At 34.8% G+C, this 144,179-nt stretch overlaps 6 protein-coding genes and 1 pseudogene across 7 annotated transcripts; 1 reads left to right on the top strand and 6 right to left on the bottom strand.

The window, feature by feature from the left end:
• Window positions 1–126: 126 nt before the first annotated feature.
• LOC125817248 (protein CHLOROPLAST IMPORT APPARATUS 2-like) lies at window positions 127–3,638 on the top strand. Of its 2 annotated transcripts, none has more exons than XM_049496794.1 (3): window positions 127–1,223; window positions 2,422–2,577; window positions 3,520–3,638. In XM_049496794.1, the coding sequence occupies exons 1-3, from the start codon at window positions 129–131 to the stop codon at window positions 3,565–3,567; spliced, it is 1,299 nt and encodes a 432-aa protein (XP_049352751.1). In that variant the 5' UTR covers window positions 127–128; the 3' UTR covers window positions 3,568–3,638. The 2 variants fall into 2 exon arrangements, with proteins under 2 accessions (XP_049352751.1, XP_049352752.1); XM_049496795.1 differs by having other exon boundaries at window positions 2,422–2,620.
• A 5,023-nt stretch (window positions 3,639–8,661) lies between these two features.
• Window positions 8,662–10,695, bottom strand: LOC125817246 (tyrosine--tRNA ligase, chloroplastic/mitochondrial). Its single transcript, XM_049496791.1, has one exon. It carries the CDS (start codon window positions 10,689–10,691, stop codon window positions 9,123–9,125), a length of 1,569 nt encoding a protein of 522 aa, XP_049352748.1. The 5' UTR covers window positions 10,692–10,695; the 3' UTR covers window positions 8,662–9,122.
• A 6,217-nt stretch (window positions 10,696–16,912) lies between these two features.
• On the bottom strand, window positions 16,913–20,008 carry LOC125817261 (protein NRT1/ PTR FAMILY 8.1-like). The gene is made up of 5 exons (XM_049496808.1): window positions 19,940–20,008; window positions 19,657–19,768; window positions 18,985–19,202; window positions 18,308–18,861; window positions 16,913–17,786 (listed from the first exon to the last, which is right to left on the bottom strand). Exons 1-5 carry the CDS (start codon window positions 19,958–19,960, stop codon window positions 16,913–16,915), a joined length of 1,779 nt encoding a protein of 592 aa, XP_049352765.1. The 5' UTR covers window positions 19,961–20,008.
• A 6,605-nt stretch (window positions 20,009–26,613) lies between these two features.
• LOC125817260 (histone-lysine N-methyltransferase ASHH1-like) lies at window positions 26,614–35,958 on the bottom strand. The gene is made up of 10 exons (XM_049496806.1): window positions 35,827–35,958; window positions 33,238–33,302; window positions 32,065–32,221; window positions 30,507–30,593; window positions 30,283–30,367; window positions 30,119–30,212; window positions 29,817–30,015; window positions 29,591–29,625; window positions 27,048–27,234; window positions 26,614–26,922 (listed from the first exon to the last, which is right to left on the bottom strand). The coding sequence occupies exons 1-10, from the start codon at window positions 35,956–35,958 to the stop codon at window positions 26,614–26,616; spliced, it is 1,350 nt and encodes a 449-aa protein (XP_049352763.1).
• A 13,093-nt stretch (window positions 35,959–49,051) lies between these two features.
• LOC125817259 (histone-lysine N-methyltransferase ASHH1-like) lies at window positions 49,052–74,331 on the bottom strand (annotated as a pseudogene).
• Window positions 74,332–89,574: 15,243 nt separating this feature from the next.
• On the bottom strand, window positions 89,575–92,222 carry LOC125817258 (uncharacterized). Its single transcript, XM_049496805.1, has 5 exons — window positions 91,301–92,222; window positions 90,858–90,943; window positions 90,207–90,775; window positions 89,743–89,942; window positions 89,575–89,600 (listed from the first exon to the last, which is right to left on the bottom strand). Exons 1-5 carry the CDS (start codon window positions 92,220–92,222, stop codon window positions 89,575–89,577), a joined length of 1,803 nt encoding a protein of 600 aa, XP_049352762.1.
• A 6-nt stretch (window positions 92,223–92,228) lies between these two features.
• Window positions 92,229–142,451, bottom strand: LOC125817257 (uncharacterized). Its single transcript, XM_049496804.1, has 4 exons — window positions 142,382–142,451; window positions 141,891–141,962; window positions 95,431–95,576; window positions 92,229–93,632 (listed from the first exon to the last, which is right to left on the bottom strand). Exons 1-4 carry the CDS (start codon window positions 142,449–142,451, stop codon window positions 92,229–92,231), a joined length of 1,692 nt encoding a protein of 563 aa, XP_049352761.1.
• Between the last annotated feature and the right edge of the window lie 1,728 nt (window positions 142,452–144,179).

The following is a 144,179-nucleotide window of genomic DNA, read 5'->3' as shown; positions in this document are numbered from 1 at the left end:
TGTTTTTTTTTTTTATAGTACCAAATGATGGGGTTTTCAAGAATTCATCATTGAATTTCAAGAATTGTTTCAATTCTTGAAATTTTGGTCTCTGTTTTTTTGCTCTGTTATTTTTATATAGTAGAAAAATGTCATCCTGTTTGGCTGGTGGTGGTAGAGCAGCTTATAAATTAGATTTAGAGATTATAAAATCTCCATCTACTTCATGGACTTCCCAATCATCTTCACCTTCTTCAACATTATCCGAATCGAGCAATTCCCCCATTGCAATCTCTACTAGAAAACCTCGAACACCTCGAAAAAGACCTAACCAAACCTACAATGAAGCTGCAGCTCTTTTATCAACAGTTTATCCCAAAATTTTCTCATCAAAACACCTCACTAAGCCTTGCAAATTCACTAAACCACATTACCCCTTTTCATATGAGTCCTCAGACTTGCTTGTCCCTTACCAAATCGTCGAAAACTCGGGGTTTTTACTCCATCCTCCATTGATTGAAAAACCCAATTGCGTAATTGAGCATAAGACAGTCAGTTCTTGTGAAAAACCATGCCAGAGTCCTGGGGAAATCGACTCTAAAGGGAGTAGTTCGTTAGATGTGTGTGAAGAATTTCAAGAAGATTTCGATGCTGAATCTATCTTAGATGAGGAAATTGAAGAAGGTGTTATTGATAATATCATGGGAAAGTTAAGAGTTGAGAATGAGGTAAAGAATGAATCGATATTTAATTATAGTTATAGTCATAGCAAGCGCCACCAGAATAATTCTGGTGGCACTTGCTATGGTTTTCCAATAGGATTAGGATTCGAAAATGGGTACCAACATTATGATTTTGGTATAATGAGGGGTGGGGTGAGACCATTGAGAAATGTTGATGATGGTGATAATTGGTGGAGGTATACTTCGAGTGTGAACGTTACCGACATTACTCCGAAATTTAGTAAACCTCCAATCGAAAAAAAGAAAAAGAAAGTTGAGAGAGTTGTGGAGTTGAGAGGGGCCGCGGAAACATCATCAGCTAAAGATAATTCGATTACAAAGAAGACGAATAAGGAGAATTCAAGTCAATCGATTAAAGAGGAGGTAGTCGATGTTCCTGAACCAAAATCGGGGTTGTTACTAAAATTGAACTTCGATGATGTTTTGAACGCGTGGTCCGATAAGGAATCCCCGTTCTCCGATGACATTCAGGGTTCTGATGCTGCAGGAAATGATGTACAAGTAAGTTTATTTTATCTTTATGGTTAAATTCTGTTTGAAATATTATGAAGAATTTTATTTATTGGATTCAGTTATTTTTAGTTAAAAGTAGCAAGCATACTAGATAAAACTGCAACATAATTTTTGGACCACGACACGTGCATTTCATGCTTTTTTTTTCTTTAATTATTAAGAAATATATTTTATTTTATTTTTTTAAAAAACTTTTCTTGCTTTCTTATACACTTTTTATTTGACTCTTTTTTTCTTTTTGTTGAATTTCATGACATAATATTCAAGTTGGTAGTTAGCATCAAATGACTGTTACAATCTTGCCTCTTTCCAGCTAGAAAGTAGGACCCTTTTAACACACTAATGTACAAAATCGTAGTTCGGTGCATAAAGTATTTCATAGTAATAGAGTTTGAAAAAGAATTGTACCTAAAAAACTTCTTCTACGGCTCAGATTTGTGAAACCTATAAGTCATATAAATATAATTTTATTGTTGCACACTAATGTGTTTTTTAAGAATATTTTTGAAAAGTTCAATTTGTTTTCTATTCCTTTTAGTATATACTTATTCGAAAGTTAATTTTGAATTAGTCGTAGTTTAATAATTTTTAGATATCAAATATATAGTATTTAATAAATAATTAGTTTAATACTACGTGTATGCATCCTTAACACACACAATGATTGTTATAATTTTAAATATTTCTTTTCTTTATAGTTTATTCAATAATGTTGTTGTTGACGTAATAGACTAATAATGCATCCAAAAAATAAAGTGTTTTATTATCAAATCATTTATTATGACTTCAAATATGTCATTTTGTTAAGACATATTTTATAAAATCATTTTCTACTTGTCCTATTATTACTTGTGTTCTGTTATTTTGTTACCGTTGTTTTTCTTTAATTTATGTTTTAATTTTCACTTTTTTAAAATCAAGTGTTTATAAAAAAAATTGCCGAAGATCTTATTTGTGCAATTTTTGCTGAATATTATATTATCATATAATTCATAATATTAAGTGTCTTGTTGATACAATCAACATTTTTGTTTTCACCCTTATGTTGTTTCATGTTTGTTTTCACCCATTAGAAGTTGGAACTAATTAAATTTTAATAAAATTGAAGAATGCATAGGAATATGATATATTTTTCCTTTTTATTTTTTTTAATTTAATTTTATTTTATTTTATTTTTTGGATGCAGGCTAGATTAGCACAAATAGACTTATTCTCAGATAATGGAGGAATTAGAGAGGCTAGTGTGTTACGTTACAAAGAAAAACGACGTACTCGTTTATTTTCTAAAAAAATTAGATACCAAGTTAGAAAAGTCAACGCGGATCGACGACCCAGAATGAAGGTATTATTATTATGAAGAAAATCAACTTATATACGTTGACAATGTAAGAGTTTTTTTTAGATGATCACCTCTTATTGTTAGTTGTTTTCCTTAATTTTTTAGGTTATTTATTTCGTTTATTATCAACATTATAATTATTTTTTTGAGTAATCTGATAGTAAGTTTTAGTCAGTTTTTTTTATATACTGATACTTGAAGTGTTCAATTAATTATTTTGATTTTTTTTTTTGGCTTGAAATATAGAGAAAGGAATAAAAAAGTGTGTTTTTAAAACAATAAATCTTTTCACTATAATTTTTTTATATTTATTAAAAAAAGGAATTGATCCCTTAGTGTGAAACAAGGAGGAATGACAAAAATGAAAAAGTAAAACATGGAACATATGTCCAATTTTTTTTATATATTTATAAAAGTTCTAAATCTTATAACGGTAAATGATTTTTTCTCTTATTATTAAAAAAAATTGACAATTTAAATTCTTATAACTTAATCATTGTGTAGACAAATAAGATTGTGGGGGATCTAATAAATCAAATAAAGGCACTTTTAAACTTTAGGAAATGATACTTTTTATTTTTACACTATAATGATGAACTTTTATACTAGTTTTTCTTGTTGTGAATGATTGTTCTTTTTTTTACAATCACTTTTAAATTTTAGAAAAAAAAATGAATTTCCAAATAACTAGGTAGAAATCTAGAAAGTTTCTAAAGAAAAAAAAGATTCAAATTTTATATTTAGGGATACATTTACAATTTCTTCTTAAATCCTCATTTATATGTCATATCTTGTCAAAATAAATGAAATTTATAAAGGGGAAACAAAACTCCACTTAATTAACATATCTAACAAGTAAATTAGATTCTATAATCCATTTTCATATAATTAAAAGTCTCTTAATTTTGTACTTATACATGTGTTAATTTTTTTTAATTATTGCAGGGTAGGTTTGTCAAAAGCCCAAATTCACCAGAGGATGAGCTAGGATGATTTTTCTAGAATTATTAGGATTTTTTTTGGGTATTTGCAATTTTGTTTCTTTTATTTCATTGTTCTTTTTTTAAAAAAAAAAAAGAAGAAAGAAAAGTTATTCTGCCTTGTTACATTTAGAATAAAGTACCAAGGAAGATAGACTAGTTGAGAACACGGAATATGAAGCAGAATAGTTGAATTTCTTTTTCTCATTTTATGTTTTGTTTCATTTTTTTTTTTTTATAATTCTCTAATTATATTCGCATCAAACTTATTATGTTGCACGGTTAGGAGGACTGTTAGAAGTAGGAAAATATGTTGATACTGAACAGTTATGTAGAATTCTCCTTCACTTCAAGACCTCCTGTCTATTCACATTGAGCCAAAGCAGACACTATTAGTGGAGAGATGTTGATGTGAAGAGTCCCACATCGACCCTTTTCCTTAGTAAACATTTGTGTGTCCACAACAAAAAAAGCCAAAAATTGGCCAGTCTTTTAGACATCTCACAATAAAGAAGCCCTAACCCCTCGGTGCCAAGTCACCAAGATAGATAGTCAAGGAAGTAATAATCATCAATTACATAGAATCGATAAAGTAAAATTCCTCGATGAAATATTTTATTCGATAGGTTGTATTAATTCAAGTTCTTAGTCAGGACCCTAGACAAAATAATGCATTTTTTAGATAGATATATATATGTACATTTGGAAGATACAACCAAAATAGACAGAGAGATGCACACAATTTTCTATATTTCTATGTATACAACTCTAACTTTGGACAAGAAAGTGATCCAAGTACATGCACTCATTATTCAGTAATACCTTTTGATAGTACACACTTTTTCTTGCCCCAACTACAACCCAAAAGACCAGTAACTGTGCCACCACAGTGGCCAAACAGTACAACATTCCAATACCTCCAAACAAGTATATATATAAAACATGACTGCCACAATGAACCTTTTTGCGCGGGTCGAAACTCGGTGAATAATGAATTCTATCACTTTATCATTTTTCACTTTTAAGTACCAAGGATTTTGTCTACATGGCAAGGCTTTTACTTGATAGCCACTACTACATAACATAACCTCATATCACTGGTTGCGCTCTTACTACTTTACCGCAACTACTACATAGCTGCACAGAGAACTCTTCACAAGTTGAGTTCATTAAGCCACTCTCGTACTTGGTCATGTCACCTTATATGTACACATGAAAAATCCTTAAGAGAGCTTTTATCAACTACAAGAGAAAACCAAACTCTACAGCTCAAATAGCAAGCCAGCATTCTGTATCATCATAAAGTAACAAACGCGAACATCACTAGAAAATGATAACAGATTAAACAACATAAGTAGAATGCTCTGAAGTCTGAAGCAAGGTTCTGCATTGGATGGTTTCAGATTCTGAATGTAGAAAGCATATCCTTCAATTTGAGCTTATTTGTCCAGCTTCAGTAAATTGCAACACATTAACAGGCTAGCGGCAAAACTAAACAAATCGTGCAGCTATGCCACAGTCTTCACCAAAATCAAAAGCAAATCAAACTGCTGCAATATCCACCCCACACCATTTTTCATACTTGCAGCACCACAGCCGCCATAAATCACAACCAGCAACACCAACAATACCTGTTATAGACCACTCTTCATTGAACAGAGTGGAGTGTGAACTCTATGAATAACTGAAATCACACCTAAAAAGAAAATAGATAGTTCAAAGCATCAATTTAGTATCTAATACTGCCCCATTATATTATTTGTTACCAAACTGTTCTGATGCTTCATATTGTTACAAGGCAACACATTCATTACAATGTCGCTGATCATGAATCAGAACAGAAAAGAGAAGTAACAGAAAATGATAACAAAGAAGAACAAATATAATAATACTAGTATAGCAAGAATTCTGCACAATGAAAAGAAATTAAGAACTAACTGGAAGTTGAACAAGCTCAATATGAACTGCCAGATAAAAGCATTGCAATGTATCTTTGGCCGAGTAATCATCCCTATGAGATATCTTCTTGACACAATATGCAACCTATATTTATGAATTTAAAATGCTTACAGACGTGACTTAAGCTTTCTAATCACCGAGCTGCAAGAGCCATATAAGAACATGGAACCTAAATGGAGTTTACCGTTGTCTGTGATGGGAAGAAACCTTTGAATCTTTATTTTATTCTCTGTTTTTGGTAAGATTGATCTGATAATAGCCTCCAGATTACAAAGTACCAGCAGATAAGGGTAGCTTAGATTGCATTCACACACACAAATTAGAAGCATCACATAATATCTTTTAATACAGAGACAAAGTAAAGTAGTCTTATTCGTTCCAAAGTAACGTTAGCAATTTCACCCTTCTTTCTTTATATGCAGCTCACTTTATCTCTTTTTCTAGTTTTCCTGATCTCATGTTCTTTGTCACTACAGAATTACACTTGTATGAAACTAACTTTTTCTTCTTAGCCTTTGATAATGTTCCATAGGAAATTAAGGACTTCTACAAAGATGAAGGAACTTTGAAACAATTAAGTTTAGACATTGAAGCAATTATCCCATCTAACTAACCCCTATTTGTTCAGTGGACCCTACTTCTAGAAACGGTTACTGCTTAAAAATAAATATGTAAGGCAGCCAAGGGTGTGATCTAGTGGTCAATGAAGTAACCATGAGATCTCAGGTTCAAATACCAACAGAGGCAAAAAATATACTAGGTGATTTTTTCTCATCTGCCTAAGCATTGCTGAGCAGTGTTACCCGATAGTTGTGCTGCGAGAGGTAGCAGGTGCCCATTAAATAGTCAGAGATACGTGCAAGCTGGCCTCGACAGCACCATCATAAAAAATAAAAATAATTGAACAAGTGAGCAGGAACAGGAAGGTGTCAAATTCATCCTAGGAAGGGGAAAGATAATGGAAGAATGCATCAACCATTGCCTGACAATAGTTCAAGTCTTTCTTCAATAATATAAGAAGATAAGATTGGTACTTTCTAATTAGTGGAGGTACATATTTTTTCCTTATCTTCAATGTTTTCTTCTTTCACCTATATTTTAGAAAATAGTTCACTCAATCATCAACCTTATGCTTCAAGAAGTTAAAATATCTTGCCTCTGCTCAAACTGATATTGCACATTCTGAAGTTGAGCTATGGCAATTCATCTATCCAAAACCCGCAAGTTGCTCATCTAAGACAAAATCATATTCAATCCACAACACTAAAAACCAAAGGGAAACTATATCACGAAATCATAATATGTCTTCCATTACAAACATACTGAGGTCAAGCTAAGTTAAATAAAAGTCAAATAAACCTAGGCCAACGTTCGAAAAAATAAAGAAAGAAGTGAAAGAAACAAAAAAAGATAAACCAAGGGAAGCAGTTTTACCATCAAGAATGCCTTTGAGGAAGCTGTAGACAATGGATTTGCAGAAGGTAACACCTGCCAGCAACAATGGCTCCCAAAACTGAGTTTTCACTTTGGCATTCAGGCTTAAAGACTGAGAGAGCCAACTTTATCAATTCCCCCACTATTTTTTGAAAATGAATTTGAGTATTTGACCAGCTCCACCCCATCCCCTTCGCCTAAGAACTCATCTTCGCTTCACTATTTATGCTTTGCCCAGCCTCAGCTCAGTCCTGCTCTACCCCATTGCCAAACTTAGCAAATACATGTTCTCTTTCAATGCACATGTAAGTTACAACCAAATAAAGAAGTACATCAGATATCAAAAAGGCCCAAGAATCAGTCCTTCACAAATTCAAAAACGGTTACCACATTGAGCATATTAAGTTTAATGATACACATTCAGCATGCTAGTGTTTCTACAAAGGTGCCTCTAACACCCTTCCTTTGTGGTAGGCCAAACATATCGGTAAAAACTCATGTATTATTATATCAATTCAAGTATAACACTCAATAGAGAAGCCATTGAATTGTAAGAGATACAGCTAAAGCTAACCACCAAGAATGACATAAGCAGTATGGTCAAACTTCAAAGGCTTATTTAAGGCGTGCGTAAGTCCTGAAGCTCAAAAAGCTCAATGAGGATGCTTCGCCTTGCTTATGTTGCTCCAGTGTAGGGAAGACACTAAGGGGGGCGCCTCATTTCTCGCAAATGACATTTGAATCAAGCAATACTAAACAATAAATATAGTTAACAAAGGGATGTATTAATTGTTAAGGAAACTATTATGAATGAATTGTTACTTTTTTCTTGCATTACAATTATTTCTCTTAACTGTGCCTTTTCTTACTAAAGCCCACAATTTAACTGCGCTTTGCGCCAAAAGCCTCAATATAGTTGGAGCGTTTTCTAAAGTTTTTTTGCCTTTGACAATACTAATTATAAGCAACATTCGCAAAGGCCACCCCCTCCTTTATATTTGAAAAAAGTTACACATATCAATCATATAAAGTAGCCTGCTAGTATTTATACAAATGTACCTCTGTCTTTGCATATATCAAAACATCAATTGCAATATAACTCATAGAGAATCAAGGGCTAGAGACCAAGAATGATAGAAGCAACATTCCTTTTTATTTTCCCAAAACAGCAATGAACAAGATCATCATCCTCCTTCTATTCTTTTTCTTAATCAATGTCATTTTTCTTCTTCATAGTCTTCTTTTGTACCAATACTAGCAACATTAAATATTCAATACTTCCAACTAATGTGTTAGTCACCAGAAGAGACAAACCTAAGCTGATGCAATTCTCCCCTTTCAGAAAAGTACACAACCTACCCAAAGGGCACAGCGAACCAACAAAAACTTATCCATGTTACTAGAACGATTAAACAGGAGAGTGGACAAGCAAGTTTATAACTGAACACAACAAATAAAACTTTTGGTACAGTTCCAGAAATTGATAAAGGTAGAGTCTATTTCAAATCACATCTCATCAAACCAACAAATGCTGCTCGTCAACCCAGACAAATTATTATGTGTTTCCCAGGATCAGTATAGTATTAGATAAGCCAATTTGTACTTTGCATCTGGTTTGCAACTAAAACAAGATTGCAGATTCTCTGTGATAGAACTAGCTTCTACAATCATGTCGAATGAAACATATATAGCAAAATTGAATAGAAAAGAGGCGAAAGATGCAATCACTTAAGTTGAACCATAAATAAGGAGTCCTCCTAACTGCAATAAGATATCACGTCTGTCCAAGGAGAAAAACAAGCAGAACCTTTTTCAATTAAAAGAAATTCTGCAAGAGTCAAAGAAATTCTTAAAGCTTGCATAACTCATGTTTGTCTCCCTCCTGGATCATTATTTTTAAAATAATTACATAAAAATACCAAGGGAAGAGGAAAAATTTTCCGTTGCCGTAATGTAGAACTTCTCACTTCCTCTCAACACTAGTCCGTCTTCCTCTCGTTCTATCATATGCATATCATGTAAAACTGTGTATCTCGCCAACTCAGAATGCTAATATGGAACTGTCATCTACAAGTATGATTCAATAACAACTACTCCTCAAATTCAACCAGTGGGAATAGCCACAATCATCCTTACATACGAACACAAATGGAAATTTAGACGAACAGCAACAGCTCAGGATATTCTAACAACCATCTTGTTCTTTTTCCCGGCAGACAAAAGGATAACTTTGTCATCCACAATGTCATCTGCCTCAATCGTCTTACTCTCGCTATCAACTTTGGCATTGTTCAAGTAAAGTCCCCCTTGCTTAAGCATTCGTCGTGCAGCTGATTTGCTTTCAAGCAAACCACTGGAAACATAAAGATCCAAAATTGGTATGTTTAACACCAGTTCATGATTCATGGAGCAAGATGGAACATCAGCTGCAATACCTTCAATTGTTTTCCAATCCAATTTGGTAGCAGCATTTCCAGGCTTCAAAGCCTCTGTAGCCTTTAGAGCCTCTTCCAATCCCTCTTGTCCATGAACAAACCGTGTAACCTCCTCGGCCAGCCTACGCTGAGCTGTGTTAGGAACATATCCTGGTTTTCCCATATCCTTCGCCAGCTCTGCAATCTCTTCAATGCTCAGAAAAGTAAGAATCTTAAGAAACCTCACTACATCATCATCTGGGACCGTAAAAAAGTATTGATAGAACTTATATGGCGACAAAAGTGAAGCAGATAGCCAAATTGCACCATCTTCTGATTTTCCAAACTTGGTACCATCACTCTTGAGAAGCAATGGAAAAGTAAGCCCAAAAACAACCGGAACATTGCCAACAACAGCTCCATTTTCAGAAGATTTTCCTATAAGCCTACGAATAAGATCAGTACCAGCAGTGATATTACCCCATTGATCACTACCACCAATTTGCACATTGACACCTTCCTTTTCATACAAATGCACAAAATCATAACCTTGTAAAAGCTGATACGTAAACTCAGCATAACTCATCCCTTGCTCTGCATTTTCCAACCTTTTCTTCACACTTTCCTTCGACATCATAGTCCCAACTCTAGCATACCTCCCCACATTCCTCAAAAAATCCAAAAACTTCACATCTTTCCACCAATCATAATTATTCAAAATTTGTACCTCTCCAGAATTTTCACAAACACCTGGTGAGCAAACCAAAATCTTCTTAACAATACCAGCAATCCCAGATATATTCTTCTCCAACGTCACTAAATCAAGCTCGGGTCGCTCCAAACTCTTCCCAGACGGGTCACCAATCCGACCCGTAGCACCTCCAATAAGCCCCACAGCATTATGCCCACAACGTAAAAACCAAGAAAGCACAATTATACCCAAAAGATTACCAAGGTGTAAGCTTTCAGCAGTTGGGTCAAACCCACAATACACTTTCAACGGACCCAAATTCGGGTCGGAACAAACGGAGCGAAGTGAGTCACTAGTCACTGATTCCAATAACCCCCTTTCTTCAAGAATGTGTAAAACATTGGGTCGTGATTTACTGTTCGGATTGCTAAATTTGTCTTCTTGGGATGTCGTCAATGGTGAGATAGAGCAAAAGGGTCGATGGGAAAAGTTGTGGTGGGAAGGGGTATTGGGGAGAAAAAGGTATGTGGGTAGTGGTAATTTTCTCAAGAAAGATGAAGTGAAAGGTCTAAGGGTAGTATTGAGAAGAAGAGATCGTAGGCCGGAGTTAATGGCACCGGCACCGGCGGCGGCCGCCATTTTTGTGTGTGTTTACTGTTGAGCTGAGTGTTGCGGTTTTATCTGCTTGGGATGAGTTTAACCGGAAACACACACTTCTTGGAAGGACATATTTCAAAATTTTCAAGTTAAGATTAAGATATTAATTAATATTTAAATTATGGGAAATTTAGAGAAATCTCAATAGTTTAGGATCTAATAATTTAGATACACATAAGTTTGTGATATTATGAAGGAATAATTACATGGGTGAATCCATTTTAAAAAATAATTACTTATTTTAAATATGATCTCTATTTATTACCATGTATAACAATACTAGACATCGGAGCCCGTGCAAGCACGGCCCAATATGTATCATTTTTTGTTTCAATTTATGTGACAAAGACAAAATTAAAGAGTTAATCAAATTTTAATATTAATTTAAAATAATTTAAATTTTTAATTATTGTTAACTATGGTAAAAAATTTTTTATGTCTTTTAACATTCTAAATTGCTAATTATTGTTGTATGATTTGTAATATCTTTTACGCAATTTTGAAACAATAAATGTTATTTCTTTTTTCTCAATTTATGTGGTACCAATAAAATTTCGAGATTCAATCAATTTTTTTTGTCTTTAAAATATTCTATTGTTAATTACTGTAAATTATTGTACTTTCTAAGTAATTTTCGAATAACATATATTATTTCATTTGTCCAATTTATGTGTCACCGATAAAATTTGAAGAGTTAATCAGATCTTTTACATATTTTTATATCTTTTGAATATTTAAGTAAATAATTATTGTGATTTATAATATTTTATACAATTATTTTAAAAAAATTAAACAACAAACAAAACGAATTCATCATAGGAAAATTACCAAAGCATCCTTGAATACATCAATAATGGGTCCCACTTTTTGTTTAAAAAAATATGCATATTGGGAGGATATTTTTGTCCAAAGTGGAAATAGAATAAGTATAAAACATTAAAGTCTTTTAAAATTTTAAATTGTTAATTCTTATTGTATGATTTGTAATACTTTTATGCTATTTTCAAATAATAGAGGTCATTTCTTCTTTCTCAATTTATGTAGTACTAAATTTTTTTTGAGATTCAATCAATATTTTTTGTCTTTGAAATATTTATAGTTGTTAATTACTGTAATTTATAGTACTTTCTAAGAAATTTTCAAATAATATATATTATTTCATTTGTCCTAATTTATGTGTCACCGGTAAAATTTGAAGAGTCAATCAGATCTTTTATATATTTTTATATCTTTTAAATATTTAAGTAATTAATTATCGTGATTCATAATATTTTATACAATTATTTAGTATAGTAAAATAAATTTAAAAGAAACAAACAAAACGAATTCATCATAGGAAATTACCAAAGCATCCTTCAATACATCAATAATGGATCCGACTTTTTGTTTTTAAGAAATTGCACATTCGAAAGATATTTTTGTCCAAAGTGGAGATATTGTGTAAAAAATGTGTATTTATTGTGATTTTGAATGTTTTGTGGGGTAATAGGACGCACGCAAAGTTAAGCTGTCTTTTTGAAAATCTGGGACAACTTCAAGTATCACTTAATGTTTTTTCTCAAAATCTAATTTACTTTCGTAAATTATGTGTCAAATCAAAATTAGATTAACAAATTCAAAAGGAAGGAGTAATAAATAGCTCATACAATGACATATTTATTATTTAACTAAATAATAAATATGTTACTAAAAATCTTGTTAGCTTTTGGTTGAAAGCTAACAAGATAGTTAGAATGATAATTGCATTGTGAAAATCTTGTTAGCTTTTGGTTGAAAGCTAACAAGATAGTTGCATTGTGGCTTATTATATATAGATATATCAATACTATGTATTTTATTAGATTTTTGTTTTTTATCTCGCCTCTTTCTCCTTTTTATCTGTCCCCTCTTTCTCTTTTTTTTTTTGCCTCCATATGCAAGGTGTCAATTTTTTAATATTATAATTGAAAGATTCACAATCTTCAGCCATACATTCAATTCGTTATGCCTCTAAAAGGGAGAATAAATTCATGAGTTCATTCTTTCTCTATTTGTCCCTGGAAATTAAGTTGTCAACCACTATAATTTCTGAGCTTATGTTCTTAATGAATAAAATATGTATTATACATGTCTTATAAATTGAAGTAAACCAATACGGTCAAATTAATCATTTTTTTTTGTTCCGAAGCATCACCAATAAACTACAAAATGAATTAAACTTGAATTAAAAATGTATTATACACATATTAAAATTGAATTAGAAGAGAAATAAACACGAATACAAAATGTAGCAAATGAATGAGCAGTCAATGATTCGTAGACTGAATAAAACGTGTATCAATAATTAATTAGACAAGTAATTTAATCGTAACAAATGAAGAAACATAATAAACTGTCAAATGAATTAAACTTGAATTAAAATGTAGTACACACATATTAAAGTTGAATTAAACATGAATGGAAAATGTAGCAAACGAAAGAGCATTATGTGATATGTAAACTGAATAAAACTTGTATCAATAGTGAATTAAACAAGTAATTCAATCCACACAAATCAACCAATAAACTGCAAAATGAATTAACTTGTATTTAAAAGTGTATTACACAAATATTAAAGTTAAATTAGAAGAGAGAATTAAACATGAATATAAAAAGTAACTAATGAAAGACTAGCCAATGATATATAAAGTGAATTAAACTTATATCAATAATGAATTAAACAAGTAATCTAATAGTAACATATAATAAACTTCAAAATGAATTAAATTTGCATTAAAAGTGTATAACACAATATTAAAGTTGTAGAAGCGAGAATTAAGAATAAATGAAAAACGTAACTAACGAAAGACAAGACAATAATCTATAAAATGAATTAAACTTCTGTTATTCATGAATTAAACATGTATTTTATGTTTCTTATAAATTATTTTGGTTTGTATCATTAAGAACATGAGTGATGTTTGCAATATGTATTAAAAATATAGTGTGCATGTATTATAAATGTATAATAAGTGTGTTACCTAAATCATTTGATTATTATCACTAAGAATAGAGTAAAGTTTGCAATATGTATTAAAAATGTATTGTTCACAAATAAAATTTATATTATATGTTTCTTATAAATTATTTTGATTTGTATCACTAAGAAAACGAGTGACGGTTGCAATATATATGTATTATAAATGTATTTCTCATGAATAAAACTTTATTATATGTGTCTTATAAATTATTTTGATCACTAAGAAAATGAGTGACGGTAACAATATGTATTAAAAATGTATTGTGCATGTCTTATAAATGTATTATTAGTGTGTTACCTAAAATATTCTTGTTGGTGTCACTAAGAAAGAAGTGAAGTGTGCAATATGTATTACTTATAAATGTATTATTCATGAATAAAACATGTATTCTATATATCTTATAAATTATTCTGATTTATATCACCAAGAAAAAAAAAGCGATGTTTGCAATATGAATTACAAATGTATCGTGCCTATATTATATTATAAATGTATTACAAGTGTGTTACATAACTATTTTGGTTGATATCACTAAAAAGGGTGTGAAGTTTGCAATATGTATTATAAAAATGTATTGTTCATGATTTTAATACAATTTTAATACAATTATGAAATATATCTAATACAACTTTAATACAATTACGATACAGTTCTATTAACTTTACCTTTTCGAGCTTCAATCTAATATTTCTCCTAAAATCAATGATAAACCAAAGTTTTCTTGAAATTGAGTTGTAAACTCCAAACGTTTTCAATTATTTGTAGGAACAATCTATCCAAATTAATTACTAATTCGTAAAATTCAAAATTTGAAGCTTTATAATGACCATCAATGGTGAACTCTTGTTGCTGTAATTTTAGAGATTTGAAATTTCTGCTTGAAAACATGATTTTGTACAAATTTTTGATATTTTTGTTCCTCTTCTCGTCGTGTTTTTGGGTAAAAATCGTGAAATATAGGTAAAAACTTATTTGAAGATATTTCTTTAAATGAAAAATTCAAAGAAATAGAATAATAAAAAGAAGAAGAAAGGAGGAAGAGAAAGAATGGCAAAGAAAAAGACGAGAAGAAGAAGAATAAAAAGAAGAAAAGAGGAGGAAGAGAAAAAAGGCAGAGAAAGAGGCGAACATAAATTGTACAACTTTTTTAATTCAAAAAAAATATTATATTTAGTTAGAAAAATTATATTGCCATAGATAGTAAATATTTTCTTAATGTAGCATATTTATGTGATTTACCCTATTATGAATCTTATTAGATTTTGATTTGTTCAGATATGTATCTTGAGATACGTGTAGTCAAAATTAGGTGTAATGTATCCAAGTGGATTTACATGTATTTGAGATACATAGACAAATCTGTCTCGCCTAATCTGTCTCGCCTCCCTCCTATCTCGCTCGCATATTTGGTATTCTAGATACATGTGAATTTCACCTTATACATGATAGACGTGTTTAGTGTGATTCACATGTATCTGGATTACATTGACAAATCTCGCTTGCCTGCCTCCTATTCTCGCTCGCCTTTCTCCATATTTCAATGTATTTGGTAGTTAAAAAACATGTATTTAAGTGTGTATGCCTTGAAATCTGATATGAAATTGTTAATTAATGAGATAAAATGTATTTATTTCAAACTATATGGACAATTAGTAAATATAGTAGGAATGTTTGTGTAATTAGATAGTTTCTCCATATATTCTTGGCGACTTTAATTTCTTATTCCCTTTGTTTCAATTTATGTGACACCTTTCAAATTTCGAGATTCAAATAAGTTTATCTTTGACTATAAATTTTTCATATTTCTTTTAAATATTTTGAATTGTCAATTATTGTGATTTATAGTACTTTCTACGAAGTTTAGAAATATATAAATTTCATTTCAAAAAGTTTTAAGATGTTATGCACAAATTCTCAGTTAAATTTAAACTGTCTGACTCACGAAAAATAAAAAGTGCCACATAAATTGAAACATAGAGAATAATTGATTTTTTTATAAAAAATATTGCTAAATTAGTTGAATTCGTAAGCTCATGATTCATAAACTCACTTGCAGAGTTTTACATGCTTCTCATAAGGCATTTCATCAATATTTATATTCAGACACGATCCAATCTAATATGCATATTGATCCACCCACGAATCTTACCATTTAACAAATTAAAATGATAATTAACTTATACAACCCAAAATAATTGTACATTTAATAGTTTATAGCATATGTTTTTCTAAATCAAAACATTTACCTCAACTTGATTGGTCTTGTTCAATACATACAAAAATGTACTAGCATAAGAAATCAGAACTATACTCTTTTCATAATTAAGAGAAATTATATTTCATTTTATGTTATTATCATAGATTCATAGTAATGGTTTGTCTAATTTCCATCTTAATTGTGAACATAAACTTTATACTAATAATTTATTTTTCTGTGTATAATTTAAACTCTATACACTAAGGAATTGTTTGGTAGAATGTGTAAAAATAGTATTGACTACAATATATTAGTAATATTGGGATTAGTAATGACAAAATTAGTTATGCGTAGACTATTTTCCATCTACGATTTGATTTAGTGTATAATTGACAATTCTATCTTTACACATACTTATCCATATAGTAATAATCTTTTGTATTTCTAAATATCATAATGTATAATATAACTATACATAGTTATACACATAAGATAAAAATCTTACCACACAAAGAATTGAATAATAGTATAAATTCCCTAATACATCCTACTAAACGACCCCTAAATCATCTATTATCATAAGTCAAATAGACGAATATATGATTTATTTAAATCTCTATTATAATTGAACAAACAATTCTTCTATAATATTCCTCTTTTAAGTTATTGGGTTGTAAGTTAAGTAATTTGTATATGTTCTTAAATTTCATAAGATAAATATAAATTTGACCAAAATTATTAGATTCCATCGAACCTGTAGCGAACACTCTAGCTCTAGTTACCACATATAGCAATCAAAGAGAAAATGTAGCCATGAGATAAGTCTATAGAGTACGTTTGGATTATAGACGATGCAAGTTTGTAGCTATATAGCGCTAGATCCTTACATGCGACACTTTTTTAGATGTATCACACGCGCTATGTCATGTGAGTGAAAAGTGTCTAATAGATAACACTTTTCTAACATGTTCAAATTAGCACAAGGCAAACCAAAGTTACATCAGAAATCACAAATCGAGCTTGTTGTCATCACCATTAGCCATCATTGGAACAGGGCCGTCCTTGTTGATTGCCTTCTTATACTTGTATCTCTTTGCAACGATGAGAAAAATGAAGAAGTTTAGCACGCTTAAAACGGACAGTAGGAAGAAGAAATAATGAAGTTTTCCGTAATTTGGATTGTCTGATAGCCATCCCATCTTCCCATTCCTCGTGCTAATATCTGTGACAATGGTTACTAACAACGAGCTCACATAACTCCCAAGCGCGGTGGTTGTCAAAGAGAGAGCAGCACACAAACTTCGCATTGAATCAGGAGCTTGATCATAGAAGAACTCCAACTGACCGATAAATGTAAAAACTTCAGCACAACCAATTATCATGTACTGAGGAATTTGCCAAAATACTGACATTGGGATGTCCTTGGAGTCATAGAGGTTATGCCTTTTTACTATCCCGAGCCTAACTACCTCCACGAGTGCAGCAGATACCATAGCAAAGACAGATATAACGAGCCCTGTTCCCATTCTTTGGAGTTGACTCAATCCATTCTTGTGACCTGTGAACTTTCGAACGAATGGTACAAGAACTCTATCATAGACAGGAACCCATAGAATAACCGCGATGGTATCAAAAACAGATAGTGAAGCCTCAGGGATTTTTAATTTGCCTAAATGTGTATCCATAGACATGGCTTGCACCACAAAATAATTGCTCATTTGGCTATACACTGTGCTGAAGATAATCCCAGTAGCCCAAATAGGTAGCAACTTGACAACAGACTTAAACTCCTCAACTTGTGTCACTGTGCAAAGTTTCCAATTGTTTATTGAACCTCTGTTCTCATCCAACCCTGTTTTCACAGCAGCTCTATCGAAGAACCTGTAAAAGTAACAAACATATTCGAGTGACAGAACCTCATAAATGCTACAAATATCAAGCTAGTTAAATCAGTTTCTTATATGAGTCATTTTTGAATTAGCAAAAGTGGTGATTTTGGGAAACATAGTGTATGACATGTCAATCATGAACTAGAAGAATGCAGCCTAGTCGAGACAAACTCTGAATACTAGATATGACATCAAAATAACAAGGGTCAACACCAGCTAGATAAACCCATAGTCGAGAGAGAAACAGTACCCCGGTGACCACAGAAATTTCATAAAAAGAGCTTTCTAGAGATCCACAATGACCAATCGTCACATGAATTTCTAAGGATTCAATAAGTCCAATAGTTGATTCTTTCAGATGTGTCAATTGGGAAAATACTGTGGTGACGATAGTGAAGGAAGGTCCTGCTTAAAATAGCCGACGCTAGGATGATAAAAAGCTTAACACTTTTCATTCTTATTAATTCCTTTTTCAATATGAAAATGAAAAATCAATGTCATTTCTGAAAGTACCTCAAGTCGTTTGTATGAGCAAGTTTGCGACTCCCTTTGATGGCAGATTCAGCTTCTGCAGTCTCATATAACAGAGATTTTTCGGCAGGCAATGTAACATGACATTTTCTAAGAGAAGCCACAACAACCTGGCATATACGCGTCAAAGGGCTTCCTCCAGGCTTTTGGTATCTATAGAGCCGAGATCCTGAAAAGAACGATACAACAGCAAAGGCCATAGCCGCAGCAGGAACACCAAATCCCCATCCCCAGCTAATATCCTGTTGTATCCAGACTATCAACGAAGAAGCAACGAGAGCCCCAATGTTGATGGAGAAGTAGAACCAATTAAAGAAGGAATTTTTGTAGTTCCTCTCGATAGGATCAGCATCATCAAACTGGTCTGCACCATAGGATGAGACACACGGCTTGATCCCTCCGGTTCCCAGTGCTACTAAGTAGAGTGCAACGAAGAATACTGCTGTTTGACTATCGGTCGCGTGACATTTATTCTTTTCATAACAAACCGGCCTAAGCCCGGGTACTGATGCTGATACTGTCAATAGTGTCATCCCCTTGAATAATAAAGAAAATCAGTTAAACATCACTACAAAAGAAACTAGAATTAGCTATGAACTTCGTCCCTAATCTGTCGCTAAATCACTCGTAGACACCAGATAGTAAATTAATAAACTCACACAAACATAGATGATTGAGAATATGGCTATAGTCCAGTATCTTCCAAGATAAGAGTCGGCGAGAAATGCTCCAAGCAAAGGCATAACATAACAGGTCCCTGCCCAATTCGATTGATTTTTAGACGCCGTTGCAGTTTCCTGACTGAGTTGAGTCTTGAAATAATACACAAGATTGGTACTCATTCCATAATATGCCAATCTTTCACAGCATTCATTCCCTGTCAAAATGACAACAATTAATATGATCAATAATAGTTATCATCGCAGAAAATTCATTTCTCAACAATTTTATACCAAACTATTGCGTGGTATATTCACTCAACTAATAGTTAGCATCTCAGAAAGTTACTTTCTTTGTTGAAAAAAAAATAGAATCAAGAAGAAACACGACTTTCTGAAATATAAACCATTAGTTGAGTGACCATCTGAGATATCAACTCCTAGAGGTAGACCACACAATAGTTTGGCATAAAATTGTAAATATTTGCTTGGAGTTAACTACAAGGCCACTCTATTCAACATATTTGGCCGAAGACGAACCAATGTGCACACATTTTGACTAATAAAAGATACAAACATAATACATGAAGATTATGGTATAGAACTACGTTTGACCTGACTCCAAAAACACGAGAATATGAAATGATAATGACAATGAGTTAATATTATTACCAAGTATATAAGGGCAAGCCTTCCAAGTTCCTGTTTTCTTCTTATTTGCAGGCTTATTCCGATAATCGACAGTTCCATCCTTGGTAAAGACATCTTCTTCTTCTGCCATGGCCTAACAAAGATGAAACAACACAACGTTCTTGATCAACCTGGTTTTCGTTGATCCAATAATTATCTAAACCTGGAAACTCAAAACTCAAAACCCAATTTAGAGGGAGCCAAAAGATTGAGCTATGGCTCCACCCTTTGTTGCCTTAGAGAAAATATTTCACAAGTCTAAAACAATATTATTCTTAAGGTTCATTCACATAAACCTTAATACATTATGCTCATGTCACGTTGAGGTACTACATGAAATTTTTTTAGCAAAAATTCGATTCAGTTTATCGTAATCGATTAGTTGACATGTTGGTTAATTGAATTATGATGCATAGAAAAGTTAGATGTATATTGACCAATGAAAAGACTAGATACATCTTGGAAAATGTTATGTTAGTTTGTTGGAAAATTAGTGGTTCATGTTTTACTCCCTTCTCCTATGTTATCAATCAAACAAAAGGAAAAAGTTATTAAGAAAATAATAAAAGCAGTCAACTCTCCTTGTAAATTCCACCATTTTAGTTTGTTTATGTCATTTTTAGTATGTTTCAAGAAAAATATCACTTTCGATATACCTTTTTGTGTATTTTTATATTTGTTCAATATTTACTTTGCACACTTCTTTAGGAGTGATAAATAAAATGACAATTTTACTATATTACCTTTGAATATAATAAATTTAATGTTTTGGAAAATGACCATAATTTAATAACAAGGGCAAATTAGGAACTAGGTGATATATTATCTCTTGTTTTTTTCAAATTGGACAAATAAAAGTGGACAGATGTAGATATTTTGGTACATCACTCATATACTCACTTCGGTCTATTTTACTTGTTATTATTTTCTGGACGCTCTTTAAGAAAACATTAATTAAAAGAGTAATTTGACTAAGTTATATATCTTTATTTATTCTTTGATCTCAATTTTAATTTACACTTTTCTCTTTTTCACTATACTAATTTCTCTCCACATTTATTGAATTGAGTTAAGGGTAAAAGTGGAAACTAATACTTAGTTAATTATATTTTGATTTTCTAAATTGCCAACTATTTTGTACCATCTATTTTTAGTTTAGGACCATCTGATTCAAAAGTTTTCAGTACTTTTTAAAACTTCACGTTCAATCAAACTAAGACACATAAACTGAAACATAAAGAGTAAATGTTCAATATTAATCATCTAGTGTATTTTCATTATGACTCCTTAATCTCTATAAGTATGTTTTACTAGTACTAGTACAAATGAAAAAAAGAAAAAAAGTAAACTAAGCAAACAAATAAACCTCAAAAAGTGGAACAAAATTTTCCAAGAGAACATAGGAGTACAATAAATACTACACCTATATTTGTTCTCATTGGGAAAAAATGGTACAATACATTTATTGAATTGATGAAAAAGACAAATAAAGAATTTAATTTTATAAAAAGAGTATGTGTTTGTTCGTTAACAATGAAAGTCGTTGAACTTCAAATTCGAGTTGAAATCTCCTTCCACACACACCTAATTTATTCATATGGGAATTATCTGTTAAATTAGCGTGAGGTGGGGTGTTAAAGAATGACAAAAGTCCCACATCAATGGTTAATGCGATGGGTGAACTCCTTATAAGGCTTGAACAATCCTCCTCCTTTGAGCTAGCTTTCGGGGTGTGAGTTAGGCCTAAAACCTAATTTAACATTATCATCCTATATTAGAGTCACATCTCCTACTTTTCTATCTTTTCAATTCTTTTTTCACCATACTAGGGACAAGACATGATTGTGATTTAAGAAAAAAGTACCCTAAAAAAGACTAAAGAAATTAGGGCATGACCTATGTTACTAGGACTCTTAAAGAATATTACATCACCCTTCTCGATCCTTTAAAAATAAATTATTTTTGAAGGATCGGACATAAGTTAATCGATATTTTCATAAAAGTCCAAACAACATAGAAAATAATTACTTGTAACAAAACACAGACTAATACGAATTGACGAGAAAAAGCAAAAGGATGGTGAAAAAGGAAACAAACCTGAAACCTTTGTTGTTGTAAAAGAAACTCTTAGTAGAAGAAAAGGTTGTTCCTGGAATTAGAAATCCACAATTGAGAACTCAGTCAAAGAAACACAAAGTTATATTTATGCTTTGTAATAAATGATCATTAAATTGTTTATTAGTTATATATATACTTTGTAATAAATGATCCTTAATTTGATCCTTTGTCCTTCTTATTTTTATTTTTTGACCCTTAAATGATATAAATGGCCCCTTAAATATATTTTGACCAACTTTTCCTTTTAACGATGAAAGTCGCTGAATTTCAGATATAGGGTGTGTATAGTGGAAAATGCATTTTTGATTTTTCATGTTCGGTTAGTCATAATTTTAGAAAAATATTTTATTTAGGAAAATAACTTTTCACATTGATTGTTTCTTTCCACCCTCCAGCACACCTCATCTTCACCCTGTGCATTACTCATGGCATAGCCACATGAAGTAATTGATGACCAGTCGAACACAGTCACACACTTTGTCAGAAAGTTATATTATGTATATAAAAAATACACCAAGTATATAGAACAACAATTATTTTTCATAAGTATATATAAAATTAATTTTGAACACCCTTAACGAAATTTTTAATTTGGTAGCTAGCGCACATAGCCCCATCCCACCACCCCACACTCCTACCCCCGCACCCACCTCCCATAATATTTTTAGTTTAGGATCATATGATTCAAAGTTTCAGTACTTTCTTAAACTTCAGAATAAGTCAAATTAAAACATATAAATCGAACCATAAAAGAATGAATGAACAATATTAATCCTCTAATATACTTTCATTATGACTCCTTAATCTCTATTATCATGTTTTACTAGTACTTGTATAAATGGAAAAGAGAAATAAGTAAACTAAACAAAGAAACCTTCTAAAATGGAACAAAAATTTCGAGAGTACAGATGAGCACAATAAATACTAATATTTGTTCCCATTGGAAAAAAAATAATGGTTACAATACATTAATTGAATTGATGAAAAAGACAAACAAAGAGTTTAATTTACTTTTCGGGTGTGTTTGGTATGAAGGAAAATGTTTTCCATGGAAAATCTTTTCCTAGAAAATGTTTTCCTGGAAAACAAGTTGATTTTTGACTTATTTTCTCATGTTTGGTTGGTGAGTAGAAAATATTTTCCGGAAAAGATTTTTAGTGTTTGATTTATGAATGAAAAATATTTTTGAGAAATATCTTTTATTTTTACTAGAGTAGAAAATAATTTTTGAAATTGAAAATAGTTTTTAAAAACAAACTTAAATTTTTTTTGGGGGGTGGGGGTGGTAGGGAGTGGGTGAAAGGGGGGGGGGAGTCGAGGGTAGGGGTGAAAAATTGAAATTTTGAAGTTGAAAATATTTTTGAAAAACAAACTTAAAATTATTTTTTTTGGAGGGGGGGCTGGTAGGGGGGTGGGTGGGTGGGGGTCGAGGGTAGGGGTGAAAAAATGAAATTTTGAAATTGAAAATATTTTTTAAAAACAAACTTGATTTTTTTTTTTTTTGGGAGGGGGGTGGGGGGCTGGTAGGGGGTGGGTGGGTGGGGGTTCTAGGGGTGAAAAAATGAAATTTTGAAATTAAAAATATTTTTTAAAAAAAACTTAAATTTTTTGTGGGGGGAGGGGGGGCTGGTGGGCGTGGGGGGGTGGGGGGTCAAGGGTAGGATGAAAAAATGAAATTTTGAAGTTGAGAATATTTTTTAAAAACAAACTTAAATTCTTTTTTTTTGGGGGGGGTTAGGGGTGGGTGGGTGGGGGGTCGAGGGTAGGGTGAAAAAATGAAATTTTGAATTTGTAAATATTTTTTAAAAACAAACTCAATTTTTTTTTGGGAGTGGGGAGGGGGGGGGGGGTGACCGGAGAAGGGGGTGGGTGATCGAGGATCGGGATGAAAAAATAAAAATTTGAAGTTGAAAATATTTTTTAAAAACAAACTTAAATTTTTTTCTTTTTGAAGGGGGTTGATGTGGGGGGGGGGGGGAGGGTAGTGGGTGGGGGGTAAAAAAATAAAAAAATGAAATTAGAAATATATTTTAAAAACAATTTTAAATATTTTTTTGGGAAGGGGTGGGGGTAGGGGTGAGAGTGGGATAAAAAAATTGAATTTAAAAACAAGCTTTAAATTTTTTTTTTTTTTTTTTGGGGGGGGGGGGTTGGTTGGGGGGTGGTTTGAGGGTGAGGGTAGGGACAAAATAAATTAATTTTTTCAACAAAAAAATAATTGTAATTTGAAGTTGGAAGAGACTTTTGGAAAATGTTTTCCTTAAGTTTAGAAGGGAAGTCATTTTCCTTAAATTTGAGGAAAATGAGTTGATTTGGAAAACATTTTCCAAAACATTTAGCCCAACCAAACATGAGAAAATTGGAAAACATTTTTCGGAAAATGTTTTCCTTCATACCAAACACACCCTTCATTTCTCCCTCTTTCGTTGAATTATTGTTTTATTTTTGGAGAAGTAGGTGTTTGTTAACCATGAAAGTCATTGAAATTTAAACTCAAACGGAAATCTACTTTCACATATACCTAATTTATTCATATGGGAAATGCCATCCTATTAATATCATATCTCTTACTCTCTATTCATTTTTAATTGTCATGTTACATTTTTCGAAAATCAATTTGACTAATTTTTAAAGTTAAATCAGATTAGATTATTTTGATATTTTAAACTAAAAACTTAGATATTCAAAAACTATACGAAAAGTATTATAAATTGCATTTTTTTATATATATATATCAATTTAATGAAAAAATACATCATAAAATAATGTTAATCAAAATTCTTATCGTTTGAATCTAAAAAAAGGAAAGCATAACAACTAAAAAGGAACGGAGGAAGTACTTTTCAACCCTTTTCTATATCTCTTTTTGTACTCTTTCTTTCTAACTTTTCAAAAAAACATTACTATACTAGCTAGGGGCAAGACATGATAGTGATTTAAGAAAAAAATACTTTTGAAAAGACTAAAGAAATTGAGAAATGACTTATGTTACTCAAACTCTTAAAAAATATTGTATCACCCCTGTCGATCCTTTAAAAATACACTATTTCTGAAGAATCCAACATACACCAATCAATATTTTTAAAAAGTCCGAACAATATAGAGAATAGTTACCTATAACAAAACATAGATTAATACGAGCCGATCAGAAAAAGCAAAAAATTACGAAAAAGAAACAAACCTGAAAAAACCTTAGTTGTTGTAAGAGAAATTCTTAGTAGAAGAAAAAGCTGTTCCTGGAATTAGAAATCCACAATTTGGAATTCAGTGAGAAACACAAAGTTATGTTTATGCTTTGTTATAAATGATCCTTAATTTGTTCTATCTGCCTTTATTTTTTAAATGTAGGAGTAAAGAGAAAATGTTAAAAAAATGGTCCCTCAAATATATTTTGAGTATTTTTTGTCCTTTAATGAAAGTCGCTGAAAATATTTTTTCGATTTTATCATGTTCGGTTAGTCAAAAAAATTTAAAATATTTTTTTATAGGAAAACAAATTTTCTTAAAATAAAAAAAATGACTTTTCTGTAGAAGTGGGAAAGCAATTTCATTTGATTGTGTTATTCCGACCCTCCAACACACTCCATCTTCATAGACTTCACCTCCACAAAGGCCCCATCCTCACACCTACCTACTATAGTATTTATCTAGATTATGTATAAATATTTTTAGAATAATATCTTTTTATTTACGAATAAATAAACACAAAGAATAAGTAAGAAATTCATTTATTTTTCTACTATCTTATTTCTCAAAAATAATAATAATATTTTTCTCCATATTGAAAACACCATCATGAGTGGAAATCTCCTTCCACAATTGGAACTCCGTGACAGATACACAAAGTTATAATTTCTTATTTCAGCCTTGTTTGAGATGATCTTAAATTTGTTCTTGTCTTCCCTTTTTATTATTTTTTAATGTGGGAGTACAAAAAGTGACGAAAATGGTCATTGTATATTTGAGTATAGGTTTAAAATAGTCTCTTAAATATATTTTGAACAATTTCTATTTTTTTTATGATAATGAACATTCACTTAAAAACGAAAAAAATGACTCTCTAGGCGGTTAACTTTTTTTTTTTCATATTTATATTTAACAATTGTTGGGACAGACTCTCGTGGAAAATGAAAAAACCCCTTATCGGATTGAAAGCAATGACTTAAGCCTCTTTCTTCTTCTAATAGGGTGTTTAAAGAGCATGAACTCTTTAGTTTAATTAAGTTCCAATTTGGAAAATGAAAAGGCCCCATTTGATTCAATTCACGAATTAGCCCACTATGAGTCTACTACATTTTTTTTTTCATAATAATTTTATATAATTAGATAATAGTAATAATAATAATAAAGTATATCATTCGTCTTTTTTTTTTATATAAAAAATCAACAATTTTAATCTTCATCAAATATTCTACGAATTCTATCAATTATATTTACAAATTCTGAGGATTTACGCGACTAGTCCTTGTACAATAAATAAGTTTTGATATGCGACTCATACTTGTTACTAAAAGGGACAAGGCCCTACTTGGGTTAGAGTGTGAAGCGAAGCGCACACTTCATTAAAGACCAAAATAAATGGAGAATAAATATAAGCAAAAGTTCAGATTAAAAGCTAAAAGGTAGTTATCACAAAATTCTTCATAGACCATAGGACAAACAAAATCAAATTTATAATGGTTCAACATCTATTTCTCATTGTTCAAAAGCTTTTCTTATGTAAGATCGTCAGAATCTTGTATTCCACCGTTATCATTATATTATTCATCATCATCTTCCTCAGCTGTGATTGTTGCATTCTATTACTAATGGAGGAACCGACTATTCAATAGCTTCACCTTCTTCTATATCTTCATCTTTATCATCACCAATATTAGTCACATCTGATTGAAGTAAAGCCTGATGTTTTTGTTCCTTCTTTACATCAACATATTTCTTCATTTCTTCCCTTACAACATCCGGGCATTGTTCACACCGTGTGACGTCCCTGCAAGTACCAATCAAGTGTTGTTTGTGACGAAAGATTCCGCCATTAGTAACTTTTTTACAAAAGTTACACTCAACTGCGGCCTTATTGGTCTCACTTGCTCTTTTCCCATATTTCCAACCCGGGTCAGCAGTTTTTAATCGCTGTTAAGATCAAAGAAACTAATCAACAAGATAAACAAAGTAATTGAAGTACCATGTAGTAGTAAAAATGAAGAATACGATACTATGAAAGTACAAGGAATAAAATTAAGAATGAGATATTTGACCTTCAGCTTGGGTTTGCGCTGAGACTTCTTCTTGGTTGCACTATTAGTTGGTTCAACCTTGAACGTAGACCCCTCACCGTCATTCAATATCTTTGTGTGCTCATTTCCTCCACTAGTTCCACAGATCACTGGAGAAGATTCATCATCATCCGTCGTGTCATAAAGTGGAAGATTATCCACGATATATCTGCAGTAAGAAAGCCAGATTGAAATAAATATCCAACACATGTATTGGCTAGCTTTTGTCCACCAAGGCTTGGACACATGAAAAGAAATCACCTATCTTTTTGTCTCCACTGGGATATGAACTTCCTCACTTCATTGACCATTACATGTTTCTTACAAGGAGGAAACGAAAGGCTAGCTACTAGGTATGAAACATAATATGACTAAAATAAATTACCTGTTATCCCCTTCTTCGCAGACTTGGTTGCACCCCTGGCCAAGATAAAAAAGGGAACAAAAGAATAAGAAATGAGATTGACAGACTCATATCGAATTTAGAAGCATCTATTATGTTTTAAACAACACTTCAACAGTGAGGCTTATCAATATCAACGAGAAACAAAATCAATATCTTGGAGTACCTTTGAGCACAAAAAAGATTACAGCGGCACAATGCAAACCTCTCTTGGAATAAAATGGTGGGGCGGATCACCTCCTGGACAACTAAGTTCCTATCATATGCTGGGAGGGTGCAACTTATAAATATTGTTCTCTTCTCAATTCAGACATACTATGGGAAAGGCAGAACGGTGTGGAATATGGATGCTAACAGTGCTCATGAATAATAAAGAAAATTCTTAAAACAAAGGAGACTATGGAAGCTGCAGGCTATGGAGAAGCTGAGTTGATCCAGATGCCGAGATTCTCGATACATAAAATGTACATCCAACTAAGAGGAGTATTCCCAAAGGTAACTTGGAGAAGATTAGTTTGTAACAACAAGGGGTCGCCAAAATGGATTTTTATGCTACGACTGGCCATCCATGAGAAGCTACTCACCAAAGACAAACTGATGAAATGGGGGGTAGTACAAGACGTGGAATGCTCTTTCTGTAATACAACGAAGGAATGATCTGTAGCACACCTGATGTTTGAATGCAACATATCAGCCGGAGTTTGGAAAAGGCTACTAGTAATATGGCAAGGCGTAACTCGACAAACATTGAACTGGCAAGGAGAAGTGCTTTGGGCTACCACACACCACAAGAGGAAAACACCAGATGCTGAAGTCTATAGAATGACCATGGCAAGTGCTGTCTATCACATTTGGCAAGAACGAAATGCAAGACTATTCAAACAGAAGCAATGAAGTGAAGATGAGATTGTGAAGACTATCATACATGAGATACATCATAGAGGGAATAAGTACAGTAAATTGAGAGGAACATTAGCTAGATTGAATTTTTATCCTTCCTAATCGATAGCTGATGTAGAGGGGACGAAGTAGATGAGGGGTGAAGCTGTTGAAGCTCAGGCCTTTGTTTTTTTTTTTTTAGTGTTGTAACGTTTACTTGGTGAATAAATAAATCAATTATTTGCCAGAAAATAAATAAATCCTGCTGATCAACCAAGCTTTATATGAGAAAAACAAAATCTACAACATGAACTTCCATTGCTGTGCTCTAAATTCTGACATAATAAGCCATAAGGTTTATCTTTTTTTTTTACTGGTGTAATAAGCATTTATCCTGGATTACTTTATTTTTAGCCTGAAATGCAACACGTTGTTTATCCTCTAATAAAATTTAAGGTCCTTATATTGTGGTGTACTTAGGCCCTTGGATGAAAGAAGGAGCTACAAAGGGCTAGAAAATTCAATCTATCATACACCAGTCTAGATCTAACTACCACTATATATAATTTATCTTTAAGCCTTGGCGAGACATTCTCATCACACAGTCCTCTTAAAATTAAGAATGGGATATTTGACCTTCAGCTTGGGTTTGGGCTGACACTTCTTCTTGGTTTTGCTATTAGTTTGTTCCAACTTGAACGTAGACGCCTCACTGTCATTCAATACCTTATAAGTGTGCTCATTTCCTCCACTAGTTCCAGAGATCACTGGAGAAGATTTATCATCATCCGTCGTGTCATAAAGTGGAAGATTATCCACGATATATCTGAAGTAAGAAAGCCAGATTGAAATAAATATCCAAGAATTACAAGGAAATGAGTTGATGCTGTAGCATCCAAACTATATTATCATAAGCAATTTGCTCCGCTGAAACTCATAAAGAACTATCTGAAATTTTACAGAAATATCATTTTCGGCCTCTCTATCAATTGACAGACAAAAGAAGTGGGATTAATAATAGGGGAGGAGCAGCTCTTCTCATACTTCGGCTTATGGAGAGACATAACACATCAAATAAAACATGCAAGATCTCTTACTAAGCCGTTGCCTATCACATTTATATATCTTACTGAGGTTTTCATGGAATCACTAATATTTCTCTTTTACATAGAGAATCAAGATGTAGAAGTAATGGAAAGAGATGAGCTCCTGAAACAAATCAAGTTAACAGAACAATGATTACCTGTTATCCTCTTCTTCCCAGACATGGCTGCACTCCTGAGCCAACTGCCAAGATAAAAAAGGGAACAAAAGAATAAGAAATGGGATTGACAGACTCATATCGAATTTAGAAGCATCTATCATAAAACATTAATCTGTTTGTTGTCTAATTCTGGAAAAAAGGAATAAGTGAAATGACACTATAAAGGGCATTCTAGATATAACAATTCACAAGAAACTTAAGTTACCTTAAATCCTTGAGATTTGGAACCCAAAAAAAGAGAACAGTTTGCAGCTCCACAAAGACAACGAACAGGTGCACCACCATACCACTCAAAGTTATAGTTATATGAAAGCTCCATTCCAACGGATATATCTCTCTTTGCAAATATTCCTACCCTTGTTTCCCCTGACACTATCCATTTCCTTGTTTCACAATTTGGTTGGCTGGAAAAGTCAGGAACACACAGTATCAGTACTATCAATCAACATCAGTTAACGAACTTAATTCACTTTTCATCATTTCAATAACTGAAGTTTCAGCACTTACCATGAATGATTAATGAATCTTGCTAGACTTCCCTTCTTGGTAGCATCAATGAAATAATTCGCGTTCACTGAAATAATGTATGCGTCCTTGACCTCTGCACAAATCATATAGTAGTGATCGATCTGTAGATGCATTGATAACCATATCTATTGTCGATAACTTACTATGAGCTTCATAAGCCAGACACCTTTTCTTTGCTGCTTCAGATGATAGCACTTCTCCACAGTATTCCATGATGAACTGTCCAGCCTAACAATGTAAAGAGAGAGGAAGAATTGGTTGATAGAAGCTAATTAGTAATTAGTTACTTCTCAAAGGCTTCCGATATATTCCAGAGAAAATAGTAATTACGAATAAGTCATAACTACAACTGCTTCAGCAGAATTACCTTTATATTCTCATCAGCTAAAAGACCCCAACCACGCCCTTCAGTCCTGAACAACTTAGTTTTTGCATATTCACATTTCTGGAATCTCTGTGGACAGCAAGCAAAACACTTAAAAACAATATACCAAATAATATCTAAATGACACATCGTCTCTTTCAAACATGGCATTGAGTAGAATCTCCCATTAGTTATTGACACAGACTCCTCCGTGAAGTAGATGAAAAGAAAAATTTAAGTGAAGAAAGATTTTCAACAGGGAAAGAACTAAATGACAAGCAACAATTTTTTCATTATTTTCATTTACAACGGAATAACTGAAGGGGAACCTTGGAGAAACAGTAAAATTGTCTCCGTGTAGGTCACGGGTTCCAGCCATGGAAGCAGCCACCTCAACTAATTTTTTTATAACAGTGGTGTTTGGGCCAGCTTGCGCCCACCTCAACTAATTTCATGAAGTAGCGGGTAAACTCTGTCCGCCAAGGCTTGGAGATAGAAGAAATTACCTAGTATTTTTACCTCCGCTAGATTTTCACCTTGAGATCTAATGGTTCTCAATCCACTTCATCGCCACTAGGCCACACCCTCAATGTTCTAAGGATATTGCATATAACAATTTGAACAATTAACCCTATACGTATACGACAAATCTAGACGCATTATAACTATCACAATCAAGGTAAAGATCGTATGCTCCACTCTTACCACACAAATACTTGACTTTTTTTGCTAACATAGAGACTTGACTTGACAGATTTACTAGCGTGAAATAACTGAAAAGGTTAGTTAACATGAAATATTGACTTGACATATTAATAATGTGATGTTATACATTGTCCACGTTAGACGTGTAACATGATGTAGTGCTCATGTTAGACTTTGTCAGAACAGTTTTGCAGTACGGAATTGGCCCAAGTGAGCAAGACTGATCCCATGAAAGGTGAAAGAAGAGAAGCAAACAATGGACACATAAAGAAATAGATGCAGGAAGCAGTTTGTCATAGGCTTCCAATCTGATGATTCATCTCAAGAGGGTGGAAAAGGAAAAAACAAACATGATGGGGATGCTAAGACAAAGGTTGATTTATAACAGACTTGTCAGAAAAGAAAAAAATATTTCGAGCAGAAGACTAGCTACTTCCATCCATTTAGAAGTTCCTTATGCTAGATTGATATGAAGATCGTGATGTCCTAGTGGCTAATAGGGAGGAAATTCTTAGAATAATAGTCAAAATTCTACTTGGGTATGAGGAAGAGTCCCATGACGCGCATAGGAAAAGATAACATTAGGAGACTGATAAAGAAGAAAAATGCAGAAGTAAAAGCATAGAAATTCGACAAGACAAGAAACTGGATAAAGCTCCGTCACATGAAATATATGAGGAACATCATGTGGAAGAGTTTGCACCTATGCACACCGTGCATGGAGGAGATAATTTGACCTTTTGAGGATAACTTGGTTGAATAGTTGAAGGACAAAAGATATGAACATGGTACAAGTGTATAAATATAGAGAAACGTCATGAAATGTTCAACTAATTAACCAAATCATCTAATTTACCTGATTCCTGCAATTTTCACCACTCTGACAGTATCCTAGTGTACACTCAGTGCTGGTCAGTACATTTAAGCATCTTTCTCCACAAGCAGTTTCAGGATCATTGACACCATATTTGCATTCACAAACATCGACGTCCTCTTCTTTAAGTTTCTTATGTCTGTAAGACATTAGAACATTCCAATTAAAATTGACTAACTAAAGCCAGGATTAGTGATAATCGAAAACTATTAAACTCCAAATGGAGTTCAAACTCCAAACTATAATATGGAGTTCAAATTTCTTCTTTTACTCATTTTCTTGCCAGTGAAATTATATCTCATGACATTCTTGGCAGATCATGGAATAAGGTACACTAGTTAAACAAAGTTTAATCTCTTAAAAAAACAAACTAACTTTTTGGACCGTGAGTATAATCAATATGCTATCCAAGTGGTTCTAACAATTGTAAATGAAGACACAATAATTCAGAAGTCTAGACAACAAGTGTATAAAAATAGCTTAAGTATAAGGATTATCAAATGAAAGAATGCAGTTAACTGGTGGTAATAACAATTGTAAATGATGGCATAATAATTCAGAAGTCTGAGCAGCAAGTGTATGAAAATAAGCTTAAGTTTAAGGATTATCAAAAGAAATAATGCAGTTAACTGGTAAGGAGACCATCATAAAAAAAAGGCATAATACATATATTGGACCTTAAACTTGGCTTCAAATTTTAACTTTGACCTCCAACTTTCATAGTGCACAAACAAACACTTTAACTATCCAACCTTTTAATAAATAAACACGCGATTTTTGGAGCCAAGAGCGTGAAATGCAAACGCTTCCACGTGTATTAGTGAGCCATTCAATGGCTGTCAACTAATTAAATACTTTACATGTCCATTTTAGAACTAAAAAAAAATAAAATTAATCAAGGGTAGAGTTGTCATTTCAGCATTTTTTTTACTGTTGTAGGCCTCGAAAATTACTCCTAACTCGCGCAAAATACGTGCACATCACGCGTTTTTCCAAGTAAGACACGCGTGTTTATTTATTAAAAGGTTGGATAGTTAAAGTGTCTGTTTGTGCACTATGAAAGTTGGAGGTCAAAGTTAAAATTTAAAGCCAAGTTTAAGGTCAAATATATGTATTATCCCTAAAAAAAAAAGCAAAGAAATGATTGGAGCTCACTTTCGCCCTAAAAACTCATTTTGAGTAATTTGAACAAATGGTGTTACTCCTTCCGGCAGTTGGACCTTCAAAAAAGAAAAAAGAATCAATTCACCTCATGACTTGATATAAATAGGCATATTGTAATGAAAAATCACTTATAATATAAGCAAAGGGGCTGCATTTCTTATACAATCTCCATAAACATTACTATACAGTGTTATCTTTAGAAATATACGACTAACAATAGGCAAATAATATATCATACAACTAATTGTTTAGATAAACCATGTCACTGATATGAGCATCCATGTTTTAATGGAAGGGAAAATAAAGTAACTCGATAATAAGGAATGCACACCATAACATCAACCATCCAAACACTAGGATATTCAATAAGAGAACTTTTCAATAGTAAAGTTTATTCACAAACACAATAGCACTAAAATGGGTATGGAACAGTAGTACACTTATGACTATAGCACTTTCCTACTGCAAGGAGTCAATATTGTCCAAAAAAAAAGTGGAACATGACTTATATTTTTCATCTACATTTTTAATAAGCCAAAGTTTGTTGAGAGAACAAACCTGACTTTGTTGAGGAAGATCAACTATTAAGGTAACGCCCTGCAACTTCTAAGCAAAGATTTGAACCATCCTCCATATGTGTATAGGCCCAAACCCGATGATTTATAAGTTGTACATATATGTTAAGGTCCTTTACTAAGTGCAGTAAGTATATCGGATGTGTTGTAGGAGCGTAAGTTACCTCAAACACCAAACCAAGTTTAAAACATTTTTATTAGCTCAGGTTTTACATTAGTTCATACAAGGGTAAATTTCAAATGACCACATCTCTCAGCATAGAATGAATGAGATGGTCCATTACCTATCAAATTAAAGGTTTATGAGTCTTCTTTCCAACGCTACCAAATTTGCATCATTTCAAGTGTGGCATAAAATGTTATGACCATTTTACCAGAGACTATACCATATCAGAGTTAGTAACTACGAACCGCATTCACACGTCGTAAATTGAAGTATGACCCGTACTTTCAACTTGTGAACCAAACTTTTGAAAGTCATTTATTTGTCTGATTTTCACGGACCCAATTACGGGTCATAAAACCATCACGGGACCGTAATTTGGGCCCGTAGAATAAATTTTGAGACTTAAAATTTTAGTCTGACAAACACGGATGGGATCTACGGCTTGTAGATCAAACCATAGACCATAGATGACCTCGTGGAAGGTTTTCGATAACTTTTTAATTAGGGTTTCTTTTATCTTTTCCCACTTTTTCTAAGCCTAAGCCACGATGTTTTAACTTCTATTAGGGGAACATATTCCATAAAGTACTCAGATTTATTTTATTTCTACGCTCTCAACTCCCCAACTCAAAAAGAAATAGCAAGGAAGACAAAAACTAGGGTTTCAAGGCGTCCAAACAAGTTTTTCTTTCGAGCTTCATTCTCTCAGGTATATAAGGCTTCAACTAGAGTATCTCTTCAATTAGTGTTTAGCAGAGGAGATAAGAGCTGACTGAAGAAGAAAATGGAAAAGTGATTTCTATTGATAAATGAGACTGAATAAATACATCGCAACTTAACTAAGATGATGTAAAGTAATGCTAAAAAATCTGCTAAAACTAAGTGACTGTTTGCTGAAATTGAGGAACTAATACTTAACAGTAACTAAACAAACTAGGAAACAGAAAATAGCTAAAATATAGCAATTTATTCTGGTGTGCACTTCCTCTCATAGCTAAATTATTTTGATTTTCAAGAATTCTTCAAGATTGTTAGAAGTAAAATTAGGAATTTTTATGAACTAATGATCTTCGTTATTAATTTATGTTTTTATTATTTCAGTTTGGTTTTGAAACCTTATGATATTGATTTAGCATGATTTTTATGGTCATTCAAACTCTTATGACTTTTAAGCATGAAAACAAACATGATATGAATTACAACCTAAATACATGTTATTTTAAGATGTGACTTTTGAGATTAGCCTCATACATGATTCAAAATGATAAGTGGTTTTCATACCTATGAGCATTATATGAATATATGTTGTATTGTGAGGACTATTTAGTACCGAGAGGACGCGAGTTTAGAAAACCAAAATTCCATAACTATGCACCAACGTAGGATTATGTTTAACTGTTTTGTCGGTTGACTTTCTAGCCCTGAGAGGCTAAGATTAGTGGATTCACATAGATATGATATGGTCCTATACTCAGGCAAGGTATATGGAAACCCTCCCAACTAGGTTAGTTGTTGAACATCATGAGCTCACATGGTATATGTCGGTTATAAAAAACTCCCTAATTATGCATTTTTATGATATGTTTTTAAGTCTTTATGGCTCATTTCAAGTATGTTATTTTGTGTATATGATTATGCAAGGCTACTGAAAAAAAACTCAATTATATGAATATGTGCTTTTGAAAAGATATTTTTATGATACTTATTCATAGATTCCAATTGTTTCTCTTCAATTCTTTCGCTATGTATATGATTTTGAGAACGTTATTTCACTGTCCCCATTATGCCATTTCTACTACTATGGTAGTACCTTTTACTTACTCAGTACATTCCACGTACTGACGCATGCTTTTCTTTGCGCTGCATCCTTTTATGATGTAGATTTCTGCGCTCGTACTCAGACTCATCAATAGTAAGGTTGCAACATTTGCAATTAGCACTTGGTGAGCCCTCCTCATTTGGAGACTCCATTAGTTTAGGTGATTAGACCCTCCTTCATGTTGTCTTTGGTTTTGAGGTAGTTGGTGGTCATGTCCTAACAAACTTATGTTTTCCTAGTATAAGCTTATTTTTAACAGTAAAAATGTAGTTTCATGGATTTTCTAAACTTTATTATTTAGTTATGTATTTCAGCTTCTTCTTGGTTTCTTTATGTGATTCTTTGATATGTATGCCAAGGGTTAGCTTGGGATCACTTGTGGTTCCAGGTATTGTGTTTCGGCTGGGGTATAGACGTAGGTAGCAAACTACAACTTCCAACTAGTTTGTTACAATGGCAAGAACAAAGTAGAGTAATCTAGACATGTGTTGACTCAATATCACCTATAAAAAAGTGATGAACCCACTTTCCAAGATGCATATATTTTGTCCATAAATACAAATTCAACATAAGTACTCAACAGAAGACCATAATATCCTCAAGAATTGTTTCTAAATTTCTTAAATTTATGTCTTAAAAAATTCTTAGTCCAGTCAATGCCTCAAATCATTGCTAAGGGTATGAACTAGAGCACATTTGGAATGAACAATTACATCATACACAAACAATAAGGTTTAGATCTTGTTATTTTGTGGATGATGTTATGTTTTGATGATTTAACAAACTTAGGGATCTAACAAGGGACCATATCCAGGAAAGGGTCGTTTGGTATTGGGACTGATGACAGGGAAAATGAATGAATAAACTCAACGTAAGGAATATTTGTGTGTCATCATCAAAAAAGGGGAAAATGTTGAGGTGTTTTGATGATCCTCACAAATGCAGGGACTCGGTCCCTGGTAGAGTGCTCTCGTCCAGATTCAAAATGGTGTACAAGTATAAAGTTATCTTGTCAGGTTAGTTGGTGAAAAGTGCAGCGTAATTCACCAATAGGAAGGGCGGATGAGGTTGTTTGTTTCAATGGTCAAAACTCTTGTTGGGGATTGATATATACAACAATAAACAAACAACATTATTTATTCAAAAAGAGAGAGAGCTAGCAAGTCTTTTCAAGAACTCACAAAGAACACACTGAAAGGGACCTGGTCCCAGATAGACTGCGTACAGGGAAAAGTCAAAAGACAGATGTCTAAAAGTTGTCACATCTAACATGGCTGGTGCACAACTTTTCAGAGTAGCAGACTCTCAGCCAATGGTGTCGTCCCAAGGGGTTTGTGTCCATTTGATATAGTCTCTTCTCACAAGACACAAACAAAGATATGAATTTCTAAAAATTCATAAGCTTACAAAGAGAAGGTCATCTTCGAGGAAGAACACTACTCATACTCAACAAATGAGCTGATAAAGTGCTGAAGAGTCTTTGTTGTACTTTGAGCTTTGTGTCTTATGTTCTTACATTGTAAATCTACTCCTAAGTTATAAAGGATAGTAGATCATTTTCTTGTCTAAGTCTTTAGTTTGAGTCGTATTAACTAGAGTTAGTTAGTAGAACCATCTATGTTTTAGCCAAGCCTTTTTTACATCATTGTTTTTATGTTCTCTTGGGTAGAGTTTCCTAGGAATGTCAACTAGAGTTAGTTGATGTTTAGGTGCATCAGAGTTGCTGCTTGTTTAGCTCTCATCGTTGAGATCGGAGTTGGTGGCTAAAGTTAGTCGTGTTGGGTTCTTAAAGTCTAGATCAACTAGAATTAGTTGGTTTAGTGGGCAATAGAGTTATTGCTTTGTTTTCCTTTGTAGTAGAGTTGCTACAGTAAGGGGGAATGGATTAAAGAGTTTTAATTCCTAGGTTGCAAGAGTTTGTAATCTGAAACTTTACTTCATTTAAATGAAATGGTGTTTGAGTTGAAATTTTATGAGTACATGTCGTGGTTTTCACCGCCCTTGAGCAATGAGGTTTCCACATAAAATCATTGTGCCTGATTTACTTTGAACTATTTAGTTTCCACACTTTATTCTGTCTGGGGACTTGGTCCTGTGATCACTGGTGGACGCATGCATTCCAACAATTGGTATCAGAGCTTGGGCTCTCTATGTGGTTAACACTAAGAGAGAGATTCATGCGAAGAATGGCGACAACACTGAACTTGCAAAAAGGTCGTCTCCTACAAGGACACCTCTTTTTTATGGTCAGTTTTATAGATGATGGAATATTCGAATGAGTGACTATCTCATGGCTGTAGACATTGAGGTATGTAGTGTTATTTGTGAAGGTTCATATGTGTCAACTATGGAAGTAAAAGATGGAGATGTCACAACAGTCATTCCCAAAACTCGATAGCAATATAATGACTTCGATAGAAGAAAAATTGAGAAAAATCACAAAGCAAGGAAGTTATTGATGTGTGGCATTGGAGTAAATGAATATGATCTGATTTCATCTTGTAAATCAACGAAGGAAATCTGGGATCGGTTGAGAACAACATATAAGGGTACTGAGGAAACAAAGAAATCTAAGCTTGATCTCTTCACTACTCAGTTTGAAAGTTTCACTATAAAAGAAGGTGAATCTATTCATGAAATGCGTACTAGATTCTCCACCATTACAAATGAGCTTATGTTCCCTGAAGAACCTGTCCCTGCATGCAAACAAGTCTCTATGATACTGGAAATTCATCCCAGATCTTGGACAAATGAATTTGTGATTGGCGATGAGATAAGGGACTCTGAAGTAGTGATGCTGGATGCACTATTTGAACATCTTCAAGTTCATGAGATGCACAAAAAGAAGGATGGTCTCAATCTCAAAGGCAAAGACAAAAGGTCAGATCTGATTAATAAGGCTGATCGGAAGAAAGATGCAAAAAGGGACAAATCACTTGCTCGCAAGGTGTCACAAAGTCAAACCCCTGAAATAAATGAGAACATGGGCTATTTCACTCGAAGATTTCAAAAAAACGTGAGAAAATGTGGAGGTATCATGAAGAAAGGAAATATTGACAGAGCTACAAACTCAAATGACTTGTGTTACAAGTGTGGTAAACCAGGTCACTTCATTAGAGACTGGTCTATGCACAAGGTTTACCACAAGGAATATGTCAAGCTTGGAGAAGGCAAAGACAAAAGAAGGGATCAGGTCTGTGACAAGTCAAGCATAAGAGAAACTACATATCATGCGGTGAAGAAGGATCTGCCTGCCTGGGAAAATGCCTCAAGTGATTAAGATGATTCTGAACACTCTGATGATGCTTTCATGGCAAAGTAAGATAATGAAGATGCTAATGAAGAGGTAACCTTATCATACTTCAATAAAAACTTGAATACATTTTTTACTAGTAAATTGAGAAAGCTAGTTGTTGTACTAATTGATTTGAATAGTGAGCTAACGATTGAGAATGATCTCGTGAACAATATCCTAGACATCTCTCAAGATGGAAAAATTGCTCTAGTTACCCAAATATTTGATATTGAAAACAAATGGTTGTTCTAGAAGCTGAAAATCTAGAACCGAAGGAAAAGATAAAAAGGGTGACTACTACAGTTTCTAAAGGAAAGAACAAGGTCAGTAGCTTGTAGCTGGAGCTTGAAAATAAGCTGCACACTGTTGAAATGAAGAGGGAATTCTAGAAAGAAAATCTTGTGTTGGAGAGGGACCTGGTCCGTGTAAAAGTGGAACTGAACAAATCCCTCAAATGGACAACTTCTTCTAAAATGCTTACAAATTTAATCAGTCAGGGTAACAACAGTAGAAGAGGGCTGGGTTGTGAGAAGATAGATCCCCATACAATCCTCACAACAAAAATGTTTATGTTGCTGATAATTTGCTATGTGTGCATTGTGGTCGAAATGGACATCTTAGGAAAGATTATCCTATTTGGAAAAAAACATGAAGGAAGTTCTTCAAACTATTCCAAACAAAGGAACAGACGGAAGAAGGGATATGTCCTTGCTTCTGGTCCTAGGTTGAAGAAAAGCAGTCTGCCCTACTGGACAAAAGATTTTCTTATCACTTCGTTATCTTTTTACTAGGAACTCTGTCTCAAATGGGTTCCCAAGGCTAACAAGTAATATGCTATACAAGTGGGAGAAGGTAACATCAGTCAGTGTTGTCTCATGAATAGTAGATTCTTAAAGCACTGGTAAAACTAAAAACTTCATCTCTATCAAGGCATTTCTAGGTGGAGGTATCTCTTTTGGCATAGGCAGGATTGGAAAGTCTGTGGAACACCCCATTGAAGATGTGTACTATGCCAATGAGTTGAAGTACAATCTTCTAAGTGTTTCACAAATTTGTGATAAAGGAAATGGAGAACATGTATATTGTTGATCTGAATACTGCTCGTAGTGACAACCTCACTTGCCTTAGTGCTCAAAGTGAGAATGATGATGTATGACACAAGAGACGTGCTCATGTGTTCTCTACCGCACAAACTTATGTCAATACACAACGTCCGCGGTCTGCCCAAAATAAATTTGCAGATGATAACATTTGTGATACTTATGTTAAAGAGAAATAGATCAGACCATCCTTCAAGCGGAATAAGCAAGATTTTAATCTTCCAAAGAACTTTCGGGTTAAAGTGGTGAATACTACATGTTCTGTGACCAAAAAGATGATATTGGGAAGTTTGATCCCAATAATGATGAAAGAGTATTTGTGGTATATTCTTCCTTTAGCAAGGCTTATCCGATGTATAAATATGTGTGCATTGAAAAAGATGTTCATGTGATTTTTGATGAGTATGGAAGAATTGAGAAGTAAGTTGCAAAACAAAGAAGATTCTGAGATGGAAGAGCTGCTTCAGATTCAGAGAGATGGTCTAAGCAATGAGCTTGCTGAAGAATATTCTCTTCATGAATCCAGCAATCCCAAAGAAGTTGATGCAGATGATAAACCTGATGAGGGACCTGGTCCGGTAGACAATGCTAAACAAAGATGATGCAGTTCAAACTGATAATGTGAATTCTGAAAGTGAGAATGAAGAAGCTGATCAAGCTCAATTTGAAAGAAGCAAAGTATGACACTGGGTTCCCCGATCAGCTGACAGTCCAAGTTCCTTTTCAACAATGGTTTCAAAAGAGGTAAAGTTGACAAAATCCTCTTTTTGAAATCACAAAGGAAAAAAATTGCTAATTATTTAAGTATATATCGATGATATCATCTTTGAAATAACCTTTGAGGTGTTGTGTGAAGAGTTTGTTGCACTCATGAGTAGTGAGTTTTGAAGTGAGCATAATGGGATAATTAGATTTATTCTTAGAGCTACAGATCAAGCAAACCTCTAAAACTACCCTCGTTTGTCAAGAAATGTACATCAAGGAGCTGCTCAAAAGGCTTAACATACTTGAAGTCAACACAATGCTAAAAATGGGTAATGCCATCATGAAGTTTTGCAAAATGGAAGATCAAGTGGCTGACATCTTCACCAAAACCCTAAGCAAGTACCAATTTGTCAAAAACAGGTATACACTCATAGTGGCTTAGCTAAATGGAAGAAGATAGCACAGTGTGATTAGGGGAATTAATGTCTGAACAAAGATATGGACCTGGTTCCAGCTCAGAGAAGCTACTGAAGAAGTTTCACATTATAGATGCCAAAACAATTGATACTCCCATGGGGACCAACTCGAAGCTGGATGATGATGGATGTGGTCCAAATGTAAATGATATAAGTGTTAGGATTTATTCAAGATTCCAAGCTTGTCCAATGGAATCACATTTGAAAGCTGCTAAGAGAATCCTAAGACATTTGAAGAAGACATGAAATTGGTTCTATTTTGTTCATCATGAGACTTTTTGATTTGGAGGAATATAGCGATGTTGATTATGCTGGGTATCAAGTTGATAGAAAGAGTACCTTAGGAATGCCTTTATTTTCTAGGCTGGTCTCTCATTCATGGGGAACTAAAAGGCAAGATTCAGTTGCTCTTTCAACAACTAAGGCAAAGTATGTAGCAGGTGCAACTTGATGTACTTAACTCTTGTGGATAAAATAGCAGGTTAAAGCTCTTAGAAGACCAGGTCGAGATAATAAAACTGAAGATGGGGGTGGTGAAACCTGATTGAATGGATCCTGCCTGAAGCAATCAAACCTCTCATGACTATGCAAATGGAGCAGGTATCCTTGTTTTTCAGTTATGTATGTTTTAGCAAATTCAGTCTTATACCTTTTGTAGGTATGCACACATGGAAAAAATGCTGAAGAAAAAGGGAAGTCAGGACAAATCTAGGCAATTAGAGAGAGGGACCCGGTCCATTCTAGAAGGTTAGCACTCTTAACATTGCATTTTGAATTATGCATGAGAATTATTGTGATCGCCACATGTCTGTCATTCAGAAATCTGACTGTTGTCCCATCATTTGAATATGAAAATGACACTTCCTTTCACATAATACACCATTTCACTTCCTTTATACTTCATATTTCTTTTCATCTCCCCAGAAAATTCAAATCCCCTTCCAAAAATTAGAAATTTTCAAAACCCTCTTTTCTCTTCTCTAAAAAACACTTCAAATGTTTAAACCCTTTGTTCCTACTGGAGAATTTTCTGATGAAGAAATTTTTGAGTGTGAAGAGGAACCAGGTACATCAAGCAAAAATAAGAAGGTGGAAAAGATGATGTTCAAAAAGGAAAGGGTTGATATTCTAAGAACTCAAAGTATTCTGAATGGGAGAGTGTCTGTTCTTAAAAAAAATGAAATCGTTCCTAAGTTATTGATCTATTCATCTCAGAGGCCTTGAGTAAGTTTGAGTTTACCAATCTTTCTGTTTCACCCTAGGGAAATGTCACCGACACTTCCAAGACTAGATTAGAAAAATAATCTCTAAACTAAGAAAAAATGTTAAATAAAGAAAACAAGATAAGTTCATAGATCTAACTCTTCAATATGTATCTAGATATATCAAATGCAAAAACGAGTGTATTTTCAAAATAAAAAATAAAAAAGTAAAATTGTACCAAAATTGGCTTCCGAAACCCCCTCGTGCAGCGCATCTGATTTTGAGTTTTCTTTTGCTTTCCCGAACTTTTCTTCTCGATCTTCGCTTTTCCGTTATTCATTGTTATTCTTTTTTGCCGTATGCTTTAAAGTCTGGAAGGCGCAGTGGAGTTTGGGCAGGAATAACTTTTTCCGGGAGGTGAACTTCAAAAATCAATTTTACCCTAAAAATTTGGGAAATTAAGTCACTTAGTTGAACTAGAAAACTATAAAGATAGGGAGGCTAAGGTTACGAAGTAAGGTCAGCTGGTTAAGGAAAGCTCAGTTTATGGAATTGCTTAGCCGTTAATTAATTGAAAAATGAAAGTAGTAGTGAGGTGTTGGTTTGGAGTTGCTTCTGCTGTGGATATAGAATTCAAATTTGGAAAATCCAAAATTCAAATTTGGAAAAGGTCTGCGATCATGTGAACTGAAAATTCCTAGATTTTATTATGTTTCGAATGGGATTTGGGGAAAAGAGGAGGAAATGGATTAATTTTTGCATCTCTTCGGTGAGATTTTCTATGTTGGTGAATAGTGACCAATGCGGGATTTTTGGGAGTCCGAGGGGTTTAAGACAAGGGGATCACTTATCATCAATGTTGTTTATCTTATTTATGTGAGCATTAAGTAGGATGATGATAGAGCTATTTTATGAAGTTACTTAAAGGGTTTTAGTGTTGCGGTTCTTAGTGTCTCATTCGTTATTTACGGATGATACCTTGATTTTTTATGATGCAACTGAGGCCTAGTTGGATTATTAACAGTGTTATCAAAGGCGCGCTTAAGCCCTTAAGTGAGGCTCAAAACGTGTTGAGTGCTTCGCCTCGCTTTATGTGCGCTTCAGTGTCGTCATCAAGGTTCTAAGGCAAAAGTTTCCTTGCCAATGAGCCTCTTATGAAGAAGTGACACTAAATAATTGATATTTTACTTCATCATAATTTTTTTTCAATTTCTTTGGTCATATATTTGTCATTCATGTTTATAATTATTAGTCTTGGACTAAACAAATATATTTGTTTTCTTTTCTCCCTTTGCGGCCTTTTTTACTAAAGCCCACACTTTATTTGCGCTTTGCGCTTAAAGTCCCTACAAACCTTAGAGCTTTTTGGCGCTTTTCGCCTTTGATAACACTGGTTATTAAGCCAAGTCTTTACTTGGTTTCAGCCAGTATCAGACCTCAAAATCAATTTGAGGAAGTTGAGATTATTCTTTTCGATAAGTTGAACAACATTAGATCACTCACTCAAAAATTTTGAATTGTAGGGTTGGGGCCCTTCCGACTACCTATCTTGGAGTACATTTAGGTGCTTCACACAAGAATCAAACTATCACGATCCAAGACTACCCCCTAGTCTTTTCACAATGCTTAGAGCCACAAGTGACCCCAAGCTAACCTCATGATCAGGAATGACACTAAGAATCAACATGTAATAGCAATAGAAGATAACTGGATGCGGAATTGAACTGAAATCATATATATATATATATATATATATATATATATATAAGAGAACCCTAGGCCCACCTACGTGGTGCCACCACAAACTAGGATTCCTTTTTAATTTATTTATTTCCAAAACTAACCTTCCCCTTTCATGAAAAATTGTGACTTTCATGAAAAGCTGGGACTTTTATGAAAAGTTGCGACTTTAATGAAGAGTTGTGACTTTTATGAAAAGTTGGACTTTTATGAAAAGTTGTGATTCTTATGAAAAGTCGTGACTTTTATGAAAGATTATGACCTTTCCTAAGGGTCGCAACTTTTCCAAATAGTTGTAACTTTTCCGATAAGACACAATAAACATTTGTTCACACTACTCTTTGTTATCTATAAATAGAGGGATTTCCTCTCATTTTAAAACAACGAAAATTCTGAACTTTTTCTTCTTCTTTTTCTTCTTCTTCTGCACAATTAAATATTCGTGTACTTTGCTCCTGTTGAGTAGCTCACTAACACCAATGCTTATGTTACAGATCCTAATATGTATTTTTACAGTCATTAATTTATGCTTATGTTATTAGAGATAAATGATAAGAAGTTATAATTTTCATTTTCCTTTACATAATTAATGTTTGTTACTATGTAATCTTATATGTAAGATAATATAGTGTTTTAGTTTTAATGACTGATAGATTTTAAGTTTTATTTTATAAATTCGCGCGGGTAATTTTACTAGTAGTCTAAAAATATCAATAGATGAATATTTCAGTTCACATAGCTGAATCTAAACTGACTGTCTGAAGAGTCTCTACTAATATGAGTTGCTAAGACAAGTCCCTAGCTAACTCCAATGTCTGAGAATTGAAAGTAAATGACTAAAAGAAACACATGGGTTTCCTCGAAAAGACGAGAACTCACCAAACACTGTTGCTAGTTGATCAGAGATAGTACTAATCATCAATATTAGTCACATTCTGTTGAAATAAACCCGATGTTTTAGCTCCCTTTTTTCATCAACATATTTTTTCATTTCTTCCCTTACACCATCCGGGCATTTTTCACACCGTGAGACGTCCTTGTAAGTAGGGGTGTTCGTGGTTCAGTTTGAATCGTTTATTGGTTAAAACCAAAACCATACCAATCTAGTCGGTTTTTTAAATATCTAAAACCAAACCAAACCAAACTAAAAAATTAACCGTTGGTTTGGTTATTGACGGTTTGGTTCAGTTTTTCTGGTTTTTTCAGTTTGACAGTAATAAATTTTTGAGGACATACGTATTTTGATAGACACAAACACCTAGTACATGAGCAATCCACTAGAAAGCTATTGTCGGTTCAATTAAGCAATTAAACAATACTAAAGTTATTATTACATGAACAAAGTGATTCAATTAAGAGAAGATGTAACTATCTTATGAAAGGTATGGTAGGTAAAGACTAAAATAATGAATTTTGATGGACTTGGACTTAAGATTGTAATAGATGGACTAAAACTTAAGTGTTGGGCTTGAGAAAATGGTAAAGTTAAAAACTTAAGTTACTTAAAATTTAACAAAATATTTATATTTTATTTATAAATGATATATAAATAATTATAAAATTTTTATATATAATTGATCTGTTCGGTTTGATTATTTTTGCAGTTATATTTTAGTAAAACCAAAACCAAACCAAATAGTATCAGTTTTTCAAAATTTAAAACCAAACCTAACCAAATCAAACCAAATATCAATTTTTTTAATCGGTTTGGTTTGGATCGTGGTTCGGTTTGGTTTTTTAACCATAACCATGAACATCCCTACTTGTAAGTACCAACTAGATGTTGTTTGTAACGAAAGATTCCGCCATTAGTAACTTTTTTACAAAAGCTACATTCAACTGTGTTCCTATTGGTCTCACTTGTTCGTTTCCCATAGTTCCAACCGGGGTCAGCCATTGTTAATTGCTCTTAAGATCAAAGAAACATAATCAACACTATATTTTAATCACTGTAACAATATATAATCACTGTTAAGAAAAATAATCAGCAAAACAGAGCAGAGAAACAACAATGTTGGTATAGTAAAACAGAACAGAACAAGACTGCAAAACAGAGCAGAAGAAAAGAAGAGGAGGAAAGAAAGAACACTTACCTGAAGTCAAGAAGCAACAAACATGAAAACCGCGACTAAACTGTCGAGACTGAGGTTAAATATATTGCGACTTTTTTTTCATTCAAAAATGCACTTTTATAAGGTTAAAAACAAAAAAAAGTATTTTATTCACTTTTAAGAGAAGATGAGAAGGATAACTCCCTCCTTATTCCTTGTAAAAGTACTACAACACACGGCTACCTACTGTCCTTATATTGTAATCCTCGACCGCCAAACCTTCGTCATGTCCTCCGTAAGTTGAAGATGTGTCATGTCCCATCTAATCACCTTCCCCAAATATTCTTCGACCTACCTATACCACTTCTAAAAATCTGTTATAGCCAAACTCGCACACCTACTTACCTGGAGCTTCCCCACACCTCTTCTTCACATGATCGAGCTATCTCATCCTTGCTTCCCTCATCTTGTCCATCACGGAGGTCACTCCTACATTGTCTTGTATATCTTCGTTCCAAATCCTGTCACTCCTAGTATGCCTACACATCCATCTAAGCGTGTGCGTTCTTGACAGGCAAGCACTCTGCCCCATACAACTGTGTAGGTCTAACCACCACTCTATTGCATGAAGAAGAGGTGGAGGCGACCCAAGGTACTTGAAACTTCTTTTCTTGAGTATGACTTGTTTATTGAACTTCAATTCCTCCTCCACTTCATGTGATACTTCATTTGAACTTCGACTCCAAGTACTCAATTTTAGCCTGGCTTAACCTGAAAATTTTGGATTCTAGGGTCTATCTCCAAACTTCTAACCTATCATTAAATCCACCGTGGGTCTCTCAATCAATAATATGTCATCTGCGAATAACACACACCAAACACATCCACTTGAATATGTTGCGTCAATTCGTCCATCACTAAGGCAAATAAAAATGGGCTAGGGGTGATCGCTAGTGCAACCCTATCATGACCGAAAAGTGTTTTGAGTCACCTCCAACTGTTCTTACCTGGCTCTTTTCTCCATCGTGCATGTCCTTAATTACTCTAATGTATGCCACACATACACCTCTAGACTCCAAACACCTACGTAGAACCTCCTTAGGATCTTTATCGGATGCCTTTTCTAGGTCAATAAAGACAACGTTTAGGTCCCTCTTCCTATCCCTATACAACTCCAACAATTTGCTTATAAGATGGATGACTTTTGTAGTTGGCCGCCCTGACCTGAACCCAAATTGGTTCTTGGAGATAGGCACACCCCTCCTCATCTTTACCTCGACCACCATCTCCCACACTTTCATAGTGTGGCTTAGTATCTTCATACCCCAATAGTTGTTGCAGTTTTGAATATCACCCTTGCTTTTTGTACAAGGGGATCAATGTAAATACCGGTATATTTGTGTACGGAGTAAGAACACGAGGATCACCTCAAAATTGTGTTTCAAACACTGCAAGAACAGTAGCCTTTGGGTCTAAGATATGTATAAACTTGAGGATATAAGTATCAAATTTAGTGTGAGAAACTCAAAGACATTGTTGTTTTATGTTCAGGCCAAGTTTCTAATGGTACAACACATCAAGGTCACCTAATACAAGGATGGGAAATTGTGTGAATACTGAAACGAGGTTCCAGAGTCCATCATATCTGACAGAGGATGACTGTTTACTGCACGCTTTTGGAAATCTTTTTAATACATGATTAGATCTTAGTTCCATATTTTATCTGGATGCAGACGGACAATCTGAGCATACTATTAGATGACATGTTAACAGTTTGCATTCTTGATTTCAGATCTTTATGTACCAATAGCAAAATTTTCCTATGACTATGACTTTCAGTCAAGCATTCAGATGGCTCAATATGAAGCCTTGTATGATAGGCAATTTCATTCTTTCATCAGACAGTTTGAAGTTGGTGAGGCTAATGTATTAGGACTAGACTTGGTACAGGAAGCTCAGGACAAGGTCTAGCAATTCAGACAGAGGATGCTCACAGTTCAAATAAGATAAAAGACGTGCGGATATGTGAAGAAAAAACTTAGGGGTCGTTTGGTACAAAAATTAATAACGCAGTGGTTAGTAATGCATGTATTAGTAATGTAGGGATTAACAATGGAGGGTTTATTTTATATCAAGTGTTTGGTTCATTGTTTCCCACCAAATCTTGTGTTCGAACTAAAACTCTACAAAAAGCTTCTTTTATCTTTTATTTGAACTGTGAGCATCCTCAAGTTTAGCTCTTTGCTAACATCCTTTTAATTTAGAACTCTTAGAGTAGCGACGTTAATCATTTTTATTAGTGTCATGAGTAGTATTCTTTTTCTCTAAAATACCATTAAGAATTTCTTGGAACACTATCTCCTAAGCACTGGTCATGATCCTAAATTAGGTCGTGACATGGGAATACAAGGAAATAAATTTGTGTAAATGAGAATTCCACCAAGTGAAGGGTATATTAGCTCTACTGATAATTCAGAAGCAACAAAAAATCTGCAAAATAAATGGAGACAATAAATATAAGCAAAAGTTCACATTAAAAGCTAAAAGGTAGTTATCACAAAATCCCATAGGACAAACAAAATCAATTTTATAATGGTTCAACATCTATTTCTCATCTTCCTCAGCTTCATCAAATAGCTATAATTGTTGCATTCTATGACTGTTGAAGGAAGTGACTATTCAGTAGCTTCACCTTCTTCCATATCTTCATCTTTATCATCACTAGTATTAGTCACATCCTTTTGAAGTAAAGCCTGACGTTTTTGTTCCTTCTTTACATCAACATATTTCTTCATTTCTTCCCTTACAACATCCGGGCATTGTTCACACCGTGAGACGTCCCTGCAAGTACCAATAAGGTGTTGTTTGTGACGAAAGATTCCGCCATTAGTAACTTTTTTACAAAAGTTACACTCAACTGCGGCCTTATTGGTCTCGCTTGCTCTTTTCCCATATTTCCAACCAGGGTCAGCAGTTTTTAATCGCTGTTAAGATCAAAGAAACATAATCAACAAGATAAACTAAGTAATTGAAGTAACAAGTAGTTGTAAAAATGAAGAATAAGATACTATTGAAGAAAGCATATATCAACAGGTAGCTCTTTCCTCCCCTTTCTTTGTTATGTTTACCAATATGAGCACATCTACCACACTCTTTCTAATAAATTTCATTTGAATTACTAAGTTCTACTATTTACGTTAGCTGGGATTATCGTTCCTCTTCAGACAATCTCAAATGAACTGTGAAATCTATGTCCAGTGTCCTAATTCAAAACCCCTTAAGATTGTGTATCAATGTCTCAGGATTAGAACATAGTGCTCTCATCCTGAAAGACGGTTGCAATTGGTTTACATGCTAATTCAAAACACTTCAACAGTGAGGCTTATCAATATCAACGAGAAACAAAATCTATTGTCCCGTTGATCAACTATGTTTTAAATGAAAAAAGAGAAGAAGACATCTACTACAAAGACATCAATTGTTGTGCTCTAAATTCAAACATAATAAGCAATAAGCATTTATCTTTTTCTTTTTATCGGAGCAATAAGATTTATCCTGAGCGACTTTCCTTTTAGCTTCAAATGCAGCACACTGAGTTTGACAAGGATACACCATACTATAACATGTGACTTGCAGATTGTAGTATGTGATTAGCAAATTCAATCTATATGCATAAATCATTACTCTGTTTGTTGTCTAAAATCTGGGAAGAAGGAGCATGTGATATGATGCTACAAAGGGTATTTCAGATATAACAATTCATAAGAAACTTAAGTTACCCGGAATCGTCGAGACTTGGCACCTAAAAATAAGGAACAGTTTGCAGCTCCACACAGACAACGAACATTTGCACCCTCGTAGTACCATTCAAAATTATATTCATATGTCAGCTCCATTCCAACAGATATATCTTGCTTCGCAAATATACCTACCCTTGTTGCCCCCGATACTATCCATTTACTTGTTTCACAATTTGGACTGCTGTGAAATTCAGGAAGACACAGTATCAGTGCTATCAATAAAGACCAATTAACCATTCAATGATATCACTTCTCCACAACATTCAATGATGAACTGTCCAGCCTATAATGTGAAGAGAGAGGAACAATTAAGAAGACGATAAATAAAGTTACTGCACAAAGGCCTCTAAGATATTCGACAGAAAGCTCGAATTTGATAGACTCAGTTTTGGAATATTTTCTTTACCTGATGATAAAAAATGAGAACTCTTTTAATATATGCCGAAACTGTGCTATGCAAACTAATGGTCAAAAAGAATTTAAATAGGGGGTTGGTTCAACAAAATTACATTTATATTCTCATCAGCTAAAAGACCCCAACCATGCCCTTCAGTCCTGAACAACTTAGTTTTTGCATATTCACATTTCTGGAATCTCTGTGGACAACAAGAAAATACTTCAAAACAATCCGAATGACACTCACTGTCTTTTTTCAAATACGGCACTGAGTAGAATCTCCTATTAGTTATTGAAGCAGTTAATCATATATAAGGAACTACAAACTCCTCCTCACACTAGATGAAAGGATAAATTTAAGTGAAGAAAGATTCTCAACACGAAAAGAACTAAATAACAAGCAGGAATTATTTTTAATTTCATTTCTTTGTTTATAAAGGAATAACTAGGAGCAATTGTGTCATACAACAACTGCTTGGAACAAAGCGAGTTCAATGAAACAGAGATTTCCAGTTCCTCAGCATATATGATAGATAAACCACTAATTCTGAAGCAGCATTTAATCACACCCCAATGAAATAGGAAACCTTCTGTACAAATATAGAGATCATTGTTGCATTTTCTCACAAAACATCAATCAAACCCAAATATCACACCTTCTCGGAAAAGCTTCTAGCCGCAACCAAATTTATTAAGCAAATGAATCACCATTTACAGTTATAGAGAGCACATGACCTCCCTGGGGTATCACATATGCAACGATGACACACTTTGTTGCACGGCCATAGAATCGAATTTTATAGAGCTCAGCTTCCTCATATCAGATAAATCTCTAGATGTTCACTGGTTGGTAGTTTGCAACATATGATGGAGCTCCTTTATAGGAGTATAGTCTACACAAAATTAGGAAGATTTCCTAGTCACAAGGATGCCTAATTATACTTATAATACAACCATTAAAAGTATTATTTTTAATAACCGTGGCATTTGGGCCACTTGCGCGCACCTAGACTAATTCCATGGGGTACCTACTACCTCCCACTTGCACAAATACCGGATAACACGGTCAATCAAAGGCTCTTACATATCCAGACTATGCCCAAAAAAACATAGCAAGAGTAGTATCAGTACAAACCACACGTACTGGTAGGCATCATCGGTCAACCCGATGCCCACCACATAATATAAGAATTCAATTAGCAAGATCATGCAATAAAAACCACTCGCTCCTCCACCTTTACTCTCTCTCGAATACATGAGAATTACCCTAGCACCCTTACTACTACTTCCGTTTCAGTCAACCCACCTTACTATGTTCTTAGTCATGGCCTAACAATTCTAACCCATAGAAGAGTTCACAATTACAACTACCAACATTTCCTTGAACCATAAACCCCACGCAACATACCCTTGCCTTCTTTTCATCTTACCCAATCCTTGCCACCTGGTGCCTCTTATCAAGGCTTCCTAACCTCAAACCACAAATCCCTTGCAACACCCGGACAACCTTTCTCTCAATATTAACTGTCATGCCCCGAGCCTACACCCTGGGCGGGACCGGCACTCGGAGACCATTGCTGGCCCCAAGCGAACCCTTGGCCTGACTTTCTTAACTCAGCGGAAACCTAACTTAACAGAATAACTCAATGCAATGGAAGGTCATAAGTCAACTTAAATGATACAAATCTGGCCAAAAAGGCAACTTGAGTCTCAAAATAGAATATTTACATATATACATAGATAAGATGCAGGCCAACTGGCATCAGTACATGGAATGTACGAGTATGCGAGCTGGACCGCTAAACAACAACTTAAGCTTGAAAGGGATACAAAAGAGAACTTACCTTGGCTCTGTTCAACTCATGAATAACTGAACTCAATATAAAGCAATAAGACACATGCAATATATATAAAGCTTTGTAAAACTATTTAAAACATGACGTAAAAATCATATTTATAATATCATTAAAATACCATGCTTCCTCTCAAAGTTTACTTGTGCAATGCATGAATGAAGTCCCATACCCCCATCCATACTAAGCAGAACTTATCGAGGAACCAAGATCTTTCTACTGCTGTGGGAGTTTCTCTAACCGATAACCACCACTATGAAACTAAGTGGTGATACAATGTTTTACCTCACGTTGCCCAAGGACCATTATAACACCCCGTATCCAAAAATAGAGATTTCAGATTTCTGGTGTTACAAGTGGCACTCACGGACACCATTCACGACCGTAGATGGACTCACGGTCCGTCCTGCAGGTCCGTGGTTCGTGACAGAAAACTTCCCCAGAACTCAGTAAGAAAATTTGGCTAAGTCCCGACTCACGGACAGACCCACGGTGCGTAGATCAGACCACGGTCCGTGGTCTGTGTCCGTGGATCGAGACTTCCCTTACCCAACCTCTGATACAAACTACGGTTGATCAGCATGGACCGTCATTCGATCCAGGTCCGTAGGTCTGACCGTAGATGAGGGTCAGCAGCCAGTTAGTTGAAAAATATTGATAGGTCAACTTCAGATGGTCATAACTCTTAGCACAAAATTAATTATGTGTACCATGACCTATGGTTAGATATATAATTGAATTATATTTCCAACGCCACTGAGTTTGCTAAATTCCGACCTCCGAGTAAAAAGTTATGCCTATTTTAGTGAAGCCCTACGGGCAGACTCGACCTACGGACCCAATCGACGGACCGTCGATTGATTGACGGACCGTAGGTCCATTACATCAGTCACTCCGACAGCAGCTAATTCAGGGGTCTTTTGGTCTTGTCCTATTTCATTTAACCCCTAAGATACGTCGTTTAGACCCTAAATCATGAGGTTTTAATCAGTTTAAGCCTAGAAACATAACTAGAACTTACCTTAGTCAAAATCATTAATCAGACTTAGAAAATTAGAAGCAAGAGAGGAGAAAAAGGTCAAGAACCCTAGTTCAAGAACGCAACAAGGTTCCATCAGTTCCAGCCCTGAAATCGAAAGATTTCTCCGTGGAATTCGTCACCAGGTATGTGGGATTTCACTAGTGGGTTCCTTTCGCCCATTAGGTCCCTAGAATTCAGTCAGATTCTTGATTCCATGATTATGAACAGACCTAGGTTTCTAGAATTTGAACAGATCATCATGAGTTAGTTATTTAAATGTTCCAAATTAGATTATCATGTTATTGCTCAGTTTATCACATGAATTTCAGAACCCTAGCTATGTATTTCTTTAGTTCTTGAATTACACATGCTAGGTCAGATATTTCAGTATTCAGTTATACATGCCTCAGTTTATGAATGCATCATTATCAGATTAATTGTTGCATTCTCAGTTTGCATGTTCAGTTTGAGCTATCCAGTATTTACAAAAAATCAGTCATAACCAGTTAACTACTTAATTCATTGGGACTAGCATAATACCGAGTTGGACTGGGGTTCAACGTACCCATATAGTCCCAGAACTACGAGCCACGTAGGTGTAAGTCCCCTATGTGGGCAACATCAGTTTAGTGATCACGCTAGCATGCCTCTTTACCTCTGGCAGGGTATATTGGGTCCTCTCGATGGGGCGTATACATCAGACTCCACATTTAGCTCATGTGGTTTTATGTCGGTTATTAGTAGCTCCCACAGTTTAGTCAGACTCTTTTGCATTGACCATATTTCAGTACAGTCAGTATTCAGTCTCAGCATGTTATAAATTTGGTCATTGCATCAGTGAGCTCAGTATTCAGTATTTCAGTATCTATATCATGTTCAGATGATTTCATTGCTTTATTGCTTTGTTCAGTTATATGTTATTTCAGCTTTACTCTATCCTGCATGCTCAGTACCTCTCAAGTACTGACGCATACGTGCGCTACATCTTCTCGTGATGTAGGTTCAGGTTCTCAGCATCCAGATCACGCTTAGATCGGTTCCCAATCTTCAGTTCAGCAGCATCAGTGGTGAGTCCTCATTCTTCGAGGACTAGTGACATGTTTATCTTTATCGCTTTTAGTCTTTAGTTTCAGTTTTGCTAGATCTAGTTGGTGCATGTCCCAACATTTCTAGTCAGTTTAGAGGCTTATTTCAGACATAGTTAGATTCAGTTTGATATTTCTTTTGTATTAAACTCTCAGATTTGATATATTCAGTTATAGTATATGGGTATTCCCCATCTCTTCAGATTTATTTATGATTTAGCTTCCGCATCAGTTTATTATCTTTAGTATGCTCATGATCATGCCAGCAGGGTTAGCTTGGGATCACTTGTGGTCCTAGGTCCTGTGTCCGCGTCTCGGGGGTAGCTCGGGGCGTGACAACCATCCTATACCTTGCCGTGATATAGGACCTTACTTTTGCTTAGTGGATCCGCTAGCTTAACTTTCGTGATCATCTAAAAAGTATGATCCGAGAAATCCCATGTTTGGCTACATGGTTCTTATGGAGAGTTGAGTTAATATGAACTAGTGTCCCCAATTCGGTGCTCAAGACTACTCCCAAAAATACTTTAGCTCATTAGTGTTTTAAACACATTTTTCTTTAGTTGAGATAATTACTCAAAAACTTAGCCCAAAGGCTCTTGAAAACTCTTTCTAAAAAGAACATCTCAAAACCATATTTTAATATGATCATTGATGACTCGGGATATTCATACTGCTTAAACATTGATGGTATATCTAGAGACCATACTGTTTAAACATTGATGACATACTCGATTTGTCATACTAATCATGTTTTAGAAACTCTTTCGCAAAAACTCATCTTTTCTCAAAAAGAGATAGTACTCAAACTTCTCAAAACTCTTTTGGAAATCTTAGTTTCCTCTCATTTTTTTTAAAAATGTGAAAACATTTATAAACTTCTTTGGGAATACTTAGTTCCCTAATAACTTTTGAGAAATGCACTTGACTCTTGACTCTTGACTTAACTCAAAACTCCTGACTTAACTGAAAACTCTTGACTTGACTTGAAACTCGATACTCTTTACTTAACTTGGAGCTCTATACTTAACTTGGAACTTGGGCCTTAAAAAGAAGTTAAAACGTTCAATGAAGACTCTTGGAAAACCTTAAAGACTTGTTTTGACTTACTTACTTCTAAGCTTGACTTCACTTGACTTGGAAACTAACTTCACTTGACTTTGAAACTAACTTCACTTGACTTGGAAACTAACTTCACCTGACTTGGAATTATGAATTCAAGGTGTTTAATCACATGTTATGGAGGGATTCTTGATGTTTAGACGTACTTTGGAGTGTCGGAAACAACTAGGAAACATAGGTATAATACCTAGGAACATGCATGATAAAGTGGGGAAGGAATGGGAAAAACTTGGCGTCCTTGGCGCTTTGCAAGGCGAGGGGTGCCAGACCTTGGAGCTCAGAGGATCTGCTGACTGCTAGGCGCGGCACCCCATAGGGGAAACTTCAGAGCCCCTGCTGGGGCGCGCTGGCTGGCGCGACACCCCAGCCCCTTTTTCCCCGAAATTCAACTTTCCTCTCTTGTTTCTCCATCTCTAAACCACCCTAACTTCAAGGGTTTCAACTCCAACACTAAGGATCATAAAATCCCTCAACAAACAAGAGATTCAACTCAAAAGCACAATCAAATCATGTACTAAACCAACAAGAACTTCCAACAACACAACCAACAACCTCAACAACACAAACCAACAACACCAATAACACAACCCAACAACTTCAACAACATGACCAATCTTTTCTCAAAAATAAAATGAGTTTGGTGTGTGGGGGAAAGGATCAACCCATCACTAAGAACTCACATACCTAGTAGGGATTACCCCCGACGATTTTCACGACGATCTTTGACGGAAACTCCTTGATCTCCTTCTTCTTCTCTTCTCTCAAGAACCCTAACTCTTACTCTTTTAAAATGGGGCAAAAATGATCCACAAAACAGCCTAACACAACAATATAGCCAAAAGAATTGGTTAGTGAAAAGACCAAAATGCCCTTAAAATTTCCGGACGGATTCCCTGCCAACTGCCCAACTTTCAAAGGGCTTATCTCACTCATACGAACTCGGAATCGATCAAACTCGATGGCATTGGAAAGATCATTCCACAAGCTTCGCAAAAATAACTGGAACTACTCCTAACTCATTCTGAGCTAGGAGTTATGAATGCTCAAAGTTGGCCAAAAACTCACTTTTTCCCATAGCCAAATTTCCAAAATTTTAAATTCTTTCCAAAAAAAAGAAAATTCCAATTCTAAGCCTCTTCATAGTTATTCCAAATTGTTGGGTGTTACATTAACAACTCTTGAACCCTTGGCTCTCCCCGGCTCGTTCAACAACGAGATACCTAACGAATTAAATCAACATAGTAGAACAAACAAATATAGGTCATCACCTTCTTTTAACCCTTCAGGAGCAATACAACATCAGTTATCACTTAAGAACAACGTACAACTTCACAATTAATCGATTTGCAATTATGTCAAGTCGTTGATCCTCTCATGGAACCCAAACCCAAACTGCTAGCATACCGAAATGTGGTACCCGATCCAATGTTTATGCCGAAACGTGACAACCGATCCCATGTTTATGCCGGAACGTGGCAACCGATCCAAGTTAGTGCGTCGGAACACAACACCTGATCCACTCAACAAGCAACAATCACAATCACAATCACAAGTAATTCTCAAAATCATACAATCAAGTCATGATTCATGGCGTTCATCATTCACCTATCTCATTTACTACTAGTGTGATCAATAATTGCAAGATTCACATACATACATGTATTATAATGAAGCAAGAGCAAACATATATCACACAATCATGAAATCACAACCATCACCTACCCCTAGTTCATCGTCTAAAGGTTCTTCCTAGGATTTAATTATCTCTTATTCGGTGCACGAAGGCCTACACATAAATCCTACCATTGATTTACATTATATTACGCAGTAAGCACAAATTTATAACTACTCAATTAATAAACCTAGCCTACCTGGGCGCCAAGCAGCTGTACAAAGTTTTTGGCTTCGATTCTTGTTTTCGGACTTCGTGAGGGTGATCTTGACTGGAAATCCGCAATCCACCGCTCTCCTTACGCTAGAAATCTCCTTCTCCTTCCTTCCTAAGCTTAGAGCAGCTTTTTGGGGGTTTCTAGGGTGGTTTAGGTCTAAATTAAGTATTTTAGGAAGAAGGAGAAAATAAAATTTCACGTTATTTACATTCTATCTCGCCTATCCCGCTCTGGCACCAGTGGCCCAGTATTTTTCTGAAATTTGCTTTTCCTAAATAACGACGGTTCGGGTCGTTATAGAACTAGAGAACATTTGGAATGAACAATTACATCATACACAAACAATAAGGTTTAGATCTAGACTCTTCAAACTTTTTCCGTTTTACCCTAGGGAAATGTAACCGAGACTTCCAAGACTAGAATAGAAAAATAATCTTTAAACTAAGAAAAAATGTTAAATAAAGAAAACAAGATAAGTTCATAAATCTAACTCTTCAATATGTATCTAGATATATGAAATGCAAAAATGAGTGTATTTTCAAAATGCAAAATCAAAAAAGTAAAATCGTACCAAAATTGGCTTTCGAAACGCCCTCGTGCAGCGCATCTGATTTTGATTTTTCTTTTGCTTTCTCGAGCTTTTCTTCTCGATCTTCGCTTTTTCGTTATTCATTGTTATTCTTTTTTACCGTATGCTTAAAAGGCTAGAAGGCGCAATGGAGTTTGGCTAGGAATAACTTTTTTCGAGAGGTGAACTTCGAAAATCAGATTTGCCCTAAAAATTTGGGAAATCAAGTCACTTAGTCGAACTAGAAACTATAAAGAAAGGGAGGCTAAGGTTATGAAGTAAGGTCAGCTGGTTAGGGAAAGTTCGGGTTATGCTAAGAGATTTCATAATCTAGGGTGTTAGCCGGTTAAAGAAAGCTTGCTTAGCTAAGCAATTTCATAATCTAGGGTGTTAGCTGGTTAGGTTAGCTGGTTAAGGAAAGCTCGCTTAGCCTAACCAGCTAACACCCTGATTATGAAATCGCTTAGCATAACCCGAGATTTCCTTAACCAGCTGACCTTACTTCGTAACCTCAGCCTCCCTTTCTTTATAGTTTTCTAGTTCAACTAAATGACTTGATTTCCCAAATTTTTAGGGCAAAACTGATTTTTGAAGTTCACCTCTCGAAAAAAGTTATTCGTAGACAAACTCCACTGCGCCTTCTAGCCTTTTAAGCATACGGTAAAAAAGAATAACAATGAATAACGAAAAAGCGAAGATCGAGAAGAAAAGCTCGAGAAAGCAAAAGCAAAATCAAAATCAGATACGCTGGACGAGGGCGTTTCGAAAGCCAATTTTGGTACGATTTTACTTTTTTGATTTTGGATTTTGAAAATACACTTGTTTTGCATTTTATATATCTAGATACATATTGAAGAGTTAGATCTATGAACTCATCTTGTTTTCTTTATTTTAACATTTTTTCTTAGTTTAGAGATTATTTTTCTATTCTAGTCTTGGAAGTCTCGGTGACATTTCCCTAGGGTAAAATGGAAAAGTTTGAAGAGTTTAGATCTAGACATTATTGTTTGTGTATGATGTAATTGTTCATTCCAAATGTGCTCTAGTTCATACCCTTACCAATGATTTGAGGCATTTACTTGAGCACAGGGTCTATCACAACGATCTTTCTACCTTGAAGGGTAAAGTTTATAAGACTAGAGCTAACATCTCTTTTCTGTAAGTGTTGTAAGTCAGTTTATGACTTCCCCCTTAAGTCATTGGGATGCAGTTGTTTGTATTCTGTGATATATAAAGTCAGTTTCAATTAAAGGACTACTCTTTGAGGATCAAGGTTACAAGCATATCATTGGATATACATATGTTAATTGGGCAGGATCACCATCAGATAGACGTATTACATCTGAATATTGTGTTTTAGTGTAAGGTAATTTGGTTTCGTGGAAGTGTAAGAAACAGAGTGTGGTTGCTCGATCTAGTACAGAAGCAGAATATCGAGCAATGGTTGTAGCAACCCGTGAGCTAGTTTGGATCAAACAGTTGATGAGAGAACTAAAAGTTGAAGAGATCGATCGGATGGAACTTGTATATGATAATCTAGCGCACCTTCATCTCGCATCAAATCCAATATTTCATGAGAGGACTAAGCACATTGATATTGATTGTCACTTTGTCAAAGAAAGATAATCTCAAGAGATATTGTTACAAAATTTGTGAAGTCAAGTAATCAACTTTTAAATCTCTTCACCAAGTCCCTCACCAATAGAGGTGGAGACTGTGATATGTTCATGGAATGTTTTGAAGAGGATCTCACCTCCTCTAAATCGGACGGTGAGGCTACCAGGGATCATGGAAAGATATATTCATCGATTGAATACCCCCTATGGATTCTCTGGACACAACAACCAAGCACAATCTACCTCCAAGGAACCCCTCCAATCCGGGAGGATGCTCTAACATTACCATCAAAGTTGCTACAACCAATATTCAAAATCAAATAACCCCTACAACTAATGTTTCCAATGGTTAGCTTCGTATCATGGAATATTAGGGGAATAGGATCCAACGGTTCCTTGGAAAGATTACTCTTCTTTAAACAACAATTTCATTTTCCTCTCCTCTGCCTACAAGAACCTATGGTTGCTTGTGATAAAATGGATAAATTTAGAAGAAAGCTTGGTTTTCATCAGGCCTACAACAACAGTTCTAACAAAATCTGGATCCTTTGGTTGAATGACATTGATGATGAGGTCATTCATGATTGGGAGCAACATGTATTTCTCAAAGTTATTCATAATGTTGACCAACTTTTTTTCCTTTCAGTTATCTATGCCAAATTCACAGAGCTGAGGAAAAACCTATGGGCAGAGTTGAGAGTTATAGCAAACATTATCCAGGACCCTCGGGGAGCAACATGCGACTTTAACATGGTGGTATCCAGTGATGAGAAATTTGGAGGAAAACTTCATAGAAAGGAAAAAACTCTTGATTTCATTGAATTCCTTAATGAGTGTGGTCTTCAAGATGCAGGTTTCTCAGGTTCTAAGTATCCTTGGTGCGACAGTAGAGACCCCCCTAACACTATTTGGGGAAGATTGGATAGACTTGTCTATAACTCTTTATTGTATGATATGTATAATGCTACTAATTTTACTCACTTATCCAGAACGTGCTCGGACCATGCTCTACTTTTGGTTAAGATGAATAATGATACTCCTCCCACTATCAAATACTTCAAATTCTTGAATATATAGGAGGATCACTTTGACTTCTTGGATATAGTTCAAAACTCTTGGAATGAAGAAGTCAATAGGAACCCCCTGCATATCCTTCACCAGAAAATCAACAAGACTTGCAAAGCTATGAGTTATTGGTTTAGACAGGCTTTTGGGGACCTCTACGAAGAACCTAAGAGACTTGAAAGCCAAATTCAAGCTCTTGAAGACAACAGTGTAACCAAAAACACCGGAGATAACAAGAGAGAGAGATCTCTAGGCTCAAGGCCGAATTCACTAGATTTCTCAAACTTCAAGAGTCTATTCTCAAAAAAAAAGCTAGGGTCAAATGGCTTGAAGGAGAGTCCAACACGGCGTATTTTCTCAACTTCATCAGAGACAGGAGAAAAAGGTCAAACATTAGGAAAATTATGGATGAACACAACAACTGCCAGAAAGGAAATGACAAAATTGCTGAAGGGGCTATCAGATTTTACAAGAATCTCTTTACTTATAACAATACTAACCCTGATTATAGCTCCCTTAATATTCTTCATAGGTGCATCACAAAAGAGGACAATGACATGTTTTGCACCCTTCTAATACTCAAAGAACTTCAGGAATGTGTATTCTCTCTAGATCTCGATAGTGCTCCTAGACTGGATGGCCTAAGTGGGTACTTTTATCAAAGTACTTGGAGCATCATTGCATCAGAACTCCATAAAGCTGTGACTGCTTTTTTCGTAGGTGATATCCTTCCAAAAAATTGTATACTCATACTTGTCTTGTTCTTATTCCTAAGATTGATCACCCCCAATATTTTTTTGATTTGAGATCTATCTGTCTGTGTAACATTTTTAGTAAAATTATTTCTAAAATATTGACTAACAAATTGACCTCTATCCTGCCTCGAATTATCTCCAGGAATCAAAGTAGCTTTTTTGATAACCGAGAAATTCGTTTGTGACCCGTCACACTTTGAACCAATCACAGCCTTCTAAACTCGGTGAATAATGGGCCCTCCCCTCTACTCTTCTCCACTCAAATACCGGGATTCTCTTTGCATGGTGTGGGGCTTGAACCTGCGACCTAAGTCACAAATCCTCTACCTTTTGCCACTTGAGCTAGGACTTGGGAGCAGGAGTCAAAGTAGCTTTCTCAAGGCCAGAGCCATTACTGGAAACATTCTTCTTGCCCAAGAAATTATTAGTGATATTGGAAAACCTAACAGAGGGGGCAATGTAGTGATGAAACTAGATATGACTAAAGCTTATGACAAAGTCTCATAGACTTACCTCTGCCTTGTTCTTAGGCATCTTGGTTTCTCTGAGCATTGGTTTTACCTTATCCATAATTATATCTCCAACAACTAGTATTCTATAGTGGTAAATGGAGGTCATCATGGTTTCTTTAACTCTTCTAAGGGTTTGAGGTAAGGAGATCCTCTTTCCCCCTTCCTCTTCATTCTGAGCGTTGAATTGTTGTCTCAAATGCTTAACAATCTGCATAATCACACTGCTTACAAGAGTTTTTATATGTGCAATAATAGTCCTAAAATTAATCATTTAACTTCTGCTGATAACACCATTATTTTTTGCGATGGTAGTAAGAGATCTATCAAACTAATCACTGAGATATCAAGAATTCAAATCAGTCTTATCATCATCAATAGAATGAAAAGATACACTAGCATGAGATATCAAGAATTCCCATAAAGTAACTTGGGTGTCCTCTTATCATTGGAAAGAAGAAATTGGCTTACTCAGACATTGTCAATAAGGTTACTAATAAAATTAGAGGTTGGCACTACAAATTGCAATCTTTTGGAGGAAGAGCTACCTTAATAAGACATATTATACTAGCTCTCCCTACTAATCTTATGAGTGCTACCAACCCTCCTAAAGGTACCCTTGAGCTCATTGAAAAAAATCTTTTGGTGTGGAAATGATTCTGGGAAAGCATCACTGGATTGCATGGGATAATTTGAGCTACCCCTTTGAATATGGTGCTAATTTTAGGAAAATATCAGATGTTTGTATGGACTTCAAGGCTAAGCTATGGTGGAACCTAAGAACCTCTTCTTCTCTTTGGGGAGATTACATGAAGGCTGAGTACCTCGAGTATCAACACCCTATAAAGACTCAATGGTCCTCTAGCAACTCTCAAAATTGGAAAGTCATCTGTGAAGTTAAGTCATTGGCGAAGCAATATATTTACTGGAAGGTTGGAAGAGGAGATGTTGATTTTTGGTTTGATAAATGGTCAGCTCTAGGACCCTTGCACTTGCTCTACCCCAACAATGAAGGGCATATCTCTATCAAGCTAAATATTGTTCTTACTAGTAGTGGTGAATGGAACTGGAATTCGCTCCAAGTAGAGCTCCCGAATGATCTAAAGAACAATATCATCTACTTGGGGATTATTCTCAACGATCTCACAAATGACAAAAGCTATCTCGGAAAACACCAATTCTGGCCACTTCACTCTACACTCTGGTTGGGATATTATTAGAAACAAAAGAAACCACAACAATTCCACCAACAAGATCTGGAATAATAACATTACATTTAATATGGCTTTCCTTACATGGAGAGCTATTTATAGCAGGCTTCCTACTGATGAGAAAGTGGCTAAGTAGGGCATCAATATTATCCCAGGATGTCCTTGTTGTGCTGCAACTAATGAGAACAACAACTTGGAAACAGTGAATCACCTATTCTGTTAGGGTGAACATGCTAGAAAAGTGTGGTGCGAGATCGCAGGTCCACTGGGAGTGAGGCTCACCCATAGGACTCTTAAAATCCGCATCCTCAATTAGTGGAATACTGTTACAAAGAACCCCATTGCTAATTTTGTTATTCATGCTCTACCCCCAATAATTTGTTGGGAGATATGGAGAGAAAGATGATCTAAGAAATTTGATGCTATTAAGCCTTCTGTATACAGATCTAAAGCTAACATTCTTTTTTCCATTGTGTAGATTACTAAGAAGAAATTTAGCAAAGCTAACATTGTAGAGTCTTAGAGAAATATACACTACATTTTGGATGCCGAAATTTACCACAGAACCACTACCATAGTTAAGTGTATAAAACCTCCTAATATGTATGTAAAACTCAACAGTGATGGTAGTTGCATTCAAGGACGTTGTGGTGGAGGTGGTTTGATCAGAAAATCATTGGGAAACCTCGTGTTTGCTTACTACATCAATTGGAACCTGGCATGAGTAACATCACAAAAATGGCAGCTCTTCTTTATGGCCTTAAATGGTGTGCTAATAGAGGCTTCTCTAATGTCTGGGTTGTAACAGACTCCATGATGTTAACTAGATGAATTAAAAGAGAATGGGACCCACCGTGGAAGATCAATGCCAGGAAATTAATTGAAGAGCATGGTTACCATATTAGTCATTGCTTTAGGGAGGCTAATAAACCTGCTGAAAAAATCGCCAACTTGAGTCATGGCCATTTTAGGAGTTCTCTTCAACTCTTTTTTTATCCTTCCTAAGCAAGTTAGAGGTCTCTCCAATATGGATAGATGGGATTTCCCAACCTTTAGCACTAAATCAATGTAACCAACCAATATTATTTACGAGCTCCCCTAAATTGTATGCCTGTGTTAAGTTAGCTTTTGAGCTAATTTGGACACCCCCTCCCCCTTTTCTGGTGGTACTTAGTAGAACAGTCCTACACTTTTATTACCCCTTATCATGTCAAAGTTTGGGATGCCAAACTCAAAGTTGTACTTTTGCCCATATCAATGATCAAAGTTGGAATTTAAAAAAAATAAAAAATTAGGAAAGGTAATAGCATGACAAGACTTTTTTGAGCTTATCATAAAAGTTCTAAAATACCACTGCTTCCACTCTTTCTCAACACATGATTGTAACACAAATTTGGTGCACTATCCATAAAATTTGTTGTAAATTTAGAAATCGATAAGACCACTGTAAAAGTATACTAATAAAGAGAAACAACAGAGTAATGTTCAACTAATTAAGAGAATTATCTAATTTACCTGATTTCTGCAAGTGTCACCACACGGACAGTATCCTGGTGTACATTCAATGTTTGTTAATAAATTCAAACATCTTCCTACACATGCACTATTAGGATCACTTGCACCATACTTGCATTCACATATAGCAATATCTTCTTCTCTCAGTTTCTTATGCCTGTAAGACATAAGAAAATTGCAATTAAAAATGACTACCTAAAGCCAAGATCAATGATAATTGAAAACCATTCAACTCCAACTCAAAGTCAACTAATCAAGGTATGCATCATTTAGGACACAACTTTTCTTTGTCTTCTTTTTGGTAATTTTTTAGGATTCAAGCTAAAACATTAGAAGCTTCAGTTTTGGAAGTCAAAAAGCTATAAACTACATAATAAGAAGTAGGACATAAAAACTTTTTAAGGAATGAAACAAGAACTCAATTCTCTTTCACAAAAAGAAACAATTTTTTTGTGTCTCATCTTATAGAACAAAGAAATAAAAATGAAACATAAGCATTATTCAACATTAGTTTCAACTCACAAAAAGTTCTTCCTTTTAAGCTTGACTAGATAATCACAATCCGCAATTCGAATTTCTTCTTTACTCATTTTTTTGTCATTGAATTCATACTCCCACGACATCCTTGGCACAACATGGAAAAAGATACAATGTTTATCGAAGTTTAATCTCTTTTTTTATTCGTGGTTTTTGAAAGCTTTATCTTAAAAGTGAAAACAATGGCCATAACCAATCACTTTTATTTTAAAAAAATATGGTAATGTTAACATAAAGCAATAACCAATCTCTTTTGCATAGTTATAGTATCCAGATCTTAGATACACAAACTAACTATTTCGACCATAATCAATATGTCATCCAAGTGGTACTCACAATTGCAGACAGCGTAACAATAATTCAGAAGTATAAGCAACAAGTGTATGAAAATGAACTTCAAAGTTTAAGGATTATGAAAATAAAGAATGCAATTAACTGGCAGGAAAATCGTCATTAAAAGAAACAAATGAAAGGTTTTGAACTCACTTTCTCCATATAAATTCATTTTGAGTAATATGCATAAATGGTGTTACTCCGTCGGGCAGTTGGACCTTCAAAAAAAAAGTTAAGAATTCATCATTACTTGATGTAAATAGAATGTCATATTGTAATGAAAAATCATGTATATAAGCAAAGGGTCTGCATTTATTATACAGTCATAAACAATATTATATAGTCATCATTACTTAATGTTAATAGAATGACATATTTTAATGCAAAATCACGTATATAAGCAAAGAGTCTGCATTTATTATACAGTCATAAACATTACTATACAATATTATTTTAGCAAATATACAATCAAATATCATACATGATTACATACACCATGCCATCGATGTGTGCATCCATGTTTTGATGGAAGGGCATGTGAAGTAACTCGATAAGAAAAGGCACAATTGAATATAGAAACCATACATTGTCATTCCAAACCAGAAGGATATTAAATAAGCCCACTTTTTCGATACGTAAAATTTATTAATAAAAACAGCAGCACTAAGATGGTGCTAGAACAGTAGAACATGTATGCCTATAGCTCTTTCCAGCTGCAAGGAGTCAATATAGTCCAAAAGAGTGTAGAAATGATTTACATTTTTCAATAAGCCCACTTTGTTGAGAGGACAAACCAGATTTTATTGAGAAAGATCAGTTATTGAGGAACTACAGCTTTGAACTAGTTAGTTATGAAGCGCAATAATAAAAGTAGTCTAGTCTAGACATGTGTTGACTCCATATCACTTGTTTAAATAATTCTATACCATTTATAGCATCAGAGTCTACTAAAAATGATGAAACTCATATATGTACTCAACAGAAGACACTAATATCTTCACTGACTAGTCTTTTTATACTAGTACAACTATCAACCGATATTCTCAAGATCCAACAACAACATTACCCAGTGAGACATTCTCAGGATCAAATTATTGTACTAATCTTACAACCAGTTCTGATGCCATATCAAAAAAAGAATTTTTTTTTATCATTAGTTCTCTAGGTATATTGTTGTATCAGTTCTTTGGGTATTGTCTTCTCATGATTTCAGAAGTCTACAGAGTCACACAAAATCATATCCACATTGTTACATGTCATCATCACTCCAAGTGAAACATAAATTATCTAACACATTTGGAATGAAGAATACGTCATACAGGAACGATAAGCCTTAGATCTAAATTCTTCAATCCTTTTCAGTTTCACTCAAGGAAATTGTTGGTGAGACTTGCAAGACTTAAATAGGAAAATAATTTGTGAACCAAGTAAGAAATGCTAGAATCTAAAAACTAAGTAAGAAATGCTAGGAAAATAATTTGTGAACCAAGTAAGACTTGCAAATCATCAATAATAAATGTTGATTCTTGCACTCTCTTTTATTTAATAATATTTATCTATTTTCTTTTGTATCAATCTAAAAAGGGCTTTCCTAGAATGGAAAATTCTCTATCCAAGCATTCAAGTTAATAAGTTAACTTAGGTTCATATCTCATATGTGATGTAATGCCTTGCTAAATTTTCCATTTTTACACTTTCTTTTCACAAGGTAAATAATTTCATTAATGTTTGGGTCAAAAGGCATTTGAATACAAGAAGTATACCTAAAGGAAAACCCTATAAAATATATGATTTTCTACGAAAATCACCTAATCTTCTACACAACATGAGACTTCATGGTTGCACCAAGAGAAAATAATGGATAGGAGGCTTCTCCTCAACTTAATAAAATTCATCATCTCTGCACCTTCAAAAGTTCTCTCCACCTATTCGTACTTAAAACTATTAATCTATCTAAAAACTTATTAAAAAATTATTTTATAAAAAGCTTTTTGTCTACTTAATATAATGAACTATTCAAATGCTTTATTTTGACTGTGTTGGTCATAGTATGCCATTTTTTCGTAGGATTGTCAATTATTCTCTTTTTATATAGTTATCACCAAATTTGACACTACATTTTTTTTCTGTGTAGAAAATTCGTAAGTCCAAATTTAGTCAAAGCCACTAATAACTAGGTCTACCAAGATAAGTTCTCCATACTTGAGAAGATCATTTGAGATTACTAGAATTAGCTTCTATCTGTTGAACTAGTAAGAGAAACATTTAAGGAAACAACATCTTGAATCCCATATGAGAAAGCTACAAATCTGTTTACTCTTTAAACAACACAACCATATAATTACATCCAATTTATTCAATGATCACTTTGCTAATCTGAAGTAGATAAACATATTAAGATGTAAATCCGATTGCAAAAGCATTGGTCCAGGTCTAAAAAATAATGGGGGTGTAAAACCTTTTCTTAACCAATGTTCACCCAATTAAGGAACAATGACTAAGAAAATTCACAAGAATGCCAGAAAGAAGAAAATGGGAGAGAAACGTTCTAAGAAGCTAGATAATCATCCAAATCATCATTTTTGTAGTAGAATTTGGTCAAATTATGATTAAATCAATTCTCCTAAAGAGGATCAGTAGCATGGAGTCATTAATCATGCTTGGTTATTTTTTTTTATGACAAGGGAAACCCGCAGCCGCTACCCTTTGGGTGCACACAGGGTAAAACCCCCGCTCCGCTCCTATGCAATAGCTCGCAAACCACATATGAGAGGTAACCCGCACTAGGCAAGCCCGGTGCGACGAGCTTGACCCACAAGGCAAACCCTTGCTTTCATTGGCAAGGAGTTTTGAACTTGAGACCTCCAACATGGAAGTCCGAATCCCAAACCACTGGATTGGTTACAAAAAAATATTATTCTTCAATTAGGTTCCTAATTTGACTTGCCTGAAGAATATTGGAACTCCACTCCAAGGTCACAACAAATATAGTTGTTGCATTAAACCTTGAAGTTAAGTGCAGTGCAACTGGACGCTTTGTCTCGCTTAGGCAATAATTGCCACTAAAGCTTGTAACTTATCAAGCATGAGCTCAACGTTGAAACAATCACAATAAATAATAAAATTGTTGTTGTCAATACAATATATTAATTGTTAAGGAAACTCTGTCAAATAGGAAATAAAAACCTACCAATTTAGTATAGGCACTACACTCGAACTAGAAGCTTAAACTCCATCTTGCAACTGAATCACACATTTAAAATGATTTTTTGATTTGACTTTCGCGATAGTTCATATTTTTCACTTATTCTAGTTATTTTAATACTCTATTCAAAAGAACTGTTGTTTGTCCCTATCATTATTTTCCGTTGCATCATATGTTATACGTAAATAAGTAAATCAAGTGTTATTTATCTAACATCTTAAACTTTTAGATGAGATGGTTACACAATTCAACATGGTATTAGCGCAGGTGGTGAACTCGAGCCTCACTACAACCCATTATCAAAAAGCATGTGCATGGTTCATGCTTGCACATGACGAGGCGTGTTGAAAATATTAATCTAAAAACTTATTAAAAAATTAGTTTATAAAAAACTTTTTGTCAACTTAATATAATGAGCTATTCAAATGCTTTATTTTGACTGTGTTGGTCATAGTATGCCATTTTTTTCGTAGAATTGTCAGTTTTTCTCTTTTTATTTAGTTATCACCACTAATAACTAGGTCTACCAATATAAGTTCTCCATACTTGAGAAGATCATTTGAGATTACTAGAATTAGCTTCTATCTATTGAACTAGTAAGAGGAACATCCAAGGAAACAACATCTTGAATCCCATATGAGAAAGCTACAAATTTGTTTACTCTTTAAACCACACAACCACGTAATTACATCCAGAAGGCAAGCCCCTTGCTTTCGCTGGCAAGGGGTTTTGAACATGAGACCTCCAACATGGAAGTCCTAAGCCCAAACCACTGGGTTGGTTATAAAAAATATTATTGTAACACCCCGTATCCAAAACGGACCAAAATGCAGATTTTGAGAAGTTGCAGGTGCAACTTACGGTCACCATCCACGGCCCGTGCTGGTGGTCCGTGGTTCACCACTGCAACCCCTCCCTAGCCAAGCTTAGAAAAATTGGCTAAGTTTCGACTCACGGACAGACCCACGGTCCGTAGATCAGACAACAGTCTGTGGTCTATGTCCGTGGATCAAGACCTCATTTACCCAGCCTCTGACACAAACTACGGTTGACCAGCACGGTCCGTAGGTCTGACCGTAGATGAGGGTCAGCAGCCAGTTAGCTGAAAAATATTGATGGGTCAACTTCATATGGTCATAACTCTTTGCACAAAATGAATTATGTGTACCATGACCTATGGTTAGATAGATAATTGAATTATCTTTCCAACGCCACCTAGTTTGCTAAATTCCGACCTCCAAGTAAAACGTTATGCCCGTTTTAGTGAAGCCCTGTCGAGCAGACTCGACCTACGGACCCAATCGACGGACCGTAGGTCCATTCCATCAGTCACTCCGACAGCAGTTAATTCAGGGGTCTTTTGGTCTTTTTCTATTTCATTTAACCCCTAATATTCGTCGTTTAGACCCTAAATCATGAGGTTTTAATCAGTTTAAGCCTAGAAACATAACTAGAACTTACCTTAGTCAAAATCATTAATCAAACTTAGAAAATTAGAAGCAAGAGAGGAGAGAAAGGTCAAGAACCCTAGTTCAAGAACGCAGCGAGGTTTCTTCAGTTCCAGCCCCGAAATTGAAAGATTTCTCCGTGGAATTTGTCACTAGGTATGTGGGATTTCACTAGTGGGCTCCTTTCGCCCATTAGGTCCCTAGAATTCAGTCAGATTCTTGATTCCATGATTATGAACAGACCTAGGGTTTCTAGAATTATAGCAGATCATCATGAATTAGTTATTTAAATGTTCCAAATCATATTTTCATGTTATTGCTCAGTTCATCGCATGAATTTCAGAACCCTAGCTATGTATTTCTTTAGTTCTTGAATTACACATGCTAGGTCAGATATTTCAGTATTCAGTTTTACATGCCTCAGTTTATGAATGCATCATTATCAGATTAATTGTTGCATTCTCAGTTTGCATGTTCAGTTTCGAGCTATCTAGTATTTACTGAAATTCAGTCATAACCAGTTAACCACTTAATTCATTGGGAGTAGCATAATACCGAGTTGGACTAGGGTTCAGCGCACCCATATAGTCCCAGAACTACGAGCCACGTAGGTGTAAGTCCCCTCTGTGGGCAACATCAGTTTAGTGATCACGCCAGCATGCCTCAATACCTCTGGCAGGGTATATTGGGTCCTCTCGATGGGGCGTATACATCGGACTCCACATTTAGCTCATGTGGTTTTATGTCGGTTATTAGTAGCTCCCACAGTTCAGTCAGACTCTTTTGCATTGACCATATTTCAGTATAGTCAGTATTCAGTCTCAGCATGTTATAAATTTGGTCATTGCATCAGTTAGCTCAGTATTCAGTATTTTCAGTATCTATATCATGTTCAGATTATTTCATTGCTTTATTGCTTTGTTCAGTTATTTGTTATTTCAGTTTTACTCTATCCTGCATGCTCAGAACCCTTCAAGTACTGACGCATACGTGCGCTACATCTTCTCGTGATGTAGGTTTAGGTTTTCAGCATCCAGATCACGCTTAGATCGATTCTCAATCTTCAGTTCAGCAGCATCAGTGGTGAGTCCTCATTCTTCGAGGACTAGTGACATGTTTATCTTTATCGCTTTTAGTCTTTAGTTTCAGTTTTGCTAGATCTAGTTGGGGCATGTCCCAACATTTCTAGTCAGTTTAGAGGCTTATTTCAGACATAGTTAGATTCAGCTTAGTGTTTTGAGTTTGATATTTCTTTTGTATTAAACTCTCAGATTTGATATATTCAGTTATAGTATATGGGTATTCCCCATCTTTTCAGATTTATTTATGAATTAGCTTCCGCATTAGTTTATTATCTTTAGTATGCTCATGATCATGCCAGCAGGGTTAGCTTGGGATCACTTGTGGTCCTAGGTCCCGTGTCCGCGTCTCGGGGGTAGCTCGGGGCGTGACAATTATTCTTCAATTAGGTTCCTAATTTGACTTGCCTGAAGAATATTGGAACTCCACTCCAAGGTCACAACAAATATAGTTGTTACGTTACACCTTGAAGTTAAGTGCAGTGCAATTGGACGCTTTGTCTCGCTTAGGCGAAACTTCAGTACAGGCACCAAGGCAATAATTGCCACTAAAACTTGTAACTTATCATGTATGAGGTCAACGTTGAAATAGTCACAATAAATAATAAAATTGTTGTTGTCAATACGATATATTAATTGTTAAGAAAACTTTGTCAAATAGGAAATAAAAACCTACCAATTTAGTATAGGCACTACACTCAAACTAGAAGCTTAAACTCCATCTTTGCATCTAAATCACAAATTTAAAATGATTTTTTAGTTTGACTTTTGCGATACTTCATATTTTTCACTTATTCTAGTTATTTTAATACTCTATTCAAAAGAACCATTGTTTGTCCCTATCATTATTTTCTCTTGCATCATATGTTATACGTAAATAAGTAAATAAAGTGTTATTTATCTAACATCTTAAACTTTTAGATGAGATGGTTACACAATTCAACATGGTATTAGCGCATATAGAGGCGGTGAACTCAAGCCTCACTACAACCCATTATCAAAAAGCATGTGCATGGTTCATGCTTGCACATGACGAGGCGTGTTGAAAACATAATTAAGTAAATATAATTTGTTCTCTTTCATAAGATAGTTAGACACATCAACAATATATACATAAGATTACCCTAAAAGTAGTTTGCTTTTGCTCATTACGACCTTTTAACTATAGTGGGTTCTCATTAGCCCCCTATACTATTTTGAAGCGGTAATATTGCCACCCCACATAGAGAATGAGATGCACTCTTTTAAAGAGCATGAGAGAAAAAATAAAGAAAAATTTACCACATTTTTCCTTCTTTCCTTCTCCTTTTTCTTAATCTCTCCTCTCCTCTTCGCTTGGCATACCTTCTACTTTGTTGGTGGTTCCCAAAACTTATTCACTTATGGTGTCCAAAACTAGAAAATTATACCTCAGTATTGAACATAAACAATACAATTTGAGAGCTAGTAGATAAACCATAAATAGAGATGGATCTGACTCTACTATCATAGTAACAAAATGAACCTAAACATAACACAACCCCAATATCTACGTCATGAGGTGAGGATTGTCCAAAACTAGTCCATTTCTTTTACCCATAGGACACTTAACAAATGCCAAAAGTTAGATATTATGTTTTCTTTTCCTTTTGATAGATTAATAATGATGGTACCCAATTAGCTTACGCATATCTTGACTACTAAAATTCATATATGATATAAAAGAAATATCAAACATATTATATTCCAAGTGGAATTCTATATAAAAATGGATGGTTTGGTATATATGTACAATTTGTAAAAATATTTTTCCATAATTTAGAATATTACTCAACATTTGAGAGCCACCACTACTAAACGTGTTACTTAGATTCTTAACAAAACTTATGACTTCCAATTCAAGTTGATTCTCTGTTAATGAAAATAAGCACTTGAATTCTTGAGTTGGAAACATCAAGTTTACCCTAAAGAGCGAATGACTAAAATTACTTTAAGCATTAGCTAAAGCAAATTGTATGCACATACCTGTGTTGCCAAAGATTTATTAAAGGTGCGGTTAAGCTCTAAAGTTGAGCGAAAAACAGGTTGAGCGCCGCATTTTGCTTAGTTGGTACATCAATGCGGTCATCAAGACACTAAGGTGTATACCTTACTACAAATGGGTGTGGTCCTTAATAGGCAACACTAGATGATAAAATTCACTTAAATGTGAAAAAAACAATTAATTCCTTTGTACATATAGTTATTATTCTTCGATTTTAATTATTTTTGTTTGCTTCCTTATTAAAATCGTATTATATATTTAAGCTTAAAGCTCCAATAGACCTCATTATTTTTTTGCACAATTGCCTTTGATAACGTCGCCTTACACACATGTTAGAGTTACAATTCTCTTCCACAACTGTCTCTATTTCCACAGAGGTAGGAAGCAATACCAGTATGCTACCACTTTTGGTTTTAATTTCTCCAAGAAACCATATATGCAACCTCAAAGTGTTAATCTAGTAATACAAACATCAAATAAAAGCTTTCATTCCATGAGAATGATACAGGCAAATATATATGTTGCTCTCAAGAAGTTAAAGTTAGAGGTAGCTTTAGTCATTTTCTAACGTGCACAAGCGGGAAACAAAAAGCATGTCGTTCTTCATTCTTTCTAAGTTTACATCCTCTTGTGTTAAATATTTCATGTGCTTCCAAGCATCACATGATGTAAAGAAAGTACGACCACTGCATCTTTCTTTCTACTTCTAAGATCTCCTTGAATGGATCTTCTTTTATCTCTCTCTTTCCCTCGTAATCTTATTGCCGCTTGGAGCAAGTAACTTAGAAATACAATAGTTCCTCAAGAACACAGAGTAAGTCCATGCAACATCACATTTTTAAAATTTTACAACATGCTTGAGAAATAGTAACAAATAACATGAACTTAGGCGTACCACATTGTTGTCTTTGCCTGAATGCGACATCTATCCAACCTCTTGCGGAATCTGGAAACTCCAAAAACTCAACAAAGTACAAGGTTTTCATCAGTTTCATATCTAAGCACAAGAATACACACACAACCAAAAAAAAAAAGTGTAGCCATTAATGGGTGTGCATTCCTATATATCAACTAAAAATAGTCCATTTTGTGCTTCCTGTTCTAGAAATGAAAATGTGACTGACGAATTAATAAAAATTACAAAAACTATGAATTCCCAATCTGAACCAACAAAAGTGCTTCAAAATACAAAATAATTCAGAAGTAAAAATCTCTCATATACAGAATTACCAATTCCTATAAACCATAAAAAATTTCTTTAAAACTAGGTATATGTCTAGAATTAACCCGCGAACAACAAAACTTTTTAGATCAAACTAGAATTAACCCTTGAACAACAAAAAAAAAAAAAAAAAAAACCCTAAACCCATAAAAAACCTTTCTTTTTTTGCATCAATCAAATTTCTCAAAAGCAGTGAACAACAAAACTTCTTAGATCAAATTAGAATTAATCCTTGAACAACGAAAAAGACAAAAAAAAAACCCTAAACCCATAATTTTTTTTTTTTTTTGCATAAATCAAATTTCTCAAAAGCAGTGAACAACAAAACTTTTTAGATCAAACTAGAATTAACCCTTGAACAACAAAAAAAACAAAAAAAAAAACCCTAAACCCATAAAATTCCTTTCTTTTTTTTGCATCAATCAAATTTCTCAAAAGCATTGAACAACAAAACTTCTTAGATCAAACTAGAATTAACCCTTGAACAACAAAAAAAATAAAAACCCTAAACCCATAAAAATCCTTTTTTTTTTGCGTAAATCAAATTTCTCAAAAGCAGTGAACAACAAAACTTTTTAGATCAAACTAGAATTAACCCATGAAGAACAAAAAACTTAAAAAAAAAAACTAAACCCATAAAAATCCTTCTTCTTTTCTTATGCATAAATCAAATATTTCAAAAGCAGCTTCATTCAATTAATCCAACATCACAACTGGGCAGAGATAGAAACACCAAAAATCATGAGAAAAAAATGTAAAATTGAGCATACCTTTGACGCAACGTTGCAGAAAATAGGTTTTTCTGAAAAACTGAAACGCCATTCATGTCTTCGTATATATACACAAACAAACAAACTGAGATTATCACAATCTGTATTTATTGTGAAGAAAGAAAATAGATTTTCTCAAGGGGTTTAAGCTAGAAGACAAAAGATGGGTTTTGTTTGAAGTTTTAACGACGAAATTTTAAATACCTCTACGACGACGTTCCATATTTATTTATTTGTTTATTTTTGTTAACTAGTACTCCAATTTTTAAATAATAGATATTCCCTCCTTTTTTTTTCTAATTTATTTTTCTAAAGTATTTATTCTACTCTTACATCATCAATTTTCGCCTTTGTATTTTACTTCTTTAAAATGATCATATTTTCATTTTATGATTTATAACTTATGTAGCAAATTTCCTATGAAAAATATTATTTTCATGAAAAGAAATAGTGAAAAATGTTAAGGGAGTACATAAGGCAATAGTGTTCTATAATGAAATAAATAAATAGAATTAGAAATATTTTTATTAAATGATGAAAACTATATGTAATAATTTAACAGGGGGAAAGGACAAATATACCCCCAACTATGACAAATGACACTCCATGTATTTCTTTTTATGTCACCTTTTTGGATTGCACTTGCATTAAAAAATTAAGTAATTTTACCCTTCTGCCCTTACTTACTGTTTTCATAAGTCAACTTTTCAATAAATAATGAATATGCCAGATTTCAAAAATTAAAATGCATTTGGATGACTATTTAAATTTTTGAGTTTATTTTTGGAGCCAAATTTTTTCATCAATTGATCCAAAAATTTAAAAAAATTAAAATTTTCCCACCTCAATTTTCCTATATATTTTTTTGTAATTAATAAAATTAAAATGCCTTTGGATGGCTATTTGAAAAAATTAAGGTTCAACTTTCAAGATTATTTTTGATTTTTTCTTCATCTTTTATTTTTAATTTGTCTGTTGAGATTTCTTTTTCAAAATCATATTTTATAGAATAGTGAACGGAGAGAGTAATTAATCAAGTACTCCAATGAATATTAATTAGGAAAACTTACATAAATATACTATGTTACGAAAACATTTATCATTTATAGCAATATCATTTTTTTTCACTTGATCACTTTTAATATATTTATAATACAATTTTAATACATATTACAAAGAACAATTTATAAAACACACATAATACATGTTTTATTGATTTATAATACATTTATCACAGACTTTAATGCACTTATAATACTATGTGTCAATTTCATACCAAACAAGCATAATATATTTTAAAACAGTTATAATACATATATATTGCATACATAATCCACTTATAATACATATTATTCACCATATATTTTATTATTCCCTACCATTTCAAAATATTACGAAAATCCTTCTTTTTCCTCCAAAACCCCACTCTTCCGGATACATAGCTTCTCAACTCACAAAGGTCATTTCTCTCTTCCTATTTTCAACTCCTTCAATTTTTTCCTATATTCACTCCCTCAATCTCAACAGTTATTTCCTTCATTACAATTTTGAATTTCATCTTTAAAGTCTTGATACATATAGATGATGCTCCTTATTTTAGTATTGAAATTATCCAATTAATCTCACCTAATATGGATCATATTTATGATTCTTACGATGATGATTGGGCTGAAACAGATCCAAACAGTTGCATGATCCATTATCAATGACGAATCATAATGTTGAGAAGTCGAAGAAGGATGTACTTTGTCGTCTAAATTGACTGTGACCTCCCCCCCCTCTCAAAAAATGGGTAGAAAAGTTGGATCTATAATATCTCATCTTACGGTACATTTTTTTCCAATTTCTCGTCTCACTTAATATGGATCATATTTATGATTCTTACGATGATGATTGTTCATTTTTTTCTGATACAGAAAAAGGGGGAAAAGTAGAACATGTTGATAAATATCATTCTCTACCCAAGGTTCATAATGTATGTAGTTGACTTTGATTCATAAATTTATGTATAATGCCTTCGTTTCAACTTTATGATACATTACAATTTCATCATGTACAATGTACCGTGTTCAAATATTAGTTTTGATACATAAACCTAATTTATTAAAACACAAATTAGTATATATCGTGTTCATAATTATGTATTTGATACATAACTATTACAAAATTTGTTATCTTTTACTACCCGATACATACACCCATACTTATTCTACTAGAAGGCTATGTATCTGTAGACATTATCAAATATTATTGTTGATATATAAACACTAATGTTTTATAATAATACCAGTTTGTATCATAATCATAATTATGTTTATGACACATAACTTTGTTATGTATATAACATTGTTATGTATCATATGTTGTTATATGCAACACTGTTTTATAACTAAATCAGTGTATATCATATTTATAATTTTTTTTTGTATATGATACATAAATTTGTCTAATTGACTATGTATTAGATGTTGTTATGTATCTGCAGTCCTCGAGTAACATTTTAAGACATAGTTACACCAATTGTTTAACACATGTATATCAAATTCAACAAATTTCAGACTTTATTGTATGTATCAGATACATATCAACTAACCACAGTGTTATGTAGCAATCACAAAAAAAAATGCTATTGAGAACAATTACATGTATATTATATCTCTTATAAACTACAACATTTTTTCAATTAGAATAAGATACATAAATAATAATGTATAATGCATAATTTTATGGTCATGATACATAAATAGTAATGTATAGTCAATGACGGCTGAGGAGGAAAACGCCATAGAGGTGACGATAACGATGAGAAGGGAGAGGCTGAGAGCCCTCAGAGAAGCTCAAGAACTTCTTCAAACCCCTGACGATGATAGTCATAAGGCTAATAACGAAGATATTTATGATGTATCTTCTCAAAGTTTTTGATAATTTTGAATCAAAATTGAAATGATCTTCGATAAATCGGGAAAAGAATGATGAACTAGGAGAAGAATTTGAATGTCAAAATTTTCATCAATTTTGAATCAAAATCAAAAAGATCTTTGATGAACTAAGAGATTCACAAAAGAAATTATTTGTCCAATAACTATTCCATCACTTTTTGTATTGTTTATAACACACTCGCTTTCCAGACTCCTGAACGTCTCAACAAAATAGAGATATTCATCATGTATCAACTGCTGTTTTTGACTTTTTTTTAAAAATTTGTTACGATCTGGGAGAGATTTGAGAGAACAAAATTTGATTTTTTTGAAGTTGTTACGATTTGGTGGAGATCGACATTAACTTGATTTACGTGATTTGGGGAAATCAATCACATTCAGTTTTACATTTCCTTTCCTTTTAAATCGTAACTGGTTATTTTTTAATGTATTAGATGTATTGTATCTGGCTTATGTATCCAAATGAAACTAATTTTAAGGAATTTTTGTAAATCGAAAAAAGGTAGGGATAGAAATATGTAATTTGCTCCTTACACTATGGAGTTCCTAATTTTTTTACATAATAATTTGATAAACAAAGTTATAGATGTAGAAAGGAATACTAAGTTGTTTGGCTCAAAATCATAATTATAATTACTTATTAAACCTTTTATATGATATAGTTAATATTATAATTATGATATGAACTTTTTTCTCAACTCTAACTATACCCTTAACATAATGTAGGATAAATTAGTTTCTAGGCATTTGGTAGTTCTTTTAATATTTGCAAATGAAAATGTGTAAACAGAGATTCTAGAAATTGCATTTCGACAATGAACAAGTATTCTAAAAATAACATTTTGATCAAATATGAAATGTAATAATAATTGAATAGATGATAGTGAACTAGTCAAGAGCACACTAACTCATATTCAACGAAGTATGTAATGCAATAATTTAATTTAAAAAATCCTGAAAGTTGAAAGAAGGATTAATATCTATTAAATTGTTTCGTTCAAAAATAAAAATTATAATTTGAAATTATTTTTGCCATCTATATGAGATAGATAATATTTTGATCGTACTATAAATTTTATTTAATTTAAACTATATTCTCAATTGAATACAATATGTATTTAATTTCAAATTTTATATCGAAATAATTCACTTAATCCCTCCAACCAAATGACTCATAGAGATAGGAAGAAACATTTTGATTGTCAAAAGTTTTTAGTTGTTTCTTTAATATTTGTAAATGAAACCGTATGAATAAACATCTAGAATTATTTTTTTTACAAATTATGATATGTAAAATAGTAGTTTGATGAATAATGGTGCACTAACCATGAGAACACTAACTCCTATTAGATCATAATTTTACTTATTTGTACTATCTATAATACAAAACAATAACATTCCACTATAATCTCGCAAGTTAAGAATTTGGTTGAGGGAGGATAAATGATACTCTCTCTCTCTGTCCCGTGACTTACTTTCCTTTTTGGTCAGTGCAAAAAAAAAAGACACATTTCTATATTAAGTAACAATTAAACTATAAAATGTCTATTTTACCCTTAATGAAATGATTTACAGTCACACAAATTTCTATCATTCATTTTGAACCACAAGTTTTAAAAGTCTTCATTTTTTTCTTAAACTCTATGTCGAGTCAAACTACCTCACATAAAATGGAACGGAGGGAGTAATAAATATCCAAGTTAAGAAGGGTAATTAAGATTTAAGATAAACTTTATTAATTATCATGTCCCTGTCAATATTTACACTTTTAATTTATTTTTTTTAAAAAGAAATCGTAAATGTGGAAAAGGAAGACTAGATCTAGTAAGTTGTTAGGTTCAAAATCATAATTATAATTTGAAATTATAACTTTCTATATGAGATATATAAGATGATTGTGATATAAAATTTATCTTAATTTTAGTTATATCATCTACTAAATGCAGGACATATTTAATTTTAAATTTTATATTGGAATAATCAGTTAATCCTTTTAACTAAATGATTAGGAAGAATTTTTTGATCAACTTTTAATCGTTTCTCTAATTTTTGTAAATTAAATAGTATGAACAAACATTTTTTTTTATGGATTATGGAATATAATAGTAATTTGTTTTTTTTTAAATAGTGAATGTGGAAACTGGAAAGGAAAATTAAATCTACCTGGTTTGATTCAATATCAAGATTATAACTTGAGATTATAATTATGATTATTTATTTTACTTTCTATATGAGATTATATAATTTTATGATGGTAATATAAAATTTATCTTGATTTTAATTATACCCTCAACTAAGTTCATAATATATTTAGTTTTAAATTTTATATCTAGATAACTTGCTAAGTTCTTCTAACTAAACGACTCCTAAGTTAGGAAGAGACTTTTTGATAGTCAAGAGCTTTAATTCCTTTAGCATTTGTGATGAAACAATACGAACAACAGGGGTTTCCTCGAAAAGACGAGGACTCACCAAACACTGTTGCTAGCTGATCAGAGATAGTACTAATCATCAATATTGGTCACATTCCGTTGAAATAAAGCCCGGAGTTTTAGCTCCCTTTTTTCATCAACATATGTTTTCATTTCTTTCCTTACACCATCCGGGCATTTTGCACACCGTGAGACGTCCTTGTAAGTACCGACTAGATGTTGTTTGTGACAAAAGATTCTGCCATTAGTAACTTTTTTACAAAAGTTACATTCATCTGCGTTCCTATTGGTCTCACTTGTTCATTTCCCATAGTTCCAACCGGGGTCAACCATTTTTAATTGCTGTTAAGATTAAAGAAACATAATCAGCAGTATATTTTAATCACTGTAACAATATATAATCACTGTTAAGAAAAATAATCAGCAAAACAGAACAGAACAGAACAGAACAAGTCTGCAAAACAGAGCAGCAGTAGCAGCAGAGAACAGCAAAACAGAGCAGAAAAAAAGAAGAGGAAAGAAAGAACACTTACCTGAAGTCAAGAAGCAACGGACATGAAAACCGCGACTGAACTGTCGAGGACTGAGGTTAAACATATCGCTATTTGTTTTTTCATTCAAAAATGCACTTTCAAAAGGTTAAAAACAAAAAAGTATTTTATTCACTTTTAAGAGAAGATGAGAAGGATAACTCCCTGCTTATTCCTTGTAAAAGTACTACAACACACGGCTACCTACTGTCCTTATATTGTTATCCTCGACCGCCAAATCTTCTTATCTAGAGTCATGTCCTCAGTAAGTTGAAGATGTGCATGTCCCATCTAATCACCTTCCCCAAATATCACCTATACCACTCCTAAATATTTATTATACCACTCCTAAATATCTATTATAGCCAAACTCGCACACCTACTTACCTGAGCTTCCCCGCACCTCTTCTTCACATGCTCAAGCCATCTCAACCTTGCTTCCCTCATCTTGACCATCACGGAGGTTACTCCTACATTGTCTTGTATAGCATAGGGGTCATTTGGTACAAAAATTAATAGCACAACGATTAGTAATGCAGGGATTAGCAATGGAGAGTTTATTTTATATCAAGTGTTTGGTTCATTGTTTCCCACCAAATCTTGTTTTCGGATTAAACCTCTACAAAAAGCTTCTTTTATCTTTTATTTGAACTGTGAGCATCCTCAAGTTTAGCTCTTTGCTAACATCCTTTTAATTTAGAACTCTTAGTGTAGCAACGTTAATCATTTTTATTATTGTCATGAGTAGTATTCTTTTTCTCTAAAATACCAATAAGAATTGCTTGGAACACTAGCTCCTAAGCGCTGGTCATGATCCTAAATTGGGTTGTGACATGAGAATACAAGGAAATAAATTTGTGTAAATGAGAATTCCACCAAGTGAAGGGTATATTAGCTCTACTCATAATTCAGAAGCAACAAAAAATCTGCAAAATAAATGGAGACAATAAATATAACAAAAGTTCACATTAAAAACTAAAAGGTAGTTATCACAAAATCCCATAGGACAAACAAAATCAATTTTATAATGGTTCAACATCTATTTCTCATCTTCCTCAGCTTCATCAACTAGCTATAATTGTTGCATTCTATGACTGTTGAAGGAAGTGACTATTCAGTAGCTTCACCTTCTTCCATATCTTCATCTTTATCATCACTAGTATTAGTCACATCCTTTTGAAGTAAAGCCTGACGTTTTTGTTCCTTCTTTACATCAACATATTTCTTCATTTCTTCCCTTACAACATCCGGGCATTGTTCACACCGTGAGACGTCCCTGCAAGTACCAATAAGGTGTTGTTTGTGACGAAAGATTCCGCCATTAGTAACTTTTTTACAAAAGTTACACTCAACTGCGGCCTTATTGGTCTCGCTTGCTCTTTTCCCATATTTCCAACCCAGGTCAGCAGTTTTTAATCGCTGTTAAGATCAAAGAAACATAATCAACAAGATAAACAATGTAATTGAAGTAACAAGTAGTAGTATAAATGAAGAATAAGATACTATGCAAGTACTACTAAATGAAGAGAAGATGAGAAGGGGAGAATAACACATGACTACCTACTATCCTTACACACATCAACCAAATATTTGCAAATAAAGATCACTGATCAATTTCAACTCCTTCGAAGTGCCTGTTAAGAAACTTTGGCATATATTTGGACTTGAACCACTACTCTAAATACTCAAGGTAATACTCCCTCCGTATCCATTTATAGACTTGTGACTAGTCTTAGACTTCACTTTCGCATTTGGAGATGGACTTAGTATTATTGTGTTGCGAATGGCTACTGATGAAGATATTATTTGTTTGGTTGATATTGATTGGTTCTATTGTTGATTCTGAGATAGGGGAAATTTTTGGATAGCCCTAAAGTGGAGGAAATCTGTCTGATTTTCTATTAACTATCAATAAGCATTGCTTTGAACACTAGCTCCTAAGCGCCGGTCGTGGTCCTAAATTGGATCGTGACATGAGAATACAAGGAATAAAAGTAAGAACGAGATATTTGACCTTCAGCTTGGGCTTGCGTTGAGACTTCTTGGTTGCGCTATTAGTTGGTTCCAACTTGAACGTAGACCCCTCACCGTCATTCAATATCTTTGTGTGCTCATTTCCTCCACTAGTTCCAGAGATCACTAGAGTAGATTCATCATCTGTTGAGTCATAAACTGGAAGATCATCCACGATATATCTGCAGTAAGAAAACCCGATTGAAATAAATATCCAAGAATTAGAAGGATATGAGTAAAAGCTGTAGCATTCAAACTATAATATCATGGACAATTTTGCTCCGATGAAACTCATAAAGCACTACCTGAAAGTTTTTCTTATTACTGCAACAAATAAGTGAACTACCTCAATTATATCATTTAGTTAGAAAGTAAAGGTCAAGTCATCCAACAGTAAACCAAAATGATACAAGCTTCAACTCTAATGTTTCTCTTTTACATAGAGAATCAAGATGTAGAAGTAATGGAGCTCCTGAAACAAATCAAGTTAACAGAACCAGAGTCTTAAGGTTTGTACAAACTACAAAAAAACAAAGTTGAGCATTACCTGTCATCCCCATCTTCCCAGACATGGTTGTACTCCTAAGCAAAGATAAAAAATGGAACAAAAGAATAACATATGATATTGACAGATTCATATCGAATTTAGAAGCATCTGTTATGTTTTAGAGTACTGAAGAAAGCATATATCAACAGGTAGCTCTTTCCTCCCCTTTCTTTGTTATGTTTACCAATATGAGCACATCTACCACACTCTTTCTAATAAATTTCATTTGAATTACTAAGTTCTACTATTTACGTTAGCTGGGATTATCGTTCCTTTTCAGACAATCTCAAATGAACTGTGAAATCTATGTCCAGTGTCATAATTCAAAACCCATTAAGATTGTGTATCAATGTATCAGGATTAGAACACAGTGGTCTCATCCTGGAAGACAGTGATAATCAGTTTACATCTATTGTCCCATTGTTCAACTATGTTTTAAATGAAAAAAGAGAAGAAGACATCTACTACAACTATGTTATAAATGAAAAAAGAGAAGAAGACATCAATTGTTGTGCTATAAATTCAAGCATAATAAGCAATAAGCATTTATCTTTTTCATTTTATCGGAGCAATAAGATTTATCCTGAACGACTTTCCTTTTCAGCTTCAAATGCAACACACTGAGTTTGACAAGGATACACCATACTGCAACATGTGACTTGCGGATTGTAGCATGTGATTAGCATATTCAATATATATGCATAAATCATTACTCTGTTTGTTGTCTAAAATCTGGGAAGAAGGAACATGTGATATGATACTACAAAGGGTATTCCAGATATAACAATTCATAAGAAACTTAAGTTACCCGGAATCGTCAACACTTGGCACCCAAAAATAAGGAACAGTTTGCAGCTCCACACAGACAACAAACATTTGCACCCCCGTAGTACCACTCAAAATTATATTCATATTGTAACATTCGACAATTTAAAATGAATATGAAGAAGCTTGAAATTGGAAGTAGTCTTTTTTTTGGAAAAAATTCAGAATCTGGAAAATTTGGCGGCTAAGTGTGGAAATCAGTGAGTTTTTGGCCAACTTTGACTAGTCGTAACTCCTAGCTCAAGATGATTTAGGAGTAGTTCCAGTTATGCTTGTGAAGCTTGTGGAACGATCTTTCCAATGCCACCGAGTTTGCTCGATTCCGAGTTCGTATGAGCGAGTTATGCCCTTTGAAAGTTGGGCAGTTGGCAGGGAGTCCGTCCGGAAATTAAGGGCATTTTGGTCTTTTCACAAATCATTTCTTTTGAGGTTATATTGTTGTGTTAGGCTGTTTGTGGATCATTTTTATTCTATTTTAAAAGAGAGAAACTTAGGGTTCTTGAGAGTGAAGAAGAGAAGAAGAAGAGAAGAGGAGAAGAAGAGGAGAAAGAGGAGATCAACAAGTTTCCATCGTGAAATTTCATCGGGGGTGATCCCTATCAAGGTATGTGAGTTCTTTGTGTGGGTTGATCCTTTCCCCCACACACCAAGCTCATTTTATGATTTGAGAAAAGATTGGATTTGTTGTTGAAGTTGTTAGTTGTTGTTGATGTTGTTAGTTGTGTTGTGGAAGTTATTGTTGGTTGTGGGGACATGATTTGGTTGTGTTCTTGAGTTGAAATCTATTGTATATTGAGGGATTTTATGATCCTTAGTGTTGGTTGGTTCATACCCCCACACACCAACTCGTTTTTAATTCCAAGAAAAGATTTATTTTGGTTGTTGAAGTTGTTGGTTGTGTTGTTGAAGTTCTTGCTGATTTGGGACAAAATTTGGTTGTGTTTTTGAGTGGAATCCACTGTATGTTGAGGGGTTTATGACCCCAAGTGTTTGGGAAAAGAACCTTTGAAGTTAAGAGGGTTTAGAGTTGGCAACATGATGGAGAAAAGTCGGGCAGCTTGCCTGAAGAAAGTCTGCGTCACAAATTTGTTCCCTCTGTGAACAGAATCTGCTCTGCGCTGCAGACTCCACTATTTTCAGAATTTAATTTTGTTATTTTTCTGAAGTTTTGCTGTCCTAAATTATTCCTAATCATCATGGGGTCCTTCCAAACACAAATTATTACCCTTGAATTCATAATCCAATTCAAGGAGAGTTAGTTCCAAGTCAAGTAAAGTTATAAGTCAAGTGATATTAAGAGTTAAGCTTAGAAGTGAAGTAAGTCAAAGCAAGTTTTTAAAGTTGTTCAAGAGTCTTTAGTGAATGTTTTAGCTTCATTTTTTTAAGACTCGAGTTTCAAGTCAAGTCAAAAGTATTGAGTTTCAAGTCAAGTCAAAAGTTAAGAGTTTCATGTTAAGTTAAGAGTTTCACATCAAGCCAAGAGTTCAAGTAAAGTAAAGAGTTTAAAGTTGAGTTCATTTCTCAAAGTTATTACGGAACTATGTATTCCCAAAGAAGTTTTAAAGAAATGTTTTTACATTTAAACGAGGTTGGAAACTGAGATTTCCAAAAGAGCCTTCGGGCTAGTTTTTGAGTAATTATCTCATATCAACAGGAAGAAATATGTTTTAAAAACATAAGAGCCAGTACATTTTTGGGAGTAGTATCGAGCACCGAATTGGGGGAGCGTTCAAAGAACCCACAACCCCCATAGAACTATGTTAGTCACCATGGGTAGAAAATGATCATACTTTTTAGATGAATCCTTTTCAGATTAGACTAGTGGATCCATTAGGCAGTTCAGGTCTTATACCTTTGGCCAGGTATAAGATGCTCTGACAGCGTGAGGTCGATCGCTGTATCATCACTATAGCTCTTATGTGATGGTTGTCGGTTAGAGAAACTCCCACATCAGTTATTGTATTTTCATACACAGAGATTATTGATGCCATACTCGTATACTCCATGTACTGATGCCAGTTGGCCTGCATCGTTTGATGATGAAGATTCAGGTACCCCGGATCAGCATCCTGCACGTTGTTGATCCAGCTGAGCACTCCAGAGTCAGTGGTGAGCCTCCTTGCATTCCAGAGGACTCAATTATTTTGTGTTCTTAGTTGTTGTTTTATTAGGATGTTGCGGGGTCTGTCCCAACATCCGTCTCAGTATTTTAGAGGCTTCATAGACAGACTGTCAGTTAGTTAGTTTTGAGTCTCTCATCTATATATATATATAAATATTCTATTTTAAGATTCGAGTTGCCTTTATGGCCATATTTTATAAGTTAAGTTGTTTTGTAATATTGCATTGCATTGAGTTATTCTGTTGGGTTAGGTTTCCGCTGAAATAAGAAAGCCAGGCCAATGGTCGCTTGGGGCCAAAAATGGTCTCTGAGTGCCGGTCCCGCCCAGGGTGTAGGCTCGGGGCGTGACAAACTTGGTATCAGAGCACAGAGTTCAGAAGTCCTAGGGAGTCTATGAAGCCGTGTCTGTAGAGTCCTAGTTATCGGTGTGAAGCGCGCCACATCTATTATTGGGAGGCTGCAACATTTATGAAGATTTCTCATTTCTTTCACACTCATTTCATGCGTTAGAGTTTATCTCTAAAGAGTTTCTTTCTAATCCGTGCCTGCGCATGTTTCAGATAGTCATGCCTCCACGAAGAGTTGGTAGAGGGTGTCTTCCTAGACGTTATGTTGATGAGAAAGAGTTACCCTATGCACCGGGAGTGCAAAATCAAGGGGAAGTTTCTAATGCCGAGTTCAGAGAGGCAATTAGAATGTTGAGTCAAGCTGTAGCTAATCAGATTGGTCAGCAAAGGGGAGCTCGACAGGAAGGAGCTGACACTTCTAGGATTCGTGAGTTCTTGGGGATGAATCCTCCGAGTTTCATGGGTTCGAGCACTACTGAGGATCTAGAGGATTTCATTGAGGAGTTGAAGAAGATTTTTAATGTGATGCATGTGGCAGATACTGAGCGGGTTGAACTAGCTGCGTATCAGCTGAAGGATGTTGCTAGAACATGGTTTGACCAGTGGAAAGGGGGCAGAGCTGAGAATGCACCACCTGCAAGTTGGGCCGGTTTTGAAGAAGCTTTCTTGGGGCATTTCTTTCCTCGAGAATTGAGAGAGGCCAAGGTACGTGAGTTCCTCACACTTAAGCAGGAGTCCTTGAGTGTTCATGAGTACAGTTTGAAGTTCACACAATTATCCCGCTATGCTCCGGAGATGGTCGCGGACATGAGGAATAAAATGAGCTTGTTTGTTGCTGGGCTATCTCGGTTGTCAAACAAGGAAGGTAGGGCTGCAATATCACGATGAGCTGTGAAATGATTGCTTTGATAATGTTGACTATTAGATCACTAGGTGTACCTGGAAACTTTCAGAACAAAAGTGTCCCTTAACTAACCACTCCCATTCCTTCTTTTCTACTCCCTTTGGAATATTCTTAAGAGCTTGAACGATTGGCTTATTCTTCACATAAGTAGCATGCAAGTATCCTCTCCATTTATTCCATAACTCATTCATCCATCCAAATATATGATCACGATGATCATTCAAGTCAACACTCTCAAATTTATCCTACAATAATTAAAATACGAGCTTAAATGAAAAAGGAAAGTGAACATTGTGCGTCAACTATACAAAAAGTGTGTAAAAATTTAGCATGAAAAAGATGTGCAGTAGTGGTTAATGTTTGAATAGGAAAAGCAAGTTGTGATTCAACAAGTTAAACGATGTAATTCATAATTGTTACCGCAATAGCAGGTGATCCAACTTTTGTTGCATGATATCACTCCACGATGATACTCCCAATGGACACATGTTACAATCACGAATTATTTTTCCTAGGTGCCTTGAAAACAGATTGCTATTTGTTCCAACTGTTCGATTATTGTAAAATGTTACTTTCAGCTTCTTTCCGGCTTCAAGTGATGCAACTTCTTTACACTTGTTGGTCCCTCAAACCCTTCTTACCTTTTTATGATTAGATGATCCTGTAGTTGTATAATTAATTTAGTAAGAACTATAGTAGTAAAATTTAGTTGTACAGATTGATAATGCATAGATTTGTAAATTTCATACCTGTTTCAGTTGTTTGGGAGGGTTGCCTTACTTGATTAGTAGAACCAGGGGATTTGATTTCCGTGTTCTCTTTCTCAAGAACAAGGGGATTTTTATCCATTGATGGCAGTCCTCGACTAGATTCCAAATTCTTTTCAGAAACCCCTAAAGATGAGCAGAAAGATCTAGGCATTTGCTCACTTCCCTTTTCTATAGCACCTAGAATCAAGAAGTAATATTATAAAAACTTTGACATTTACTTTCTGTTTTAAATGGAATTAAAAATATAACAGATTTTAAAAAAGAAACATACTTGTTTCAACTTCTTTGGTACATTGCTTTACTTGATTAGTAAATGAATGAAAGGGAGTATGATCTTCACTAGAAGGCATGGTGGAGTTTTTATGTCCAGTTCCTCGTTCCTTACCAATAGAACCTGGATAAAACAAACCGCTACTGTTTGAATACAATTTCCCTGTAACTATTTGACAAAAAATAAGGCCTCAACTTGTAGGAGTTTACTATATGGATAAAATTAGCAAGACAGACCAGCACAACTAAGTTATAGGCGAAGAAGCTTTGACATTTAATTTAAGTTATTATGTAATTAATATATCAACAGTCATGAAAAAACATACTTGTTTCAAATTCTTGGATGTTTTGCTTAACTTGCTTGATAGATGGATGAGATGAAGCATTAACTTGCATGTACCCTTTCTCAAGAGCCATGGACTTCTTATGTATCACTCTCTTATCATGACTAGAAGACATGGTGACGTTGGTAAGTTCTTATTGTCGCCCCTTCCCAATAGCACCTGTAGAAAAGCAAAAGTCATCCATAAATAGATAGATGATAATACATTGATGAGAGGATAAGTATATACTACAAAGTGAGATAAGTGAGTAGGATAAGTATATTTATGCAATTAAAAACTCAACATATATTAAAAATCTTACTTGTTTCAACTTCTTGGATGTATTGCTTAACTAGATCACTAGATTGAAAAAATAAACTCTTAGTTGGATCTTTTCCTTTTGATGTCAAAGATTTAAGCCCTCGTCCTCGTCCTTTTCCAATTGTCCCGGGAGCAACAAATGAGTATCTGATAGTACTCTTCATAATTGATCCGTCCACATTTTCAGTTTTCATATTGAACCTGTAAAAAAGTCAAAGGTAGAAAAATAATAAGGAAACTTTCTATCAGTGAACTGAAGAACAAAAGAAAAGTAGTCTTTCAATAGTTACTAGTGAACTAAAGGAATAGAATCAAAGTAATCAAGAATAGGAGTTTTTAACAGTATGAATTATCAATAATCAAAAAGAGAAATCAATCTCGCGATCCCCACCGCCAAATAAGAATCATGTGCGACCATATAATGTAATATAAAAGAAATTGTGTCTATCAGTTCACAAAAGATACATTACCTCATCATTTCTTTTTTGTTTCTTTTGTGAAGGACTTTCTAAGTCAACTACAACATCATCATCATCCATTTGTTTCCCCATCTCATAGGAATCACGAGGTTGAGTCTTCCTTACTACATGCCAACCTTTGTTGGAATTATCATTAGCATAAAACACTTGAGATGCTTGGTTAACTAAAACAAAAGGCTCATTTGTTTTCAAAAATCTACTCGGATTCACACTCACGAAGTCATACTCATCTCTTTTAACTCCTTTTACTTTGTCATACACATCAAACCAGTTACACCGAAACAAAATCACTCTTTTATTCGAGATAAATTGCAATTCAATCACATCTGTTAAAATTCCATAGTAATCAACATTCTCACTATCTTTATCACTCTCGCCAACTACAACAACACCACAATTTTGAGTCCTTAACATTTGATCATGATCTTCTACATGAAATCTATATCCATTAACAATGTAGCCATTAGAATGTGTTGAATATTTGGTAGGACGACGTGAAAGTGAGAGAAGATCTTCCATGAGCTGACTATTATTTGCTTTATGCAATTGTGCAACCTAAAAGTAAGATAACATTTAGTAATTTAGAATGATTAGTAAAAAGTCAAAATGTTGAATCTATTATTTATGTATTTCTCACCCTATCTTTAAACCATTCAATAAATTCTTGATTCCATTCTGCATCTGTCAAGTGTTGAGCAGTATCTATATGATTTTGTGCAAACTCTATACAAAATTGAGGTTAACCATAAATTTCATATAGAAACTATATCACCTTAAAGGAAATAAGAAAAAAAAAATACTATATAAAAGAACTCTCCATACTCAAGATATGGTATGACTTCATCACAATTCTTCAGAATGTATATATGTGCTTGTTCCAATTCTTTAGCTTCAAGCTCAAAAGGATTTTTAGCTCCCAAATTTTTTCCAGATTGACAAAATATGGATAAACCCCCATTTACTTTTTTAAACCCCCATCATCATTTCTTTCTGGCCTATTGAATTTTGTGTCAATTCTATGCAGATACCTTGAACATAAGGTCATACATTCATTTGCAATCTAGCCCTCTGCAATACAACCTTTTGGACATGCCCTATTACCAATGAGAGATTTCAAAAAATATAACCATCGCTCAATAGGATACATCCACCGATAATGAATAGGTCCACCAATCTGTGCTGCACCAGCTAAATGAACAGGCAAGTGCACCATGACATCAAAAAAAGGAGGGAAGACCTTTTCTAACTTGCAAAGTATTATGGGAATTTGTGCTTCAATATGTGTCAAGTCATCAATCATCAACTCCTTTGATCCAAGCACACAAAAAAATTTTGATAACTCAATAAGAGGTTCAAACACTTCTTTGGACAACATACCACGAAGAGCAAGAGGGAGAATATGTTGCAAAAGAATATGACAATCATGACTTTTTAATCCAGATATCTTGTGATCTTTCAAGTTTACACATTGAGAAATATTAGATGAAAATCCATCAGGGACCTTTAAATTCTTCAAGAAAAGACATAAATTGTGCTTATCTTCAGGCGACAATGTGTAGCATGCAGTTGGAACTTCAACTTTCTCCCCTCTTTGGATAGGGTGCAATTCTAGCCGAATGTTCATTTCCTTCAAGTCTAACCGAGTGTTAATTGTGTCTTTTGTCTTTCCTTTGACATTCATGATTATCCCCATGATATTATCACATATATTTTTTTCAATATGCATGACATCCAAATTATGTCGCAACAAGAGAGATTTCCAATATGGAAGTTCAAAAAAGATACTTTTCTTGTTCCAATTATCATTTCTTTTTTCATGTGATATCTTCCTCTTTTTCTTGGGATCCTTTGTTAATGGTTGTCCTTCAAGATCTTGCACTTGATTAAGTATCTCAATTCCAGAACATGTTTTTGGTGGGAGCCTCTTCTCTATTGTATTATCAAATGACTTCTTGTCATTCCTCCATCTGTGATCCTTGGGAAGGTAACGTCGATGACCCATAAAGAATTATTTCCTACAATTAGCCAATCGAATTGAGGAGGTGTCTTTATTACAAGATGGACATGCCAATTTTCCTTTTGTACTCCATCCAGATAAATTTCCATAAGCTGGAAAGTCATTGATAGTCCATAACAAAGAAGCATGCAACTTAAAATTTTGTTTAGTTGATGCATCAAAGGTCTCAATACCAACTTCCCACAACTCCTTCAATTCCTCAATTAGAGGCTGAAGATATGTATCAATTGCATCTCCAGGACCATTTGGACCAGGAATAAGCATTGACAATATAAAATTTTCTTGTTTCATACACAACCAAGGTGGTAAATTATAAGGAATAAGAACCACAGGCCAAATGCTATGTGAGATTTTTGAATTGCGAAATGGCTGAAATCCATCACTAGACAGTCCAAGTCGAACATTGCGAGGCTCGATTGCAAATGAAGGATGAAGGTCATCGAATGACTTCCATGCCATTGAATCAGCTAGGTGCCTCATTATTCCATCATTAGTTCTTTCATCCTTATGCCATGTCATTAGAGAAGATGTCTTTGTAGACATAAACAACCTTTGAAGCCTAGACTTTAAGGGAAAATAACGTAAAGTCTTTGAGGCTATCTTTTTACCCTTTTTATTCTTTGTTTCCCCAGTATGTGTATTTATTTTCCATCTGGACCCACCACAAATTTTGCAAGAATCGAGTAAGCTATCCTCCTTCCAATATAACATACAATCATTACTACAAGCATCAATCTTATCGTAAGAAACCCCAAAATCTCGAATAATCTTCTTTGCCTCATAATATGAATTTGGCAAATTGGCCCCATTAGGCAATAACTCCTCTTTTAACATTTTTAATAGCATGCTAAATGACACATTACTCCAACGACCCATACTTTTGATGTGAAGCAATTTAATCAAAGATGAAAGCTTTGAAGCCTTTGAGTTTTGGTATAGTGGCTGCTCCAAATCCTTCAATAGGCTGTAAAATCTTTTAGCTTCAACATTTGGTTCCTCCTCAACTACATCATCATAACCAGTGTGGGTAGCTCCTCCATCAACATTAGGATATAAATCATTCAACAACTCTTGTACTTCATCTTCACTCTCATAATCTTCTACTTCATGATCACTTTCATCTTCAGAGTTTGACATTGGCTCACCTAAATGTTCTCCGTGGTGATACCAAAAAGTATAATTTTGAATTATTCCATATACTTTCAAATGTGTATCAATCATCTCACGAGTTCCTAATGTTGTATTACAACATTTGTAACATGGACATCGTATTTCATCTTCTTCTCCTAATCCCCGAAAAGCATAATCCAAAAACTTTTGCACCCCGTCTAAATAGGCTTGGTCAACCCGTTTATCAAGAGAAAGTTGCATCCATTGCTTACTAGGTGCCATAACCTTGGAGAATACATAAAAATAGAATAAGAAAATATAAACGATAAGGAAAAACTTTAAATGCACACAACTTGTGATTTTGTACCTAGTTCACTATGTTATCAAAATTAAATTCAAAATATTATTTACAACTTACAATATGTTATTTACAGACGTTTTGATAAATTATAAGATGCGCACAACTTACAATTTGTTATTTACAGTCATTTGGGTAAATTTGTCGAGCTTGACTTTTACAAGAATGGAAGAATATGTGGTGCAACTATAAGAATGTTTCTTCTTGAAATATCTCGAGTTTGTCAAGTTTCAAACCCAAAGAGAACTATCATTGTTTCTACACCCAAAGAGAACTATCATTGTTTCTACATTTCATATATAGAATCACAGGAAGTATAATGGTAAGTACTCAGTTGCATCTTTAACCTTCTAAAAGTTAATTACAATATGTTATTTACAGTTTTTTTAATACATTTGTGGTGATTGTGAGTTTGATAGGAATGGACGAATATATGGTGCAACTATAAGAACGTATCTCTTGAAAGATCTCGAGTTTGGTAAGTTTGTAACGCAAATGGAACTATAACTATTTCTACCTTCTATGTACAACACCACATGAGGTAATTTGTATCAGTTTTGTTTGTTCTTACATCTTTTGTGAGTTCGAGTTAATTTGATTGTAAAAGAATATGATCGATTCCTTAGACACACACAAAACACTATGATATACTTCAAAAGAATTGACCAGCTAATCTCAAAGATGAAGAGTAATTCAAACAAGTATAGTGTAACTCAAACAAATCAAATATAGAGAAGAAGAAAAAATCAGCTCCCAAAAGAGGAAGCTTACCAGAAAGTTGAACAGACAGAAAATAGCCAGTGATTCTGTTTTACAGAAAAAATATCTATGGTGCAACTATTGAAAAATCTTGAGTTTTCCAAGTTTTGAAACCTAAATGAAACTATCGTTGTTTCTACCTAATATGTACATCATATACAAGAGGTAATTTGCATCAGTTTTCTATTGCTTTCTTCATCGTTCATCAGCTCGTGTTAATTTAATCGTCAAAATATGATCGATTCTTTAGGAACACACTATACACTATGCTATAAGAAGAAAACAATCAACAAATTGAATTTAGAGAAGGAAAAAAACTCACAGAAGAGGATGCACAGCTGATATACAAGTAGACAGAAATAAGAGAACCAATTAGAAAAAATTGAAAGAATGTTTTAAACAACTATTAGAATGCATCTTCTTGAAAGTTATCAAGTTTTCCAATTTTCAGACCCAAACGAAACTATCACTCATTCAATCTTCTATGTGCAGCACCACAGGAGGTTAGTTGCATCAGTTCTATTGTGTTTTACATATTTCATCAGTTTCAGACCCAAACGAAACTATCTTTTTTTTAACTTATTCAGTTGTAACATTCTGTTATTACTTGTCTCACTTGCCCTGTTAGTAGTTCACTTGTAATTCATAACAGATTTCTCAACTTAAACAAAACACTCTCTATATTATCTCTTAATATTGTTTTAGCTCATTGAGTTGTTAGTGCCTCTTTTCAAGTTCATTATTATTTATCTTTAGGAACACATACTTCTTTAAGGACTGATCGATCCCCTTCACTTTTGGCATCATATCACACTACGAAACTGAATCTTTTTTAAGAAAACGATCAACATCTAGTCTTAGAGAACAAGAACTCAAACAAGACGATGAGTTACAACTCGCACAAAACAAACAACAAATCAACTGTACATAAAAAAATCAAATCAACTCGTCGAAGTGGAGGCATACCTGAGAGCCGAGTGAATAGAAGATATATATTGAGTGGAGATCACTGCTAGGCAGACCTCTGCTTTCTCTGTTTTGAGAAAACAGAGATGAAACACTAATCAATGAGACCTGTATTGCGTTTGCTGCTAGGCAGACCCGTGCTTTCTCTGTTTTGAGAAAACACAGATTTTTAGTTGAGAGCTACGTACACTAAGATCGCTGTAAGGGAAGCTGATTGCTATCTAGGGAAGATCGCTGCTAGGGTTCTTTTTGATTTCATTGAGAAACAAACTGAAGTGTCTTTTCTTTGTTTTCTTTTCCTTTTTAGAATTTTAGTGAATTGATGAATTTTTAAGCGGCTAATTTTTTGGTGAAAATATGTTCCCGCCTTCCAATATATTTCTCAAGACCCAAGTTTTAATTTGGGACGAGTTACTACTTTTTCTAGAGACCAGATTTAGAACATTCACAATAACATATGAAATTAAAGACCGAAATAAAATATCGTCCCAATATATGTACTTTCAGAGACGGGATTATTAACTCGTCCATAAATATTGGTCTTAAATAAAGTTGTTTCTTGTAGTGATACGATGAGCTCCTTTATAGGAGTATAGTCTACAGAAAATAAGGAAGATTTCCTAGTCACAAGGATGCCTAATTATACTTATAATACAACCATTAAAAGTATTATTTTTTATAACCGTGGCATTTGGGCCCCTTGCACGCACCTAGACTAATTCCATGGAGTACCTACTACCTCCCACTTGCACAAATACCGGATAACACAGTCAATCAAAGGCTCTTACATATCCAGACTATGCCCAAAAAGACATAGCAAGAGTAGTATCCGTACAAACCACACGTACTGGTAGGCATCATCGGTCAACCCGATGACCACCACATAATATAAGAATTCAATTAGCAAGATCATGCAATAAAAACCACTCGCTCCTCCACCTCTACTGTAACACCCAGTATTCGAAACAGATAAAAATGCAGATTTTGAAAAGTTGCAGGTGCAACGTACGGTCACCATCCATGGACCGTAGGTCAGACCACGGCCCGTGCTGGTGGTCCGTGGTTCACCACTGCAACCCCTCCCCAAACCAGCTCAGAAAATTGGATAAGTCCCGACTCACGGACAGACCCACGGTCCGTAGATCAGACCACGGTCCGTGGTCTGTGTCCGTGGATCAAGACTTCCCTTAACAGCCTCTGACACAAACTACGGTCGACCAGCACGGACCGTCAATCGATCCACGGTCCGTAGGTCTGATCGTAGATCGAAGGTTAGCAGCCAGTTAGCTGAAAATTTTGATGGGTCAACTTCAGATGGTCATAACTTTTAGCACAAAATGAATTATGTGTCCCATAACCTATGGTTAGATAGATAATTGAATTACCTTTCCAAAGCCACCAAGTTTTCTAAATTCCAACCTCCGAGTAAAAAGTTATGCCCATTTTAGTGAAGACCTGTCGGGCAGACTCGAACTCCGGACCCAATCTACGGACCGTAGATTGACCTACGGCCCGTAGGTCCAAACCGTCGGTCACTCCGACAGCAGTTAATTCAGGGGTCTTTTGGTCTTTTCCTATTTCGTTTAACCCCTAAGATACGTCGTTTAGACCCTAAATCATGAGGTTTTAATTAGTTTAAACCTAGAAACATAACTAGAACTTACCTAAGTCAAATCATTAATCAAACTTAGAAAAATTAGAAGCAAGAAGGGAGAAAAAGGCCAAGAACCCTAGTTCAAGAACGCAGCAAGGTTCCATCAGTTCCAGCCCCGAAATCGAAAGATTTCTCCGTGGAATTCGTCAACAGGTATGTGGGATTTCACTAGTGAGTTCCTTTCGCCCATTAGGTCCCTAGAATTCAATCAGATTCTTGATTCCATGATTATGAACAGACCTAGGGTTTCTAGAATTATAGCAGACCATCATGAATTAGTTATTTAAATGTTCCAAATCAGATTATCATGTTATTGCTCAGTTTATCACATGAATTTCAGAACTCTAGCTATGTATTTCTTTAGTTCTTGAATTACACATGCTAGGTCAGATATTTCAGTATTCAGTTTTACATGCCTCAGTTTATGAATGCATCATTATCAGATTAATTGTTGCACTCTCAGTTTGCATGTTCAGTTTCGAGCTATCCAGTATTTACAGAAATTCATTCATAACTAGTTAACCACTTAATTCATTGGGAGTAGCATAATACCGAGTTGGACTAGGGTTTCAGCGTACCCATATAGTCCCAGAACTACGAGCCACGTAGGTGTAAGTCCCCTCTGTGGGCAACATCAGTTTAGTGATCACGCCAGCATGCCTCTATACCTCTGGCAGGGTATATTGGGTCCTCTCGATGGGGCGTATACATCGGACTCCACATTTAGCTCATGTGGTTTTATGTCGGTTATTAGTAGCTCCCACAGTTTAGTCAGACTCTATTGCATTGACCATATTTCAGTACAGTCAGTATTCAGTCTCAGCATGTTATAAATTTGGTCATTGCATTCAGTTAGCTCAGTATTCAGTATTTCAGTATCTATATCATGTTCAGATTATATCATTGCTCAGTATGCTTTGTTCAGTTATATGTTATTTCAGCATTACTCTATCCTGCATGCTCAGTACCTTTCAAGTACTGACGCATACGTGCGCTACATCTTCTCGTGATGTAGGTTCAGGTTCTCAGCATCCATATCACGCTTAGATCGATTCCCGATCTTCAGTTCAGCAGAATCAGTTGGTGAGTCCTCATTCTTCGGGGACAATAGTCATGAGTTTCTTTTCAGTATTTTTAGTCTTTAGTTTCAGTTTTGCTAGATCTAGTTGGGACATGTCCCAACATTTCTAGTCAGTTTAGAGGCTTATTTCAGACATAGTTAGATTCAGCTTAGTGTTTTAAGTTTGATATTTCTTTTGTATTAAACTCTCAGATTTGATATATTCAGTTATAGTATATGAGTATTCCCCATCTTTTCAGATTTATTTATGAATTAGCTTCCGCATCAGTTTATTATCTTTAGTATGCTCATGATCATGCCAGCAGGGTTAGCTTGGGATCATTTGTGGTCCTAGGTCCCGTGTCCGCGTCTTGGGGGTAGCTTGGGGCGTGACAAACTTGGTATCAGAGCATTAGGTTTAAGTGTCCTAGGATGTCTGAAAAGCCACACTAAGTAGAGTCCTTTTCATGGGTGTGAAGTGCACCACATCTAATGAAAGGGAGGCTATGAAGTGTTTTAGGAAAACGTCACTTTCTTGATATTCTTATCGTGCGTTGGTATGATCTCCTTTCTAATCCATCATAGAGCTTAGGCAAGGAATGCTAATGCACGCAATGCTAACGTAGTTCCTCTAGTCCCAGATCAGAAAGTTTCGAATGCAGAGTTTCGAAATGCCAATTCAGCTTTTGGCTCAGGTATAACCAACGAGAACAATCACAAGTTCCAGTTCCTACTAATAGAAATGGTGGATCAGTGGCAGCTAGAGTTTGAGATTTTTATAAGGATGAATCCGCCTAAGTTTTAGGGTCACAAGTTGGTGAAGACCCACATAACTTCATTGATGAGGTTAAGAAAATCTTTAGAGTGATGCAAGTAACTAGTAATGGTAGGGTTGAGTTTGCATCCTACCAACTTAAGGATGTGGCTCACGTATGGTTCACTTAGTGGGAAGACAACAGGGCTACTTTGTCTTTTGTAACTCCTTATATAGCAGTCCAATTCAGTGTTAGCCCAGAAACTCTCTCAGAACCCTTCTCAGTCTCTACTCCAGTCGGTGACCTAGTTATAGCTAGACGGGTATACAGAAATTGCCCTGTCACAGTCTTTCAGAAAGTCACCTCAGCAGATCTTGTAGAGTTAGAAATGGTAGACTTCGATGTCATTCTAGGCATGGATTGGTTACATTCATGTTATGCCTCAGTTGATTGTAGAACTAGGATTGTTCGTTTTCAGTTTCCAGACGAACCAATTCTAGAATGGAAGGGTAGTAGCTTAGCGCCTATGGGTCGATTCATTTCTTACCTTAAGGCCAGAAAGATGATCTCTAAGGGTTATCTCTATCATCTAGTTCGGGTTAAGGATTCTAGTTCCGAAACCCCAACTCTTGAGTCAGTTCCTGTAGTCAGTGAGTTTCCAGAAGATCTTCCTGGAGTTCCTCCCGAAAGGAAAATAGACTTTGGAATTGATCTCCTTCCAGATACCCAGCCTATCTCTATCCCTCCTTACAAAATGGCTCCAGCTGAGCTTAAGGAATTGAAAGAGCAGTTGAAAGACCTTCTAGATAAGGGCTTCATCAGACCCAGTATTTCGCCATGGGGTGCACCAGTGTTGTTCGTGAAGAAGAAAGATGGTTCTCTCAGAATGTGTATTGACTATAGGCAGTTGAACAAAGTCACAATCAAGAATAAGTATCCTATTCCTAGGATTGATGACTTGTTTGACCAACTTCAGGGTGCTAGTCATTTCTCAAAGATAGACCTCAGATCAGGTTATCATCAGCTTAGAGTCAGAGATAGTGACATTCCAAAGACAGCCTTCAGAACTCGGTATGGTCATTACGAATTTGTAGTTATGTCATTTGGACTAACCAATGCTCCTGCAGCTTTCATGAATTTGATGAACAGAGTGTTCAAGCAGTACTTAGACTTGTTCGTTATCGTCTTTATTGATGATATCCTCATTTACTCTAGGAATGAGGAAGAACATGCAAGTCATTTGAGAGTTGTTCTCCAAACTCTCAAAGATCGCCAGTTATATGCAAAATTTAACAAGTGTGAGTTTTGGTTACAATCAGTTGCCTTCCTTGGGCATATTGTGTCTAGTGAAGGAATTCAAGTAGATTCCCAGAAGATAGAAGCAGTGAAACAATGGCCCAGACCTACCTCTGCTACAGATATCAGAAGTTTCTTAGGTCTAGCGGGCTATTACAGACGGTTTGTGGAAGGATTTTCATCCATAGCCTCTCCATTGACTAAGTTAACTCAGAAAAAGGTTAAGTTCCAATGGTCAGATGGTTATGTGATCTATTGTGATGCATCCAGAGTCGGCCTAGGTTGTGTGTTGATGCAGCGAGGTAAGGTTATAGCTTATGCTTCTAGACAGCTTAAGGTACATGAGAAGAATTATCCAACTCATGACCTCGAGCTTGCAGCAGTGGTGTTTGCACTTAAGATTTGGAGACATTACTTGTATGGTGTTCATGTAGATGTGTTCACAGACCATAAGAGCCTTCAGTATGTATTCACCCAGAAAGAGTTGAATCTTCGCCAGAAAAGGTGGCTTGAGTTCCTCAAAGATTATGATATGAGTGTGCATTACCATCCAGGTAAGGCGAATGTGGTAGCAGATGCTCTTAGCAGACTATCCATGGGTAGTGTAGCACATGTTGAGGAAGAAAGAAGAGAGCTAGCAAAGGATGTTCACAGACTTGCTCGCCTAGGAGTTCGTCTTATGAGCATATCAGATAGTGGTGTAACGGTTCAGAATGGGGCAGAATCTTCTTTGGTAGTAGAGGCTAAGGAAAAGCAAGATAGTGATCCAATCTTGCTTGAACTTAAGGGTGCAGTCCACAATCAGAGAGTGGAGGTTTTCTCCCAAGGGGGAGATAGTGTACTTCGCTATCAAGGTAGATTGTGTGTTCCTGATGTGGGTGAATTGAGACAGCATATTCTCGCAGAAGCCCACAATTCCAGATATTCTATTCATCCAGGCGCCACTAAGATGTACCGTGATCTTCGAGAAGTCTACTGGTGGAATGGTATGAAAAGAGATATAGCAGATTTTGTGGCTAAGTGCCCCAATTGCCAGCAAGTAAAGGTAGAATATCAGAAACCAGGAGGTATGACTCAAGAGATTGACATTCCTACTTGGAAGTGGGAAGTGATCAATATGGACTTCGTCACAGGTTTACCTCGTACTCGCAGACAACATGACTCCATTTGGGTGATTGTTGATAGGGTTACTAAGTCTTCTCACTTTTTGGCGGTCAAGACTACAGATTCGGCGGAGGATTACGCCAAGCTTTACATTAATGAGATTGTGAGGTTGCATGGAGTTCCTTTGTCTATCATCTCAGATAGAGGTCCTCAGTTTACATCTCATTTCTGGAAGTCATTTCAGAAAGGTCTTGGTACTCAGGTTAATCTTAGCACATCATTTCATCCACAGACGGATGGTCAGGCAGAGCGTACCATTCAGACCTTAGAGGACATGTTGAGAGCTTGTGTGATCGACTTCAAGGGTAGTTGGGACGATCACCTTCCTCTTATTGAGTTCGCCTACAACAATAGTTACCATTCCAGCATTCAGATGGCCCCTTATGAGGCATTGTATGGGCGTAGATGTAGATCTCCAGTTGGTTGGTTTGAAGTAGGTGAAGCAGCCTTGATAGGACCAGATTCAGTCCTTGATGCTATGGAGAAAGTGCAACTCATTAGAGATAGACTCAAGACTGCTCAGAGTCGCCAGAAGTCTTATGCAGATGTGAGAAGAAGGGAACTAGAGTTCCAAGTTAATGATTGGGTTTTCCTGAAAGTGTCACCTATGAAAGGGGTGATGAGATTTGGAAAGAAAGGGAAGCTCAGTCCCAGATATGTAGGCCCTTACCGGATCTTGAAAAGGATTGGTAAAGTGGCTTATGAGTTAGAGTTGCCAGCAGACTTAGCAGCAGTGCATCCAGTCTTTCACATTTCTCTTTTGAAGAAGTGTGTGGGTGATCCAGCATCCATAGTGCCATTAGAGAGTGTGGCAGTGAAAGATAACCTTTCTTATGAGGATGTACCAGTTGAGATTCTCGATCGTCAGGTTAGAAGGTTGAGAAATAAAGAAGTCGCTTCAGTCAAGGTTTTGTGGAGGAGTCAGTCAGTAGAGGGAGCTACTTGGGAAGCAGAAGCAGCCATGAAGTCCAAGTATCCTCACCTCTTTCCTTTCGATTCCACTCCAGCTTGAGGTAATAGTTCCTCATCAGTTTTTCAGTCATTCATGCGAAAATTCAGTCTTAGAATCATGTTCCTTCAGTTTGTACTTGCATTTTCAGCGTATTTGCATGTTCTTGGAACTCAGTTCAGTCAGAAATTCAGTTCTCAGTGTTCAGTGGTAGGGATTGCAGCCCTCTCCCTCTATTTCAGCTAGTTTAGTCTTCATTCGAGGACGAATGGTCCCAAGGGGGAGATAATGTAACACCCCGTATTCGAAACAGATAAAAATGCAGTTTTTGAAAAGTTGCAGGTGCAACTTACGGTCACCATCCATGGACCGTAGGTCAGACCACGGCCCGTGCTGGTGGTCCATGGTTCACCACTGCAACCCCTCCCCAAACCAGCTCAGAAAATTGGCTAAGTCCCGACTCACGGACAGACCCACGGTCCGTAGATCAGACCACGGTCCGTGGTCTGTGTCCGTGGATCGAGACTTCCCTTAACAGCCTCTGACACAAACTACGGTCGACCAGCACAGACCGTCAATCGATCCACGGTCCGTAGGTATGACCGTAGATCGAAGGTTAGCAGCCAGTTAGCTGAAAATTTTGATGGGTCAACTTCAAATGGTCATAACTTTTAGCAAAAAATGAATTATGTGTCCCATGACCTATGGTTAGATAGATAATTGAATTACCTTTCCAACGCCACCGAGTTTGCTAAATTCCGACCTCCGAGTAAAAAGTTATACCCGTTTTAGTGAAGACCTGTCGGGCAGACTCGAACTCCGGACCCAATCTACGGACCGTAGATTGACCTACGGCCCGTAGGTCCAAACCGTCGGTCACTCCGACAGCAGTTAATTCAGGGGTCTTTTGGTCTTTTCCTATTTCGTTTAGCCCCTAAGATACGTCATTTAGACCCTAAATCATGAGGTTTTAATTAGTTTAAACCTAGAAACATAACTAGAACTTACCTAAGTCAAATCATTAATCAAACTTAGAAAAATTAGAAGCAAGAAGGGAGAAAAAGGCCAAGAACCCTAGTTCAAGAACGCAGCAAGGTTCCATCAGTTCCAGCCCCGAAATCGAAAGATTTCTCCGTGGAATTCGTCACCAGGTATGTGGGATTTCACTAGTGAGTTCCTTTCGCCCATTAGGTCCCTAGAATTCAGTCAGATTCTTGATTCCATGATTATGAACCGACCTAGGGTTTCTAGAATTATAGCAGACCATCATGAATTAGTTATTTAAATGTTCCAAATCAGATTATCATGTTATTGCTCAGTTTATCGCATGAATTTCAGAGCTCTAGCTATGTATTTCTTTAGTTCTTGAATTACACATGCTAGGTCAGATATTTCAGTATTCAGTTTTACATGCCTCAATTTATGAATGCATCATTATCAGATTAATTGTTGCACTCTCAGTTTGCATGTTCAGTTTCGAGCTATCCAGTATTTACAGAAATTTAGTCATAACTAGTTAACCACTTAATTAATTGGGAGTAGCATAATACCGAGTTGGACTAGGGTTTCAGCGTACCCATATAGTCCCAGAACTACGAGCCACGTAGGTGTAAGTCCCCTCTGTGGGCAACATCAGTTTAGTGATCACGCCAGCATGCCTCTATACCTCTGGCAGGGTATATTGGGTCCTCTCGATGGGGCGTATACATCGGACTCCACATTTAGCTCATGTGGTTTTATGTCGGTTATTAGTAGCTCCCACAGTTTAGTCAGACTCTATTGCATTGACCATATTTCAGTACAGTCAGTATTCAGTCTCAGCATGTTATAAATTTGGTCATTGCATTCAGTTAGCTCAGTATTCAGTATTTCAGTATCTATATCATGTTCAGATTATATCATTGCTCAGTATGCTTTGTTCAGTTATATGTTATTTCAGCTTTACTCTATCCTGCATGCTCAGTACCTTTCAAGTACTGACGCATACGTGCGCTACATCTTCTCGTGATGTAGGTTCAGGTTCTCAGCATCCAGATCACGCTTAGATCGATTCCCGATCTTCAGTTCAGCAGAATCAGTTGGTGAGTCCTCATTCTTCGGGGACAATAGTCATGAGTTTCTTTTCAGTATTTTTAGTCTTTAGTTTCAGTTTTGCTAGATCTAGTTGGGACATGTCCCAACATTTCTAGTCAGTTTAGAGGCTTATTTCAGACATAGTTAGATTCAGCTTAGTGTTTTAAGTTTGATATTTCTTTTGTATTAAACTCTCAGATTTGATATATTCAGTTATAGTATATGAGTATTCCCCATCTTTTCAGATTTATTTATGAATTAGCTTCCGCATCAGTTTATTATCTTTAGTATGCTCATGATCATGCCAGCAGAGTTAGCTTGGGATCATTTGTGGTCCTAGGTCCCGTGTCCGCGTCTTGGGGGTAACTTGGGGCGTGACATCTACTCTCTCTCGAATACCTCTGAATTACACTAGCACCCTTACTACTACTTCTGTTTCAGTCAACTCACCTTACTAGGTTCTTAGTCATGGCCTAACCATTCTAACCCATAGAAGTGTTCACAATTACAACTACCAACATTTCCTTGAACCATCAACCCTACACAACATACCCTTGCCTTCTCTTCATCTTACGCAATCCTTGCCACCTGGTGCCTCTTATCAAGGCTTCCTAACCTCAAACCACGAATCCCTTGCAACACCCGGACAACCTTTCTCTCAATATTAACAACTCTTGAACCCTTGGCTCTCCCCGGCTCGTTCAACAACGAGATACATAACGAATTAAATCAACATAGTAGAACAAACAGATATAGGTCATCACCTTCTTTTAACCCTTCAGGAGCAATACAACATCAATTATCACTTAAGAACAACGTACAACTTCACAATTAATAGATATGCAATTATGTCAAGTCATTGGTCCTCTAATGGAACCCAAACCCAAACTGTTAGCATACCGAAACGTGGTACCCGATCCAATGTTTATGCCAGAATGTGGCAATCGATCCAAGTTAGTGTGTCGGAACGCAACACCCGATCCACTCAACAAGCCACAATCACAATGATAAGTATATTCTCAAAATCATACAATCAAGTCATGATTCATGGCGTTCATCATTCACCTATATCATTTACTACTAGTGAGATGAATAATTGCAAGATTCACATACATACATGTATTATAATGAAGCAAAAGCAAACATATATCACACAATCATGAAATCACAACCATTACCTACCCCTAGTTCATTGTCTAAGGCTTCTTCCTAGGATTTAATTATCTCTTATTCGGTGCACAAAGGCCTACGCATAAATCCTACCATTGATTTACATTATATTACGCAGTGAGCACAAATTTATAACTACTCAATTAATAAACCTAGCCTTCATGGGCGCCAAGCAGCTGTATAGAGTTTTTGGCTTCGATTCTTATTTTCGGACTTCGTGAGGGTGATCTTGACCTGAAATCCGCAATCCACCGCTCTCCTTACGCTAGGAATCTCCTTCTCCTTCCTTCCCAAGCTTAGGGCAGCTTTTTGGGGATTTCTAAGGTGGTTTACGTCTAAATTAGGTATTTTAGGAAAAAGGAGAAAATAAGATTTCGTGTTATTTACATTCTGTCTCGCCTATCCCGCTCAAGCGCCAGCTTAACCCGCCGTGGCGCCACAATCCTAGCGGCATCTGGCCCTCTTTGGTGGGATAGTGGCCCAGTATTTTTCCGAAATTTGTTTTTCCTAAATAACGACGGTTCGGGTCGTTACAAAACTAGAGCACATTTGGAATGAACAATTACATCATACACAAACAATAAGGTTTAGATCTAAACTCTTCAAACTTTTTCCATTTTACCCTAGGGAAATGTCACCGAGACACTTCCTAGACTGGAAAAGAAAAATAATCTTTAAACTAAGAAAATATGTTAAATAAAGAAAATAATATAAGTTCATAGATCTAACTCTTTAGTATGTATCTAGATATGTCAAATGCAAAAACGAGTGTATTTAAAAAATCCAAAATCAAAAAATTTAAATTGTACCAAAATTGGCTTTTGAAACGCCCTCGTACAGTGCATCTGCTTTTGATTTTGCTTTTGCTTTCTCGATCTTCACTCTTTCTTTATTCATTGTTATTCGTTTTTACCGTATGCTGAAAAGGCTAGAAGGCGCAGTGCAATTTGGCTAGGAATAACTTTTTTCGAGAGGTGAACTTCAAAAATCAGTTTTGCCCTAAAAATTTGGAAATCAAGTTACTTAGTCGAAATAGAAAACTATAAAGAAAAGGAGGCTAAGGTTATGAAGTAAGGTCATCTGGTTAAGGAAAGTTCAAGTTTTGCTAAGCGATTTCATAATGTAAGGTGTTAGCTGGTTAGGTCAGCTGGTTAAGGAAAGCTCGCTTAGCTAAGCGATTTCATAATCTAAGGTGTTGGCTAGTTAGGTCAGCTGGTTAAGGAAAGCTCGCTTAGCCTAACTAACTAACACCCTAGATTATGAAATCGCTTAGCATAGCCCGAGCTTTCCTTAACCAGCTGACCTTACTTCATAACCTTAATTAGCCTCCCTTTCTTTATAGTTTTCTAGTTCGACTAAGTGACTTGATTTCCCCAATTTTTAGGCCAAAACTGATTTTCGAAGTTCACCTCTCGAAAAAAGTTATTCCTAGACAAACTCCACTGCGCCTTCTAGCCTTTTAAGCATAGGGTAAAAATGGAAAACAATGAATAACGAAAAAGCGAAGATCGAGAAAGCAAAAGCAAAATAAACATCAGATGCGCTGCACGAGGGCGTTTCGTAAGCCAATTTTGGTACGATTTTACTTTTTTCATTTTGGATTTTGAAAATACACTCGTTTTTGCATTTGATATATCTAGATACATATTGAAGAGTTAGATATTTGAACTTATCTTGTTTTCTTTATTTTAACATTTTTTCTTAGTTTAGAGATTATTTTTCTATTCTAGACTTGGAAGTCTCGGTGACATTTCCCTAGGGTAAAACGGAAAAAGTTTGAAGAGTTTATATATAAACATTATTGTTTGTGTATGATGTAATTGTTCATTCCAAATGTGCTCTAGCTCATACCCTTACCAATGATTTGAGGCATTTACTTGAGCAGAGGGTCTATCAGAAACGATCTTTCTACCTTGTAGGGTAAAGTTTATAAGACTAGAGATGACATCTCTTTTCCGTAAGTGTTGTTAGTAAGTTTATGACTTCCCCCATAAGTCATTGGGATGCAGTTGTTTGTATTCTGTGATATATAAAGTTAGTTTCAAGTAAAGGACTACTCTTTGAGGATCAAGGTTACAAGCATATCATTGGATATACAAATGTTAATTGGGTAGGATCACCATTAAATAGACGTATTACATCTGAATATTGTGTTTTAGTGGAAGGTAATTTGGTGTCGTGGAAGAGTAAGAAACAAAGTGTGGTTGCTCGATCTAGTACAGAAGAAGAATATCGAGCAATATTGTAGCAACCCGTGAGCTAGTTTGGATCAAACAATTGCTGAGAGAACTAAAAGTTGAAGAAATCGATTGGATGGAACTTGTGTGTGATAATCTAACGCACCTTCATCTCGCATCAAATCCAATATTTCATGAGAGGACTAAGCACGTTGAGATTGATTGTCACTTTGTCAAAGAAAGATAATCTCAAGAGATATTATTACAAAATTTGTGAAGTCGAGTAATTTACTTTTAAATTTCTTCACCAAGTCCCTCACCATTAGAGGTGGAGATGTGATATGTTCATGGAATGTTTTGAAGAGGATCTCACCTCCTCTAAATCGGACGGTGAGGCTACCAGGGATCATGAAAAGAGATATTCATCGATTAAATACCCCTTATGGATTCTCTAGACACAACAACCAAGCACAACCTACCTCCAAGGAACCCCTCCAATCCGGGAGTATGCTCTAACATTACCATCAAAGTTGCCACAACCAATATTCAAAATCAAATAACCTCTACAACTAATGTTTCCAATGGTTAGCTTCGTATCATGGAATTTTAGGGGAATAGGATCCAACGGTTCCTTGGAAATATTACTCCTCTTTAAACAACAATTTCATTGTCCTCTCCTCTGCCTACAAGAACCTATGGTTGCTTGTGATAAAATGGATAAATTTAGAAGAAAGCTTGGTTTTCATCAGGCCTACAACAACAGTTCTAACAAAATCTGGATCCTTTGGTTGAATGACATTGATGATGAGGTCATTCATGATTGGGAGCAACATGTTTTTCTCAAAGTTATTCATAATGTTGACCAAATTTTTTTCCTTTCAGTTATCTATGCCAAATGCACAGAGCTGAGGAAAAACCTATGTGCAGAATTATCCAAGACCCTTGGGGAGCAACAGGCGACTGGTATCCAGTGATGAGAAATTTGGAAGAAGACTTCATAAAATGGAAGAAACTCTTGATTTCATTGAATGCCTTAATGAGTGTGGTCTTCAAGATGCAAGTTTCTCAGGTTCTAAATTTCCTTGGTGCGACAGTAGAGACCCCCTAACACTATTTGGGGAAGATTGGATAGACTTGTTTATATCTCTTTATGGTATGATATGTATAATGCTACTAATTTTACTCACTTATCCAGAACGTGCTTGGATCATGCTCTACTTTTGGTTAAGATGAATAATGATACTCCTCCCACTATCAAATATTTCAAATTCTTGAATATATAGGAGGATCACTCTGATTTCTTGAATATAGTTCAAAACTCTTGGAATGAAGAAGTCAATAGGAACCCCCTGTATATCCTTCACCAGAAAATCAACAAGACTTACAAAGCTATGAGTTCTTGGTCTAGACAGGCTTTTGGGGACCTCTACGAAGAACCTAAGAGACTTGAAAGACAAATTCAAGCTCTTGAAGACAACAATGTAACCAAAAACACCGGAGATAACAAGAGAGATCTCTCTAGGCTCAAGTCCGAATTCACTAGATTTCTCAAACTTCAAGAGTCTATCCTCAAACAAAAAGCTAGGGTCAAATGGCTTGAAGGAGATTCCAACACGGCATATTTTCTCAACATCATCAGAGACAGGAGAAAAAGGTCGAACATTAGGAAAATTATGGATGAACACAACAACTGCCTAAAAGGAAATGACAAAATTGTTGAAGGGGCTATCAGATTTTACAAGAATCTCTTTACTTATGACAATACTAACCCTGATTATAGCTCCCTTAATATTCTTCATAGGTGCATCACAAAAGAGGACAATGACATGTTTTGCACCCTTCCAACACCAAAGAACTTCAGGATTGTGTATTCTCTCTAGATCTCAATAGTGCTCCTAGACTGGATGGCCTAAGTGGGTACTTTTATCAAAATACTTAGAGCATCATTGCATCAGATCTCCATAAAGCTGTGACTGTTTTTTTCGCAGGTGATATCCTTCCAAAAAATTGTATACTCATACTTGTCTTGTTCTTATTCCTAAGATTGATCACCCCCAATCTTTTTTTTGATTTGAGATCTATCAGTATTGAACATAAACAATACAATTTGAGAGCTAGTAGATAAACCAAAAATAGGGATGGATCTGACTCTACTATCATATCATATAACAAAATGAACCTACACATAACACAACCCCAATAACTATGTCATGAGGTGAGGATTATCTAAAACTAGTCCATTTCTTTTACCCATAGGACAATTAACAAATACCAAAAGTTAGATATTATGTTTTCTTTTCCTTTTGATAGATTAATAATGTTGGTACCCAATTAGCTTACGCATATCTTGACTACTAAAATTCATATATGATATAAAAGAAATATCAAACATATTATATTCCAAGTGGAATTATATATAAAAATGGATGGTTTGGTATATATGGACAATTTGTAAAAATGTTTTTCCATCATCTAAAAGATTACTCAACATTTGAGAGCCACCACTACTAAACGTGTTACTTAGATTCTTAACAAAACTTATGACTTCCAATTCAATTTGATTCTCTGTTAATGAAAATAAGCACTTGAATTCTCGAGTTGGAAACATCAAGTTTACCCTAAAGAGCGAATGACTAAAATTACTTTAAGCATTAGCTAAAGCAAATTGTATGCACATACCTATGTTGCCAAAGATTTATTAAAAGTGCGGTTAAGCTCTAAAGTTGAGCGAAAAATAGGTTGAGCGCCGCATTTTGCTTAGTTGGTACATCAATGCGGTCATCAAGACACTAAGGTGTATACCTTACTACAAATGGGTGTGGTCCTTAATAGGCAACACTAGATGATAAAATTCACTTAAATGTGAAAAAAACAATTAATTCCTTTGTACATATAGTTATTATTCTTCGATTTTAATTATTTTTGTTTGCTTCCTTATTAAAATCGTATTATATATTTAAGCTTAAAGCTCCAATAGACCTCATTACTTTTTTGCACAATTGCCTTTGATAACGTCGCCTTACACACATGTTAGAGTTACGATTCTCTTCCACAATTGTCTCTATTTCCACAGAGGTGGGAAGCAATACCAGTATGCTACCACTTTTGGTTTTAATTTCTCCAAGAAACCATATATGCAACCTCAAAGTGTTAATCTAGTAATACAAACGTCAAATAAAAGCTTTCATTCCATGAGAATGATACAGGCAAATATATATGTTGCTCTCAAGAAGTTAAAGTTAGAGGTAGCTTTAGTCATTTTCTAACGTGCACAAGTGGGAAACAAAAAGCATGTCGTTCTTCATTCTTTCTAAGTTTACATCCTCTTGTGTTAAATATTTCATGTGCTTCCAAGCATCACATGATATAAAGAAAGTACGACCACTGCATCTTTCTTTCTACTTCTAAGATCTCCTTGAATGGATCTTCTTTTATCTCTCTCTTTACCTCGTAATCTTATTGCCGCTTGGAGCAAGTAGCTTAGAAATACAATTGTTCCTCAAGAACACACAGTAAGTCCATGCAACATCACATTTTTAAAATTTTACATCAGACTTGAGAAATAGTAACAAATAACATGAACTTAGGCGTACCACATTGTCTTTGCCTGAATGCGACATCTATCCAACCTCTTGTGGAATTTGGAAACTCCAAAAACTCAACAAAGTACAAGATTTTCATCAGTTTCATATCCAAGCACAAGATTACACACACAACCAAAAAAAAAAAGAGTAGCCATTAATGGGTGTGCATTCCTATATATCAGCTAAAAATAGTCCATTTTGTGCTTCTTGTTCTAGAAATGAAAATGTGACCGACGAATTAATAAAAATTACAAAAAGTATGAATTCCCAATATGAACCAACAAAAGTGCTTCAAAATACAAAATAATTCAAAAGTATAAATCTCTCATATACAGAATTACCAATGCCTGTAAACCATAAAAAAATTTCTTTAAAACTAGGTATATGTCTAGAATTAACACGGGAACAACAAAACTTTTTAGATCAAACTAGAATTAACCCTTGAACAACAAAAAGAACAAAAAAAACCCTAAACCCATAAAAAACCTTTCTTTTTTTGCATCAATCAAATTTCTCAAAAGCAGTGAACAATAAAACTTCTTAGATCTGTTATGAATTTTACTCGAAATTCAATAGAAAAGTAACTAAACTAGAACACAGTCAATGTTTGTGGAACAATTTTCGATTATCTGAAATTGAAACTAACAATCTAACAATACACTGAGCTAAATTACAGAACTGAAACAGAACTAAATAAATATAGCCTAGATGAAGTTCCTTGATCTGAATCTGAAACGAAAGAAGAAGAAGACTGGATTAGAACGGAGTTGAAAAGAAGAGAGAAGAGGCAAGGAAGAAGTTGAGAATTGTAGGATACCAGTTTCTTTTCACGTCTCCACTCTTTCCCTCAACGTGTATATGATAACCTCTCGACTAATCTCAGACGTTGAACTTCATTTAGCTACTTTTAATTGTATCCGGCATATGTATCCAAATGAAACTAATTTTAGGGAATTTTTGTAAATTGAAAAAAGGTAGGGATAGAATTATGTAATTTGCTCCTTACACTATGGAATTCTTAAATTTTTTACATAATAATTTGATGAACAAAGTCGTAGATGTAGAAAGTAATACTAAGTTGTTTGGCTCAAAATCATAGTTATAATTACTTATTATACTTTTTATATGATATAGTTATAATATTATAATTATGATATGAAATTTTTTCTCAACTCTAACTATACCCTTAACATAATGTAGGATATATTAGTTTCTAGGCTTTTGGTAGTTCTTTTCATATTTGCAAATGAAAATGTGTAAACAGAGATTATAGAAATTGCATTTCGACTATGAACAAGTATTCTAAAAATAACATTTTGACAAAATATGAAATTTAATAATAATTGGGTAGATGTTAGTGAACTAGTCAAGAGCACAGTAACTCATATTCAACGAAGTATGTAATGTAATAATTTAATTTGAAAAATCCTGAAAGTTGAAAGAAAGATTAATATCTACTATATTGTTTCGTTCAAAAATAAAAATTATAATTTGAAATTATTTTTGCCATCTATATGAGATAGATAATATTTTGATCGTAATATAAATTTTATTTTAATTTCAACTATATTCTCAATTGAATACAATATGTATTTAATTTCAAATTTTATATGGAAATAATTCACTTAATCCCTCCAACCAAATGACTCATAGAGATAGGAAGAAACATTTTGATTGTCAAAAGTTTTTAGTTGTTTCTTTAATATTTGTAAATGAAACTGTATGAATAAACATTCTACAAATTATTTTTTTACAAATTATGATTTGTAAAATGATAGTTTGATGAATAATGGTGCACTAACCATGAGAACACTAACTCCTATTAGATCATAATTTTACTTATTTGTACTATCTATAATACAACAACAATAACATACCACTATAATCTCGCAAGTTAAGAATTTGGTTGAGGGAGGATAAATGATACTCTCTCTCTGTCCCGTGACTTTCATTTTTGGTCAGTTCCAAAAAAAGTAACACATTTCTATATTAAGTAACAATTAAACTATAAAATATCTATTTTACCCTTAATGAAATGATTTATAACCACAAATATTTCAATTTGTCTATTGCATCTCCTTTGACAAAGTTGACTTAGAAGGCAGTGAAATTTCAATGGTTTGAAGCTTGTGAGAAAAGCTTTCAGGAATTGAAAAAGAGATTGATTACAACTCCGGTTTTGACGCTACCAGAAGGTACTCAAGGTCTTGTGGTGCATTGTGATGCATCTAGAATTGGTTTGGGTTGTGTCTTAATGCAGAATGGCAAGGTTATAGCTTATGCCTCCAGAAAGTTGAAGGTTCATGAGAAGAATTACCCAACCCATGACTTAGAGTTAGTGGATGTAGTGTTCGCTTTGAAGATATGGCGTCATTACTTGTATGGTGTGCATGTTGATATATTCATTGATCACAAGAGCCTTCAGTATGTGCTTACTGAGAAAGAGCTTAATCTCAGACATAGGAGGTGGTTAGAATTACTCAAGGACTATGACCTGAGTATTCTTTACCACCCAGGTAAGGCTAATGTTGTTGCTGATTCTTTGAGCAGGTTGTCTATGGGTAGCACCGCCCATATTGAAGAAGGAATAAAAGAGTTAGCAAAGGATGTGCATAGTGTCACGCCCCAAGCTACCCCCAAGACGCGGACACGGGACCTAGGACCACAAGTGATCCCAAGCTAACCCTGCTGGCATAATCATGAGCATACTAAAGATAATAAACTGATGCGGAAGCTAATTCATAAATAAATCTGAAAAGATGGGGAATACCCATATACTATAGCTGAATATATCAAATCTGAGAGTTTAATACAAAAGAGATATCAAACTCAAAATACTAGGCTGAATCTAACTATGTCTGAAATAAGCCTCTAAACTAACTAGAAATGCTGGGACAGGCCCCAGCTAAGTCTAGAAAAAATGAAACTAAAGGACTAAAATACTGAAATGAACTCATGACTATTGTCCCCGAAGAATGAGGACTCACCAACTGTTTCTGCTGAACTGAAGATCGAGAACCGATCTAAGCGTGATCTGGATACTGAGAACCTGAACCTACATCACGAGAAGATGTAGCGCACGTATGCGTCAGTACTTGAAAGGTACTGAGTATGTAGGATAGAGTAAAGCTGAAAGAACATATAACTGAACAAAGCATACTGAGCAATGATATAATCTGAACATGATATAGCTACTGAAATACTGAATACTGAGCTAACTGAATGCAATGACCAAATTTATAACATGCTGAGACTGAATCTGACTGTACTGAAATATGGTCAATGCAATAGAGTCTGACTGAACTGTGGGAGCTACTAATAACCGACATAAAACCACATCAGCTAAATGTGGAGTCCGATGTATACGCCCCATCGAGAGGACCCAATATACCCTGCCAGAGGTATAGAGGCATGCTGGCGTGATCACTAAACTGATGTTGCCCACAGAGGGGACTTACACCTACGTGGCTCGTAGTTCTGGGACTATATGGGTACGCTGAAACCCTAGTCCAACTCGATATTATGCTACTCCCAATAGATTAAATGGTTAATACATTATGACTGAGTTTTCTGTAAATACTGGATAGCTCGAACTGAACATGCAAACTGAGAATGCAACAATTAATCTGATAATGATGCATTCATAAATTGAGGCATGTAAAACTGAATACTGAAATATCTGACCTAGCATGTGTAATTCAAGAACTAAAGAAATACATAGCTAGGGTTCTGAAATTCATGCGATAAACTGAGCAATAACATGATAATCTGATTTGGAACATTTAAATAACTAATTCATGATGATCTGCTATAATTCTAGAAACCCTAGGTCTGTTCATAATCATGGAATCAAGAATCTGACTGAATTCTAGGGACCTAATGAGCGAAAGGAACCCACTAGTGAAATCCCACATACTTGGTGACGAATTCCACGGAGAAATCTTTCGATTTCGGGGCTGGAACTGATGGAACCTTGCTGCGTTCTTGAACTAAGGTTCTTGGCCTTTTTATCCCTTCTTGCTTCTAATTTTTCTAAGTTTGATTAATGATTTGACTTAGGTAAGTTCTAGTTATGTTTCTAGGCTTAAACTAATTAAAACCTCATGATTTAGGGTCTAAACGACGTATCTTAGGGGTTAAACGAAATAGGAAAAGACCAAAAGACCCCTGAATTAACTGCTGTCGGAGTGACCGACGGTTTGGACCTACGGGCCGTAGGTCAATCTACGGTCCGTAGATTGGGTCCGTAGTTCGAGTCTGCCCGACAGGGCTTCACTAAAATGGGCATAACTTTTTACTCGGAGGTCGGAATTTAGCAAACTCGGTGGAGTTGGAAAGGTAATTTAATTATCTATCTAACCATAGGTCATGGGACACATAATTCATTTTGTGCTAAAAGTTATGACCATCTGAAGTTGACCCATCAGAATTTTCAGCTAACTGGCTGCTATCCTTCGATCTACGGTCAGACCTACGGACCGTGGATCGAACGACGGTCCGTGCTGGTCAACCGTAGTTCATGTCAGAGGCTGGGTAAAGGAGGTCTTGATCCACGGACACAGACCACGGACCGTGGTCTGATCTACGGACCGTGGGTCTGTCCGTGAGTCGAGACTTAACCAATTTTCTGAGCTGGCTAGGGAGGGGTTGCAGTGGCGAACCACGGACCACCAGCACGGACCGTGGTCTGACCTACGGTCCGTAGATGGCAACCGTGGGTTGCACCTGCAACTTCTCAAAATCTGCATTTTTTTTGGTCTGTTTCGGATACGGGGTGTTACACATAGACTGGCATGCCTGGGAGTCAGATTTACAGATTCCGCAGAAGGAGGAATAGCGGTGGCGAACGGGGCCGAGTCATCACTAGTGTCAGAAGTGAAGAGAAACAAGATCAAGATCCCATTTTGCTGGAGATGAAGGCAAATGTTCAAAAGCAAAGAGTATTAGCTTTTGAACAAAGGGGAGATGGTGTTTTGAGATATCAAGGTAGATTGTGCGTACCTATGGTAAATGGACTCCAAGAAAGGATTATGGAGGAAGCTCATAGCTCCAGATATTCCATTCATCCGGGTTCCACGAAGATGTATCGTGACTTGAGAGAAGTTTATTGGTGGAATGGCATGAAGAAGGGCATTGCAGAGTTTGTTGCTAAGTGTCCAAATTGCCAACAAGTAAAAGTTGAACACCAAAGGCCCGTTGGTTTGGCTCAGAGGATAGAACTTCCGGAATGGAAGTGGGAGATGATCAATATGGATTTCATCACAACGTTGCCAAGGTCTCGCAGACATCATGATTCTATTTGGGTGATTGTCGACCGAATGACAAAGTCAGCTCATTTTCTACCGGTAAAGACTACCAATTCAGCAAAAGATTATGCCAAGTTATATGTTTAAGAGATAGTGAGACTTCATGGAGTTCCAATCTCCATTATTTCAGATAGAGGTGCACAGTTCACTGCACAGTTTTGGAAATCTTTTTAGAAAGGCTTGGGTTCGAAGGTGAACTTAAGTACCGCCTTTCATCCTCAGACTGATGGGCAAGCAAAGCGCATTATCCAGATCGCAGAAGATATGTTGAGGGCTTGTGTGATCGACTTCAAAGGCAGTTGGGATGATCACCTACCTCTCATTGAGTTTGCCTACAATAACAGTTATCACTCTAGCATCCAGATGGCACCATATGAAGCTCTTTATAGGAGAAGATGTAGATCTCCTATAAGATGGTTTGAAGTTGGTGAAGCACAGTTGATAGGACCAGATTTAGTTCACCAAGCTATGGAGAAGGTGAAAGTGATTCAAGAGAGGTTGAAAATGGCACAGAGTCGTCAAAAATCCTACACTGATATTAGGAGAAGGGCGTTAGAGTTTGAAGTAGACAATTGGGTATATTTGAAAGTTTCACCCATGAAGGGGGTTATGAGGTTTGGTAAGAAGGGGAAACTTAGTCCCCGGTATATTGGTCCTTACCGCATAGCCAAGAGAATTGGCAGTGTTGCCTATGAGTTGAGTTACCACAGGAACTAGCAACGGTTCATCCGGTATTTCATATCTCCATGTTGAAGAAGTGCATAGGTGATCCTTCATTGATCCTGCCGACAGAAAGTGTTAGGATAAAAGATAACTTATCTTATGAGGAGATTCCTGTGCAAATTCTAGACCGTCAAGTTCGTAGGTTGAGAACAAAGGATGTAGCCTCAGTTAAGGTCCTTTGGAGGAACCAATTTGTTGAGGAAGCCACTTGGGAAGCCGAAGAGGACATGAAGAAGAGATACCCATATCTCTTTGAATCTGGAGGAAATGTAGACCAAGGTACTAATTTCCTTCTTTGTGCTCTTTAAAATTTTACTGAGCATGTTGTTGCTGGTTGTTGTTTGCATGAATTGCTTGTTGGGTGTATGAGTTTGATGTTACACCCTTAGCCTTGTTAGAGTAATCTCATTTGAGGATGAATGTTCCCAAGTGGGAGATATGAAAAAGCTTGAAATTGGAAATAGTCATTTTTTTGAAAAACTTTAAAAATCTGGAAATTTGGTTTAAGTGTGGGAAATCAGTGAATTTTGGCCAACTTTGAGCAGTCATAACTCCTATATCAGGATGAGTTAGGAGTAGTTCCAGTTATTTTTGGAAAGACCTTGGATTGATCTTTCCAACGCCGCCGAGTTTGCTCGATTCCGAGTTTGTATGAGCGAGTTATGCCCTTTGAAAGTTGGGCAGTTGGCAGGGAATCCGTCCGGAAATTGTAAGGGCATTTTGGTCTTTTCCCTAGCCATTTCTTTTGGGTTATATTTTTGTGTGAGGCTGATTTTTGGATAATTTGGTCCCATTTTTAAAAGAGTGAGAGCTAGGGCTTGAGAGTGAAGAGGAGAAGAAGAGGAGAAAGAGAAGATCAAGCAAGGAGTTTCTGTCAAGAATCGTCGTGGATATCGTCGGGGGTGATCCCTACTAGGTATGTGAGTCTTTAGTGTTGGGTTGATCCTTTCCCCCACACACCAAAATCATTTTTATTATTGAGAAAAGATTGGTTGTGTTGTTGAAGTTGTTGGTTGTGGTGTTGATGTTGTTGATTGTGTTGTTGAAGTTCTTGTTGATTTGAGACATGATTTGGGTTGTGTTTTAGAGTTAAATCTCTAGTATGTTGAGGGATTTTATGATCCTTAGTGTTTGGGGTTGAAACCATTGAAGGTAAGGGAGGTTTAGAGTTGGAAAAATGAAGGAGAAAAGTCAAATTTTCGGGGAAAAGGGCTGGGGTGGCGCGCCAGCCAGCGCGCCCCAAGAGGAGCTCTGAAGCCCAGCCCTTGGGGCGGCGCGCCAGTCATAGCGCCAGCAGGCCCCTTCTGAGCTTCAAGGGCTGGCGCTCTACGCCTGGTAGAGCGCCAAGGACACCAATTTCACCCATTCTTTTCATACTTTCTCATACATGTTCCTAGGTATTTACCTATGTTTTCTAGTTATTTTCAACACTCCAAGGTACGTTTAAACGTCAATAACTCGTCCATAACATGTGATCAAACACCTTGAATTCATAATTCCAATTCAAGGAGAGTTAGTTCCAAGTCAAGTGAAGTTAATAGTTGAGTCTAGAAGTTCAAGAAGGGAGTCAAAGCAAGTCTCTAAAGCTCTTCAAGAGTCGTTATCAAACGTTTCATCTTCGTTTAAGGTTCAAGTTTCAAGTCAAGTAAAGAATATAGAGTTTCAAGTTAAGTCAAGAACATAAAGTTGAGTTCATTTCTCAAAGTTATTAGGGAACTATGTATTCCCAAAGAAATTTTAAAGATATGTTTTTACATTTAAGCAAGGTTGGAAACTGAGATTTCTAAAGAGCCTTCGGGCTAGTTTTTGAGTAATTGTCTCATATCAGCAGGAAGAAATATGTTTTAAAACCATGAGAGCCAGTACATTTTTGGGAGTATTATCGAGCACCAAATTGGAGGAGCGTTCAAAGAACCCATAGCCCCCATAGAACCATGTTAGCCACCATGGGTAGAAAAGGATCATACTTTTTAGATGAATTCTTTTCCAGATAGACTAGTGGATCCATTAGGCAGTTCAGGTCTTATACCTTTGGCCGGGTGTAAGATGCTCTGGCAGCGTGAGGTCGATCGCTGTAACATCACTATAGCTCTTAAGTGATGGTTGTCGGTTAGAGAAACTCCCACAACAGTTATTGTATTTTCATACACAGAAATTATTGTATTTTTATATACATCAGTTCATTTGTATTTCTATATACATCTCAGGCTTATTGTATCTTTGTATACACACAGAGTTTATAGCATGTTTTAAGCAGTCTTTCTCTATATCGCACTTGTTTTAAATTGTCTTATATTGAAAGAAGTTAGTTAGGTTGAGTTGAGCCAGGTAAGCTATTCAGTTTCTTCCAGATTTCCTTCTAGCCTATGTTGCTTAGTTTTCCAGCTCGCATACTCGTACATTCAATGTACTGATGCCAGTTGGCCTGCATCTTATGACGATGTAGATACAGGTACCCAGGATCAGCATCCAGCACGCCATTGATCCAACTGAGCACTCCAGAGTCAGTGGTGAGCCTCCTTGCATTCCGGAGGACTCAATTATTTTGTGTACTTAGTTTTGTTCTATTAGGATGTTGCGGGGTCTGTCCCAACATCCATCTCAGTATTTTAGAGGCTTGATAGACAGTCAGTCAGTCAGTTAGTTTTGAGTCTCTCTTCCATGTACATATGTAAATATCTATTTAGAGTTTCAAGTTGCCTTTGTTGCCAGATTTAATAAGTTAAGTTGTTTTGTAACCTTGCATTTGCATTGAGTTATTCTGTTGAGGTTTTCACTGAGTTAAGAAAGCTAGGCCAAGGGTTCGCTTGGGGCCAGAAATGGTCTCCGGGTGCCGGTCCTGCCCAGGGTGTAGACTCGGGGCGTGACACAAACACTGCAAGAACAGTAGCCTTAAGCCATGTTCGTCAGGTTCGGATTTTTTACTAGATTTGATGACACTTTTGGGGGATGTTGTATCTAAGGATGGGATTATGGTGGATAATAATAAGACAGTAGCAGTTCAAAAATGGCGAAGACCCACGAGATTTATACAATGAAACCAACAAGATTTATACAGACCGCAAGAGGCTGAATTTGTTATCCAGCAGAAAGATTTGATTCTTCAATTTACAATGATGAATAAAATTACTCAATGACTACGTAGAATTTTACCATTCGGTGTCATTCAGGAAACAAAATGATGCGGCAGATGCATTATGGAAATCCACGGGCTATTTGGCTCATATAGCTCCTGCAAAGAGACTTTTGGCCTAAGATATGCATAAACTTGAGGATATCAGTATCAAATTTAGTGTGAGAAACTCAAAGACATTGTTGGCTTATGTTCAGGCCAAGTTTCTAATGGTAGAACACATCAAGGCCACCTAATACAAGGATGGGAAATTGTGTGAATATCGTAACGACGTTCTAGTGATTACAGACAAGGATATGACTTATTGCTGGCTATGAAGGAAGATGTTGCTAATTTCGTTTATAGTTGTTTGGCTTGTCACCAGGTTTAAGCTATCAACAACCCATAGGACTGCTATAACAGTTTGAGTTTCCAAAGGTGATATGAGAAATTTTTTCTACAGATTTTATGACCAGGCTACCACGAACCCTTAGAGGTTATGACTCTGTGTGGGTATTTGTAGAAACCGGATACCCAGTACACTTTTATCGGTAAAAACCAGATACAATGGAGAAAATATGCAGAAATTATACATGAATTAAATTTTCCGACTCCATGAGGTTCCAGTGTGTAACATCCGACAATTTAAAATGAATATGAAGAAGCTTGAAATTGGAAGTAGTCATTTTTTTGGAAAAAATTCAGAATCTGGAAAATTTGGCTAAGTGTGGAAATCAGTGAGTTTTTGGCCAAATTTGAGTAGTCGTAACTCCTAGCTCAGGATGATTTAGGAGTAGTTCCAGTTATGGTTGTGAAGCTTGTGGAACGATCTTTCCAACGCCACCGAGTTTTCTCGATTCCGAGTTCGTACAAGCGAGTTATTCCCTTTGAAAGTTGGGCAGTTGGCAGGGAGTCCGTCCGGAAATTTAAGGGCATTTTGGTCTTTTCACAAATCATTTCTTTTGAGGTTATGTTGTTGTGTTAGGCTGTTTGTGGATCATTTTTATTCCAGTTTAAAAGAGAGAAAGTTAGGGTTCTTGAGAGTGAAGAAGAGAAGAAGAAGAGAAGAAGAGGAGAAGAAAAGGAGAAAGAGGAGATCAACAAATTTCCGTCGTGAAATTTCGTCAGGGGTGATCCCTATCAAGGTATGTGAGTTCTTTGTGTGGGTTGATCCTTTCCCCCACACATTAAGCTCATTTTATGATTTGAGAAAAGATTGGATTTGTTGTTGAAGTTGTTAGTTGTTGTTGATGTTGTTAGTTGTGTTGTGGAAGTTATTGTTGGTTGTGGGACATGATTTGGTTGTCTTCTCGAGTTGAAATCTATTGTATATTGAGGGATTTTATGATCCTTAGTGTTGGTTGGTTCATACCCCCACACACCAACTCGTTTTTAATTCCAAGAAAAAATTTATTTTGGTTGTTGAAGTTGTTGGTTGAAGTTCTTGCTGATTTGGGACAGAATTTGGTTGTGTTTTTGAGTGGAATCCACTGTATGTTGAGGGGTTTATGACCCCAAGTGTTTGGGAAATGAACCTTTGAAGTTAAGAGGGTTTAGAGTTGGCAACATGAAGGAGAAAAGTCGGGCAGCTTGCTTGAAGCAAGTCTGCGTCACAAATTTGTTCCCTCTTTGAACAGAATCTGCTCTGCGCCGCAGACTCCACTGTTTTCAGAATTTAATTTTGTAATTTTTCTGAAGTTTAGCTGTCCTAAATTATTCCTAATCATCATGGGGTCCTTCCAAACACAAATTATTACCCTTGAATTCATAATCCAATTCAAGGAGAGTTAGGTCCAAGTCAAGTAAAGTTAGAAGTCAAGTGATGTTAAGAGTTAAGCTTAGAAGTGAAGTAAGTCAAAGCAAGTTTTTAAAGTTGTTCAAGAGCCTTTAGTGAATGTTTTAGCGTCATTTTTTTAAGACTCGAGTTTCAAGTCAAGTCAAAAGTATTGAGTATCAAGTCAAGTAAAAAGTTAAGAGTTTCATGTTAAGTTAAGAGTTTCACATCAAGCCAAGAGTTCAAGTAAAGTAAAGAGTTTAAAGTTGAGTTCATTTCTCAAAGTTATTAGGGAATTGTGTATTCCCAAAGAAGTTTTAAAGAAATGTTTTTACATTTAAACAAGGTTGGAAACTGAGATTTACAAAAGAGCCTTCGGGTGAGTTTTTGAGTAATTATCTCATATCAGCAGGAAGAAATATGTTTTAAAAACATAAGAGCCAATACATTTTTGGGAGTAGTATCGAGCACCGAATGGGGGGAGCGTTCAAAGAACCCACAGCCCCCATAGAACCATGTTAGCCACCATGGGTAGAAAAGGATCATACTTTTTAGATGAATCCTTTTCAGATTAGACTAGTGGATCCATTAGGCAGTTCAGGTCTTATACCTTTGGCCGGGTATAAGATGCTCTGGTAGCGTGAGGTCGATCGCTGTATCATCACTATAGCTCTTATGTGATGGTTGTCGGTTAGAGAAACTCCCACAACAGTTATTGTATTTTCATACATAAAGATTATTGTATTTTTATATACATCAGTTCATTGTATTTCTATATACATTTTAGGCTTATTGTATCTTTGTATACACACAGAGTTTATAGAATGTTTTAAATAGTCTTTCTTTATATCGCACTGGTTTTAAATTGCCTTATATTGAAAGAAGTCAGTCAGGTTGAGTTGAGTTGAGCCAGGTAAGCTATTCAGTTTCTTCCAGATTTCCTTCTAGCCTTTGTTGCTTAGTTTTCCAGCTCGCATACTCGTACATTCCATGTACTGATGCCAGTTGGCCTGCATCGTTTGATGATGCAGATTCAGGTACCCCGGATCAACATCCTGTACGTCGTTGATCCAGCTGAGCACTCCAGAGTCAGTGGTGAGCCTCCTTGCATTCCAGAGGACTCAATTATTTTGTGTTCTTAGTTTTTGTTTTATTAGGATGTTGCGGGGTCTGTCCCAACATCCATCTCAGTATTTTAAAGGCTTCATAGACAGACTGTCAGTCAATTAGTTTTGAGTCTCTCATCTATATATATATATATATATATATATATAAATATTCTATTTTGAGATTCGAGTTGCCTTTATGGCCATATTTAATAAGTTAAGTTGTTTTGTAATATTGCATTGCATTGAGTTATTCTGTTGGGTTAGGTTTCCGCTGAGTTAAGAAAATGGTCTCCGGGTGCCGGTCCCGCCCAGGGTGTAGGCTCGGGGCGTGACATAGTGTCCATCATATCTGACAGAAGATGACTGTTTACTGCACGCTTTTGGAAATCTTTTCAATACATGAGTAGATCTTAGTTCCATATTTCATCTGGAGACAGACGACAATCTGAGCATACTTATTAGATGACATGTTAAAAGTTTGCATTCTTGATTTCGGATGTTTATGTACCATAAGCAAAAATTTCCTACGACTATGACTTTCAGTCAAGCATTCAGATGGCTCAATATGAAGCCTTGTATGATAGGCAATGCCATTCTTTCATCGGACAATTTGAAGTTGGTGAGGCTAATGTATTGGGACTAGACTGGGTACAGGAAGCTCTGGACAAGGTCTAGCCAATCAGACAGAGGATGCTCACAATTCAAATAAGATAAAAAGACTTATGCGGATAAGTGAAGAAAAAACTTCGGGATAGTTTGGTACAAAAATTAATAACGCAGTGGTTAGTAATGCATGGATTAGTAATGCAGGAATTAGCAATGGAGGGTTTATTTTATATCAAGTGTTTGGTTCATTGTTTCCCACCAAATCTTGTGTTCGAATTAAAACTCTACGAAAAGCTTCTTTTATCTTTTATTTGAACTGTGAGCATCCTCAAGTTTAGCTCTTTGCTAACATGCTTTTAATTTAGAACTCTTAGAGTAGCTACGTTAATCATTTTTATTAGTGTCATGAGTCTTGGTTGAATTTTTAGACGCTCCGTTTGAGTTTCGAATTTTTTTGGCGTTAAACTAGTTTCTTGGCATCTTATTGAATTTCGGGTCAAGGAGTCCTCGAATTCAAATTCCGACGGTTCCATTGAGTCCGGAACGTCGAATTTAGTGGGGGTACATATTTAGTTTGTGTGCACGAGATTCCGAACGAATCCCGAGGGTCTAACGGGGACTTAAACTTTGGTGTTATTGTTGTGTTTCAGCTGCAATAGCAGTCCTTTTTAAGTCAAAAAATAGTAACCATTTTCCCTCAACTTGAAAAATACCCATTTCTCTATTTTTAGACTTTGAGAGCTCGAAAATAGGTGATTTCAAGTGGGTTTTCGCAAGGAATTCATTGGGTAAGTTATTTCCAACTTATATCTTTGATTTCCATCGATTATTTATGGATTTTAACATCAAAATTTGAGATCTCAACTGAAAATTTTTGGGGGTTTTGCCTAATCCGAATTTAATAGAAAATTTGAGTTTGTGAACTCATTTCAACTCCTTTTTCGAAATGGTTTTCACTATTGGATTCTAAATTTCTTGGGGAACATTTTTCACTAAAAATTTCCAGATTTCGAGAATATTTTTCGGAACGAGATTTTTTTGACCATTTTACCCTTTTCTCCAAATTTCACGATATTGGTGTTGTTAGATTCATATTGATTGTGAGATTCTATTTATGAATAGATTGTGGTGATTTGGAGCGTGCTCGGAAGGGTAAAACTCAAATTTGAGTTACTAGTTGAAGTGTTTTGAGGCAAGTGACTTCTAAACTTTGTTAAACTCTTAGACTACACATGACTACTTTCCTAATTGTGTTGGGGAGTAATGGGGATTGAGGATGAGTTTTATTTGTTGATTGAAATTGTTGTAATTGAAAGATGGGGAATAAAACGAGCTAAATGTGTTATATGTGACTTGAATTTGTTGAATAAGTCATGTGATAACTGATATTGAGGGGATAGAAAAGCATGAGTAGGCTATGATTGATACAGACATTGATGTTGAGACAGACGATGTGTAATACTATGATGTGGTCGTGATATGGTTGTGATTGAGACAGACGATGTGTAATACTATGATGTGGTCGTGATATGGTTGTGATTGAGACAGATGATGTGTAATACTATGATGTGGTCGTGATATGGTTATGATTGAGACAGACGATGTGTAATACTATGATGTGGTCGTGATATGGTTGTGATTGAGATAGATGATGTGTAATACTATGATGTGATCGTGATATGGTTGTAATTGAGACAGATAATGTGTAATACTATGATGTGATCGTGATATGATTGTGATTGATGACACGTGCATATTCCTTATTCATCCCACGTGTGAACTATCTGTTGCCTGAGTTCTGAGACACTGATATGAGGATGGATGGATATGAGACACAGTTGAGACTAGCTCCGGCTAGAGATATATGAGATGGACTAGCTCCGGCTAGCGATTTGGATGCGGATGGGATCTGGTTCCGGCGGTGATACATGGTCCATGTGTGGCCCCCATGGGTTCTGATTTGAGTATTCAGCGCGGTCTGATTACGTCAACATATGTGTATCTTAGGACAGACATGCATCACGACTACATGACATCATTATTGCATTTGCATCGCATTTGACTTCATCTTTGTCTGTGGTGTGTGGACTTTACCTATTTGCCCCTCTTCATGTGATATATGATCTATTTGCTCTTACATGAGGATATGAGGTTGATGTTGAGACACTGTTGGATATATCTGTTGATTATGAATTGTGTAGTATATGTTGTTGGTTCGCTGTTAGAATGAAGTTTCGGTGGTTCGGTTGGGATTGAAAGGAGTTGTTTGTAGCTGCTAGTTTAGCTTAGTTTAGTGTTACTTGCGAGTACCTGTTGCTTTTGGTACTCACCCTTGCTTCTACACAGTTGTGTAGGTTGACAGCTCTATCAGATCCGACTTATTACTCATCTTCAGATTAGAGCTTCCAGACTTACTTGAAAGGTAGCGGTTCATTCCAGACGTGCCCTCAAGTTATCTATATTTATTGTTCTGTTCTATTCTAGAACTTTACTAAGAGACTTGTATATTTTATTCAGATTCCGTATTAGAGGTTTGTACATGTGACAACCAATTATGGGGTTATGTTGAGTTTATTTAAAGACTTCCGCTTATCTTTCTATCTTATTCTTGTTTTATAAATTCTGTATCGTCGGGTTTTTGGGTGTTAGGCTTACGTGTCCGGTGGGGTTTGGGCACGTGCCATCACATCTGGTTTTGGGGTGTGACATTACAATTGCAGACAAGGTAACAATAATTCAGAATTATAAGCAACAAGTGTATGAAAATGAACTTCAAAGTTTAAGGGTTATCAAAAGAAAGAATGCAATTAACTGGCAGGAAAATCATCATTAAAAGAAACAAAGAAAGGCTTTGAACTCACTTTCGCCATATAAATTCATTTTGAGTAATATGAATAAATGGTGCTACTCCTTCGGGCAGTTGGACCTTCAAAAAAAAAGTTAAGAATTCATCATTACTTGATGTAAATAGAATGGCATATTGTAATGCAAAATTACGTATATAAGCGAAGGGTCTGCATTTATTATACAATCATAAACAATATTATATAGTCATCATTACTTAATGTTAATAGAATGGCATATTGTAATGCAAAATCACGTATATAAGCAAAGAGTCTGCATTTTTATACAATCATAAACATTACCATACAATATTATTTTAGCAAATATACAATCAAATATCATACAGGATTACATACACCATGCCATCGATGTGTGCATCCATGTTTTGATGGAAGGGCAGGTGAAGTAACTCGATAAGAAAAGGCACAATTGAATGCAGAAACCATAACATTGTCATTCCAAACCATAAGGATATTAAATAAGCCCACTTTTTCGATACGTAAATTTTACTAATAAAAACAGCAGCACTAAGACGGTGCTAGAACAGTAGAACATGTATGACTATAGCTCTTTCCAGCAGCAAGGAGTCAATATAGTCCAAAAGAGTGTAGAGATGATTTACATTTTTCAATAAGCCCACGTTTATTGAGAGGACAAACCAGATTTTATTGAGAAAGATCAGTTATTGAGGAACTACAGCTTTCAACTAGTTAGTTATGAAGGGCAATAATAAAAATAGTCTAGTCTAGACATATGTTGACTCAATATCACTTGTTTAAATAATTCTATACCATTTATAGCACCATAATCTACTAAAAATGATGAAACTCACATATGTACTCAACAGTAGACACTAATATCTTCACTTACTAGTCTATTTATACTAGTACAAATATCAACCGATATTCTCAGGATCCAACAACAACATTACCCAGTGAGACATTCTCAGGATCAAATTATTGTACTAATCTTACCACCAGTTCTGATGTCATATCAAAAAAAGATTTTTTTTTATCATTAGTTCTCTAGGTATATTGTTGTATCAGTTCTTTGGGTATTGTCTTCTCATTATTTCAGAAGTCTACAGAGTCACACAAAATCATATCCACATTGTTACATGTCATCATCACTCCAAGTGAAACATAAATTATCTAACACATTTGGAATGAAGAATACGTCATACAGGAATGATAAGCCTTAGATCTACATTCTTCAATCCTTTCCAGTTTCACTCAAGGAAACTGTTGGTAAGACTTGCAAGACTTTAATAGGAAAATAATTTGTGAACCAAGTAAGAAATGCTAGAATCTAAAAACTAAGTAAGAAATGCTAGGAAAATAATTTGTGAACCAAGTAAGACTTGCAACTCATCAATAATAAATGTTGATTCTTGCACTCTCTTTCTTTAATAATAATTATCTATTTTCTTTTGTATCAATCTAAAAAGGGCTTTCCTAGAATGGAAAATTCTCTATCCAAGCATTCAAGTTAATAAGTTAACTTACGTTCATATCTCATATGTGATGAATGCCTTACTAAATTTTTCTATTTTTACACTTTCTTTTCACAAGGTAAATAATTTCATTAATGTTTGGGTCAAAAGGCATTTGAATACAAGAAGTATACCTAAAGGAAAACCCTATAAAATATATGGTTTTCTACGAAAATCACCTAATCTTCTACACAACATGAGACTTCATGGTTGCACCAAGAGAAAATAATGGATAGGAGGCTTCTCCTCAACTTAATAAAATTCATCATCTCTGCACCTTCAAAAGTTCTCTCCACCTATTCGTACTTAAAACTATTAATCTATCTAAAAACTTATTAAAAAATTATTTTATAAAAAGCTTTTTGTCTACTTAATATGATGAACTATTCAAATGCTTTATTTTGACTGTGTTGGTCATAGTATGCCATTTTTTCGTAGGATTGTCAGTTATTCTCTTTTTATTTAGTTATCACCAAATTTGACACTACATTTTTTTATTGTGTAGAAAATTCGTAAGTCCAAATTTAGTCAAAGCCACTAATAACTAGGTCTACCAAGATAAGCTCTCCATACTTGAGAAGATCATTTGAGATTACTAGAATTAGCTTCTATCTGTTGAACTAGTAAGAGAAACATTTAAGGAAACAACATCTTGAATCCCATATGAGAAAGCTACAAATCTGTTTACTCTTTAAACAACACAACCACATAATTACATTCAATTTATGCAATGATCACTTTGCTAATCTGAAGTAGATAAACATATTAAGATGTAAATCCGATTGCAAAAGCATTGGTCCAGGTCTAAAAATTAATGGGGTTGTAAAACCTTTTCTTAACCAATGTTCACCCAATTAAGGAACAATGACTAAGAAAATTAACAAGAATGGCAGAAAGAAGAAAATGGGAGAGAAACGTTCTAAGAAGCTAGATAAACATCCAAATCATCATTTTTGTAGTAGAATTTGGTCAAATTATGATTAAATCAATTCTCCTAAAGAGGATCAGTAGCATGGAGTCATTAATCATGCTTGGTTATTTATTTATTTTTATTTATGACAAGGGAAACCCGCAGCTGCTACCCTTTGGGTGCACACATGGTAAAAACCCCGCTCCTATGCAATAGCTCCCAAACCACATAGGAGAGGTAACCCGTACTAGGCAAGCCTGGTGCGACGAGCTTGACCCACAAGGCAAACCCCTTGCTTTCGTTGGCAAGGGGTTTTGAACTTGAGACCTCCTACATGGAAGTCCGAAGCCCAAACCACTAGGTTGGTTATAAAAAAATAATATTCTTCAATTAGGTTCCTAATTTGACTTGTCAAAAGAATATTGGAACTTCACTCCAAGGTCACAACAAATATAGTTGTTACATTAAACCTTGAAGTTAAGTGCAGTGCAACTGGACGCTTTGTCTCGCTTAGGCAATAATTGCCACTAAAGCTTGTAACTTATCAAGCATGAGCTCAACGTTGAAACAGTCACAATAAATAATAAAATTGTTGTTGTCAATACGATATATTAATTGTTAAGGAAACTTTGTCAAATAGGAAATAAAAACCTACCAATTTAGTATAGGCACTACACTCGAACTAGAAGCTTAAACTCCATCTTGCAACTGAATCACACATTTAAAATGATTTTTTTATTTGACTTTCGCGATACTTCATATTTTTCACTTATTCTAGTTATTTTAATACTCTATTCAAAAGAACTGTTGTTTGTCCCTATCATTATTTTCCGTTGCATCATATGTTATACATAAATAAGTAAATAAAGTGTTATTTATCTAACATCTTAAACTTTTAGATGAGATGGTTACACAATTCAACATGGTATTAGCGCAGGCGGTGAACTCGAGCCTCACTACAACCCATTATCAAAAAGCATGTGCATGGTTCATGCTTGCACATGACGAGGTGTGTTGAAAACATAATTAAGTAAATATAATTTGTTCTCTTTCATAGCTTAAGTTCTTTCATAAGATAGTTAGACATGTCAACAATATATACATAAGATTACCCTAAAAGTAGTTTGCTTTTGCTCATTACGACCTTTTAACTATAGTGGGTTCTCATTAACCTCCTATACTATTTTGAAGCGGTATTATTGCCACCCAACATAGAGAATGAGATGAACTCTTTTAAAGAGCATGAGAGAAAAAATAAAGAAAAAAGAACCACATTTTTCCTTCTTTCCTTCTCCTTTTTCTTAATCTCTCCTCTCCTCTTCGCTTGGCATACCTTCTACTTTGTTGGTGGTTCCCAAAACTTATTCACTTATGGTGTCCAAAACTAGAAAATTATACCTCAGTATTGAACATAAACAATACAATTTGAGAGCTAGTAGATAAACCATAAATAGAGATGGATCTGACTCTACTATCATAGTAACAAAATGAACCTAAACATAACACAACCCCAATATCTACGTCATGAGGTGAGGATTGTCCAAAACTAGTCCATTTCTTTTACCCATAGGACACTTAACAAATGCCAAAAGTTAGATATTATGTTTTCTTTTCCTTTTGATAGATTAATAATGATGGTACCCAATTAGCTTACGCATATCTTGACTACTAAAATTCATATATGATATAAAAGAAATATCAAACATATTATATTCCAAGTGGAATTCTATATAAAAATGGATGGTTTGGTATATATGTACAATTTGTAAAAATATTTTTCCATAATTTAGAATATTACTCAACATTTGAGAGCCACCACTACTAAACGTGTTACTTAGATTCTTAACAAAACTTATGACTTCCAATTCAAGTTGATTCTCTGTTAATGAAAATAAGCACTTGAATTCTCGAGTTGGAAACATCAAGTTTACCCTAAAGAGTGAATGACTAAAATTACATTAAGCATTAGCTAAAGCAAATTGTATGCACAGACCTGTGTTGCCAAAGATTTATTAAAGGTGCGGTTAATCTCTAAAGTTGAGCGAAAAACAGGTTGAGCGCCGCATTTTTCTTAGTTGGTACATCAATGCAGTCATCAAGACACTAAGGTGTATACCTTACTACAAATGGGTGTGGTCCTTAATAGGCAACACAAGATGATAAAAATCACTTAAATGTGAAAAAACAATTAATTCCTTTGTGCATATAGTTATTATTCTTCTATTTGAATTTTTTTGTTTGCTTCCTTATTAAAATCGTAATATATTTAAGCTTAAAGCTCCAATAAACCTTATTACTTTTTTGCACAATTGCATTTGATAATGTCACCTTACACACATGTTAGAGTTACGATTCTCTTCCACAATTATCTCTATTTCCGCAGAGGTGGGAAGCAATATCAGTATGCTACCACTTTTGGTTTTAATTTCTCCAAGAAACCATATATGCAACCTCAAAGTGTTAATCTAGTAATACAAACATCAAATAAAAGCTTTCATTCCATGAGAATGATACAGGCAAACATATATGTTGCTCTCAAGAAGTTAAAGTTAGAGGTAGCTTCAGTCATTTTCTAACGTGCAGTCGTGCACAAGCGGGAAACAAAAAGCATGTCGTTCTTCATTCTTTCTAAGTTTACATCCTCTTGTGTTAAATATTTCATGTGCTTCCAAGCATCTCATGATCTAAAGAAAGTACGACCACTGCATCTTTCTTTCTACTTCTAACATCTCCTTGAATTGATCTTCTTTTATCTCTCTCTTTCCCTCTTAATCTTATTGCCGCTTGGAGCAAGTAGCTTAGAAATGCAATAGTTCCTCAAGAACACACAGTAAGTCCATGCAACATCACATTTTTAAAATTTTACAACATGCTTGAGAAATAGTAACAAATAAGATGAACTTAGGCGTACCACATTGTTGTCTTTGCCTGAATGCGACATCTATCCAACCTCTTGCGGAATCTGGAAATTCCAAAAACTCAACAATGTACAAGGTTTTCTTCAATTTCATATCCAAGCACAAGATCACACACACAACCAAAAAAAAAAAAGTAGCCATTAATGGGTGTGCATTCTATATATCAACTAAAAATAGTCCATTTTGTGCTTCCTGTTCTAGAAATGAAAATGTGACCGACGAATTAATAAAAATTACAAAAAGTATGAATTCCCTTCAACTAAGAATCTGAACCAACAAAAGAGCTTCAAAAAACAAAATAATTCAAAAGTAAAAATCTTTCATATACAGAATTACCAATGCCTGTAAACCATAAAAAAATCTTTAAAACTACGTATATGTCTAGAATTAACCCGCGAACAACAAATTTTTTTAGATCAAACTAGAATTAACCCTTGAACAACAAAAAAAAACGAAAAAAAAAACCCTAAATCCATAAAAATCCTTTCTTTTTTTTTGGCATCAATCAAATTTCTTAAAAGTAGTGAACAACAAAACTTCTTAGATCAAACATAGAATTAACCCTTGAACAACAAAAAAAAACCCTAAATCCATAAAAATCCTTTTTTTTTTTTTGCATCAATTAAATTTCTCAAAAGCAGTGAACAACAAAACTTTTTAGATCAAACTAGAATTAACCTTTGAAGAACCAAAAAAAAAAAAAAAAAAAAAAACTAAACTCATAAAAATCCTTTTTTTATTTTTTTTTGCATAAATCAAATATTTCAAAAACAACTTCATTCAATTAATCCAACATCACAACTGGGCAGAGATAGAAACACCAAAAATCATTAGAAAAAAATGTAAAATTGAGCATACCTTTGACGCAATGTTTGCAGAAAATAGGTTTCTCCGAAAAACTGAAACGCCATTCATGTCTTTGTATATATACACAAACAAACAAATTGAGATTATCACAATCTATATTTATTGTGAACAAATTTTCTCACGAGGTTTAAGCTAGAAGACATAAGATGGGTTTTGTTTGAAGTTTTAACGACGAAATTTTGAATACCTCTACGACGACGTTCCATATTTATTTATTTATTTATTTTTGTTAACTAGTACTGCAATTTTTAAATAATAGATATTCCCTCCTTTGTTTTCTAATTGATTTTTCTGAAGGATTTATTCTACTCTTACATCATCAATTTTTGCCTTTGTATTTTACTTCTTTAAAATTATCATATTTTCATTTTATAATTTATAACTGATGTAGCAAATTTCCTATGAAAAATATTATTTTCATGAAAATAAATAGTGAAAAATGTTAACGGAGTATATAAGGCAATAGTGTTCTATAATGAAATAAATAAATAGAATAAGAAATATTTTTATTAAATGATGAAAATTATATGTAATAATTTAAAAGGAGAAATGACAAATATACTTCCAACTATGACAAATGATACTCCATGTGTTTCTTTTTATATGTCACCTTTTTGGATTGTACTTATTAAGAAATTAAGTAATTTTACCCTTCTACCCTTATTTAATGTTTTCATAAGTCAACTTTTCAATAAATAATGAATATGCTAGATTTCAAAAATTAAAATGCATTTGGATGACTATTTAAATTTTTGAGTTTATTTTTGGAGCCAAAATTTTTCACCAATTGATCCAAAAATTTAAAAAAATTAAAATTTTCCCACCTCAATTTTCCTATATATATTTTTTGTAATTAATAAAATTAAAATGCATTTAGATGGCTATTTGAAAAAATTAAGCTTCAACTTTCAGGATTATTGTAGAATTTTTCTTCATCTTTTATTTTTAATTTGTCTGTTGAGATTTCTTTTTCAAAATCATATTTTATAGAATAGTGAATGGAGAGAGTAATTAATCAAGTACTCCATTGAATATTAATTAGGAAAACTTACATAAATATACTATGCTAAGAAAATATTTATCATTTATAGCAATAACATTTTTTTTTACTTGATCACTTTTAATACATTTATAATACAGTTTTAATATATATTACAGAGAACAATTTATAAAACACATATAATACATATTTTATTGATAGTTAATACATTTATCACAAATTTTAATACACTTATAATACAATGTGTTAATTTCATACCAAACCAGCCTAATATATTTTAAAACAGTTATAATACATATATATTGCATACATAATTCACTTATAATACATATTATTTACCATATATTTTATTATTCCCTACCATTTCAAAATATTACAAAATCCTTCTTTTTCCTCCAAAATCCCACTCTTCCAGATACATAGCTTCTCAACTCACAAAGGTCATTTCTCTCTTCCTATTTTCAACTCCTTCAATCTTTTCCTATATTCACTCCCTCAATCTCAACAGTTATTTCCTTCATTACATTTTGGAATTTCATCTTCAAAGTCTTGATACATATAGATGATGCTCCTTATTTTAGTATTGAAATTATCCAATTAATCTCACGTAATATGGATCATATTTATGATTCTTACGATGATGATTGGGCTGGAACAGATCCAAACGGTTGCATGATCCATTATCAATGACGAATCATAAGTTGAGAAGTCGAAGAAGGATGTACTTCCTCTTCTAAAGTGATTGTGACCCCCCCCCCACCCGCCCCTCAAAAAAAGGGTAGAAAAGTTGGATCTATAATATCTCGTCCTACAGTACATTTTTTTCCAATTTTTTGTTGTTCATATTTTTCTGATACAGAAAATGGGGGAAAAGTAGAACATGTTGATAAATACCATTCTCTACCCAAGGTTCCTATTTCTAATGTATGTAGTTGACTTTGATTCATAAATTTATGTATAATGCCTTCGTTTTTTCACTTTATGATACATTACAATTTCATCATGTACAATGTACCATGTTCAAATATTAGTTTTGATACATTATCCTAATTTATTAAAACACAAATTAGTATATATCATGTTCATAATTATGTATTTGATACATAACTATTACAAATTTCGTTATCTTTTACTACCAGATATATACACCCATACTTATTCAACTAGAAGGCTATGTATCTGTAGACATTATCAAATATTATTATTGATATATAAATACTAATGTTTTATAACAATACCAGTTTGTATCATAATCATAATTATATATATGACACATAACTTTGTTATGTATCATATGTTTTTATATGCAACATTGTTTTATAACTAAATCAGTGTATATCCTATTTATATTTTTTTTTGTATATGATACATAAATTTGTCGAATTGACTATGTATTAGATGTTGTTATGTATCTGCAGTCCTCGAGTAACATTTTAAGACATAGTTGCACCAATTGTTTAACACATGTATATCAAATTCAACAAATTTCAGACTTTATTGTATGTATCAGATATATATCAACTAACCACAGTGTTATGTAGCAATCACAAAAAAATGCTATTGAGAACAATTACATGTATATTATATCTCTTATAAACTACAAATTTTTTTCAATTAGAATAAGATACATAAATAATAATGTTTAATGCATAATTTTATGGTCATGATACATAAATAGTAATGTATAGTCAATGCCGGTGGAGGAGGAAAATGCCATAGAGGCGACGATAACGACGTGAAGGGATAGGCTGAGAGCCCTCAGAGAAGCTCAAGAACTTCTTCAAACCCCTGACGATGATAGTCATAAGGCTAATAACAAAGATATTTATGATGTATCTTTTCAAAGTTTTTGATAATTTTGAATCAAAATTGAAAGGATCTTTGATGAACTTGGAGAAGTATTTTGAATCTCAATTTTTCTGATAATTTTGAATCAAAATTGAAAGGATCTTCGATGAATCGGGAAAAGAATGATGAACTGGGAGAAGAATTTTGAATATCAAAATTTTCGTCAATTTTGAATAGAAATCAAAAAGATCTTCGATGAACTAAGAGATTCACAAAAGAAATTATTTGTCCAACAACTATTCCATCACTTTTGTATTGTTTATAACTCACTCCCTTTCCAGACTCATGATCGTCTCAAAAAAATAGAGATATTCATCATGTATCAGCTATTGTTTTCGACTTTTTTTTTAATTTGTTACGATCTGGGAGAGATTTGAGAGAACAAAATTTGATTTTTTTTTAAGTTGTTACGATTTGGTGGAGATCGACATTAACTTGATTTACGTGATTTGAAAATCAATCACATTCAGTTTTACATTTCCTTTCCTTTTAAATCGTAACTGATTTTTTTAAATGTATTAGATGTATTGTATCCGGCTTATGTATCCAAAAGAATCTAATTTTAGGGAATTTATGTAGATTGAAAAAAGGTAGGGATAGAAATATGTAATTTGCTCCTTACACTATGGAATTCCTAATTTTTTTACATAATAATTTGATAAACAAAGGTATAGATGTAGAAAGGAATACTACGTTGTTTGGCTCAAAATCATAATTATAATTACTTATTATACCTTTTATATGATATAGTTAATATTATAATTATGATATGAACTTTTTTTTCAACTCTAACTATACCCTTAACATAATGTAGGATATATTAGTTTCTAGGCTTTTGGTAGTTCTTTTAATATTTGCAAATGAAAATCTGTAAACAGAGATTCTAGAAATTGCCTTTCGACTATGAACAAGTATTCTAAAAATAACATTTTGACAAAATATGAAATGTAATAATAATTGAATAGATGATAGTGAACTAGTCAAGAGCACACTAACTCATATTCAACGAAGTATGTAATGTAATAATTTAATTTAAAAAATCCTGAAAGTTGAAAGAACGATTATTATCTACTAAATTGTTTCGTTCAAAAATAAAAATTATAATTTGAAATTATTTTTGCCATCTATATGAGATAGATAATATTTTGATCGTAATATAAATTTTATTTTAATTTTAACTATATTCTCAATTGAATAAAATATGTATTTAATTTCATATTTTATATCGAAATAATTCACTTAATCCCTCCCACCAAACGACTCTATGAGATAGGAAGAAACATTTTGATTGTCAAAAGTTTTTAACTGTTTCTTTAATATTTGTAAATGAAACCGTATGAATAAACATTCTAGAAATTATTTTTTTACAAATTATGATATGTAAAATAATAGTTTGATGAATAATGGTGCACTAACCATGAGAACACTAACTCCTATTAGATCATAATTTTACTTATTTGTACTATCTATAATACAACAACAATAACATACCACTATAATCTCACAAGTTAAGAATTTGGTTGAGGGAGGATAAATGATACTCTCTCTCTGTCCCGTGAATTACTTTCTTTTTGGTCAGTCCAAAAAAAATGACACATTTCTATATTAAGTAACAATTAAACTATAAAATGTTTATTTTACCCTTGATGAAATGATTTACAGCTACACAAATTTCTATCATTTATTTTGAACCACAAGTTTTAAAAGTCTTCATTTCTTTCTTAAACTTTGTGTCGAGTCAAACTACCTCACATAAAATGTAACGGAGGGAGTAATAAATATCCAAGTTAAGAAGGGTAATTAAGATTTAAGATAAACTTTATAAATTTTCATATCCCTATCAATATTTACACTTTTAATTTATTTTTTTAAAAAAGAAATCGTAAATGTGGAAAAGGAAGATGTAACATCCGGCAATTTGAAATAACTATCAAGAGGCTTAAAAATCCAAAATAGTCATTTTTGGAGAGAAATTCAAAAAAAATCTGGAATTTGGTTATGTGTGGGAAATCAGTGAGTTTTGGCCAACTTTGAGCAGTCATAACTCCTAGATCAGGATGAGTTAGGAGTAGTTCCAGTTATGTTTGGAAACCCCTTGGAATGATATTTCCAACGCCGCTGAGTTTGCTCAATTCCGAGTTCGTATGAGCGAGTTATGCCCTTTGAAATTTGGGCAGTTGGTAGGGAATCCGTCCGGAAAATTTAAGGGCATTTTGGTCTTTTCCGTAGCCATTTCTTTTAGGGTTCTATTGTTGTGTTAGGATGATTTTTGGATCATTTGGTCCAATTTTTTTTAAAAGGGTGAGACCTAGGGCTTGAGAGTGAAGAGGAGAAGAAGATGAGAAGAAGAGGAGAAAGAGAAGATCAAGCAAGGAGTTTCCATCAAGGATCGTCGTAGATATCGTCGGTGGTGATCCCTACTAGGTATGTGAGTTCTTAGTGTGGGTTGATCCTTTCCCCCACACACCCAACTCATTATTATTGAGCAAGATTGGATATGTTGTTGAAGTTGTTGGGTTGTGTTGTTGATGTTGTTGATTGTGTTGTTGAAGTTATTGTTGGTTGTGGGACATGATTTGGTTGTGTGTTTGAGTTGAATCTCTTGTATATTGAGGGGTTTTATGATCCTTAATGTTTGGGGTTGAATCCATTGAGGTTAGAGAGGTTTAGAGCTGGAGAAAAGAGGGAGAAAAGTCGGGTTTTCTGGGGAAGGGTCTGGCGCGTCGTGCCTACCAGCGCGCCCCAAACGGGACTCTGAAGTCCAGCCCTTGGGGCGTCGCGCCTCTCAGAGCGCCAACAGGTTCCTTCTGAGCTTCGAGGGCTGGCGCTCCGCGCCTTGCAGAGCGCCAAGGACGCCATGTTCTCCCTTTCTTTCCACACTTTCTCATGCATGTTCCTAGGTATTGTACCTATGTTTCCTAGTTGTTTCCACCACTCTAATGTACATTTAAACCTCCCAAACTCATCTATAAACATGCGATCATATACCTTGAATCCATAATTCAATTCTAGGCGAGTTTGGATCAAAGTCAACTGAAGTTAGAGTCAAGTTAAGCAAGTTATGAGGTAAGTCCAAGCAAATCTTTAAAGTTGTTCAAGAGTTGTTATCAAACGTTTTATCTTTGTTTAAGGTTTAAGTTCAAGTCGAGTAAAGAGTCTCAAGTTTCAAGTTAGGTCAAGAACATAAAGTTGAGTTCATTTCTCAAAGTTATTAGGGAACTATGTATTCCCAAAGAAGTTTTAAAGAAATGTTGTTACATTTAAGCAAGGTTGGAAACTGAGATTTTCCAAAGAGCCTTCGGGCTAGTTTTTGAGTAATTATCTCATATCAACAGGAAGAAATATGTTTTAAAAACATAAGAGCCAGTACATTTTTGGGAGTAGTATCGAGCACCTAATTGGGGGAGAGTTCAAAGAACCTACACCCCCTATAGAACCATGTTAGCCACCATGGGTAGAAAAGGATCATACTTTTTAGATGAATCCTTTTCCAGATAGACTAGTGGATCCATTAGGCAGTTCAAGTCTTATACCTTTGGCTGGGTGTAAGATGCTCTGGCAGCGTGAGGTCGATTGCTGTATCATCACTATAGCTCTTAAGTGATGGTTGTCGGTTAGAGAAACTCCCACAACAGTTATTGTATCTTCATACACAAAAATTATTGTATTTTTAGATACATTAGTTCATTTGTATTTCTATATACATCTCAGGCATATTGTATCTTTGTATACACACAGAGTTTATAGCATGTTTTAAGCAGTCTTTCTTTATATTGCACTTGTTTTAAAATTGCCTTATATTGAAAGAAGTTAGTCAGGTTGAGTTGAGTTGAGCCAGGTAAGCTATTCAGTTTCTTCCAGATTTCCTTCTAGCCTATGTTGCTTAGTTTTCCAGCTCGCATACTCGTACATTCAATGTACTGATGCCAGTTGGCCTACATCTTATGACGATGCAGAGACAGGTACCCCGGATCAGTATCCTGCACGTCGTTGATCCAGCTGAGCACGTCAGAGTCAGTGGTGAGCCTCCTTGCTTTCCGGAGGACTCGGTTGGTTTGCATTCTTAAGTTTTGTTTTATTAGGATGTTGTGGGGTCTGTCCCAACATCCATCTCAGTACTTTAGAGGCTTCTTAGACAGTCAGTCAGTAAGTTTTGAGTCTCTCTTCTATGTATATATGTAAATATCCTATTTTGAGACTCGAGTGGCCTTTGTGGCCAGATGTTATAAGTTAAGTTGTTTTGTAACCTTGCATTTGCACTGAGTTATTCTGTTGAGTTTTGTTTCCGCTGAGTTAAGAAAGCCAGGCCAAGGGTTCACTTGGGGCCAGAAATGGTCTCCGGGTGCCGGTCCCGCCCAGGGTGTAGGCTCGGGGCATGACAGAAGACTAGATCTACTAAGTTGTTAGGTTCAAAATTATAATTATAATTTGAAATTATAACTTTCTATATAAGGTATATAAGATGATTGTGATATAAAATTTATCTTAATTTTAGTTATATCATCTACTAAATGCAGGACATATTTAATTGTAAATTTTATATTGGAATAATCAGTTAATCCTTCTAACTAAATGATTAGGAAGAATTTTTTTGATCAACTGTTAATCGTTTCTCTAATTTTTGTAAATTAAATAGTATGAGCAAACATTTTTTTTATGGATTATGGAATATAATAGTAATTTGATTTATTTTTCTAAATAGTGAATGTGGAAACTGGAAAGGAAAATTAAATCTACCTGGTTTGATTCAATATCAAGATTATAACGTGAGATTATAATTATGATTATTTATTTTACTTTCTATATGAGATTAAATAATTTTATGATGGTAATATAAAATTTATCTTGATTTTAATTATACCCTCAACTAAGTTCATAATATATTTAGTTTTAAATTTTATATTTAGATAACTTGCTAAGTTCTTCTAACTAAACAACTCCTAAGTTAGGAAGAGACTTTTTGATAGTCAAATGCTTTAATTTCTTTAGCATTTGTGATGAAACAATATGAACAATAGGGGTTTCCTTGAAAAGACGAGGACTCACTAAACATTGTTGCTAGCTGATCAGAGATAGGACTAATCATCAATATTGGTCACATTCCGTTGAAATAGAGTCCCGATGTTTTAGCTCCCTTTTTTCATCAACATATATTTTCATTTCTTCCTTTACACCATCCGGGCATTTTTCACACCGTGAGACGTCCTTGTAAGTACCAACTAGATGTTGTTTGTAACGAAAGATTCCGCCATTAGTAACCTTTTTACAAAAGTTACATTCATCTGCGTTCCTATTGGTCTCACTTGTTCATTTCCCATAGTTCCAACCGGGGTCAGCCATTTTTAATTGCTGTTAAGATCAAAGAAACATAATCAGCACTATATTTTAATCACTGTAACAATATATAATCACTGTTAACAGGGGCGGCTCAACATACCTTGTGGCCTAAAGCGAAATTTTTATTAGAGGCCTGAAATCTATATAAATTTTATCTATATCTATTTATTTTTCTAAATTTCTAGACGTAAATTACTACTTAATATCTTTTATATAAATGATTTTTCAAACACCTTTTTTTTTAATTATTAGTTTTAAGTAAGATTTTATCAATTCAACATTGAAAAACATCCTTTTATTGAGACAATTATTATATGAATTATTAACACAATTTTATAAGTAATAAGTTGATAAACTTTAAAGATAAGAGTTAGAATCATAGAATTTGATTCAAAAAGTTGATAACTTGGTATACCTACTTTAATATGAAAATTAACAAATAAATTAAAAAAAAGAATTTGTAATGCACTTTGTTCAACACTTTTCGACTATTTCATATTTTTGAGAGTGTATTACTCTAACTATCAAAGATTTGAAGATATAGAGTGCAAAAAGAGTTACAAAGGATAAATAATGTGAGTGTTGAACTGTTAACGAAAAAATGTAAGAATCCAAAACAATGTTTCCTTAATTTCTTCTATTTGAATGGGATTAAGATACATAATTTTTTATTTATAAAAATTTGAGGCCCCCAAAAGGCCAATGCCTAAAATTTTATAGGCAAGAGCCGACCCTGACTGTTAAGAAAAATAATCAGCAAAACAGAACAAGACTGCAAAACAGAGCAGCAGTAGCAGCAGAAAACTGCAAAACAGAGCAGAAAAAAAGAAGCGGAAAGAAAGAACACTTACCTGAAGTCAAGAAGCAACAGACGTGAAAACCGCGACTGAACTGTCGATGACTGAGGTTAAACATATCGCGACTTGTTTTTTCATTCAAAAATGCACTTTCAAAAGGTTAAAAACAAAAAAGTATTTTATTCACTTTTAAGAGAAGATGAGAAGGATAACTCCCTGCTTATTCCTTGTAAAAGTACTACAACACACGGCTACCTACTGTCCTTATATTGTTATCCTCGATCGCCAAATCTTCTTATTTAGAGTCATGTCCTCAGTAAATTGAAGATGTGTCATGTCCCATCTAATCACCTTCCCCAAATATTCTTGGACCTACCTATACCACTCCTAAATATCTATTATAGCCAAACTCGCACACCTACTTACCTGGAGCTTCCCCGGACCTCTTTTTCACATGCTCAAACCATCTCAACTTTGCTTCCCTCATCTTGTCCATCACGGAGGTCACTCCTACATTGTCTTGTATAGCATAGGAGTCGTTTGGTACAAAAATTAATAGCACAACGATTAGTAATGCAAGGATTAGTAATGCAGGGATTATCAATGGAGGGTTTATTTTATATCAAGTGTTTGGTTCACTGTTTCCCACCAAATCTTGTTTTCGGATTAAACCTCTACAAAAGCTTCTTTTATCTTTTATTTGAACTGTGAGCATCCTCAACTTTAGCTCTTTGCTAACATCCTTTTAATTTAGAACTCTTAGAGTAGCAACGTTAATCATTTTTATTATTGTCATTAGTAGTATACTTTTTCTCTAAAATACCAATAAGAATTGCTTGGAACACTAGCTCCTACGCGCTGGTCATGATCCTAAATTGGGTCGTGACATGAGAATACAAGGAAATAAATTTGTGTAAATGAGAATTCCACCAAGTGAAGGGTATATTAGCTCTACTGATAATTCAGAAGAAACAAAAAATCTGCAAAATAAATGGAGACAATAAATATAAGCAAAAGTTCACATTAAAAGCTAAAAGGTAGTTATCACAAAATCCCATAGGACAAACAAAATCAATTTTATAATGGTTCAACATCTATTTCTCATCTTCCTCAGCTTCATCAACTAGCTATAATTGTTGCATTCTATGACTGTTGAAGGAAGTGACTATTCAGTAGCTTCACCTTCTTCCATATCTTCATCTTTATCATCACTAGTATTAGTCACATCCTTTTGAAGTAAAGCCTGGCGTTTTTGTTCCTTCTTTACATCAACATATTTCTTCATTTCTTCCCTTACAACATCCGGGCATTGTTCACACCGTGAGACGTCCCTGCAAGTACCAATAAGGTGTTGTTTGTGACGAAAGATTCCGCCATTAGTAACTTTTTTACAAAAGTTACACTCAACTGCTGCCTTATTGGTCTCGCTTGCTCTTTTCCCATATTTCCAACCCGGGTCAACAGTATTTAATCGCTGTTAAGATCAAAGAAACATAATCAACAAGATAAACAATGTAATTGAAGTAACAAGTAGTAGTATAAATGAAGAATAAGATACTATGCAAGTACTACTAAATGAACAGAAGATGAGAAGGGGAGAATAACACATGACTACCTACTATCCTTATACATATCAACCAAATATTTGCAAAGAAATATCACCGATCCATTTCAACTCCTTCGAAGTGCCTATTAAGAAACTTTGGCATATATTTGGACTTGAACCACTACTCTAAATACTCAAGGTAATACTCCCTCCGTATCCATTTATAGACTTGTGACTAGTCTTGGACTTCACTTTCGCATTTCGAGATGGACTTAGTATTATTGTGTTGCGAATGGCTACTGATGGAGATATTACTTGTTTGGTTGATATTGATTGGTTCTATTGTTGATTCTGAGATGGGGGAAATTTTTGGATAGCCCTAAAGTGGAGGAAATCAGTCCGATTTTCTATTAACTATCAATAAGCATTGCTTTGAACACTAGCTCCTAAGCGCCGGTCGTGGTCCTAAATTGGATCGTGACATGAGAATACAAGGAATAAAAGTAAGAACGAGATATTTGACCTTCAGCTTGGGTTTGCGTTGAGACTTCTTGGCTACGGTATTAGTTGGTTCCAACTTGAACGTAGACCCCTCACCGTCATTCAATATCTTTGTGTGCTCATTTCCTCCACTAGTTCCAGAGATCACTAGAGTAGATTCATCATCTGTTGAGTCAT

The sequence above is a fragment of the Solanum verrucosum genome, unplaced genomic scaffold (assembly GCF_900185275.1).
Source record: "Solanum verrucosum unplaced genomic scaffold, falcon-dt-bn FXZP01000259.1, whole genome shotgun sequence".
NCBI lineage: Eukaryota > Viridiplantae > Streptophyta > Magnoliopsida > Solanales > Solanaceae > Solanum > Solanum verrucosum.
Note: the sequence above shows the minus strand (reverse complement) of the source record. Positions and strands in the feature narration are given on the sequence as shown.

Excerpts from the sequence above, each read along its gene's own strand:
- LOC125817246 (XM_049496791.1), bottom strand. The coding sequence starts at position 10,691 with ATGGCGGCCGCCGCCGGTGCCGGTGCCATTAACTCCGGCCTACGATCT.
- LOC125817258 (XM_049496805.1), bottom strand. The coding sequence starts at position 92,222 with ATGGGTCATCGACGTTACCTTCCCAAGGATCACAGATGGAGGAATGAC. Across the intron at positions 90,776-90,857 it reads TTGAATGGTTTAAAGATAGG|GTTGCACAATTGCATAAAGC; the intron begins GTGAGAAATACA and ends TCTTACTTTTAG. Across the intron at positions 89,601-89,742 it reads CATCCAAGAAGTTGAAACAA|GTGCTATTGGGAAGGGGCGA; the intron begins GTAAGATTTTTA and ends GCTTTTCTACAG.
- LOC125817261 (XM_049496808.1), bottom strand. The coding sequence starts at position 19,960 with ATGAACCTTAAGAATAATATT. Across the intron at positions 19,769-19,939 it reads TGAACCTTAAGAATAATATT|GCCATGGCAGAAGAAGAAGA; the intron begins GTTTTAGACTTG and ends CATCTTTGTTAG. Across the intron at positions 19,203-19,656 it reads GGCTTGCCCTTATATACTTG|GGAATGAATGCTGTGAAAGA; the intron begins GTAATAATATTA and ends TCATTTTGACAG.
- LOC125817248 (XM_049496794.1), top strand. The coding sequence starts at position 129 with ATGTCATCCTGTTTGGCTGGTGGTGGTAGAGCAGCTTATAAATTAGAT. Across the intron at positions 1,224-2,421 it reads CTGCAGGAAATGATGTACAA|GCTAGATTAGCACAAATAGA; the intron begins GTAAGTTTATTT and ends TTTTGGATGCAG. Across the intron at positions 2,578-3,519 it reads ATCGACGACCCAGAATGAAG|GGTAGGTTTGTCAAAAGCCC; the intron begins GTATTATTATTA and ends TAATTATTGCAG.
- LOC125817260 (XM_049496806.1), bottom strand. The coding sequence starts at position 35,958 with ATGGAGTCTCCAAATGAGGAGGGCTCACCAAGTGCTAATTGCAAATGT. Across the intron at positions 33,303-35,826 it reads GCAAAGAAAAGCATGCGTCA|GTCCAACTGCCGGAAGGAGT; the intron begins GTACGTGGAATG and ends TCTTTTTTGAAG. Across the intron at positions 26,923-27,047 it reads AGCGCAAACCCAAGCTGAAG|CGATTAAAAACTGCTGACCC; the intron begins GTCAAATATCTC and ends TGATCTTAACAG.
- LOC125817257 (XM_049496804.1), bottom strand. The coding sequence starts at position 142,451 with ATGGACAAGATGAGGGAAGCAAAGTTGAGATGGTTTGAGCATGTGAAA. Across the intron at positions 95,577-141,890 it reads TATTTTTCTTAACAGTCAGG|AGAAAGCACGGGTCTGCCTA; the intron begins GTCGGCTCTTGC and ends TTCTCAAAACAG. Across the intron at positions 93,633-95,430 it reads TCTATTCACTCGGCTCTCAG|GTTATGGCACCTAGTAAGCA; the intron begins GTATGCCTCCAC and ends GTATTCTCCAAG.